General features: G+C 41.0%; 6 protein-coding genes across 15 annotated transcripts; 3 read left to right on the forward strand and 3 right to left on the reverse strand.

Annotated features, from left to right (window-relative positions):
• Positions 1-1,688: 1,688 nt before the first annotated feature.
• Positions 1,689-6,298, forward strand: pnn (pinin, desmosome associated protein). The gene is made up of 9 exons (XM_085144026.1): positions 1,689-1,860; positions 2,274-2,354; positions 2,997-3,068; positions 3,331-3,406; positions 3,498-3,592; positions 3,736-3,811; positions 3,948-4,103; positions 4,347-4,485; positions 4,596-6,298. Exons 1-9 carry the CDS (start codon positions 1,748-1,750, stop codon positions 5,786-5,788), a joined length of 2,001 nt encoding a protein of 666 aa, XP_085000152.1. The 5' UTR covers positions 1,689-1,747; the 3' UTR covers positions 5,789-6,298.
• Positions 6,299-7,752: 1,454 nt separating this feature from the next.
• Positions 7,753-11,184, reverse strand: gemin2 (gem (nuclear organelle) associated protein 2). The gene is made up of 10 exons (XM_085144033.1): positions 10,918-11,184; positions 10,682-10,766; positions 9,945-10,034; positions 9,738-9,797; positions 9,473-9,589; positions 9,007-9,051; positions 8,844-8,912; positions 8,494-8,604; positions 8,273-8,331; positions 7,753-8,080 (listed from the first exon to the last, which is right to left on the reverse strand). Exons 1-10 carry the CDS (start codon positions 11,040-11,042, stop codon positions 8,041-8,043), a joined length of 801 nt encoding a protein of 266 aa, XP_085000159.1. The 5' UTR covers positions 11,043-11,184; the 3' UTR covers positions 7,753-8,040.
• A 91-nt stretch (positions 11,185-11,275) lies between these two features.
• On the forward strand, positions 11,276-30,018 carry mia2 (MIA SH3 domain ER export factor 2). Of its 2 annotated transcripts, XM_085144018.1 has the most exons (29): positions 11,276-11,764; positions 11,852-11,985; positions 12,448-12,534; positions 12,661-14,082; positions 14,116-16,699; positions 16,828-17,064; positions 17,310-17,410; positions 20,985-21,116; positions 21,263-21,284; positions 21,449-21,537; positions 21,795-21,866; positions 22,415-22,525; positions 22,633-22,704; positions 22,832-22,936; positions 23,056-23,178; positions 24,554-24,739; positions 24,884-24,974; positions 25,121-25,188; positions 25,280-25,350; positions 25,441-25,542; positions 25,629-25,725; positions 25,863-25,930; positions 26,233-26,318; positions 27,058-27,171; positions 27,597-27,758; positions 28,443-28,742; positions 28,858-28,907; positions 28,988-29,144; positions 29,231-30,018. In XM_085144018.1, exons 1-29 carry the CDS (start codon positions 11,644-11,646, stop codon positions 29,464-29,466), a joined length of 7,200 nt encoding a protein of 2,399 aa, XP_085000144.1. In that variant the 5' UTR covers positions 11,276-11,643; the 3' UTR covers positions 29,467-30,018. The 2 variants fall into 2 exon arrangements, with proteins under 2 accessions (XP_085000144.1, XP_085000143.1); XM_085144017.1 differs by having other exon boundaries at positions 12,661-16,699.
• A 3,001-nt stretch (positions 30,019-33,019) lies between these two features.
• On the reverse strand, positions 33,020-37,402 carry brms1la (BRMS1 like transcriptional repressor a). Of its 3 annotated transcripts, none has more exons than XM_085144034.1 (9): positions 37,245-37,402; positions 36,116-36,277; positions 35,800-35,890; positions 35,579-35,706; positions 34,569-34,648; positions 34,267-34,363; positions 34,058-34,147; positions 33,857-33,921; positions 33,020-33,475 (listed from the first exon to the last, which is right to left on the reverse strand). In XM_085144034.1, the coding sequence occupies exons 2-9, from the start codon at positions 36,252-36,254 to the stop codon at positions 33,377-33,379; spliced, it is 789 nt and encodes a 262-aa protein (XP_085000160.1). In that variant the 5' UTR covers positions 36,255-36,277; positions 37,245-37,402; the 3' UTR covers positions 33,020-33,376. The 3 variants fall into 3 exon arrangements, with proteins under 3 accessions (XP_085000160.1, XP_085000161.1, XP_085000162.1); XM_085144035.1 differs by having other exon boundaries at positions 37,252-37,400; XM_085144036.1 differs by having other exon boundaries at positions 37,330-37,392.
• A 276-nt stretch (positions 37,403-37,678) lies between these two features.
• Positions 37,679-108,176, forward strand: ralgapa1 (Ral GTPase activating protein catalytic subunit alpha 1). Of its 7 annotated transcripts, none has more exons than XM_085144009.1 (47): positions 37,679-38,073; positions 43,456-43,566; positions 43,649-43,698; positions 44,469-44,526; positions 44,709-44,752; positions 45,545-45,722; positions 45,865-45,980; positions 46,370-46,508; positions 47,460-47,668; positions 47,786-48,103; positions 48,189-48,368; positions 48,512-48,583; positions 48,692-48,840; positions 48,963-49,086; positions 49,220-49,366; positions 49,513-49,603; positions 49,869-50,033; positions 51,313-51,468; positions 54,674-56,509; positions 60,165-60,289; positions 60,369-60,606; positions 60,970-61,164; positions 62,826-62,996; positions 63,130-63,323; positions 63,405-63,503; positions 63,585-63,740; positions 64,002-64,130; positions 64,227-64,352; positions 65,875-65,933; positions 66,199-66,307; positions 69,395-69,505; positions 69,756-69,824; positions 69,910-70,047; positions 70,170-70,353; positions 72,219-72,337; positions 72,457-72,576; positions 72,814-73,450; positions 73,530-73,645; positions 75,109-75,233; positions 78,249-78,320; positions 78,457-78,580; positions 79,429-79,584; positions 82,077-82,235; positions 83,396-83,523; positions 101,708-101,832; positions 105,642-105,753; positions 106,572-108,176. In XM_085144009.1, exons 1-47 carry the CDS (start codon positions 37,968-37,970, stop codon positions 106,657-106,659), a joined length of 8,433 nt encoding a protein of 2,810 aa, XP_085000135.1. In that variant the 5' UTR covers positions 37,679-37,967; the 3' UTR covers positions 106,660-108,176. The 7 variants fall into 7 exon arrangements, with proteins under 7 accessions (XP_085000135.1, XP_085000136.1, XP_085000140.1 ...); XM_085144010.1 differs by having other exon boundaries at positions 45,865-45,971; XM_085144014.1 differs by lacking the exon at positions 105,642-105,753 and adding an exon at positions 103,886-103,918 and having other exon boundaries at positions 106,572-106,707.
• On the reverse strand, positions 107,067-117,183 carry insm2 (insulinoma-associated 2). The gene has a single exon (XM_085144025.1). It carries the CDS (start codon positions 112,249-112,251, stop codon positions 110,128-110,130), a length of 2,124 nt encoding a protein of 707 aa, XP_085000151.1. The 5' UTR covers positions 112,252-117,183; the 3' UTR covers positions 107,067-110,127.
• Between the last annotated feature and the right edge of the window lie 14,238 nt (positions 117,184-131,421).

Consider the following 131,421-nt stretch of genomic DNA (forward strand, 5'->3'; position numbering starts at 1 on the left):
TTTAGAAGGCTGGGCTCTCTGCTGTGTAATTAAATGCATGATGACATCAGTGTTATTGGACTGGCAGCAGAATGATATGAAAGAATCATCAGTAGAATTGTAGCGCACATTGTTAAAAGCCAGGAAATCAGCTGCGGTTTCATGTTTGGTTTCCACTTTGATATGCAAGAGCTGCAACAGCAGGACTCAGAAGGGTTTTATTTTCAATCCGGGGCTCGCAGCTCAGAGCCGGCTTCCTCAGTTACTGATAGAGATCAAAAGGGGCAGGCAGGCACCCTGAAACTGGCTGTCAGGAGAAGAAAGAGTGTCTGTACTCAGGAGGAGTGAAATAAAAGAACACTTTCTTCATTCCTGTCCTTAATCCAGTCTCGAGAGTATCGTCTGTATCTTCATAACCTCTTTGTATCTTGTAGCCTCTGTTGAAGCTTTAGTAAAAACACATACAAATCAGATGTTTTAAGTCTAAATTTATTCTGCTGATGCTAACTTGAGAAGTAAATCCTCTTGCTCCATGCAGGTTTTGATACATTTTTTCTGGTTTAATTCCTTTGTAACTTTTGAGGATTCCCAGATATTTTGTGCCTTCTTACAACATTTCACATATAGCACTTTTCAGCTCCTGGAAAGGGTCTTAATTTATTATCTTCTACAGAAGTAAGAGGCTATAACACTGAACCATGTGTCTTCTTATGAAATTAGATATTACGCTTTTCATTTAGTTGACTCTCAGAGAAGATATAGGTGCACTGTTGGCTGAAATAGCACACACTGTGATATGTGATCAGCAGGGCTGGACTGGGCCAAAAAATCAGCCCGGGCATTTTGACTAGTGACCGGCCCACCATGGTATTATAGGAAAAGCCATAAAGCCTTTATAATAAACTTAAACCTACACCACCCTCCCTATTCTGGGATTCTAAACGGTCTTTAGCAAAAATATAAAACAACCTAATTTATAATTACATATACCTAACTAATGGGGTTGCCAACTCCCAGCAAAAAAAGAAAAAAAAAGGAACCACTCTCCCACCCTCTGTTTCAAGATGCTTAATTGACAAAACTGATTTTAATTTAATGCACGTATCAAACAAATGCACATAAATCTATTATTTTTCTCTTGTAATCAAATAGATTCAACATCTTTCTTCAACAGAATTGCAGACTGCACAGATGGTACCTTCCCAAAGGAAAGAATACTATAACTTACTAGGGCATATACTAGACTTAATATTTACTGAATACAATAATGTATTTCTATACATTTTACATCAGATGAAAACTTTGGTTGTAAGATTCAGATAAATATTTATTAAAAGCTAGACTTTTTAAATGAGAATAAGAAAGAAAAGTATGGATCCTGGTGTTATTTGTCTCCCAGAAACAGTTCATTTCTTCCCTTCAACTCATTCATGTCACCTAAAATGTAAACCTGTTTCTCAATCACCTGTTCAGCAGTGGTGAATAATCCGCTGCTTCTTGCCTTCAGTTGAAGGCCGAGCTGAATTTAGTTTAATAAATTTTAAAAACCCTTCTAAGGCTGGGAAATTAAATTTATTTCAGATACACGCAAACACGCCACCCACCCCCGATTTTAGAACCAATACATACACGTTAGTAAGCATTATCCATCCCCACCAGAGGGTGGCGGTGATGCGTTGATAAAGAGACAGCATGAAAAAGAAGAAGAAGAAGAGTCTAGAAGTAGAAGAAGAGGACGAACACGTGATTCGCGCTAACTGGAAGCAAGATGGCGGTGGCAGTGCGGAGCTTGCAAGACCAGCTAGAAAAAGCCAAGGAAAGTTTGAAGCATGTGGACGATAATATTCGTAAACTGACCGGACGTGATCCTAATGAATCAAGGTAAAAAGCTTAACTGGTTATTTAGTTTTTTAGCGAGTTCCTGGAGTGAAGCTGAAGAGCTGTACTCAGTCGACGCGTGCTAAGTTAGCGTGGGTCGGCTAACCTGCAAACAGCACCGCCTCCTTGTTTTGTGTCGCACATATAATGTTTTTACCATCCTAATTTAATCGCATCAAACGAATAAAAATTAACCAAATTAGTAACTTCTTTAAATATTGAATTGGAACATTAAATCTGGTAGCTGAACAGAGTCGAGGCCCTGCAGGAGGCGTCGTCCGGGCGGCAAATCACTTTGTCTTGCTTAATAGTACAACGGTTCTGCAGCAACACAAACGCATAATGTTAACGTGAGTCTTATTTGTCAGACTGTATTCATTCTTTTGTGTTAACCTCGGTGTCTGCTGTGCTTGCAGGCCGGGTCAGATCCGTCGGCTTGGCGGCCCCATGGCAGGCCCTGGAGGAGGTGGTAGAGGCAGAGGAATAAACCTGCTCAGGTAAATCTTTGCGCCAATCTTTAACCCATCTCGGAAAAAAAGAGCTTTAGTTTAGATTTTCAACTTTAGTGTGTGATCTGAAAAGTATGTACAACAGTTGGAGAGAAATGTTAATCACATTTGTCTATGATGTTTTTATCATTCAGTCTGTAAAGGAACCACTGGTGTTTCAGTTAAATGTTCAAAGAGGGTTTGAAAATTGTTGTTTTTGTCTTGATGCATGCTCAATCGTCCAAGTAATTAAATCCCAGGAAGTTGATTGTTCATCAGGGCGTTGTTTTTAGTGGGCGAAACTTTTGCCCGCTCATTCAAGTGATTTAATATGCAAAGTGCTATGACCACTTAAGGACAATGAAACGACCTCAGGGCCCATTGTTGGTCCTTAACGGTAGTTTCGGTCATTATGCAAATAAACAGTTTAAAAGGTTGGGGAAACCTATGGTCAGCTCAGTCTGAGCTCAGTCACTTGGATGAGTGAAGTATTTCTTCGACTGAAAACGACACGTCCAGATGAACGGAATCAGCTTTCTTGGAGTTTCTTTGTGTCTCTCCAAAAAAAGGTAGAATAAATTATTTCATTTAAATTTTATTTAAAAATTCAGTCTGTGCATTTCTAAAGTTTTCCTCTTTGTCCTCTCACAGACGCAGTCTCTCAGACATTGGAAGCGGCGGCCCTCCTGCCAAGCAAAGGGACATCGAAGGAGCCCTGCTAAGGTGAGATCTCGACTTGAAATATAATATAGTGATTGGGTAGTTTCTAGTTTTGGAGCTTGTGTAACACATTTTACCTGAAACCCTTCATTGATATTACGATTATTTAACAAGTGTAAGAAAATATGGTTCTTGTTTGGGGGGGTATTTCTGCACATGTGAGGTATTATTTGAATTAATTCTCAGCTTTCTGTAAGTTTTTTTTTCCTTGTCTTGATTTCAAAGTACCATCTCTTATGAGTATTTGATCTTTGTGTGGCTGCAGGCTGGCAGGGGACCAGAGGGCCAGGAGGGACATGCGTCACGACAGCGACGCCGAGGATGACGATGATGTCAAAAAGGTAATTTTGTCAAAAATACTTGATCAGTATTTGCTTTTTCCTGCTTTGAAGTGATAAAAATCCTAACATTTGCTTCTTGTCCTTCCTTCAGCCGGCGTTGCAGTCGTCTGTAGTAGCTACCTCCAAAGAGAGAACGCGCCGAGATCTCATTCAGGACCAAACCATGGATGAGAGGGGCAAACAGAGGTAGCTCTTAAACTCTAGATTTACATTCAGAGTTGGTTACTAAATAGCGTGAGCCATGATTGGTTTAATTTCATCTGGCAAATGGCAAAACATGTCTACAGCTGAGAATTAAGTGTGTGATGTGTTTGTGTTGTCTTGGTCAGGAATCGGCGCATGTTCGGCCTGCTCATGGGGACCCTGCAGAAATTCAAGCAGGAGTCAAATGTCTCTTCAGAAAAGGTGAGGAATAGATTCATCTTTTGCTTGGTTATGAGAACAGTATTTTTGAAAATATAGGTTTCTGTGTTGATGAGGTCATAAATTCCATGATTTTGTTTTCTTGTTCTGCTTCATATTTCTGTTGGTCATCCTGCAGCAAAAGCGGCGTTCTGAGATTGAGCAGAAGCTCGAGGTTCAGGCTGAGGCTGAGAGAAAGAAGGTGGAGAATGAAAAGAGGGAGCTGTTTGAGGAGAGGAGAGCCAAGCAGACAGAGTTGAGACTTCTGGAGCAGAAAGTGGAATTGGCTCAGTTGGTAAGACGGTGTATTTGTTTGAAAGTGGGACTAGCATGAAAGTGGCTGAGTTTTGTTTATTCTTAATGAAACTGGACTTACTGATTCGGCCAAACTAAATGTCTATTTCATTTATCACTGCTTAATTCTCCCACCAAATTGTAACTTGATAAACATCTAATTTAATACTTTTAAAGTCTGTTTTTGTAGCTAGAATGATGGGAAATGTAAAATAAATTTTCTTTTCTTTTCCCCCATCCAAAGCAAGAGGAGTGGACCAGCCACAATAATCGCCTGGTGAAATACATTCGCACAAAGACCAAGCCTCATATCTTCTACCTGCCTGGAAAAATGTGCTCCGCAACACAGAAACTCCTCGATGAATCCACCAAGAAACTAAATGGTGAGTGGGAATTTATTTTTGGAAGTGCACTGACAGTGTTGTGGCGGTGTTATATACTCACAGGGGGTCTGTCTACTAAATAACATGAGGATTTTTTTTTTTCTCAACAGCTGTGTTTGAAGAGAGGCGTGAGGCTTTTGCTGAACACCTCAGCAAGATGGAGTCGCGTCCCCGGCGACAACTAAACCGCGAACAGGACGGCAACACAGCGGCAACAGGGACGGAGCAGCCGGAGGAGGGTAAGCCAGCAGGTCAGGTAGTCAAGGTGACAGGTAATAAGGGCAATGTAGAGATGGAAGAAGAGGAGGAGGAAGATGAGGAGGAGGAAAGGGAAAAGGAGAGGGATAGAAAGGTGATAGAGAAGGAGGAAATGGAGGAAGGGGAGAAGGAAGTGTCTAAGAAGGTAGAGGAAGAGGAGGAAGGGATGGAGTTAAGTGAGGAGAAGCGGGAAGGGGAGGATCAGAAGGAGAAGGGAGACAAAGAGGGTAGTCCAGAGTCAGAGGAGATGGAGGTAGAGCAGGCAGTAGAGGAGGAGGACAGGGGTAAGGATGTAGGGGTAGAGATGGAACATAAGCAGGGGCCCACAGATCTCCAGGACAGCAAGCCCTCTGAACCAGCTGTAAGCAGCCAGGAAGTCCAAAACACCAGCCATCAGCCCGAGCCCAGCCACGCTGCTGAGGAACCAGCAGCAGAGTCTCCTGTGAGCCATGGGGCATCTAAAACCCCAGAACCCCAGTCAGCCCCTAGTGTGCCTGCACAAGTGTCCACAGTCCCTGGATCTACGGTCCAGGACTCCACAGTTGACAGACAGGCAGTGGAGGGCAAATCCCAGGAGGAACCCCCACAAAAACTACCTGCTTCCCAGGAGGTCCCTGTTACTGCCCCAGCTAAGGAGGACGGCGGCAGAGGGAGAAAGAAGGAAAAGGAATCGAGGAAAGGCCGCAGTCGCAGTAACAGCTCTTCCTCTTCATCCTCTGGCTCCTCCTCCAGCGGAAGTTCCTCTTCCTCGTCCGGGTCCAGCCGCTCCTCATCATCCTCTTCTTCCTCCTCATCCTCCTCATCCAACAGCAGCAGCCGTAGCCGCAGCCGAGACAACGGCAAACGCAAGAGGAGGCCCTCGGATAGAGACAGGAAGAAGGGAGACGAGAGGCGAAGCCACAAGAGAGGAGGGAGTGGCGGAGGAGGGAGGGACTCGAGGGGATCGAAGGAGAGGAGGAAGAGGAGGAGCGAGGAAGGAAGGGGCAGGTCGTCCCGCAGCGATAGGGAGCATAAAGATAGAGACAGGAAGGACAAGCGACGCTAATCTGGTTCTTATTCAGCTTCTGTAAAAACTGATGGAAAATAAGCTTCCAACTCTTTACTTCCAACATTAATTGTTTCCTCATAAAATAGTTTTGACATCAGGGGGTCTGCTGGTGGCCAGTTCCTCCATCTTTAACTTGGAGGCAAAAGAGTCCATCTCTAATTGAACCCCTTAAACAGTAAAGCTGTAAATTCCAAATGATTTATCCTTAGTCTCAGATTTGGTCTTTACACAGGCCTTTGTGACACAGTGAAGAAGGTTGTGAATGTTCTTTTTCATCTTAAGCATAATGAAGAGGCTGGGCTCTTGATGGTTATGGTAGACGTGGTCATTCACATACGTTACTTTTGTTTCGTGTTGTTGTGACAACGCTGTTTATTCCCATTTATTTCCACTGTTTTCAACAATGTCAAGTGTGATTTGCTCAAATACTGGATTGAAACTTTTTTTTGCTGGGGGTGGGGTTAATGACTGATAATCTGCTTCAAAATAAAGTTGAAGTAGTGAAAATATGCTTGTTTGTGTGAATTCTTATTTTTGTTGCTTTGATTTATTTTTAATACATCACACTTTTCAGTTCATTGCACAGTTCAGGCAAAAAAGATCCTCCTCAAAATACAAGTTATACTTTCCTAAGGATGTGCGAAGCGCCAACAGTGGTTAAGTTCAAATACATGTACTACAAAGACACAATCATGGTTATTTTAATGGCGTGGAACTGAATTAGTTTTCAAGCATGTAGTTGAACCCTGAAGATGTTTGATCTAGTCAATCTCTTTTTATTTATACAGAGCCAAATCACAACAACAGCTGCCTATAGGCACCGTATATTGTGAGATAGATCCAACAATAATACATACAGAAAAACTCAACAATGATATGACCCCTATGAGCAAGCACTTTGGTGACAGTGGGAAGGAAAAACTCCCTTTTAACAGGAAGAACCCATCAGCAGAACCAGGCTCAGGGAGGGGCAGGGCCATCTGCTGCGACTGGTTGAGGTGAGAGAAGGAAGACAGGATAAAAGACAGAGATCTGATGTATTTTGTGGGTAAACAGCCCTAAAATGCAAAAACTCATTGGGAGTGACCAACACAAGTGGGGCAAAAAAGGCAAGCCTGAGATGGTCTGGGGGTGTGCAGAGGAGGGATGGCGTATATAGTGGGTCGAGGTAGATGTTGAAGGCTGAGCTGCAAAGCAGGAGGAAATCTGGGAGACCTCAAGAGAAGATTCATGGATGTAGTGAAGGAAGACCTACAGAGACATGACAATCTGTCATGCCCTACAAAACATGCAGAACTGAGCACAAACTATGTCCATGTTGTTTCATTTATTTATTTTTTAGAAACGTTTTTTTTAAAGTATATGGGGATTTTTTTTAATTAGGAACCCAAGTCTACCTGATTTGATTTGTCATTGCAGTATATTTGGTTCCACTGTATATCCATGAGGAATTGTCATGTCTAAAGTCATTCTTAAATTGTCATTTTTAAAGAATCTATTTGACATGATCACAACGGCTTGACGACCAGAAAAAGTGTAATTAGCTTGAGAAAAGAAGGCAACAAGACTTCTTTATGGTTGTGATGATTTCTTTAACAGGTGGGGAGTTCCAGGTACTAAACACTTAGTGGGGCATTATGCCCCTGAGGGTCGTTGACACACTATTGATCACAAGTCAAGGTGAGAGTCATTGTCACCTGGGATTAAGGATGAAACCAGTGTGTGAGGCCTTGCCCCACCCTATCATGAGCGATTAAGGTCACTTGAGGCAATGTGTGAAGAGGGGGTTGAAGCACCTGGGACTGTATTGTAGGTGGCTGATAGCTGGAGTCGTTAGCCACCACACCTGTTCAATGATGGTTGTTCACAACAGACATGGCCATAAAAATGACCTGGATGACTGAGAAGCTGCATACACATGATCAGCAATGATGTCCACACACACACACACACACACAGCGTTTTCTTACAAATCACAGATAATAGAAAACTTTTATTTAGAGCTAAATTACACACATATAAACACACAAAGAAAAGCATAAACCTGTTTGAAAAAAGTAGCCCTGATCCTGCTGCATTTGCTTGTAGTCCCCGCAGTCCTCTGTGCAGGTAACCAAATACCTTACAAATAAAAACAAATGTGTTTTTGTAATCCAGTCTCTTTGTTTTCCAACTTCAGCTTTCACCGCAGCCAGACTTAACAATATGATCCTCCATATGTTGGTGAGGTTAAACAGATCAGGTTGGCTTCACTCCTGCTGATCTGCCAGATCATTCTGTTCAAAGTACCTGCAGTAAAAATAAAAGGAAGTAAGTATAGCTGCATCCTCTGTACACATCCAGACAGCAATATCATGGTATCATCACCCTGAACAATTTAGACACTGGTGGTAAAAAACAAAACAAACAAACAAACAAACAAACATTTAAGGGTTTTTCTCTACACAGAGTTCCATATAAGAAAAATACAGAGAACCTTACCTGGCAACAAGACAGATGAGCAGGTTGAGGGCGGGCAGTTTATCATCTTCCTGGCTGTCCTGTGAAGTCATGCAAGCAGGGAAAAGACTATCAGAGTAAATAAAATCTTATCAAATCTCAACAAAGAACGAGAAAAACATGGCCGGCTGTGGCCGTTTCAAGCATGGAGTGATAGCACATAGAGATAGTGCTTTACAGGAGATGGTAGGATTGTGGCCTACCAGCGTGCTGCGGAGCTGGGCGCATCTCCGGGCGAGCTGTCTGATGGATGAGTGAGCTTCAGGCAACAGAGGCTTTTCCAAGCAGGCCAATAAAGCAAACAACCAGCGCCCCTGGAACAAGAAGATAGACTGCAAACTCAAGTATTTCACAATAACTGCAGCCAATAAACCATCAACTTCTATATCTGAAACATAAGACAGAAGCTGAAGGAATGTTTGGTTTCATGATATCTGTGCAGAATGCATTCATAGTCAGCTCATATCTATCTTGAATGCAACACAGGATGACTATAAATGCGTGTGGAGTTCGGAACCAGCATAAAAATGTGGCGCTAACACATCAAACTCACCAACTGTGGAACAAATTCTCGTTCTTCGAACCAGCCGATGAGGATTTCCAACACCATCAGCACTGTGGACTGTAGACAGGTGGGAAAACACAAACACACACATCTTCTAATCAGGCTTTGACTGGTTTAGAACATCTTGAATGTCTATAGAGGGATCGTTTACCTGGTTTAGCCTGCTGATGATGCTTAGGAAGGGAGGGAACCCCATCTGAACAGACAGAGAGATGCTGAGGTAAATAGAGCAGTACACATTTTGGATCTGAAAAGTAATGCCGATGCTGAAGTGCTTTCACTCTAAATAAAAACACTTCCGTTTACATAGAAATCTGTGGAAAAATGGCCCACAACTCCCTGATGACTCAGTCACTAGTTTCAGCTCACACTGAATACAACATGAAGTGATTTTTTTTAAATTATTGGCATTATTAGGAAGATTTTCAATCACAGATTGTTACTTGTACGTGTGTGGTTTCAGGTCCAGTTTCAGTGCTCAGTTGGAGGCTTTGCGACAAAACCTCATTAACCAATGGGTGATAGATGTGACCGACAGCTTCTTTATTGTCAAAAAATCTTACAGATTGTATTCATGATGACAGAAAACACTGAGATATAGCCATTACATATATAACCTTGCTATAGTCCAGTGCTGGCTCTGGTTCTGCATCTGTGTGGGAGGATGAAGTGCCCAGATAGACCTTCTCTCCTAAACAAAACCTCTTCCAACCCTCCTCATCCGTTAGCTTCGGCTGTAACATACAAATACGAGCATACATAAAATTTTAATATAAATTCTGTTTTTAAGTTTGCCTCTTGGAGAAAGACAAAGTATTTATTTGGTTATTAGAGGAAAGCATTGCATGCTGAAGCATTAAAATTTACACATTATCACATTACCATCAGCACGTTGTCATCTAGAGTCTGGCTGGTCCAGTGTTTCCTGTGCCTTGTGATACTCTAAAGGAAAAAAAATGTTGTAAATGTAAACAAAAGTTCATAAATTGTCAAATATCCATTTGTACAAATTTGTGCGGATTTGGACCTACAAAAAGTTTTAGTGAATTCTGTTAGGCTGTGCTATTGTAACAGCAAAAAGGCTCTTACCTGTCTGACTTCAGAGAAATTGCTGACTTGTTGTTGTTGCCATCTTAGACTTGGGGAGAAACCCACTGGAGCAGCATGACACCCTGCCACCTAAAAACCAGAAAACAACCCCAAAAAAAATGTAACTGAGAAATAATCAGAACAGATGAAGCATTATTGAAATGTATTTTGTTTTATTTTGTATAGCATCTTCTTTTCTTTGCTAAATGAACTTCTGTATACTGTTTACATGATCAACGTAAAAATTGAACGCAGCACAACATTTTTCAGAGCCTATCATTCATTTCTAACTGTGCAGTGAAAACTATGAAAAGATATTTAGAAAGATTCATAGAGATGTGTTTCAAGTTTCCATCCACTCATCGTGGGTATGAATGTTTTGACCCCTTGTGGATTACAGAAAATCAAAAGTAAATTAAAACTTGTGCACCCAATTCTTGTTTTTCAAAGTTATTGAAGTGAATGCTTTAAAATCATTCCATCCTGAAAAAAATGAAAAATTCAAAGAAATCATTTAAAAGCCCAACATTATGAGGACATTCACGCCCACGATGAGTGGGACTGACTGCTCACATCAAGGTAAAAATACTTGAAATACTTTGATTTGCAGCCACCACAGAGTAACAAAGCTAATGAACCCTCTCACTATCAGGGTCAGGGCTTTGTAATTTCCTTTAATTTGTCATACATCTGCAGCATCAACCGGTCTCAATACATTTGCCTCTCAGTTTACTCACAGATGCATTCACTGTTTGCTTCTTCCTTAGTTTTTTGGGGTCAATCTGAGCGACCACCACCTCTGGGCACAATGAAGCCTCCAGCCTGTCCAAAAGGAAAAAAGTTCATTGAAGCAGCCCGACCACCTCAACTAATACATTTACACACCAAAGAGACAACAGGCAAAGAGAATCTAGGAGTTAATTACACGCGAGCATTAATAAGAGGTGTGTTCTTCAGGTTGCGATGCACTTACTGGACCTGTCGGAGGTACTCCTGGGGGTTTCTCGGCGGTCCCCTCAGGTCCAGGTCGCCCACGGTATCGGATCCACACTCCACGGGCAGCAGTCTCGGCATTAACTCCTCCGCGTCTGACTTCATTGTGACTGAATGTGTAAACTCGGCTAGCTTTTAGCTAAATGAAGCAGTCAAGCTCAATTAAAAATACGGACTCGCAACGGGCCAAAACACTAAACTTTTACCAAGAGTAAACACAATCAGACTAGACCGCCATCTCTCTCGCAAAACAAACGCATAGTGATGACGTCGTCTTTGTGCGCGCGTTTGCCTTGTTGCCACAGCAACAGACCAGAGCTGTCAGTCCTGGAGAAAGGTCGAAAAATAATGGAATGGGTCCGTTTTAAATTGCCATGGCGTTTTCCCGGAACCCCGTTTATGTGTGTACGAATTAAAATCTCAATTAAATGTCAATTAAAGCAATTTTCCATTAATATCAAATCTTGTAATGGAATAGAAACCTTTGACCAGCGAGCTGATAATATTTGGTATTGCAAGCAGGCCTGAGATGTTAATGATTATCCCCATGCTGGCCTTATATCTTATCTCAGCTGTTTCATTTAGTATTGAGTCTTCAAAAGGCAGCAGCTCAGAGGCAATGTTCACTTGCCAGCACAACGGGAGTTATTTCCACCCCACTATGGACATTTACTACTAATAGCCTCCAGTTAAAAGTCAGATAATTATGGCTATTTTTCAGGCCTCTAGGTTCCTGTGGTCACTGGGTGCAGTTTTAGTGATTTTACCCCACTTAAATATCGGATTATTATCTGACTACAAGATCTGCGGAGACTCTGAGTGTCAAAGTAAGTCCAAAATCTCCTAATAGCTCCTTAAATTAATGACGATAGTGATGGTCACCTCACCCCTGTGTTCTATTGCTATGTGTGTAGGCCTCCTAAGCAGAGTGCAGGCTATAAGGGACCACCGTGGTAAGGACTGTCGTTTCCTGAGCTTCAGGCAAGGAGACACAATCTTTGTTTACCACAAATTGACTGGAAAGAGGAATGACCTGTGGGCAGGCAGTGTATGTGTCATATATCAATCTTTTTTCCCTTTCTGTACTTCCCTAAATCTTCATTCATGTCAGGTTCTCACTTAGAGACAGGCAGAAGGAAAACCTAAGCCTCTGACCCCTGCACTGTAATACTGTGAGGTTTGGGGCAGTGTGCTGCCAGGGTGTTTCCCTAGGATGAAAGGGCAACCTCAAATTAATCAGTACAAACTTGTGTGATGACCTTTATCCTTTGATTGATGGTATTGGTCTTTTCCAGAATAACAGTGCCCCCATTCTCTGTGCAAAGGAAGAATGAATTATTTGATTATTATAACAGATTATGTTTGCAGTCATCACCAATGCCGAAACAACAAATGACAGAGCATATTTTTAAAGAATGATCTATTATGACAAATGTTGAGATTTCTGTGTTTCTTCAAGGTAGAAAGAAGAAAAATGCTGACAGCTCCTTTGTTTCCTTTTGTATTTCAGATTGACAAAGAGTTTGGATATTTTCCAAAGGATGCAGTGCAAGAAGAAGAGGTTCATACTACTGTGGAGAAAGTAGTGGAAACACAGGTAATTTCATCATTCATATGTAAACAAACTTTAAGTATTAAAAAGTATTGTCAGTATTATTATTATTTCTAATTTTTCTTCCTAGTGTCCTTCCATAAGAATTAAAATTTTGCCCTTTTTCTGCAGAAATCTGATTTCTTCTGCATGGATGAGTTTGGCTCCACTTATCTGGATAAGGATGATGATGATGATGATGATTATATTGATCAGAAAATCCAAATCCCGGAGCCAGAAACCACACAAAAAATTACCCAAAGCACTGATGACACGAACGCTGAAAGCCACTTAATAACCTCAGACTCCCCAGTTTCTGCACAGGAAGAAGAAGAACAAGAGGAAGAGGATCAGAATAAAAATGTTGGTGGTTCCGGAGCTGGGTTTCAAGAGGAGACACATGAGATTCCTGTGGTTCCTAATGAACAAGGTGGGTCTCCCTCCTCTTCCTGGCTTGGTTCTTCAGTGACAGGATGGTTAGGTCTGGGTAAAGAGGACCAACCGGACAGTGTGGCTGAAGGGGAGATAGAAGATAAGACAGAAGACACTCAGTCTGAAACGCTCACATCCTCTGTGACAGGATGGCTGGGCTTCGGAGGAAATGGAAAACCTGACAATGGCAAAGAAAGTGAGAAACTTAAAGAAGAAACTGCTGAATCGTTAACTTCAACCATGACTGGGTGGCTCAGCTTTGGAGGTGGAAGCAAAAGTGAGACAGAAGAGGAACAAGAAGCAGATGAAGACAAAGAACCCACAGAGAAATTCAGGAGCAGGAGGATGTCCTTGGACCTTGAAGGCAGCCAGTTGCAGGAAGAGGAGAAGAAAGAGATGGGGACTTTAGGTTGGCTGGGGAATGGACTGTCAAGCACGCTGGGGTTTGGTTTGACCAGTCAGGAGTCAGGACAGGAGAAGGAGGAGAAGGTGCAGGCTAATTCTTGGTTAAACATGGAGATTGGAGGTATTCTAGGTTTCAGGAAAGATAAAGTTGGAGATGAAGAAAACAAAGAAAGTGAATCTAAGGAGACAGAAATAGTCACAACTTTAGAGCAACCAACAGGATCGCAGACTGTGGATCACAGTGAATCAGAGGAGGAAATTATTAAGACAAGCAATAATTTAAAGGAGGTGGAAGAACTGTCAGAAGACCAAAATATCCCATCTACAGAACTACTTAATGGTCAGAGTGTTGATAGCAACACAGATATTTCAGACAGTGGGATAAACAGCGATTTCCATGAAGAGGCTGAACCCACAGTTGATAACAAAGATATTTCTCCTGAAAGGAAGTTTGAAGAAGAATCTCAGGCTTTAGCAGAATCACCCCCCAGTAAAGATGACGATGACAATATAGAAAAAAGCAAAATAAATGAGGAGAGATCTGTAGAAAGGGAAGGTGAAGACGCTGTGATTCACAAACCAATTGGAAATGAACATATGGATAATAGCAGGGAGTCAGGAGAGGAAGAAAGAAAAACTCCAAGTGCTATCAGTCAGGATTCAACACCACCATCTGAAACACCATCTGAAAGCATTTTGGGCCCTGATCACGTTTCAGTGGATTTAAAGTCAAAGTCTATGCTGGTCAAGGAAGATGAAAAAGACCAGATGGAGAACAAGAAATCAGAAAGTGTGGAGGAGGAAGGGGCAGAAATCACAAATCAAACTGAAAACACAGAAGAACCCACAGAAATGTCTCTTAAAATCACCAGGGGTGACGATAATAAAGGAGAAGTCAGTAATGAGGATACAGTTTTACCTGAAACTCAGACTGAGGAGCTGAACGGTGATGTAGAAGACAGTAGCACAGAGAGCCAGCCTCACATACCGTCATCTGTGGAGAAAAACGATCCAGTTCCAGCTGAGAATGAAAGTTTTACTCCTTGTAGTGCTGAAACAAACGATGACAATTCAGATACAATAGCTCTTTTTGATAATAACACAGAAGCAGAGACAGTTCATGGGGAGTTAGAGCAGGAGGGAGAAACTCTGAGCTCACAGGAATTTGATTCACAGCATAGCCCTGGTAGAAGCACTCAAACTATCCCAAAGGATAGAGGAACAAGTGCACCAACCACAGATCAGACCTCCGTGTCTCCAGTGATGGAGCATGTTAACAATGAAAGCGACAGTGATGCAGGCAAGCTAAAGGAAATTGTTGAAGACAACATAAATGAGTCCCAGCAGGTTAAAACAGAGATAGAAGCATCAGGCACTAAAGAAGATGATTTAAATGAAAATGACTTCAAGTCAGCGATCAGCTCTGAATTAGAGGCTGGAAAAGAGGAGGAGTCAAAGGATGGGGGGGATCAAGGGGTGATGAAGGTGGAGGATAACGAGGAACTGGAGGATTTAAAGGAGATAAAAGAGCAAAAGGGAGATGAAAAAGAGAGTAATGAGGCAGAAGTGGAGAGCATGCAGGGAGAGGTGGAAGACCTAAAGGAGGCTAACAAACAGTTGAATACAGAGGAGGAAAAACACCCTAAGGTGGAGGAGTTAGTGGAAGAAGAGGAACTGGTGGGTCTAGAGGGAAAAGAGAAGAAAGAAGGTGAAGGGAAAAAGGTGAAAGAGCAAAAGGAAGATGAGGAAGAAAAGGAGACTAATGAGGCAGAAGTGAAGAGTATGCAGGGGGAGATGGGAGAGCTAAAGGAGGATAGAAAACAGCTGCAGATGGAAGAGTTACCAGAGAAGGAAAAAGAGGCCAAAGTGGAGATGTTGCAGAGGGAAGAAGAACTGGAGGGTGTACAGGAAAAAGAGAAGAAAGATGAAGAAGGAAAAACAGTGCAGTCTTCTTATTATGAGGCAAAGATCCCGAGCACCATGAACACACAAGAGACAGAAACCTATGACAAAAATACACAAGGTGAGAATGGCTCAGGATCATCTTTCACTGAAAAAGCCGCACAGATTGAAAGCCACCAAGATGTGGAAGGAAGAAATGGGGAGGATGGAGAGAAAAAACAAGCCAAGGCAGAGGAGCTAAAGTTTGAAGAGACTGACCGAGCAGAGGTTGAAGAAGTGCATCAAGAGGAGAATGAGGTGGATGACAGCTTTAAATGTTCAAATGAGCTTTGCCCTCAAGTGCATGAAGAAAAAGCTGGAAGTGGTTTAGAGGAAGGGGGTGAAGGAGCAATACAAACAGAGAAGCTAAAGGATCAAGCAAACACACCAGGAGAGAGGCAGATGATAGACCCGGATGAAGAAACAGCAAATAACACTTCAGAGGAGGTAGAAAGCACTCATGCATTAGGCCAGGGAGATAAAACGGAGTCTGGAGACACTGAAAGTAGCAGCAAAGCAACACAACAGTTAAACTCCGATCAACAGATGCACACAGAGAAGGCAGCTGTTGTAGTGGAGGATAAAGACACTGATATAAAAATGAGGGAAAATGTTAGTAATGGTAGTGAATCCTGGCATGAGGGAGGAAGGGAGCCTTCAGCCCCACATAGTGACCCTGCTAAAAGTCAGTCTGTGACATCTGAGCAAACTGCCCCAAGTGTGACTGATGATGCGTCCCCACATCCACCTACTGATCAGAGTGGGGAGACGGCAGAGAGTAAAACCAGTGGAGTTTTTGGTCTTTTAAAAAACTCCTTTGGTGTTTTCAGCCAGAAATCTACCACCGAATCCGACGGGTCCGCCGAACCAGCCCAGAGCTTCAGTACTAGTCCAGGTGAGGCGTTGCACTCGCAAGACTCTTTAACTCCTGAACAAGAACCAGATTCCACCACTCACCACCTTGAAGTTGTGCGCAAAGACTCTCCCACTATCACAGAGCAGCCACAGCTTCATCCTTCCTCTGTTGAGATGACAAGAACTCTCTCCAAACATTACAAAAACCTGCTCGCTCACATGGGTGCAGATGAGACAGCTATTTCGCTAGAGCTTTTTGGGCGACACAAGCTTCAGTTTTTGGATTACATTTTGTCCAATTCAGACACCATGTTGTACAAACATGATGAGGAGGATGAATCTATATTGTCAGATGTAGAGAGACTTCTGTATCATCACAAGGAGACGCTGATTGCTCCTAGCCTGACACTCACTGATGCACTGCAGGAGGACAAAGAAAAGACCCGAATGCTTATGGCGCTTCAAAAACTGGAAACACTGTTGGGAAGAGTGAGACAGACTTTCAACACAAGACAAACCAACGACCGTAATCATCAAGGTAGTTTTTGTCAACATTGCCTCCTACTGGCTTCCTCATGGCCAGTACTAATGAGATTTAATTCAGTCTTTTAAATTCAGGCATGGTTTTGAATTGCATCTGTACATGTGTTTCCCTGTCAAATGCAGCCGAGGCCAGCTGTGTTGGCGTCTCTTGTTCAAATCATAGAAAAAATAAGAAAGCGAACACTGAGGAAGAGGCGAAGACGACACAAGATCCATCCATCCAGAGAGATGACTGGATGATAATGAAAGAAGGCAATAACCAAGTGGGTGGTGGTGTAGGAAAAGATGAGATAAGAGGAAAAAAACTTGAAGAAGCATCCCTTCCTCATGTTCAGCCAGGATCACCAGAGATGCTGAAAGGTATGGATAACCCAGGTATCCATTAATCAAGAAGAGTTTAAAATATTATTAAAAATCTTAAGCAAAAGCTACTCGACCTACTCCGTCATCGTCCTCACTTCACATAACCCCAAAAACCGGATGGCCAAACAAATATTTTCTTTTCATTTTTTACAGTAATGTGTTACATTAAAAGATAAATATTTTTTGAGCATCATAAAAGAGATGTATGTTAAACAGCAGTATGTGTGTTACTTTAACTGCAGGAGTTATGAAGCAAATTCTGGACTTCGTTTATCAGATGGCTGAAGACTTTTACGCCCACACTTGTGCAGTGAGGGAGCTCCTCATATGGCTTACTGTGCAGGTACGTTGTGCCAGTTTCTGGCTCAGTTTCTGAGGATTTATAATCTGCAGAAACAGAAACCAATTTTTTGTCATTTGATTTCCAAATATACCGTTTTGCTTTAATCTACAGAGATTAGTGTTGTGTATGTTGAGAGGGATTCTTCAGTTCATGCCAGAGATTAATCCACAATGGCGATGATGGGGGGCTGAGGTCAAAGCAGGGTGCATGCTGCCTAGCCAGAAATCTTTTTTCTGATTTAGTTTTAACATGCTTTGTCCAATAGCTTTTGATTTGTGGCTAATCGTGGCCTTGATCATGTTGTACAGGGAACTTTGGGGTCCTGCTGGGTGCAGAATTTATCATAGGATTGGCTGCTATGATAAATTATATGAAGGTGAGATGTTATTGTAACATCTTATCTTCATTCTATGAATGTTTTGCGAGTTACAAGTCCTAAAACTTTACAGCCACTCAAAGTATCACAATCTAATTCAAAATCTTGTTTTGTTTAGTATGCTGTTTTCTTGTAATGAAATTTAAGAGCTTAAATATAATAGGTTTATCAGTTTCTATAGCAAAAAAATATTAGTGCTTTGCATATTTCATGTGTTTTCTGATCATTTGCTGGGGTAACTTTCAAGCCTCAAAATAGGTTATAGCATAACCTACATTTTGATACCAGGATCATCTTCTAGCCATGATTCCTGATATGTCAGAATAATTCTCTAATATAGTCATATCACTTGACCCGCTTCTGTGTTTCCATGCCTGTATTAAAGGTGTTAAAGTTATAGTACAAAAAAATATATATGGGAGGCACTAAAAATAACCCTCTGCTCTGTCAGTGTGGCATTTTGTGGTGCCTGGTTCTTTAAGATATTACTCTGGTGACATGCTGAGCTGACTCTCCCTCTGGCATTTAGCTTTGCTTGCGTCTCAGCTGTCAAGCTGGCTAGGTTCCTTAAACATTACTCACATTTGGGTCTGTGACACTCTGGACTCACACACCTGTGAAGACAAACTGTCTCTCATGTTTTGAAAGGTGAAAGTGGTTTCAGATGGAGGCCAGACAGGTGAGTATAAGAAATACTGGATGGCTGTCAGACTGTTTTAATTCACATGGAAAAGACAGAAAAATATAGTAATTGTTTGAGAAATGTCATATATCTCGTTGAACAGCTCTCCTAGTTATCTCATTAATTCAGTAAAATAGATCATTTTTATTTTGTTCTGTTAATGCTTTACGACTCCATACTTTCCTACGTGGGTCATAATGGTTTCTCTTTCTTTTTCATATGGGAAGTCTTTACCTTCACCTGTTTCCTAATTTGTCATTGGCCTAAGGCCGAGCACGCGACACGTTGACAAATACCCGTTCGATGCAAATGTGTTACTTTTTCTTTAAATGAAAATGATCAAAATAATGATAATACAGGTGTCATTTTGGTAACACCTGTTTCCCCTGGTGTCACTTTGAAAGCGCTCCGATATGCCAGTGTGGCATCTTACAATTGGTGACGTTGCGACTGAACCATTTTCACCAGCGGGGGTGTGCAATCATCCGGGTGAACTTGTGAGGACACGAAACAGCGTGCACGTGATGCATTATACTATACATGCTATGTTTATGTTATTTTATATTTTCAGATTTTATTTGATGTTTGGAGTGTTTACAATGGTTGTACAGGTGTACAGTAGTTTTCGTACTACTCCCTACGACGTCCAGCAGGACGTGGTATAGTCCTAAGCGTCAGTGTTGTAGATAGGATGTGAAACCGCCGCTGACCCGCTTCACAGCTCTAGTTTTTTAACGGTGTAAATATAAAAAAATTTAAGTTTAAATATACTTCAGATGAAATAATTTGGACATGGCAGAGAATCCGGCGAGTGACCAGTCGGGCATCAAAGCGGCCGACTTCCAGGCGACGGCAGAGGCTTACTACAGTATTGCCGTGGAGAAAGTGAAGGATGTACGTTATGTGGCAGGTTTCGTTAGCAATTCCCAATTAGCCGAGATAATGTAACGGGCTTCCATGTAACAGTCATGTTTTTGTATTTTTCGGTACTAGCTACAGCTCTTGGTGTTGTCCATCTCATTCTGAAGTAAGAGTAAGACCTGCTGTCAGGATTCTTCTTCGTGTTTTCAAAGGTGTTTAATTGCTCAAACAGTTAGCTGGTAATAGTTAGCTGGCTAGTTGTCAGTAACAGCGCTGTCTTGTCAGGCAGATATTTTTCCACATTTGTCTGTAGTAGAATGATATAACTATTAACACTGCGACCTATTTAATGTGGTCAAAAACTGGGTAACTGTACATAAACCCATCTTCTAAAGACCAGCTGTTTGGTAGTATTTTGTTTAGCAGTTTGACAGATTGCTTTCAGGAAGCCCAAATCCTGGTCCTGAAAACCAAGAACCTTATTAGAAAATATTGACCTTTCTCTGTCAGTCTGGTGCATCATAAATGTATAATATATTTGTATATTCAAATTTATAGGATATGCATCAGTGAATGTACAGTCAGATGATAAACAAATGCATGGTCACGCTTTAACACCATTGCATATATACAAAAACATATATATATATTTGTATATATGCAGTATTTGCCACTCAGATTTTTCTCTGGAGTGCTGTCCTGGTATATTTGTGATTTATTTTAATTTTTTCATCAGTCTGGGGCCTTGTTGTGATCAGTTTACCATTGGTGAATCTTAATGCTCTTATTCTCAAAGTTTAGTCACTGCTCATCATTTATCACTGGACCTTCCTTCCTGTGGTACCCTGTCAGTGGGCTGGTTTTGTCATTGTTGTGGGACTCTCACCTTTGTTTGACACACTCATACTCCACCTTCTTGAAATGCAGCTGGTAATGGTACTACTAATTTTGCGCCACTGAGAGCAGGAGAGGTCAATCTAACCAGGAGTTTGAGTCTGTGCACTCCATCCCCGCTTTCCTTTTAGTCTCCTTTTAGTTCTTCTCTTCAGGATCTGGAGAGGAGGTGTGGCATATTTCTAATCAGCAACATTAACAACACCTCAGCCCATTGTGCCGGTGCTCTACAAAAGCCATTAGAGCTCAGTTGCTGGTGTGGCTCTTCTTACTGAGATGCCTCTTCTTGGTTTGATTCCTTCCTCCAAAAAACACTGCACACACAATTTCTTTACTCTTACAGTCACTTGACCGTACTACTTATTAACAAACATGGTTAGTTTAAGTTCTTTATTTGCTTCTTTAATCAAAAAAACTGTCTTTTAAATGGCATCTCTCTTTTTGTCAAGGTGTGTGACCATGAAAAGTTCTACTGAGAGAAAGTTGATACTTGCTGCATTATTATTTGGCACATAGTATATAGTACATAGTACAATTTATTAATATATTTAAGAAGGCACGGGTCTGTCTCCACACTGGTTTGGGCAGCTGGGCTGTATTTTGCCCATGTTCAAGAGGCAGTCATATTTACTCAAGGACAGAAAAGCTAATGTCCTTGAGCATCAGTAGAACATCAGGTTTTTATTCCCGGACTCGCATATCCTATTTAAAAACACACACAAGTTCTAACAGGAACTGGTCATTATTTTCTCTTTTCTCAGGTGGTATCGTCTCTGCCCGATGACTTAAGACCTGGGCCAGACCTGTATGGTGTACCATGGGAACCTATCATTGTCTCTGGCCTGTTGGGCCTGATGACAGTTCTGTTGTTCACCTGTAGATGTTACAGCTCTGTGAGTGCACAGCCATGCATATTCACTTCAACATCATAAATATTTTTTGCCACCTAAGATGGTTTGATAAGTATGGTTTCTATTTGAACTGTCAGACCTGTCACTAAGCACAATTTTTTTTCTTTTTTTTAAAAATTTCCTCACAGATAAAAAGCAGAATTTATCGACGTAAGTTCTCACTTCCTCTTCCTGAGTCTCATTTTATGGACACGTTTAATATTATCACTGATAGTTTTTCTTCTCTTTGACCTGTGAATGTTAACAAATAAACTACTTCTTTCTTTTTTTTAAATGACACAAACTAAATCTGAATTTTTTTGGCTGTTTTTCAGGTAGAGAGCAGGGGATGGCAGAACAGGTTGCACAGCTACTGGATGAGAAATCCAAAGTCCTTGAGAGTCTGAGTCAGTGTCAACAAGAGGTTAGTAGTTATGCCAGTGCTGTCTAGACACATATCAGGTCTCACACAATAATGTGAGGTCAGAGATTTTTTTGTTATATATATATCCTTCTATAGATTTCAGATAACTTGGATTACAAGCTTTCTAAGGTGATATATACAAAGCAAAAAAGCAAAGGTTTACTTACATTTGTACGAGCATTTGTAGGTGATCAGAAATGTAATGTAATTCTTGATGAAATCATGCATGATGTACTGAGAAATTTATTCATCTACAGTATGACGACCTTGAGAGTTCACTGAGGGACAGCGGTGTCTTGGCTCAGACTCAGAAGACAGAACAACTGGAGGTAAGGCAGAGAAAAGTATGGAAACCATTCTTGGTGTAAAGAAAACCTACTTGAATGCTCCTTAATGAATATGGCTCACACAGTCTTCACTGTACACTGTACACAGTACACTGCTACGCTCCCACGAGCCTCATCTGTGTGAACAGAGACATATGTCCTATTGTTTGTTCAGTTGAACAAGCTTGTATTTTTTTTTATTTGCTTTCAAAGTCCCTACAAAGAGGTTTTTTTTTTTTTTTAACAGCCATATGTTCACACTTGTTGGAATCATTTTTGAGTGAGTGGTAATGTATAGTGAGGTTTAGCATATTACAAAAAGAAGAATAATAAAATCATTATTATTATTATTGATGTACACAATGAAGTACAGCCACTGCCGTGTAATTGTTGACACAGACTTGCAGAACTAGTCAAAATGTAGAATATTTGCACTGCTTCACCTCAGATCTGTAATGACATTATTTGTCATGTCTTTACAACCCTTACTCATGTTACTGTGTCCCAGTTTTGCAGCTACTTGAAGTAGTTTTCTGATCTTGTTGTCTTAGGTCAAAGCCAGACAGTTGGAGCACTCCAAACAAGAGTTGGAGAGGGATCTGGAACAGCTAAAGGATCAACTGGACCAGCAAAGGGAGCACAGGATAGAACAAGAAAGGAGGGTAGGTGCACACACTAACAGAAGTACTGTGGAAGCCTAGTTGGCAATCCTGAGTGAGAAGCTGTAGAATTCATACTGAATGAAAGTTGTTTTGGTTTCTCTATCCAGATAGCAGTCCTCGAGGACAGCATGAAATCCCTTGAAGATGAAACTAAAGACTTTCAGTCACAGGAAGAGCAGGTGCAGTATTCCAAAACTGTCACATTTGCACTTTCGCCTGTCTGTTCTCTTTCCTCTGTTGGTGCTTCTTTTCCACCTCTTCTCTGTTCCACTAGGTTTTATAATATTTCTGTCTGTCCTTCTCTAGGCACAGACCACTTTGAAAGTGTACAGCATGAACAGTGACAGACTACAGAGGAACCTGGAAACAGCTGGAGAGGAGAATGTAGTGCTAAAGGAGAGCAATGCTCATGTACGATGGAGACACACACAAAAAAAACTTTGTATGGCAGTAAACTAAATAGTTTATCCAAAATGGGTGCACAAGATTGTTGGCTTACCTTTTTTTCCCCCCAACTCTTTTCTCCACAGTTGAGGCAGCAGGTGGAGGGATGGGCAGAGAGAGTGAGTGAATTGGAGGCAGAGATGAAAAGGTGTGAGGTTGCTTACAGCGGGATGATGCAGGATGTGGCCACCAAGGATGAACGTATAATGGTATGATTTATTCTAAGGTTAAATTCTGTGAAGCAGCCCATAAAAATGATAAATTTTAAATTTGGCCAGTCTTCCTTTGAGGTCATCTTTTTGGAAATGCCTGAGTTGCTACCAGCTCAACTTTTATTTTTATGTTGTTCAGTCCTTTTAGTCCTTTTCAGGTCTGCCTCTGTGTGAAAACAGACACCCTTTAACTCTGTTTATATTTCGGGGAGGTAGACAAAGTTGCAAGTAGGGTGCTGAGTTTAGATTTTGTTTGTGTGGCCAAAAAATAAAGAACACTGGCGCAAATCACAGTTCACAAAATTTCCACCGAACGTTCTTAGGACAAAGGTAAATTGCCTCTATTGAGGTAATGGTGGATGATTAATCTGATTGTAATCTCAGTTTTAATTTAGGTTTCAGATTGCTCCTTAGCATTTGTTTTTCTCGTTTTTTGTCTGGTGTTATAAATCAAGACTGTTTCTTTCATTTACACTGTAGCACTCACAGACCTCCTTAAAAGTTCCACCTCACTTGCTGACTGTAAAAAGATTCTTCAGTTCATAAGGTCTATGTAGAAGTATTATCAGTTATTACTTTTTTTTTTCCCCCCAGATTGTTGTGGGTGTCCAACTGTTTGCTTTCAGTAGTCGTGACTGGTCACCGTCAGCTTTGTATCGTTATCTCCATGGCTGGTTAACTGTTTCCCTAGGTGCCAAAGCCCGGCTCTATCTTTGCCCCCGTTTTCTGGTCAATGCTTGACTCACTATCAGATAAATGTGTGATTTTGTGAAATGAATGAGTAACTGTGCCAGTTGTGTTCAAGGGTTTTAATTTTGTTTTTTTGGAGGGCAATAGTCAAGCAGCGTTGCAGTGAGCATGCTCCTGGTTGTACTTCTAATCGGTCTTCAGGCTTGGAAACTAGAGACTGTTTAACCAAAAAGTGCTGCGTTGTAATTGACGAGCCAACTCTCAGCACCAACAACAATTCTCTGCATAGAAGTCGGGTCAGTTTGAAACAGAAGCTGTTTGCTCTGCTCTTTTTTTCCACGTCTTTCTTTCTGTTTGCTTTTCTTCACAAGAGAGCAAACAGAGGAAAGAAAAGAGGATCAGCGCACACAATGTTAGTGGCAATAATAGGACTTCCAGGGAGTGAACTGAAAACAGCAGCAATGCTAGAAGCTGCCTGGACTTCTATGAAAACACGATCTTAAGGGCAAAAACAGACATTTTTAAATTTCTGATTTTATGTTTTGTTTTTTGCTTTTAACTATATTAAATCAGGTCTCAACTACTGTCATGTCTTCAGAAAATGGCAGAATGACAGAAAATATATTAAAATGGTTCAGTGAGAATATAATGAACTGTCAGAAAAAAATCTGTTTGCTTCTAGTCCTTAACAGATCGGCTGCTGAGGTTGAAAGGCTGGGATTCAGAGCTGGAGGAAGAGGAAGAGGAAGGAGGAGAAAAGGAGACAGCCAATGGTACGCCAGAAAAAGGAGAGAAGAATGGAAGAGGGGACATAACGGACACCCAGGCCCATCTGCAGAAAGTCCAGAAACTTGTTTATGCTGCTAAGGTAGATGGAAACAACCAAGCACATAGTGTTTAGCATTCAAGTTGATGATGTGCTGGCGCGCAAGAATTATAATTATTTATTTATTTATTTTTTAATGTAATCTCAGTAGAGTTTCCCCTCTAACATGTCTTTATTTTTGTATAGCTGAATGCAGACCTCAAATCCCTAGATGAGGATAAGGACAGAGTATTTGCCAAACTGAACGATGAAATCAAAGCAAAAGAAGACCTGCAATGTAAGTAAACTACAGAACATCTATTTCAATTTACTTATTAACCTTTTCCATATTAATGACATGTATGAACCATGCTAGAGTCTCGACATATCCCTGGTAGCGTGCATGTCATGTCTTTTGTTTTTTTGCCCCCTCCCCCCCTCAAGTGAGCATACAAGATATGGAGAAAGAGAAACTAACTTTGCAGTCGGACGCCGAGAACTACTCGGATCAGGTAACTGACCTCACCTGTGTGTGACTGTATTTGTTCTATACATGGTTCATATCTGTTTTCCTTTGGATTAAACCTTTTACCTTGTGTTTAGGTGCAACGATTACAACAGAAACTCCAGATTATGACAGAAATGTACCAGGAGAATGAGCTCAAACTGCACAGGTATATGCATATGCAGTAAACGGTTTTATATGAACAAATCTATCTGTAACAATCAGATGATGTTAAAACTGTGTCATTAAATATTTGTAGACTTCTGACGGTGGAGGAGAAAGAGCGTCTGCAGAAAGAGGAGAAGTTAAACAAAGCAGACAAAAATATTGCGCTGGCGATGGAGGAACTTAACAACTACAGGTAGCTGAAACACAGTCTGTAGCAGATTCGAAAGCATTTGTTAGTTTTTCGTCCTTACAAACTGTCTCATTTCTGCTTTGCTTCAGGCAACGAGCTGAAGAAATGGAGGAAGAGCTGGAGAAAACCAAACAGTCTTATCAGACTCAGATATCAGCACATGAAAAGAAAGCTCATAATAACTGGGTTAGTAAAACTCGACAAAGATTTGTAAAGTTTCTTTCTGAATTGTTACACTCTTATGTTATAAAGTGAAAAAAACTGTTTTTATACCACTAATTGCCCCTGAAATTCTTGTCTTGTTATGTTTTTGGCATTTCCAGGTGGCAGCCCGAGCAGCAGAACGAGAACTGTCAGACTTTAGAAGAGACAACGCTCTCTTCAGACAGAAGTAAGCATGATGTCAGCATTTTGAGTGAAATACGAGATGATTCCCTCATCTCATGTTTCTGCAGAGATCTATGATCCAGTATAGTCCTTTTATTGGCTTTATGTTTGTGCCTTTTTTTTAAAAATAAAAAGTTGTGAACACACATTATAAATGAGCAGTTCTTAAGACTGAAATGTACTGCTACTTTTGTCATGGCAGCTTTTAAATACATTTTCTTTTTAAATATATTATAACAATTGTATTAACATCTCCAGGACCAAAAGTGCTTGCCATGTTTTAACTTTAGGTGTGATTGTTTGCAGACTGACGGATACACAGTTTAAACTGGACGCCCTCGACAAAGACCCGTTTGCCTTGAACAGTCTAGCAAGACCAATGCCTTTCCGCGGTACGTACACACACGCACATATAAATCATTAAAACATGACATGAATCATCAAACCTGAAAGGCCAGTCAGTGGGGAAAAAAAGCTTAGTTTTCAGTAGAATCCTGCAATGAATTTTCTTCTAATCTGGGGCTTAATCCACGTCCGGGACAACTCACAAAAATGTCTCTGAGGACTTAAAGCTGCAAAGGGTAATTTACCAAACTGTTTGGATGAAGAACCTTCTTGGAAGAGGAAGTGAATTGTCTTCAAAAACTTAAAGAAGTCTAGTAGCCACCTTTTAATGCTCTTAAGCCTCCCTGAGCCTGGTTCAGCTGGAGGTTTTCTTCTGTTAAAAGGGTGTTTTTCTTTCCCACTGTCACCAAGTGTTTGCTCATAAGGGGTCTTTGATTGTTGGGGTTTTCTCTGTAGCGTTGTCGGGTCCTTACCTTATAATATAAAGTGTATTCAGGCGACTGTTGTTGTGATTTGGCGCTACATAAATAAAATGGAATTTTATTTATTTATTTATAAATGAGACAGTTTTGGAATGTGAATCCTAAGAAGTGGCCACCCTGCAAAAAGCTCTCTGAAAGTACTATAATTAGAGTGACAGATTAAAATCTCTAGATGTAAATCACTGACTGAAGAAGGTTGGAAAGTTCTAAAAAAGCTGCTTCTTGCCTAAATTGCGGTCGAAGGACTCTGCAGGGCTGCAGATTTCCTTCCATTTGCACTCACCAAACATTCCTTTATTTCCAGCTGAAAGGTCACCGTATGTTCCTTCTCCTCTGGGTCGACCTTCATCGGAAACCAGACCATTTCTCTCACCTCCCACGTTAATGGATGGACCACCTGCTCGACTGTCTCCTAGAGGTAAATGCATTTAAAGGTGCAGCTAGCTGCAGCAAACACATACACCAAGCATGGCCAGATCCTTAGAATGACACACAAACACTACAAATATAAATATACTTGTAATAATTTTATTCTTACATAATTGGGAGAGTACATTTTCTCATTCATACTCATAAATGGTGTAGAAATATGCAGCATGTTGGGGATGACCAGCTGACTATAGCATGACAAACTGCTGAAGCATTTTGTAGCATGGTCTGTGCATGTTAACAGCAATCTTGAATGCACAAAAGACAACAGAATAGAATATGATGAAATCTGGACTGACTGTCATCACCGTCTCTGGGCGTTTGTTCTGCTTGTTCTCTTTCTTCTTCTGTGCCTCTCTCTCTGTCTGTCACTCTTTTTTTTCCGTCTTCTTCCAACAATCCTTTCCTGCACAGTGTCTCGTGGTCCAGGGGAGCCCCCAGGAGGCCAGGGGGAGATGGAGCGCAGTGGAGGTCCTCATTCAGACAGCGGCTCAATCTCTCCTACCTGGGAGAGAGATCGCAGAGGACCCCCACCAGGACCCTTACCAGGACCCCCTGGGCCTTTAGGACCTCCAGGTGTGTGTTCATATGTGAGAGAGAGAAAAAAACTGGAGAGAACCAGACTGTTACAAGTGCCCACACGGCCAACATCTCACAGATTATCAAGACAATGTTTAGCAAACAGAAACGAAAGGCCAAAGTTTCAAAAAATGAGGTCAGTGTAAGTATGAGTAATCCCTGTGAGACCTTAAAATAGCCACATGGAAGCCCCATGTGCCCCTTTTCAAACTTTTTTTTTTCCCCAGCATCTCCATTAGGTGATAGTAAAAAGTTGTCACTGCATGGATGACGTTCCCCTGCAATGGTTCCAGCACTTGCGTATGAAAAGAATGAATGAGTACATGAATACACAAATATGAATAGAAGTTAGTTGATATTCAACATAGTTGTCATGCATATTATTACTGTGTGCATGTGCATCTTGCATTTTAAATAAAATATAAGTATAGTGTGTGTGTGGGGTGGGGGGCTAAAGCATGTTGATGTTGCATGTGCGTTGTCTTGAAAGCATTTTGAGTTTTTACTCTGGATGCTAAAATTGTCCCTGTGTTGAAATTATTTGTACAACCTATTACTACATTTCTATTTCCAGCTCTTATGTGGTAAACCTCAGACACTCACTCTATCCTCTGTTTTCCGAATGTCACCACAGATTTGTGTAGCAAATATCTTCTTACTATCCATCTCTCTCTTCTTCAGGCTATATGTTTCGAGAAACAGGAGCTCCCATGTACAGAAGACCTCTACCTCCTCCAGGAGCTCTGGGCCTTTTGCCTCCTCCTGACTCTCTCCCTCCTGGCGTCCTTCCCCCCGGTGTCCTCCCACCTGGCGTCCTCCCTCCTGGCGTCCTCCCTCCCGGCGTCCTCCCTCCCGGTCCACTCCCTCCTCGTGCCCTTCCTCCTGGTCCACTCCCTCCTCTCCCTCCTGGCTCTGTCCCTCCTGGCCCCCACCATCCTCGGAATGTCCCTCCAGGACCCTCTCACCCTGCAGACATGCCAGGTGAGTTTCTGCTCTCTCTCTTTTTTGACTCTAAATGGGTAAAGCTGGACATGTGCTGAAATGCACACGTGACCCTCATATTTCTGTTAATTCACTAAATGTTTTATCAATGCAGATTCCTACAGAGAAAACAGCTTTGGACCTGGTGAACAGGACCATAGAGAGGTAAGTATATGCGTCTGTGTGTGAATACTGAGTGTTTATTTGTGGCTCAGCCTGTCTAATCTTTTTCTGTCTTCCAACAGTCCGGTCCTGAACGCAGGACTCCCCCTGAAGCAGATCCAAGGATGGGTCCACCAATGGGTCCCATGGATGGTCCCTTTCCTCGCAGAGCCCCTTATGGACCCCCACCTCCTGATTTCTATCCTCCCAGGGGACCTGGAGGACTTCCCATCAGGCCTAGTAGGAACTTTCATCTGTCTTTGCACCTTTAACCATCTCCAGATGTCATTATTGTAAACTTAACCTTTCCATTTTTCCCCCTTCAGTGTGGGTTCCTCAACCTCCAGGAGTGATGGCCCCTCCTCGATACCATCCTAGTGGAGCTCCCCTTCCTGCTGGTCCTCATCCTCACATGCCCTCCTATGCTCCCAATATGCGACCCCCTTCTCCCAACGGCCACCCGCCTTCTTCCATGGGCCCTCCCCCACCTCATCAATCCCTCCCTCCCGCACCACAAAGCCAGTCTCCAGAGAACGCAACCTCACCTGAAGACGCCATTTGAGCCTGACTGAGTTTCTACATCAGCTGTGAGACGAAGAACTTCTGGTTAATGTTTAACGTGGACAGTGTAGGGCAGATTGCTGGTTACCCTTTTTCCATAAACATCTATTTATTCACCAGAAGGATGTGTTTATTGAATAGTGTTTGCAGGGGAGAACATCCTCCTACATTGGCCTGTTTTCTTGCTGCTTGTTGTCCAATGACATTATTTCTTACGTCTTTGTTATTCCCTCGCCTGTTTCTCTCACCATTTACATTCTCTATGAGGAAGCTGATGTTAAAGTAAACTCGGCCTGGACTGCGTGTGTCACATGACCCAAAAACAGCTGCTTGTCGTCTAGTCAGCGTCAGAGGTTTTTGATGGGAATACTTCACCGAGATGAAGGAGAGATTTGAATAATCATAGCATGTCTGTCATGGCAAAAACACAACTAGCCCTGAAATAGTTTTTGTCTGTCATCATCAGTATAATTAAAAAAAAAAAAAAAGTGTAGCTGGTTAGCATCTTGTCGGTGGATTTTATGACACTTCAGTCCGAACCCGTTAAGCCTGGTTTTGCCTGCGACTGAGCTGAGTTGATCTTGAACTCAAATGAGACTGCTTTTGGTGAAATGTATCAGAGTTGCATAATTGAATTTCACTGACTTCCCTGTGGGAAGTGGGAGATTTTTCTTCTTATTTCACAGTGAGTGAAGCAGCTGAACAGTGCTTTTGATCATGTTACAGTGACTTTAATATGGCCTAGACTTTGAAAAACGTGGCTTATAATAGCTGCTCATGTTTCCCTGAATAAACAGTCACAGGAGTGAGTTTAATACTGACTGGAACAGAGGATACCTTGATGTGAATTTTGTAAAAATTGATTATTGCTAGATTAATAAAGACTTGAATTGTCAGTGTCATCATATTTACTAATGTAAGTTGTTATGCATACAGCTGTAAAGTCATCAGGAGAAACAAAACATTAGAATGTAACTATTTTTTAATAAATTTGTTTTAAATTTGACACTTCTGAAATTCCAAAATATACTTTGATTTATTTTAACCATGACTGTATACAACAGTTTATCTCAACGTCTGGTGATTTATCACATGATACATTTCCAGAATATTTTAAAGATGCTCAGAAAAATCTGAAAATAAAGGTTTACTTCTCCAGCTTCAGTCATAATTATACAAATTTCTCCCAGTAAATATACAGCTGCCCGCGATACCACACAGTGACTATTCCACTAATGCAGGGACGTCAATCTCATTTTACATCGATGACCAAATACAACCCACTCTGATCTAAAGTGGACCAAACCACTGAAATTGATGGTGAAAAGAAGTTCAAATAAATATTGAATCCCTGAGACATCTTAATAGAAAGTTTCTGCCAACATTAAACATGTAAAACTTGAGAAAAAGATCTGCTAGCTCATTACCCAGACTGTCCTATAATTAAAGTTTTAATAGGGGGTTAGAACTTTTGTCATTTAATTGTGTATCTCTTAGTATGAATGAAGTCTTTATCAACTGTAAAACTTGAAATGCATTTAAATGTGTGCTAGTCCTCCGCCGTGGAACTTTGAATCAACATGTTTTGATGCTGTAACTTAATCTGATGGAACTTCTTTTGCTTTTAGGAGCTAGTGCAGCCTATTTAATATATTGCCATACAGTATTTGTGTGTACAAATTATTATATTACAGGGACATATTTATTTGGATTTACATTAGCTCAGTCTGTTACATCAAGTAGATTTGAGACATGAAAAACAAAAAACAAGTTGCAGGGCCTGCCTGCCACAACTTAAAAACAGTAGAAGGATTTACAGTTAATAAATAGTAACTGTATATCCTCTAACCTTTTGTAATCATTAGGTAATGTAGGAGAATACTGCACGTTCTTCTGAAAGAGGAAATACGTCTGCTCTATTATTTTATTAAGAGTACACAATGTATACTTTGAGAGCTCGACAAGTTTTTCCCCATTTAGTTCCTGCATCCATTGCTGCTTCCTTTTAAAGATGTGGAAGCACTCTGAGCTCCGCTGCAGAAAGTTGCTAAATATTTCATTGGTTTTAATGAAGCAATCAGTTGCAAAGATGCGAGGCTGAAATCGAGAGGAAGTAGCTCTGCCGACCGCTTTCACAAAGACGCCTAATGGACACGTTTATAAAACAACTTTTAATTGTAAAATCATCAACATGATAAACAAGAAAAGGACAAGTGAAAACATATTGTCCAAACTTTTGAATATTACATCCCCAGAACCCAAACATAAAAAACAATGTTATCAAATGGCAGTTTTGTTTCATCATCAACCATGAGATGACTGATTAAAGGATTTTGGTGGTTTAATTCCCCCCACGTACAATTAACATTACTGCAGGCTTTATAACAACGAAACAATGCCAACAAATTTGAACAACCATGCCAACCACTAAGTTACCTAACGGTGTTCACAAAGATGCCAGCATTTACACGTTCATGAGGAAAAATGTGAAGTGTACTTTGAAGAGCATGAGAGAGAGAAAAGAGGTAGATGTGAGAGAAGAGGATGCAACACCTGCAGAATGACAACATTAGCACTTTAACTTTTCATGTGATGTTTATACATTACATTTGGCCCTGACTTGAAACAGTCCACCTTCTGTTCTTTATATCCACTGGATTATGATAAAATAAACCAAACAGAATTTAATGAAACTTTCTGGTCAGTCTCAGCACAGATCTGACTCACTTCCTTCAAAGTAAGATCTGGCATTGGTGGATAATTCTTTCAGCACATTACAGAGACCACTGTTTTAGCATTCCATCACTGCAACTACAAGCCAGAGGAATATGCCTTGACTGTCCATAAACACTGTACTGTATGAACAAGGCAGACTGAGAAGAAAAATGCCTGTTTTCTTACACTAATGACAAAAAGTCTTTGTAAGTCAGCTCACTGACAGGAATTCTGTGCATTACTCTTTTCCAAATAACCCCTTTTATTGGTTTTGTAAAACATCTCATGGATGGTCTTCAAAACAAAGTAAACTGTATTAAAGGCCAAAATACAGACAAACAAACAAAAAAACATATTTTATGGCATCATTGATGAACTTGTATTCTCCCCCCACTTAATCACTGGAAGCCTGAAATTTGAAAATCTACAGCAAAACACATGGTGAGTCTGTGAAGTCAAACAAAGTCCTCGACCTTGTTGAGCACAGAACGACTGATTCCTTTACCAACCAATAATCGACAGAGTTTGCAAGCTGTAAAAGGTCAGACTTAATGTGAATTTGATGCTCGGCTGAAATGTTTGCTTAAACAAATGACTCATTTTCATACTCCCGCCCATTTTACCAGCATAAGCTCACCAATTAACTCACTCAAGGCAACCACAATGTGGAGCGAGGACACCAACCTCACCGAATACGACCTTTGAGAAGCATTTAAATTTTTAATGAAGACCATCTGTGCATCCGAAGTGAATGGATGTATTCAAAATCTAAACACTGACTGAAAAGCATTTTGTGCCGAGCCATTTTCATAACATTTAACATGAGATGTTTGTTTTAATTGTTGTGGTTTTCTTAAACTACAAAAACCTGTGTCGGCTGAAACCGTCTACAGAGCCTGAGTGTGAAATAAAGCAGCAATACCCAAACATACGAGCGGCGATCAATAATGCTTCCGTTCCTGTTTATCTATTAAAGTCATGATGGTTGGCAGGAGAGGCAGCTTGACCAATCATCTCACAGACAGGTGGAATCACTGTCAGCTGAGAAGTGCAGAAGATTCTGGGAAGACTGAGAAATGTCCTGCTGTGTGCGATTTTATGACCGCAGACCTGAATGCCACCATGTGTCATGTAGAGTTTTCCGTGTCGGAGGTCCTTGAGGTGTTTTTTCCTATGTGGCTGCTTGTGTGGGTGTCTCAGCAGTTTAGAATGGGCCTGCTTCTGTCAGGTCTGAATGGGAACGCAGAGCTCTCAGAGTCAGATCTCCCTTTGTGAGGCCCGAGCGTAGCCACGGCCTGGGTGAACACACACATGATTGTTAAATGTTGCCTAAACACACAATAAACCGCCACAAAGAGACAAAGATAAGAGGATTTTCCCATTTCTGAATTTTGTGCCTCCTCATCCTCCTGCCTGTGACTTGAAAATCAATCTCAGTACATATTAGATCTCTTAATTCCTAAAATGCTTCTGGAGGAGAGGGACATACTTTGTAGACAGTTGTTGCTTCAATTTCTCAAGGTGAAAACTGATGAGGATCCAGGTGTGCCACATGTCACATTATGAAAAGATGGCTCACAAGCAAGAGCCTCAGGAGAAGAGGCAAGAAAAAGGAATCAGGAATACACAACCTGAGAAATAAGAAAGAGGGTGGAGTCCTGCCCATTAACACATACCTTCCTGATCGCGGTCCAGTCCTCTAGGATGTCCAGATCTGGTAGCATGTAGACAATATATGGACGTAAGCAGAGTTAAGGACAGTGACTGACTGCTAGAGCAGGGATGAAATGTAATCAGACACATGGCTACAGCACAAGTAGTTAAGTTATTGAGGAGTAGAATCATTATGAGCAAGAGTAAAGACATTAGAAGGATATCAGACACCACCGACGGGCGTCTCCTCTTCTTATCCGGACTTAAAGCATCTCGCCTCTTCTTCCTTCCTGACAGCTCATCGTTCCACAGCTCTGACAGAAAAATAAAAACAAAAACTCAAATACTTTGTCTTTGCATTCATTGTAACGTGACTTCACGTATATGGTGGGAGGGTACAAACGTAATCAAAAAACGTGAATGACTGTGTTACCTGATGTAATATCAATGCTGTGCCTGTCCTCCTCTAGTCGTCGGATTTTCTCCTCCAGCTCATTCTGCACTGTATCAAACAGCAGCAGCTTCTCACTCTGCACACACAGAGTCAAAATAACACATAAAACATATAATCATACACACAGACTGGCTCAATTCAGTTTTATTTATAAAGCGCCAAATCACAGCAGTAATCACCTCAAAGCCCTTTATAATAATACAGAGAAAACAACTGCATTACCACATATCTGAATAAATAAAAAATAGTTTGGAATATTAAACTGAAACTGTGTGTCCAACCTCCCAGTGTTGACATGCTGCCTGGATCTCACAGTCGTACTTGTTCTTCACAGACTCCAAGCACAACTCTCTGTAGATACCTGCCAAAGACGGAGAGAGACACAATATCCGAATGAATAAAGAGATCAGTGTGTCACAGAACTTGTGCTATTACTAATACCACCTTTATTTGAAAGGGCGTGTCAAAAAAAACTTGTTTTTGCACGTTCCGAGTAATGACACAATCTCTGTGCTTTCTAACTAAACCTGGGCCAGCGCTTTTTCCCAAGAGTCTGTTTAAGAGGTCCTAAAACACCACTTCAGTGCTGAGGCCAGATGCAAACAGCAAAATTCAAATTCACACGATGTGGAGAAACCACATTGTGTGGTTTCTCACAGTGGGGATTTTGCACATGAGGATTGCTCCACATTTCCATACTGTGTCTTAGATAGCATGCAAAAACTGGCTAATATAAATCTTTACATAGTTAATAGTTGATATAAAAGAAAATTCTGAATGGATGCTATGTATATTTAAATTAAGCTACATCTTGCCAGCAGTCTGATATGCACCAATGCACAGGTTATTGATTAAACACACCAACAGCAGTCTTCCTTAGTAGAATGCTGCTTGTTACTAATTTGTTGCAGGATGGACTTGCATTATCCGCTAGATGTATTTTGCCTTTGTGTACTTTAGACAGCGTTTCCTACAGCCACCTACAGCCATACAGTCACTGACCATGTTTGATTAAATAAATACTGTTCACTCCTGGATTTTAAATTGAAAACAACACATTGGCTTACACACTTTTTCTGTAATTAAAAAAAATGGCACACAAAATGTGTTTCTGCAAACATGTCACTTTTAATTCATGTTACTAGGTTACATGTCAACTTTCTGCAAATGCAAAGCAGGCAACTCAACACCCTGCTGCACAAACTGCAACTCTACCATAAGGCATTGCACAGCTGGCTACATAAACAACGAATGCGAGTGTGATGTGAAGGTGTCTATGCGTTTAAGTTACCTGCCACCTTGGTGCGGACCTGCATGTTCTCCAGGAGTACTGCCAGAGGCTCCAGATATTCTGCCGCCCGGCCAGCCTCCACCTCTGCCAGCTTGCTGTTAACCTGACTGAGACGCTCACGATACAACCTGTACACAGATGCAGGAGTAAATATGGATGCAACTCACTGTTATATTACTTTCCTAAAACAACTCCCATTTGAAGCAAAGAGTCAGTCTTACTGGTCTTTGAGATCAGTGAATTGCTTCTCCAAGTTGCACATTTCATCCAGACACTCCATCCTTCTCCGCTCACAGTCCTCCTCATCCATTTCTAGAACAGCATAAAACAAACACACCTTTGGTTTGAAACTAGTCTTTGATGGAAGAAGGGAGCAACTCGGTGGCTATGTAAGCAAGCTCTGCTGAGTAGGAATATAATAATATTCAGTTGTGCTTTGTCAACTTTGTAAAATCTGATTGATTCACTCAAGTATTCATTTTTAATGACAGCTGTACAGGAATGTTCTGCTCATTTCCTGTGGCCAGTGTTTCTCACCTGAGCTGTCTCCATCCTCAGAGACAGACGAAGTGTCAGAGTCCTCCTCCTCTGAGCTTGATGCCTCCTGCTCATGTTCCTCCGCCTCCATCTCCTCAGCTGTACTCTCCTTTTTCTCCCGGTCACGGTGCAATGGCATGGCGGCAACTCTGCGTCAGGTTACTGGTGTGGGACAGAAACATAGCCAGGTTGTTTTGGCAGTTGCACGTACAATATTCAATTATTTGTTAGGCAGCAGAACTCCTATATTTTACTGATGGTAGTCACTCTCTTCTTCACCTCTTTTGTACACTGTTCATTGCTCTGGATGGTTGACCCTGGTATTTAAACTCATGTCCCCTCCCTACCTCGCCTCCTTGCTGTTTCACTGTTACACCTCCCTCACCATGACCACACACTTCTCTTCCACCTCTGACTTCCTCATGAAGTACCGCAGTTCCTTTCTTCACATCCTACCATATGTTTTCTCTAGATTATTTAAAACACTAAGGGAAATTACAAATCAGCATGCCACAACTAGTAGGTTGATTAAAACGTTAATAGTTCAGTTGCTGCTCTGATTGATGCGCTCATCCTGAATTAATTAAATATTACTAACAAATGTATTGCTAAAGAACATCAACTGTTTTTCCCGCTGATAAAATTATATAACTTCTTAACTTAGAATTATTTCTGGGTTTTTAGTTTGATTACGTCCTTCATATATCCAACGATCGTTGATCAACCAGGTGATGTTTTTTTGCCTCACATTTACCTGTGTAATATTCATCTTAACTAAAGAAGCTAATAATGTGGGATATTCGTTTATACTGTTCGTAGTGAACGACTTCTCATACACATTTTTCTTCAGTTAACTGTTTTCAATGGTGGAACTTGAAAAGTATCCTCAAGGTGTTTGAATATTATATACAATAATCGTACACATGATTTTATTGCTTATGCTAGTTTATTCGCTAAGTGCTCCCTAGCTTAGCTTTTGAAATTATTAAATTATTCAAAACAAACAATACACGACAGCAGTATTAGCATTCCGTTAGCACGTTAGCAAGAGAATATAGTTAAGTAGCAAGAAAAACTATCACGGCTTAATTACGAATATATACAAACAAGCAAGCTTTAACTGACTCACGTCTTACAAGATAGGTGGTACTTTGCAGGATGTGTTGGGGAAAAATGTTTTCGGAGAGAAAAAAAGTAAAAACTTCTCGTTATACCTCAGTTACGATTACACTCGTGTGCTCCAGCTAAGCTAAAAACAAATCTCCGCAGGACGCCTTTATTTGTTTTGGGAATTGTAGTTTTCTTTATCTAGAATAGTCGAATGAATAGAGGACCATTGTGGAAGCTTAAACTACATTACCCATGTTTCACCGCTCTAGCTTGAGGCGGAGAGTTCGAACAGGATCCTGCACATTTAAAACATTAAAAGATTAAAAATCCATGTATGTCCAAAGTATGTAAGATCTGTGTGATATTTATGACAAACGGGATAGAAATTTTGCTTATTACTGTGGCATTTTTGCGTTGAATTTATCTGCTATCTATTATTTTGTTTTCCCTCCTCCCCTCCTCCGCCATGATGTTTTCTAACTAAGCAGCTAGTGACTGTTGTGGAGAAGGGAGGTGCAATGGATGGATGCGTTGCCCCGCTACGCTGTACATATTTGTCTTAGTTTAAAGAGAATGAGTTTCTCTGATATTTTTTTACCCGTAGAAATACTCCACGCTGTTGCGGAGGGCTGCTAATGCTCCGGGAGACACGCTTTTCGTTATAGTTTGAAGATTAGCTGGCTACACAGGCTAGCTCCTCCTTGCTGTCTACCATCGCATTCTTGCGTCTCCTGCCTCAGGAATGTTTTCCAAAAAACCTCATGGGGACGTTAAAAAATCCACACAGAAAGTGCTGGACCCAAAGAAGGACGTGCTGACGAGGCTCAAGCATCTCAGAATAGTCATAGGTGAGTTTGAAAGCATTATTAAAGGGCGAACAGCTTAGCTTCTAGATTTCAGTTTACTGCCTTGGTGCATGCCACACCAAACTCAAGTCAGAAAATCTCCAAGTTCAAACTTGACTTGATTGTAGAGAGACACGCCGGATTTCTTTTCACAAACCAGAACACAGAAGAATATTGTGAAATTGTCTCATTAATTCGGCATCATGTCCGTTGTCTTTCATCAAACATTTTGTAAGGTTATATTATTTTTCCTGAATTGTTTATCTCTGAAGTCATAGTTTCTCCCCCTTTTACCGTCAGAATGATGGATATGTAACTCTCAATATACAAAGTGAATTTTAAAGGAGCCTGGCTGCTTCTGCTGTCGAGTTAAAAGGGAAGCTTTAAGGCTGTTATTTAGATTGATTGTTTAGCAATACCATTGCATCGTCAGATTTATGAATGGAGTTTGGCATGGGGTGTTTGGATAAAATAAAATCAGGTGTGATGCGCGTTGAACATCTAAACAACCTCAGTGATGCTTCAGGCCATTTGCCAGGCTTCTCTGGTTGCTGCAGGGGCGTGCCTGTGTGAGTTTTGGGAAAAGGCCTGATGTGTGAGAAATGCTGAATGTTTTCTTAACATGTGTTAAGATGTATTGCAACACAACACCACATTCAGGGTTATGAATGCGTGGGAGAATAAAGGAAGATAGCAGGGTATTAAAGTGATGGATGAGTGTCTTTCACTGACTTACTCCCACACCGACCAGAGAGGGAAATAGCCTCTACTATTTCCTCTCTGTGTCCAGTACAGTAGCTCGGCTTCCTGTTTCTATTGTAAAAGTTACTGGTGTCTGTGTTTGTGTATGTGTGAGCAAGACAGAAAAGGAAAGGGGTGTGCCCCCTCCCTGTTCTCTATTGGGAACACAGGACCATGATAAGAGGCTGAGACACAAACACACTTGAAGTGAAATGGTCTGAAAGGAAGCAGATGACTGAATAATGGCTAAAGACATGTTTTGCAGTCTAAGTTGCCATATGAAATGAAGAAAGTGGTTTTTATTTGCACAACATTGAAGAATTGTTAACTGCAGCAGTTAAGTATTTGTTCATGTTGTTCCAGCCGTTGTGGGAAGCAGACAGGAGCACTAAGACTCTTGAGCAATTTTTAGGTTTTCAAAACTGGTCACACCTATTATGGCATAATGAGTAAAAGGAGCTGTTGCACTGCTATGCAATCAGGTTAATAAGCAACTGTTCCCAAATCCCTTTTGGCTTTCTTCATTCCAGACCCCCTTCCCTTTACATAAACGAGCTTTATTTAAAAAAGAAACCTGGTGATAAACTCCTCAGTTAAAACCAGTTGTTCTACTATTCTAATAACTTAACTACAGATGAACAGATGTTTACTGTGAGTTAAGGAGTGGTCCAGTCAGACTTTCTCATACAATGCAAGAAACAGTGTTCAGATTATTCCAGATTATCCTCAGAGTGAGTCATGAGTGATTTTTTTTAAAATGTATTTGTTATTTTTTACTCGTGTCTTGATGAAGAAAGTTTTGTTTGTTTCATTTTATTCAAATCGATAAAAACTTTTCTCTGTTTAAAAGTCCAAAAAGGATGTCCAGATGATGTTGAAAGTTTGATTTTTCACAAAATGTAGTTAAATGGACAAAATCAGATTTAACTTGCAGTGTACTGTGCAAATATCCCGAGCCACTGCCCCTTTCTTTATATTTTGCTTTTTTGTATTTTTTTCTAAATTTGGTCCTGAGGTAAAGTTTTGCAGGCTTTCTAAAGGTCTTTCAAAGTTGTTGTTTTTTTGTTTTGTTTTCTTTTGTTTTTTAAAATTGGCTGCTTTTTCACCCATTTTCAGTCCAGTCTTTGTTCCTGGTCATTTTCATATTATGGTTAATGTCACTTAAAACTGACCTGCAAACCTTCAAGCATTACAAAGGGTACTTAACTCGTGGGCAAAAGACCTGCAACTGACAAATAAAGGCTATCTCATCTCATCATCTCATCTCATAACTCAAGGGATGAACAAAACAGAAAACTTGGCAAAGAACCAATTTTAAATTGTATCTGTAACAAAAACACATCATTTCTTCACATTTCTCAAGTCAAAGCTATAAAAATGCCAAAGATAACACAATTTTACAGACTTGTAATAGGTGTTTGGATCAGTTCATCTGCTGTGTCCAAAAGCCTGATTAGAAGTCAGCTCAGTGGAAGGGTGGGTGTTAAGAAGCCAACTGAAAATCAGCTGCAACAGGTCTGATGGTGTGATGAATCCAAATTTTTTTTATTTTTGCTTCAAGTCATTGTCATTAAGTATTCAGGAGGTCAGGAAAGATGTACAACAATGAGCTTCTGTAGCCATCTGGAAAACATGATGGAGGCTGTGTCATGTTGATAAATAATAAACACAGAAAGGTGCCATCAGATCCACCATTGGATTGGCAACAGCAGGAAATCATACCTGGATAGAAAAACACACAAATAAACATTATCAGTCATGGATTGGCCTCCCAAAAGCCTGGACCTCAACATTATTGAACCACTGTGGGATCATCTAAAGGTAGCCAACATCCGAAGAAGAGCTTTGAACGTCTGTCAAGAAGTCTGCAGAACTATTCCTAAAGGCTACTTAAAGAAGTTACAAGAAAGCTGCCTCAGAGCGTTCAGACTGTGTTTAAGAATAAAGGTGGTCGTGCCAATGTTGACTTTCAAGCTCATTAAGATTCTGCAAACATTCAAACAATGCGTTGACTATCCAACTAGGAGTAATGCATGAACGATAACTTAACAAGCAGCGTGGAGAATTAAAGTTTAGACAGACTGGGAAAAATATTAACTTGAAGCTGCATTGCTTGGTGCTCCATCACACATTAACTGATGTCCTTAACTTGTGCAGCCACTTTACAGTCTGTAGTAAGAATCTGTAAGCAGGCTTTGGAAACACTACATGAAAATCACAGTTAATGTTATTTACCTTTACTTAAGGTAATGAGTCTGTATGGCATTACTTAACAGAAGCATTTTTGTTATACAAATGTTTTTAAGGAAATAGAATGGTTCCTAAAAGCTGATTTTGTTTATTTGTTTTAATATGCCATTTAATTGCCATACATTGCAAGGAAAATTCTTAATTAAAAAAACAATTCCTAGAGCCATACATGCCTGCATAAATGATTAAAGAGAATATTGTACAAATATGTCGTTACATTCATGAATATAAGGGTTTGTCTTTCCAGATACAGATTTTGGAGACACTAATTTGGAGTTTCATCAGGAAGGGTGTCAGGGGTAAAACTCTGCCAAATCAAACAAGCCGCCCCACCCACTGTGGCGACTGCCTTGAATAAGGAAGCAGCCAAAAGTGGGTTTGTCCTGTATATGGAAATTTCTGGGACAATCAAAAAGGTGTTGGCCTTCCACTGAAGCAAAATCACAAGGACTGATTTAAAACAGTTTTACTCAAGCATAAAATTCATTTTTGTTTGTAAAACAGCCAAAAATATCAGCAACATGCTTAAACTTCTGTTCTGTCCACTAACAAACGAAGGCCTGTTATGAGTTAACACAAGTAATTTTTTCAGTTCTGTTTTTGCTTGTTTAGCGAACTCAAGCTTTAACATTTTGCACTGTAGACCTGCACCACTGAATTAAGAAAAAATATTATTTATGAACATGTTGTCTGTTTCAAGAATTCGTGAATTCACCATAATGATGCTGTGCGTCTTACAACTGTGTTATTGAGCTTAATGAACAACTTCTGAGAAGGTCACTTCTTTGCAGGATCCTCAGTGGGTCATCTGGTGTTAAATTATGGGGCACAGAGGGTAGAAGTTTTATCGTGTGTTATCCATAGTGAAAATATATCCCTGCTGTTTGAATCAGATGAAACAGCTGAAAAGACTCTGCATCATTTGCTAAGAGATTCAGAGTCACACCACAGCCTTTTTAAAACTTGTGGTGTGTTTCGGTTTTGCTTTTTAGGCCATGGGGACCAGTTCGTGTTTGTGCATGACCTTCAGCCACAGTGGTGGTTGTGTTTCAATATGAGTGTGTTTAAACCAGTGTGTTTGTGTGTGTGTCTCTTTCAACTGCTGCCATTAATGGTGAGGTGCAAAACACATCAAGTAAACTTCCTTATCCTTGAAAAGAGACTGTTTGCATGACAAACTGAGCTGCCGGTTGTTTTTACAGCTTCTTTACATAACACGGGTATATTTAGATCGCCCATATATGGTGGTAGGGTTATTTTATTTAAATATGCTTCCTGTGAAGAAGAGTGAGAATTGTCCTGTCACCACTGTGTTTTCTCCATTTAAGCATGAATTTTGACTTGTAGTTGAGTTGATTTGTGTTTGTATTTCATGTGTAAAGGTTTAAGAGGCTTTACAGGGGTGTACAATAGACAAAAGAAACAAGCATAGGAAAGCTAATTTAAAACAAAATCACACAGAAGTGATACAGTGCACATACAGGCTGATATTGATAACACAAATGTTCTCTGTATCTGTGGTGTGTTTGATCACTAATGTGGCTGAACCTGCTGGTTAGTACCCCTCTGCAGCGGTACTATAAAAAGCACCATTTCCTGTTACCATCATAAACCAACAACACAAGTTAAACGGACAATTTTTAAAAAAAACAAGTGTCTCTTTATGGTTTTCTGGTAATCAGTAGAGTTTCCTTTGGTGACATTTTAGGTCAACTATTCCAGAGATTTGGGAAATAAACAAGAAAAGCTCCAACCCCAGTTTGTCTCTGAGGAATACAGGATGTCTTAGTTTGACAGGCACGTGTGAGTGTGAGTTGTGACAAAAAGATAGTTGTGAAGCATTTTATATTTTGGACTATTTAATACTATTTAATATCTGTTTTAAAATCAGATACTTGAAGCCAGTGTCCTATAAGACTTGTTATTCCCCAGTTATTAGTTATTCACAGAGTCAAAGTAAAAAGAAAATCTCTGATTTCTTAAACTAGAGGGGTCGAGTTGAAGATGCACATGTGATGTTTTGTTTGTACAGAGGTGGGATTGTTAAGACGAATATCCAGGTCTTGTGAGTGTGTGATGTTTGGTTAATGTCTGTGTAGGTTCTCTGTCATCCAAGTCATGTTAGTCTAAGGAGCTTGGAAAGAAAGCGACTGGATTTTTTAAAAGTTTGTTGAAGATGTTTCAGGCTTCTTCAGTTCTACAAAAAAGAAGAATGAAGAAGCCTCTTGGATGAGAGATTAAATGTGTTTAAGAAAATGTAAAGTTACATTCATGTTAATGGGTGTAAACGCTGAAGCAGATGTAGGGGACTTTATTGCGTTTAAATTTTTTCCTATACTCCTGAATGTGTATGTTCGTTGACCCTCTGATCCTTTTGTACCGTTTATTTTTTAGAAAATGCGGAGCCGGCCGAGCTGAAGCAATTCTTCGACCTGAACTATTCTCATATCTACTATGTTTTCTTTGAGAATTTTGTCACCATTGAGGTCAGCCTCAAGCAAAAAGGTAAGTATTACAGGTGGTATAAAATGTTGGTTTAACGGGTTAGGGTATTGTAGGCATAAATAAATGATTCTTTGTTTTTCAGGTCATAAATCTCAGAGGGAAGAGCTGGACTCGATCCTCTTCATCTTTGAGGTATTTGAAACCTTACAGATCTTTAGATTATAAGTATCGTACAGTTTGAGGATATGTCACATTTGGACTTGCATGTCGTTGCCAGAATCTTAAAGCTAACTGTTATATGTGGGATATTTTTTCTACAACATTCAGTTCTACGAAGCCGACTTCAAAATGTCGGGGTTGAGGTCCTCTGTCCACACTCTGTCCTGAAATAAATAACAGGGCAGAGTGTGGCTGCATGGTGGATCCCTGACATTTTAATAAACCACAGAGGTGTTTGTGCTTCCAAAGGCTCGGCCTCTCTGTTGGTATTCTCGATGGATGCCATAACACTGGCTATCATTCCACTGAATAAAAGACACTGGCATGTGGTGCTTAGCATAGCCAGGATAAGATAGCTGTGTGTGTCTGTATGTGTCTGTATGTGTGTGTGTGTTACTGACCTCCGTTTGCCCCTCAACATATTTTCAATTCAGAGCAGGGCTGGGCAGAGCACATTTCCAGTGAGAATTAAGATAAAGGAAAATGCTTAATGCTGATTTTCTTGAAGAACTTTGGCTAGACAATAAACAGTTGATTGATTAGTTACATTGTGATATTAACTTTAAATAATACCATAAGAGTGCAACTATGTAATGAAAACATAGCAACAATTTTTCCATTATTCCATTGCATGAATCCAGTGAGAAATCAACCAGCCAACCGGCGAATTCATCAATGAATGGGCAATATCTATAATATAGCAAGACTCACTCTTAACGTGAATCTCTTTTTCATTTATTTAGAAAATACTTCAGCTCCTACCCGAGAGAATCCAGAGCCGATGGCAGTTCCACAGCATTGGTAACTCACTTTTAACCAGTATTTTACACTGTGGCCACTCACACGGTTACTCCATATGTAATGTTGAATCTCAAACAGCCTCTCAAAGCATCTTAGTGCCTCTGGCAACTTCTTGAGTTCAAAGAGAGGTAAGTGTAGCTGTGCACTGCAGGTGATGAAGCTGACATGCCTTTCTCTTTCAGGGCTGATTCTGAAGAAGCTGCTGCACACTGGGAACTCTCTGAAGGTACTGCTCAGTGATTCAGTGAAACTGCTTTACCTGTCAGTCATGGCTCTTGATCCAGAGTCCACAGGACTGGATAGTCCTATGGACCTAGAATCTTTTTTGCAACGTTGCCTCAGTTCATTGAGTTTTGTTGGGCATTCATTTATGCACAGCTCTCTTAAGGTGCCACCACAGCATGTCAGTTGCGTTGAGAGCTGGACTTTTATGGCCTTAGCTGTCAGACTGGTGGCCTCACATTTGACTCTAGAATATTTTGTTTTTTTCACACTTTTCCATAATGTTGTATTCATTTTATTTGGATTTTTGTTCCCAAAGATCATTTATTTATTTATTTAACTTTTTACTTATTCGTGTCATGTTTTACTTACTTGAGTTCCTTTTTATAACTTAAACTATTTTGCTGTAGCTTTGCTTTTGGCTTTTGTAACTTTGGGGATAAATGAAGCATATCGTCTTATAACCATTAGCTAGCTTTGCTTTCTTTCACTGTGTTGATGTGGATTCAGTGTCTTTTTTTGTAGAAAACTTGATAATTTTGCTATATTGTATTAAATGTTTTTAATACTATTTAATACTATACTACTATGTTATTTCTTATACTGTAAATATTCCAATGTATAATATAAATGCCAGAGAAGTAAATAGTCAGGCTGGCTATCATTAAATGCACAATTTTTAAATGCTAAATGGATTAATGAACTAAATGAGTAATTCCAAGTTAATTGTATTGCCATACTTTGCTAAGCATCCCCCCCCGTCCTCTCTTTTTTTTGTTTGTTTTTGTTATTGTAGATCCGCCGTGAAGGTGTGCGCTTGTTCCTGTTATGGATGCAGGCCTTACAGAGTAATGCAGAACGTGAGCAGCTCTGCATGTTTGCCTGTTTGATTCCTGGATTCCCGGCTCCGCTCTGCCACGGGACCCCACGGACCCTGGATACTCTAATCAACCCACCACTCAGTTTGACAGAGAGTTAGTCTTATCAACACACACTCTCAAACACAGTGCATTAGACTCATAGATACATTACTTCTTTTTTTTGCACCTCTAATATATTAAAGATATTTCGCAGCCTTTAATGTCATACCATACTCTGTTCTTTTCCTCTCTGCAGCTCAGGTGACTCCAGAAGAGATCACTCCACTTGTTCCTCCCCAGTCAGGTGATAAGAACCAGGAAGATCTCACTGCCTACTTCCTAGAAGCTCTACTGAAATACATGGTAAACCAGGTATTATCTTGATTCTTTACTAACACAGTTAACACAGCATAACTACACATGTTGCAGAGCCTTACTAATGCAACTCACGCTAAAAGCATGGGAGAAACCGGGTTTTGGGTGCATCACTCACTGATTTGGTTGTGGCCACATCTGACGGTGAATTAAGTATTGATCTAATTCCTTACTGGAATCATTAACCCCTAAAATACAAATTGCATCCCCTGTTGCCACACAGTAACTTGGCGCTTGTATTTCCTCTGCTTGCTGCCATCACACACTGATAACATTTTTCCCCAAAACAATGGTGCTCTTCTCTGCTTGACCCTATTCTGCTCTCCGTGCGACACAGGCTTGGTTGTCTGTCTGTCTAACTGTGTGTTTATGTTTCTATCAAACAGGCAAAGTCTCTAGAGTGGCGGTGTAAAGAGAACCATGAACGTGGCTTCAGTTTCCTCTTTGGTCATTTCAGGAAGTTTTACCTTCCTCACATCTTTCCCAACTTCTCCATGGAAACCAGCCTCTACAGCCCCATGCTGGGTTAGTACTACTAAGTCACTTATCCTCGATGCACGAAGGAGCGTTTCCGCAGGTCCTTCCTCCCTGCAGCTGTTAGACTGTACAATCAGAACTGCTCCCAACAAACATAGATGTTTACATCAATGCTGTAACTGCAATAAGTTAATTAACCGATTCGCACTACAACCTGGTTTGCCTCTTACCTGTAGTTATTTTTATTTAATTTAATAACTGTACAGTACTCTGTTTATAGTAACCATTGTCCTTAATGTAAATATGTAAGAAAAATTGTGTATGTTTCTGTTCAGTGTCCTGTGTACTGTTTGTTTGTATATGTGTCTTTTTGGCTGCTGTTACAACCAAATTTCCCCTTGTGGGACAATTAAATGATTATTCTATTCTATTCTATTCTATTCTATTCTATTCTATTCTAATTTAGATCTACTAAATAAGCTTATTTAACCAAAGAAACATTTATTTATTCATTTATTTGTGATGTGTACTGGGGAAAACAATGACCCTTCAATTTAGGCAAGAGGGAGCCAAATCTGGAGCGGAGTAATGATAAATGAACTCATGTTTTGGTCTTTCTAAACACTTAAAGCACTTTTATGGTACTAGCTGCATTCACCAATTCACACACACATTACACCAATGGACATTCGGCATGGACTGCCAGGCCTCCAGTTAATTAAGGATCTTCTCTACCTACTAAAACTTACAAACATTGCTGGATGTTACAGTAGAACTCTGCTTTGACAGTCTCACCCGGAAGGATGCTGTGTTGTAAGCGCTGTCCTTTTCTGAGAAGACTGGTGTTTGTTCCACACTGTGCTGCTTTTATTAGCTATGCAACATGACCGTGTTGTGTTCACTTTGTGCACAACAAGAACAGACTCAAAACTCGGTGATCGTACCTCATAATTAATCCTGCGCCCCTTAAATATATATTCCTCTCTCCGTCATCCATAGATGTGCCTCCTATGCGTTCTAAGCCGTACTACAGTGTTGTGCGCAGAGAGCAGGACAGCGGCGAAACGCTGTATTGCACTAAGGAAAGTTTCCTTCAGGCTCGAGTTGTCTTTATCCGCTGGCTGGTTTCCTTCTGGCTCGAGCCACGCCCCAACACACATACCCACATCCCAGGAACAGAGGGAGAGAATGTCCCCAAGAACATACAGGTAAGTGTGAGCACATTATTATGCATCACTTGGTTCTTGTGTTTTAACTGCTCAATTTGCAGAAGCAAATGCGAACGATTTTAAAATACCTCTGACCCTGTCTCTGCTTACCTTCAGCGAGCAGCAGCTGGATTTGCAGCTCGCTCCACAGGCAGCTCAGAGGACAGCGGTGGGGGAGGGATTCGATCTGACAGCCACCTTGAAACAAGCGGAAGCTCAAGTGGGCCAGGAGGAGGAAGCATGGGGCTCTCCGGAGGTGCAGGGACCGAACCTGAACAGAGCCACTCGAACACATCTACACTGACAGAGAGAGAGCCCAGCTCCTCCTCACTCTGCTCCATGGATGAAGAGCAGCTGACAGACATGGAGGTGGTGAGAAGAGTGCTGACCAGCTCCAGAACCAACGTCAACTTCATCACAGAGATCTTTCGACAGGTTAAGGAAAAATGGTTATTTATCATAAAGTGAGAACAGTTTCCTTGTATCTTTCTTGACATGTTCATATTCCCGGTTGCTGCAGGCGTTTCTTCTTCCCATGTGCGAGGCAGCGGCAATGCGAAAGGTGGTCCGAGTTTACCAGGAGTGGATCTCCATGGAAGACAAACCAGTTTTCATGAAGGAGCCAGAGCAGGGCCCTTATCCTATAGTCACTGCCACAAGTATGGATACAGGCTCGCAATTCGGAGACAAAGATGATGAGGTGAGAAATTTTGTGAAATCAGTCATGTAATTAGCTGAAATACTCAGGTAAAGGTTCTGTACATTAGCAGCCAACAAGTTTCAGTAATCAAGACCAGCTTGAGGTAAATAGAAGTGTTTATTTTTGTACTTTCTTTTTTTAAGGGAATGAATAAAGTGATTGACAGTGAATTATTGGAATACAGTGTTCATGCTGGAGTTCAAACTACACTACAGGTATGTTCTCACACACAAAAACTGCCAAACTTCCACAATCTTGGTGTTATTTCTTAAATATTTCTTGTGGTTTTGATTGCCTTTCTTCCGTCTCTGTCTCCTCTACAGGTGTTTATCACCCACTCCTCTAACGTTTTCCTGCTGGAACCAGCCAACGACATTAAGATCCTTTTGGAGGAGCATGTCGATATGTGCAAGCGAGTCCTGAACATCTACCGCAGCCTTGTCATGCATGAAACCATGGACCAGAAGACATGGTAAAAACACAAACAGCAGCGTAAAATGCCATCTAATTACATTTGTGTCCTCTCAACTACCTGCTGTTTCTGATTAAAGAAGAAGAACCGTTTAGCTTTAACCAGTGTTCCTGAATTTGTAGGGAGCAGATCTTGCTGGTTTTGCTGAGGGTGACAGAGTCAGTAATGAAAAGGCCTCCATCCATCATGCCTCAGGGCAAGAAGAACAACACATTGTCGGGCAGGTTAGCTGGACCCATCTTTCAGGTACGTTATAATAATGTCATCATCTAAAAGACTTCTATATTTCAATATTATATAATCATGTGTTTTAATATGTTACCACACTCTCGGGTTGCCAGCATGACTTATTTTACTTCATCCTTCTCTTTCTGTACAGACACTGATAGTAGCCTGGATTAAAGGCAACTTAAACGTCTACATAAGCAGAGAGCTGTGGGATGACCTCCTCTCTGTCCTCTCCTCCCTAACCTGCTGGGAGGAGCTGGTCACTGAATGGTCACTGACCATGGAGACGCTTACAAAGGTACTGAACAGGGACCACATATACCTCCACTCTGCTATTAATATAACTAGATAAATTCAGTTCAACACTTATCCAAGTCCTCCAACTGTTACCACCTAAAACAGTGTGGTTAAAGGTTAAAGCTTTGTTATGTCTCTGTGTCTTAGGTTTTGGCAAGGAACCTGTACAGTGTCGATCTGAATGAGCTGCCTCTCGACAAGCTCAGTGAACAAAAACAGAAGAAACATAAAGGAAAAGGTGAGTCACTTTTACCGACCTTCAAAAGACATGTGACTTCCTAAGAGCTGGAACACAGCTGGCTGATTGTCACATCACACTGCTGGAACCAAATGCAGCTCTGGAATATGAATTAGTCTGTTCATGTATTATTTTTTGACTGCAAAAAACTGAGGTCACAGAAAAACTACAAGTAATTTGTAAATTTAGCAGATTTCTAGATGTAAATAGCACACATGTTATCAGCTCAGTTCACCGAGAAGTCATTCCTCTGTTCTTACAACAGGTATTGGTCCGGAGAGCCAGCGGCAGGTTGTCGATCGTTCCTTCTCTAAAGGCTGGAGCAGAGACCAACCAGGCCAGGCAGCCGCCATGAGACAGCGAAGCGCCACCACCGCTGGGTCACCAGGCATCGAAAAAGCTCGCAGTATTGTCCGGCAGAAGACTGTAGGTCAGTATGCCCTCTTCCTACAACTCTGCTCCCTTTGAATGTAAATGTTCATAGCACTGACTCCCAGAATTTGTCTATGCATACTTTGGAGAAATAACTAGCATGCTGTCTTTCCTCAGTAGATTTTGGATACCGTCACGCTCTTCTCAAGTCAGTTTTGTTTGATTTAATGTCTCTCCTCTGCTTCCCTCCTCCTGCCCATCTGTCAGTCTGACAGGAAGCTGTGGCATATGCTCACTACCATTCCTCTCTGGAGTCATGTTTATGGAAAATCTTTAGCTGTGGCCATTAGTATGAAAGATGTAGTTGCAGCAATGCTTGAATAGGTTTAGTATCAGCTGAGATGATGAATAAAACAAATCCGAAAATCAAGTTGGGACTTGTTGGGGATTGATTTTCAGCTCTAAATACCCCAATTAAAAATTGTAACTGTGATGCCAAAAATTTGAGTAGTACTATTAAATATTTGATAAAATATTTGTCTCTTTTGGTAGAGAATTTTTTTAACCTTGAACTCCATATTTAATGCTGTTTCCTCCTTTTTTAAGCTATATTACCACAGATGTTTCGAACGTGAATACACGCAGCCAGCCGGTTTGCATAATCTCACTGTTATGCATTACGATAAAGACGGTTATGCTCCAGTTGTGGTGACCTGTTGCAGAAAACAATTGTATTACTGTGAATGCCAGAGTAGATTGAAACTAACCACAACAAAGGGCGTTCCTCCACACTCTGCAGGGATTGAAGGTTTGGTTCCAGAAGGGTCTCTACAACCGGATTAGTTTAGGATATTTTCTTGAATGTCAACATGATGATTCCCATTTTCATTTAATTTTATGTAGCGTTCCTGTTTGTTCTGGGCTTATGAGGAGACTTGAGCTGCAGAACTCCCACCACCTCTCTCACTCTCTCACTCACCAACTTTCCTGCAAAACTAACCCTGTCTCACCCCTCCCTCACCTTCCCTTCCCGTCTCTGTCCCTCCATGCCCATCATGGAACCCACCTTTTCAATAGCATCCTGTCACTTGTCTCTCGTTCCACTAATTTCCTGTCCTTATCTCCAAGCTGTGTTTCTATGCTTTTGTCTTATTTACTAAACGTATTCACTTGCTCTCTCTTTCTATTATCTTCATTTTTTATGTACTTTCTTCCACTTCTCCTTCCTCACTCACCTCTTAACCTTTATCTATACTTTTTTTCCTCTTTTTTGTATTTTTCCCTTTTCTGTCCCACACTCTTCCTCTCTTCTGTTTCTCTTCTTCCCACTTCCTCAGCCCTGCGTAGCTGTTCTACGGGGGATTCTCTGCTGTCCTCAGCCTTTATCCGCAGTGCTAAGAGTGCTCCTGCTCTGGCTCCGCCTCTTCCTGTCCTCCTCCACCACCACCACCACCACCACCCTTTACTACCCCCCCTTGCCGACCAGCTGGCAGGTACACACTCTTTGCACTACCTGTCTGCCTGCCTGCTGCCTGCCTGCCTGCCTGGATTAGTCGTCTACACAGACTGAAACTCTGCCTGTTGTCTTGTCTCTGAATATTTCTCTTTTCTTGTTTGTTTGTTATCACTGGAGCAGCAGTTTTTATCTGCTCCATCAGCAATCATTGACCCCATTCCCAGTTCAACTGCAACTTGGCTAATCTTAAAAGCTGTTGATCAGCAGTGCGCAAAATTTGCATGTTGCAAGTGTAGATCTCTGAATTCTTCATTTCATCATTTAACAAGCAAATTGTTTCTCAAATACGGTCTTTGTTCAGTAAAATGTCAAAAGATGGCCTAAAATGATTATTTGCAAGATGCAAAAGGAGCATATTTTTGTAAAACCGAAAGATATTCCCAAATCATATACTATCATATACAACAATTAAATAAAATACAAAGATCTTCCACTGGAAGAACAGAGGTGCTTAAAGGTCTTTTTTTTTTTTATCAGACTTAATGTTTTCAAGGAGGTATGCAGAGGTTTCTTTACATCTTTAAAGGAAGAATCACATTGTTAAGTTAAATTACGAACTTTCTTTTTCTGTAAAGAGTAAAAAAGGAGCTGATTGGGTCTTTCAGCTAATCAGCTGACAGATTATAGGTGGCGTAACATGAGCTACCTCTCTAGTGACTCTCCTTTTTCTGATGTCTTGGGCTGCACTTGTGCTAGTGCTAGTTCTGGTTCTGCTCTGCAGATGGTGAGAATCCTTCGTCCACCTGCTGAAGTTTGTGGTTACAGAGGTTAGTGACAGCTCACAAAGCAGACAGCAGAAGGACAGCCAGTGCAGCTGATTGATATTGAGGAGTACCTCAGCAGTAACCTATCCAGGGAGCCAACTGAGAGAAGACTTGAGGGGAGTAGGGCAGAAACTGAACATTAAAGTATGAGCAACAAGTACATAGCCTTGTTTCTCAGATAGAAAAAACTCGAAAAAAAAACACTGAAGTGCTGATATGCTTTGCCAGGTGTTAGTACATCTGGCAGTCACCCAGATGATCAAGTATGTGTGTTGGAATCACTCAACTGTGATTGTATTTGTAGGATGTGTTAAATAATCACCTCAATATATACAGATCAGGCGTAACATTGATTGCCTGCCTAATATTGTGTTGGTTCACCTTTTGCTGTCAACTCTTACCTGTAGGGGCACGCGCTCCGTATTGTTGTGCTCCTCAAACCATTCCTGAACCATTTTTGCTTTGTGAAAGAGACCACAGCCATCAGGGAGTACTGTTTCCACAAAAGAGTGTGCATGGTCTGCAACAGTGCTTAGGTAGATGGTATGTATCCAAGTAAAATCCACATGGATGGCAGGCCCCAGAGTTTCCCAGCAGAAAATCGCCCAAAACATTACACTGCCACTGCTGGCTTGCCGTCTTCGCGTAGTGCATCCTGGCAGTAGGTGTTCCCCAGGTAAACAACAGACAGGCGCACCCATCTATGCGATATAAAAGAAACCGGAGTCGTCAGGCCAGGTCACCTTTCAGTGGTGGGCAGGGGTCAGCTTGGCCACCCTGACTGGTCTGCAGTTCTGTAGCCACACATAGAAGAAACTGTGATGCACTGTGTATTCTGGCACCTTTCTATCAGAACCAGCATTAAATTTTTCATTGCTTTGAGCTACAGCGGTTCATCCATTGGATCAGTCAGTGTTATAATGTTATGCCTGATCAATGTATGTCTTCAGCAGCGTGCTAAAATGCTATTTTAAACACGCCTGCATATGTAAACTAGAACTAGTTTATATATGCATATTTATTATATAAATCGAATTCATGCTGGGCCAGCCAGTAGTGAACAAAGATGTATGTCATTTTGAGTCTGTGTTGCAAACATTTCACTTAGACTTTAGATGTAAGTGGGATTTGCTTTTCTTGTTGTACACCGGTTTGCATGAAACTCGACATACCTGTTTTCTTTGTTACTTGCTTATCATCTTGCTTGCCTGCCTGCCCGCCTATTAACCTGCACCTTACTCTTATCTGCCTGCACACACATTTGTCTTCGAGGTCTTTCCATTAACTCTACGTATTTGCATTTTTCTCTGCCTGTTATAAGTCACTTTATTTCTCTACCTTTCTTCTTGATCCTCTCACCAATTTTTAGTGTAAAATTTCATATGATTTGCTTTATTCTTGCAGTGGCTTTCGCTTGGACAGCTCTCCTTTCTCTTTAGTATGAGAGGATGATGACTCGCATATCATTTTTGTTGTTTTTAGTGTGTCTGTGTGTGGTGGTCACTAATGGATGGTTATTGTGCAAGAGAGAAAACCCACTGAAATAATTCTAAATGGAAACCTAAGGGGAATTTATGTGACATTAAACATGATGGTTGTACAACATAGCTTGCTCTTGCAAGTGCACAACAGCCAAACTGGGAAGCAGTCAGCTGTGTTGCTGCATTGTTGCAAGCGAAATGGTGTATAGTATAAGATATGAGTAGAAAGAGATTTTTACATAAATGATTTTGATCTTGTCCATCTTTTTTATCTTCTTAAAATCAAATTCCAGCTTCATATTCATGCCACCAAACTATGCTAGTTCAGATTTATCCTTATTTATCTTATCCTGGGCCTTACTGAAATTCTCCTAAGTTTGTTCTCTGTCTGAAGCAATATCTCTTAGCACGTAGGTTGGGCTTCTGTGCTCACAGGCAGAGCTATGTGCCTGAGATAGTCATATTAGGGAATTATCTACTCTCTTTAAAATCATCTTGAGCCAAACATAGAAAAAAACTGTTCTGAAGCCAGACCTTTTGACTCGGGGAGTCTATTTGTTCATAGTTCACAGTTTAAAATTTATTTAATAATAATATTTATGAAGATGTAACAACCAAACAGTCAGCATTCAGGCATTTATCCAATGTTTTTCTTTTTCTTTTTCTACTAAAACAAGGTAAAAAAGGTCATGGTTAGCACCAGTAGTAGCTTGATAAATAGCCAAACATGTTTGCTATGAATACATTTTGTTTTTGTAAGCAACGTCAGTGAGTACAATCTGATAAAGAACCAGACTTTAGATAACTTCTGCCTAATGCATTTTTTCAGATCTGTGTGTGTGCGTGTGTGTGTGCACGTGCACATGCCTGCATGCACAGTTTTTAATGTGTCTCCTCCCCTTTATGCTCCAGCTAATGCCACTCCTTTTCCTTCCAGACCTCGAGGATCCACCAATCACACTGACATCCCGCACGTCTCGGATGCGCCACTCATCCCAGAGCGACGAGACTCCTCCCATCTCCTGTTCTGAGGTCTTCCATGGTGGGGCTTGTGATGTGGATACCCCAGCCCCATCCTCCCTGGCAAGGAGCAGCAGTGCCTCTGACATCATGGAGCCTTTCATCGCAGAGCGGGTCAAAGGTGAAGATCCCCAGAGGGATCCAAATTTGATCCCAAATCCTTCTCCCCATCACCACCACCACTCCACAACTTCTTCCTTACTCGTAACCAACAGCCACGCAGCTCAGCCACCCTCACAGTCCCTCACCTTCTCTTCTCCCACCCCTTTTGCCTTCTCCAATGGTGCTGTTTCCTCGTCCTCAGAGGTAAAAGATGATGGTAGTGTGTGCGATCAATTCTGGCACCAAAGTGTCTCTCGAAGCCGAGGTTCTAGTTCCGATTGGGTGAGTGACTGGGACTCAGCCTTCGCCTTTCAACCTGAAAAGGAAGCTGATGGAGATGAGGGGGAAACTGGGGAAGATGATTTATTCTCTTCTATTAGGGACTACCTCATTAACAAAGAAGCTGAGAGGAAGGGCGAGGCAGGCGAGAAAGATAGTCCCGGTCGAGCGGTAGAAAACAGCGTTGCTTTACCCGCACTCGTGCAAACAGGGTTGGCAAGAACACAGTTAGAAAACAGAGGGCAGCTCGGTGAAGCAAAGCAGGTGGTAAGGGAGGACAGACAGGTAAGTAAATCAGTGAGACATAGCAGTGTGGATTCTATCGAGGAGAATGAGGCAGAGCAGCCGAGTATCTATGAGTGCTTGGAGCTGCAGTGTCAGTGGCCATCACCCAGTGCTAAGGTGGGCTCTAGTTTAGAAAGAACTACTGCTGAAAAGAAGGTCGTGGGAGGAAATAGTGGAAAGGCAACAGTATTGGAAGGGAAATATGACTTGTGGGGTGATACAGAAGAGAAACAAGATGATAAAGAAATGGCAGCAAATGACAAGTCCAGTTTAATTAGGCAAGATACTACTGTGGGTGAAGGTAGCAGTGAATCAGTTCCCCAAACTTCAGAACCCACTAAGACCAAGATGTCCCGTAGTAGCACTAAGAGGCATCATTCTGGGGGTGTCCATGTCAGTTTCCGGCCCTCAACTGAATCTGTCCAGTTCCATAACCCTCTTGAAAATAAGGAGGCCCACTGGAAAGCCCGGCTACGCCGGCTCAGTCACTTCCACACACACAGCCACTCGGCTGGAGAGAGGCCCGGGGTTGGAGCTGGGGCAGGGTCAGGGGGGAAGCTGGGAACAGGGGGTTCAGGTAAGTTTGGCTCTGTGGCTGTTATCAGCCATAGAACAGGCGTACATGAGAAATTAGCATCTGGGACTATAACGGATAGCAGTGGGACAGGGGGCACAGCAGGCCTGGAAACCCGGTCTGGGACTGGAGGGGACAAAGACAAGCAGCATGCTGGATCCTGTGTGGGATCCAGTCATGGCCCAGAGGTTCACTCTGAGGTGTTGTCAAGCAGTTCAGGTTCCTCAGGAGTGCGCGGACGTTTAGGACGTTCCGCCTTGCGATCTAGAGCCTCCCGCTCCCGCTCCCAGGAGCCAGGGAGCACTGCCTCACGGCACCACCAGGGGGCTCTTCTTGGCGGTGTTTATAAGACTGTGGTTCACGCTCTGTCGTCCAAGCCTCGGCCCCAAGGTCAGGGGTCATCCCAAGGCTCGTCGCCGCAGCGGCAGGCCCGGGCCACCATGGGTGATGCATCACTCAGGGATCTCTACTCCCATGTCCTGGGCTACTTTGGACGAAAGACGACTACGCCAGGTGAGGATCGCAACGAACGAAGTTCTCACAAAGGAAACAGCTGTGGAAAGACAAATACTCACCACCACACAAACACCAGCAACTTTCTTTTCCTTTTTGGCTGTTTTTTTTTCTTTTTTAACTGGTTTGTTATGATGGAATGACATTTTTGGCTGAAACTCATCATCTTGCTGCTGGACTGAAATTCAAACTCCCTGTTGATGTGTTTCCTCTTGAACGTAGCCCCTCCTCCAGCCTGCCTCTTATCAAGGACCCTCACCCTCCTACTTCCCATGCCTTTCCACTTCTCTAGTTCAAAAGCTCCCTCCCTCCTTCTCCTTTCTGCTTTCTCTAAGGGTTTCGGGATTTTTAACCTTCTCACCTCCTTACCCTGTTCTCCACCTCCATCCTCACCTTGATGTTGCATGCAGCCTCCTCGTGCCTCCTTCGCCTCCTCCCCCGGACTCCAGCCCTTCTTCAGCTCTACAGAAGGAAACTGATCTACAGACAAGCACAACTGTCTGTAGAAAAAGAAAACAGCTGACATACACTATACTATTGAGGAAGATCCCAGATGTTTTGTAGCACTTTCAGACTTTGGTTCATTGTTGTCAATCAAGAAATATCAGTGATTTTACAAATTGAGTGTAAGCATTTAGCTGTAGTTCATTCTCACACCACTAGAGTGCAGCATAAGACCCTTTGATAAATTGATTGTAGTAATCTAGACAGAATTTGAATGAATATAAAAAGGTATGCACTTTCAAATTGGTAATGGTTATTTGCCTTGCACACTGCCACAGCCTTTATCAGCTATGCTGAATGGTTAAGGGCACATTTGAATCAGCAGCACAAATGCCACCTTTTTCTGTTCATTCTAATCCTTGGTGCAGAAGTGAGGCTATTTTACCTTCGGGTTTGGATTTTTGATAAGAGCACAATGATTCATCACCTGAATCTGTCTTGATGTGGAGTTACTGTTGCAAAACCACTTTTTAAAATCATGTTCTTACATTATTCAGGAGTATTGCATGGCAGCTTGTGTCAAATAATATACTTGTTTGGTTTGTCTACTAATGTTCCAGGTGTTTGAGGCCTGCATTATTTATTTGTTTATTTTTTTATTTAATTGTTTTTATTACAGTAAGGAAGAAATTGCATTTTAGTGTAAATAAGCATTCACGGTTTCACCTGGTACTTTTTATACCAGATATTATATGCTGTGGCTGGTTAAACTCAGATTGATGGTGCTTTTGCATAATCCATGAGCACAAGTGGCGCCCTTGTGCCACTTGACCACACTCTTTTATGGTTCGCTTGTGCAGAATTTGCATGACTGAACTGAGTCCGCGAGAATGAGCTTGTGCAGTTATTGTAAACTCTCCACACTGAAGTCCTTAAAAAAGGGCTTTATTAGGTCTAGTGTGTTGCATCATTGTTACTGTATTTGTCCATTCACAGCAGCTGGTTCTTTACTGAACTGCAGCATGAGTGAGAGAAAGCTTGGAGTGCAGTGAGTCATTGGTAACTCTCCATGTAGAGTAATATATCCAGAGTTGTTTTTATTTATGGATCTCTTCGCTAAGAGTGTTGATCCAGTGGAGACAAGCTCATCCGTAGCTCTTACCTTATTAAGGTGATTTTGGTATCAGGTGCCAGACGACACACACTGCAATTGTTGAAATGACTCAACCGAATGGGCTGAACATGTGAAAAAAAAACAAACACTAGAGATGAGTTGTCAAGTCTGTCAGATGACATAGTCTGTGTAAGGTCAGCTAACAGCTTGTTTATGGTACTAATAGGGAATGCATTGTATATGTTAGCTTTAATGGTGCATTAATGAGACTAAAAACACTTTTCTTTTTCTTTCCATTTTGTGTTGCTATTGGTGATGTCATGGCAAATAACCATTACAGTAAAATATTATTTAACATCTGGGCAAGGGCACATGTCTGTATAACACACTAATTTTGCTTTTGAGTATTCAGGAATGATATCTGTAAGGTTTTGATAGAAGCAACATTAAGTTTACTTAAGTTCTCTCCGTACTATCACAGCCACAGTATTCTGATCCTGCTTAAATTTTTATGGTTGCGCTTACGTTACCTACTGCAGAGGTGGAGCAGATGATGTGTTTGGGTGATGTACAAGTGTACCTGCAGGGTAATCCCTTTTGAATGTTTCTTGTTCGGTGGTAAATTCTGTGTTAAATGTGGCACAGTAAATAATTTGGTTGTGGATTAAGCTTTATTGATGAAATAACTGGTATTCAGGGGTAGAAGCAACCAACTCATGCTGTCTTCTGTCAGCCACAGGTGCAGACATTAAATATTAGTTAGTTAATACTGAAAGCAGCAGATTTAATCCCATCTGACTTTGGGTTGGAGAGATGCACTCTATCAGAATTTATAAACTCCCACTGGTCGCTATCTTTGTATCCAAGCTAACAGCAGTATAACTCATAGTAACATAACTGCACTAATGTGGGCCTGTGGTATGCTGCTTGTTTGGAGCTAACAGTGTTATACTCTCTCTTGCTCTGTCTGCATGGTGTGTATTAACTCCTGCATTGCTTTCCTGGTGGTTATTGATGCACCTGCTATTGTGGCTTTTCTTTGTTATTTAAAACTGTATTTTTTAAATATTCAGGCCTACAGTATACACACACATCAGGACTGCTCTTAAATCATCAATTTTACCAGTTACTAGTTTGTTTTAGTGATATTGTGACATTTCAGTGTAACATCTGATCACTGTGCTTTAAATAGTGCTTTTAATGCTCTGTCGGCAATGTTGGGATTACTGTTTCCTGATCAAAAACAAAATGTCACCATATCTTTGATTTTTAGATGTTTACAAAGATTATCAACAAGTCAGACCTGATGATAGTCATGTTACACAATTCCTTATTTCTTGGTATGTCTAAGTTTTCCATCATTGAAACTGTTTGCGTGGGTAAGCATCAGTCAAGCCCCTCTCAGGCATCTGCTCCTTTCTGTAAATGTGACAGCATCTGAGTCCTGTCTGAATGCACATCCTGGTCACTTTTTCATTAGAAAACTCAAGAAAAGACTTAAACTGTTAACTACCTAAAAACTGGATATTTATGAACCTTAAACATCATGGACAGCACAAGAAATAAAACTTTGAGACGTCTTAATAACTTTAAAGTTGTGCATTGAAGTATTTTATTTTGAAAGTCCAGTTGCCGCTAACCAGCCAGGCTCGGCTCTGGTATGTAAATTTACTACCTGCTGGCTGGCCTGGGAATGATGTCATTCAGCTTCCTCTCCAGTGAGTCTCTTCCTGGATTTCCTTAAGAGCGGTTGTCAGCTGAACTTCAGGGCTGTGGAGTTGGAAGAGAGACTTGCTGGTGAAGCAGCTGCATGATGTTGAGGATCAGAATAGTGAGCTGGCCTGTTTGAAGATGGGGACAATGTCTGAATGGGAGTATGCTGTCACTTTAACAGGTTAATAGTTTTGTATACAATGTCTGACAGGGGCTTCACAGTCAGTCTTTGTGTGTTTGCTTACTTATATGGCTCCCTATGCTTGTGAATGCTCATGGTTTTTATCATTCCTCTGTGTGTGTGTGTGTGTGTGTGTGTGTGTGTGTTTGTGTTTGTTATAACCTTGTCTACCTCTGTGCCTCATTATGCATTTGTGTTTGTAGCCAATAAAGAGGAGGTGGTCCAGAAGGTCCGTCCAGTCTCCACTGATGTTGGAAGCAGCAACCCAAACTTCTCTGACCTCATGGATGAGTTTATCCAGGAGAGACTGAGGGCTAAAGGAACTTCAGTTAGTACAACACACACGCTAATTTCAGATTGTGTCATAAGATGGAAGATACGAGCATCACTTTCTCCTCTGTACACAGGGTCGCCGTGGCAGCAGCCCGGGAAGCCTGGAAGTTCCCAGGGATCTGCCAGAGCTCCTGGAGGCCAGTCATAGTCGTGATGGATCGCGACCCTTAGATGATCTTCGGCCTGTCGATGATCCGGGGGTTCCCTCTGAGTGGACGTCACCCGCTAGTGCCAGCGGTTCTGATGTCATCAGCTCCGACAGCCAGTCAGACTCCTTTAATGCCTTTCAGTACTCCACCTGCAAATTTGATAGTAAGGAACAAGATATGAGCAGTTTATTTATACTGCACGGCACACATTTATCCTCTTTTTAAAACAATATTAAAGTATAAAACTGTTATCTTGTGCAAAACTTTTTATTAGTTCATGTAAAATAGTTTTATGTTATTAAATAATCATTTTTTCTGCCAAGAGAAGCAGAAAAACACAAAATAGATTTTTTTTTTTTTTTAGGTAAATTAATCTGTAGGAGTAAGCCATCTCATCTTCTGTTTAACTTTGAAGAACTTTTTGTGAAGTGTTTAAAAATAATCCATCACAGTTTGTCAGGCTGCTGAAATTAAAAGAGGAAAATCAACAACTGTACAGCAATGATGACTTTTCTTTCTTTTGTAGATTTTACTTTTAGCTCCGAGGCGTCTGCAGGGGGAGTTGGATCTGCAGCAGGAGGGGGAGGAGGTCGAGGCAGCTCGCTGGATCAGGACAGCCTTGGTGGGGGCGTGGCCTGTGAAGAGCACGAGGTGGCCAGTTTGACGACACTTCACATCGACTCAGAGACGAGCAGCCTGAGCCACACTGTCACGGTTACAGGTAGGGACATAACAGACTTCAGCTCAATGCCTGCTCACCAGAACCCTTAAATACTGTGTTTTTATGCCATCTAAGGGGTTTTCCCAGTGTGTAATTTCCCATTAGATTAAATTGGGGGGGGGGAATTGACTCTAATAAAGATAGAAGAATTTAAATAATAATAATAATAATAAATAATGCTTATATAACACTGATTTAACGCTTAAATAACGTTTGTTTATTTAGGAACCATTTGATACAGTTTATCAAATTTTTTGGTAAACATGTTGTAAATTAAGTCCATCTGAAATGTAGGTTCTTTGTGTCACTCATGCAAGCACACATACACAAACTAACAATGGTTATCAAGTGTTTCTATGCAAGGTTACTTTAATCTAGTAAACAAATGGTTGTGTATAGGCTGTGTAACCTCTTAGATTTATCAGTTTGTGTTGGTGTTTGCGATAAGCACCTATTTTGTAAACAGATCCTCGTAACACTAATGAAGGATAAAGTAGGACTGGGCATCTAATAGAAATGTAAATTCAATTTCGGCTTCCAGTGGTTATTATAATAGAATAAGATGGAGTAAAATTAATGCTTTTATCCATTATTTTTGCTGCAAAAGATGGAGGTATTAATAATACTGCAAAGTATTTTTTTTTCTTCCATTATGAATCGAGGGCATTCTTTTCCTTCCTAAGAGTCTAGGTTTGAAAGCTCGGCTGTCCCATTCAGGTCTCTGTCGTTTATCTTGTGGCTGCCGTGCAGATCGCCTGAGCTGGTGAAGTTTGCTGTTCACCAGCTCATCTCCCTGCACCTGCAGACATCCAGTGGTTGAAACTTCAGAACAGCAGTTGCCCTTCCAAGATGGTCTTTTGCAGTAAAAAACACACCCCAATCCTGCCCTAACTCCCTATAGGATTCATGAATCCCTGTTAGATATTAACTAATCAAGATTACAACTTTAAACAACTAAGTGATCATGCCTTTTGTTGTAATCAAGCAGCCCTACTCTGAATAGAATATCACACTTTTTTTTTTTTTAATTCAAGCCCGTTTTTTTTACTTTACCACCTCTCTACAGCGATGTGCATCCCTAAGAACATTTTATATGAAATTTGAGTGCAGGCTCTCATTTACCACAATGTTGAGTATCCATTTAAAATGATGTAAAAGGACCCAAACAATGATAGGCACTCTGCAAAAGAAACCCAGTAGAGCAAACCTATTTAGAAATACTCTTAAAGGTACAACATCAACAGATACTTTGAATGCAGTCTTTTGTTATTGATTAACAAGAACATCTATCACGTTTTCAGGATTTTTTTTTTTTTAAAATATCACAGTGATGAGTGTCAATAAAAAGCATGAGAGTAGAATAATAAAATACATAATAGCTGAAGCAAGTAACATGCTTATAAATCACATTAGTGTGATCCAGAACAAAGAGAAAAATGGACTAAACTATCATAAGAAAGTATTTTTCTGATTGTCTTGGTTTTCTATGTGATCTTTAAAATGACGTTTTTTACTATCCACTTAGCACTTAGGTTTTAAGTCTCCTTCTTTGATATAAGTCATAATAAAAACAACCTCTCAGCCTCACATTCCACCATAAAGCATGAATCTCATCCTCCCGTTGCCTCATCAGGAGTTGATATTTTCTGTATTCTTTCCAGGTTCGGAGAGTGCATCACCCATGCATTCACTCGGGGGCTCTCGCTCCCAGACTCCTTCCCCTGCCACTTTGACAGCAGAGCACACTGAGCACACGCATTCCCACTCCCACACCCATTTACAGCTGGACCAGAAACTCCACAACTCTGTCCTACAGACCCCCGATGACCTGGGTAATACTCAGAGGCATTCACTTTGAGATGCATTTTCCTGTTCATACAAAGTGTAGTACTTTAATCATGTTTGTAAATATGAAATACTTTGTAGGATGACTCAGTCATGTTCTCATTGACTCATTTATTCCAGAAACGAGTGAGTTCCCCAGTGAGGACTGTAGTGTGATGGCGGGCGGCTCTCTGACCGGATGGCACGCAGATGTTGCCACAGTGATGTGGCGAAGGATGCTGGGTATCCTGGGAGATGTGAACAGCATCAAGGACCCAGAAATCCACGCTCAGGTCTTTGACTACCTGTGTGAACTTTGGCAAAACCTGGCCAAGGTGAGAATTGAGACATACAGCGAACCCGCAACTCCTGTGTCAGTGAACATGTTCTCCAATGACGAGCTTTTCTGTTTGCAGATCAGGGATAATTTGGGCATTTCTCCGGATAACCAGTCGTCTCCTCCACCCCCTGTTCTGATCCCACCCCTGAGAATCCTCACCCCTTGGCTCTTTAAGGTATGTGTGATAGAGAGGTAACAATAAGGGTTATAACATAACACGTGTTTCAGTGTTAGTTAAGCAATCTTTTCTCTTTAGGCCACGATGCTGACAGAGCGTTACAAGCAGGGGAAACTTCACGCCTACAAGCTGATTTGTAGGATCATGAAGAGACGGCAAGATGTTTCACCAAACACAGACTATCTGACACACTTCTATAACATCATGCATCAAGGACTTCTCCACCAAGACCAGGTAGAGTGGTCTCAAATTTATACTTGAACATAATATATGAACAAACAGCATATTTTATATTTTACAGATTTCTTTAATCTTGCAGCTGTTAATAAAACATTTTTAATGTCAAATACTCAAATCCAGATCTTTAAGCACAGAGTAAGTGCAGGAAAGCAGGAAAATGGGGAGAAAAGATAGTCATGCAGGCAAACATGCTGTGCTACTTTGAATGCACCTTTGAAGCTAAATGTTTTAAAAAAAACTGTATTACTTTTACAGGACATTGTGAACACCATCATCAAACACTGTAGTCCCAGGTTCTTTAGTATCGGTCTACCTGGAGCCACCATGCTGATCCTGGATTTCATCATCGCAGCTTCTAGAGTCACTGCCTGCTCATCACTCAATGTAAGAAATCCTCCCATTTGCAATGTTGGTTTCCAGCTTTACAAGAGCTGATTCTTTCATTCCTGTCCTCCTAACAAGTTTTATTTTCCTTCAAAGGCTCCAAGAGTTGAAGCACAGATTCTTCTCGGATCTCTGGTGTGCTTTCCCAACTTTTACGGGGAGCTTCCTGCTCTCCACCCCACCACAGCTGACGTGGTACTTACCAAGTTCCCTGATGTCAAGGTACGTGAATGCCGATCATCATCTTCCACCTTACCTTATCCCTAGTATCCTCCTCTGTCACAACAACTCTCTGCATGTCCTCCTTCACTACATCCATGAATCTTCTCTTAAGTCTTTTTCTTTTCCTCCTGCCTGGGAGCTTCACATTCAACTTCCTTTGTTTAGTAAATCCACTATCCCTCCTGTGCACATGTCCAAACCATCTCAACCTTAACCTTGTCTCCAGCCTGAGCTGTCCTTCTAATGTATGTAAATGTAGTTTATTTAGGTGGCTGAAATTATCCTTCACCAGAGGCTCCCCTTGTTTGGATAATAGGGAATTATAGCCATCCTAGCAGTTACAAATGCACAGAAAATTCTTCATTTTTAATCTTGCAGCATCCTTTCTGCAAATGATATGCAGCGCAGCCTGGTTCAGTGTATCCACAGTGGATAAACTGTTCATCATACCTCATATGCACTTCTCTGGGAGAGTATTACAATACACTGCAATAAAATATTGAGAAAATAACTTTTTTTTTTTAAGAAATTACTTTAATCTTCCTGTAAGTTTGGGGAAGAGCAGGACAATACAGTTAAACTGACAGGTCTAAAAATGTGTTAGTTTTTTTTTTTTTGTTTTGTTTTTTTTAACTCGCACATCAAAAGCTCAAAAAGTTTATCTACTTTGTTTGTAATCCAGGTCAGTTCAAACATCAGCTGTCCATAGGGGATCTCGGAGGCAAACTAATAAGCTAATGTCTCATCAACCATTCTTGTTTGAGCTAAGGGCGATGGGAGTGATGTTGTTATTGTTGTTGGTGCCATGTAAACTGCTAATGCCATGCGTGGCAGCGCCTCAGGCTCACTCACTGCTTTCTTATGTGGCAGAAGCTTGTTTTGAATCACTAAGCGGTCATTAACACTGACCAGAGGGACAAGACCAGGGAGTGTGTGAACGTGTCTGGGGTGTGTGTTGACCTGTTTAAACTGTGACTATGTGTCCATATTTAGTCCAGCATATGTGTCTACGATATGCATTAACACCACACGGTGTAGTTCCTTGAATCTGTTTCCTGTTTGTCTGACTGGGAACTATTAAGCGTGTCCTCATTTTCTGACATGTGTTGAAATGATGGATGCTCATATCAAACATTGCGAAATAATGAGGTTAGCTTAAAGGGAGGGGGAAATGAACTAAAATGGCTTGTTTCAGATACTGGACAAACTCAAGGACTACATCGAGGCCTTGTGTAAGATAGAGAAGGATTATTTTGAACAGTGAATCATGCAAAGCTGCTCTAATAGGTCAATTTTAAGGATGCAGTCTCTTTATTATTTATTATACACACCTTTAAGGGCTACTCAATTATGCCAAAAATCATAATGCCAATTACTGTCATCAGTATTTCAATCTGAGTTCTGCAACATGATTTTTTATATTAATGCCTATAATAACAATACTAGTGGTCAGCTGATATATTGCTATTGAAAACTGATGTGCTGTATGTTTTTGTTTTTTTTGTTGTTTTCTTTTTTTAAGGAACATATCGTCAAAACCATCCTGACCTCTGCCAGGGATGAACCCTCTGCTCCTGCCAGGTAAAGGGTTTATAAAGTTTATTTATTTATTTTCATTACACATATATAGTGTTGCGCTGGTGCCCCAGGTTACCTAAAGTTATCATTTGTTAATAAATTCCTTCAGTATGTAACCACATCTGTTTGTGCTCACCGTTGGCGAGTATTTCTTTATTTTATGCTGGTTCCTGTGTGTAATATTAATATATGCAGTGATTCCGATAAACTGCATTTATAGAGACCTTTATTGCAAAACTGCTTGCTCACACTGTGCTGTTTTTGTCAGGTGTGTGGCTTTGTGCAGTCTGGGGATATGGCTGTGTGAGGAGCTGGCCCACGGGACTCAACATCCACAGATTAAAGATGCTCTCAATGTGATCTGTGTTACCTTGAAGGTCAGTCACACCTCAGTACATCTATAAATAGCAATTAAGTTCTGTTCAGCTGGACTTCCAAAAAGCAAAGTAAATTTTATATTTGAACTGTGACTCATTAAGACTGAAATGTCAGACCAGTCTGATCGCATTATGAGTTGTGTTATAGTTGTCTGTTCTCACACTTTGTCCCCAATGACCATGGATCTCTCAGTTTCTGACTGTGGTCCAGTGAAATAAGACCAAAGCAGTGACTGTGATTCAAAGGCACAGCAGACTGGCCGCATGTTGCACAGATCTGCTCAACACACTAGTGCCAAAACATCTGCTCCTTTTTAGGCTGAAAGTTTATCATACTGTTCCCATGAGGCAAGCCATGGTATAGTGCAGACCACTTACATAGACAAATAAATTTAATGTAGTGTATGAGAGAACGTACGTCTGTTCTTTATCCTTTTCTTTCTTTTTTTTTAAGACAGAGACATTATCAATGATCTCATCTCTACATCTGAATGTGAATCCTATTTAATACTTTGTGAACCCTGAAAATGATTGGCTGCAGCCGGATTGCCAATCCAAACTATAGAACTCGTATCTTTGTTGATATATTACTGTTGTTGTTAAGATAGCCTTTGATAGGAAACTCCTATGTAAAGTCCTGTAAAATGTGCCGGTTATAAAATTAGAGGGTCACTGTCATCATGCCTCTCACTCCTCTCTGTTCTAAACCCTTCCCACTAGACAAGTATGGATACATGAGTGTACTTCATTAAAGAGAATAAAAATTAGCAACAAAGACTTCAGACACATAAACATAGAGACCAGTCAGCGGGGCCCTGGTGAGAATGTGTGTTCCCATGGAGGTTGTTGGCAGTCCCTGGAGATGGTTGAAAAGAGGTTGCTGCACCAAAAACCACTCGCCAACTAGTGGCTGTGTGGCAATAAAACTGCAATAGAAACTAGAAATTAAGTACCTTCGCTTTCAAAGTAAAAATGTGTCTTACCACTGCAACTGACACGTTTCAAGAGAAGCAACACTTTTTTTGGCCAACTGTGGATGCAGGGATCTCTATTCCTGCATGACTGTTTCTTTATCAGTTGATTTTAAGGTAGCCTTGTTAACCGGTGCAAGATTTTTTTCAGTCTGATTAAAATTCACTGTAGATCTTCACTAAATAAGGTAATCGTTTTGACATTGACAGAATTATCTAACTTTTAAGAATTGGCGGAAGTTGATTTCTGATGTAAACAAACATCGCTTTCTGGGTTTTTTCTTTAATGTCCTTTTACTCGACATCTAAAAATAGTTCTGGCTATTCTAATTTATTAGAATCAGGGGAATTTATTTATTTGGGCTCAAGAGTTGGGAGTTTGTCTTGTAATCGGAAGGTTGCCGGTTCGAGCCATGGCTCCAACAGTCTCGGTCATTGTGTTCTTGGGCAGACACTTCACCCGTTGCCTACTGGTGGTGGACAGAGGGCCTGGTGGCCCCAGTGTCCGGCAGCCTCGCCTCTGTCAGTGCGCCCCAGGGCAGCTATGGCTACAATGTAGCTTGCCATCACCAGTGTGTGAATGTATGGGTGGATGACTGAATGTAGTGTAAAGCGCTTTGGGGTCCTTAAGGGACTAAGTAAAGCGCTATACAAATACAGGCCATTTACCATTCTAAAAGGTTATAATGCATTTTTGTCCAATGGCAGAAACATGTTGCATACCACAGCTTTAAATTCAGAGTTATAGATAAGGTAAGCAGACCAAAGTACAGAGTTAATACTGGAGGATTAGATGGAGGGTGTGTTTAACATGTTGTCCTTTGAGCAGCCAAAGTACGATGGAAAACGCTGTTGGAGATGAGTGTTGGTGTTGGTGAAATTTCCGTAGTGGGCTTAGTGTGTTTCAGACTGGGAGGCCTGTGGATCACAATAATACGGCCCAACATTTACTGTCATCTAAAGCCAAACACACACACACTCACACACGCATACCTTTTCCACCTTGAAATCCCTTGCTCGTGTATCGGCAGCCAACGACCCATCACACACACACACACACACACACACACACACACACACACACACACACACACACACACACACACACACACACACACACAGTTGCATTCACTCACTCCTGGGAGCAAACCCTGGACTGTCAATATGTTTGGTCCTTCTTCAGATAGGAGACTAATCCAGAGGGAATGCTGCAAGCTGTGTCTCTCGCGCACACACACCATTGCATGTATACACACATCTTGTCCACTTTTGAATCTCTTGCCTTCATACCAGCAGCCAGTAGCTCCAGCCATTGGCTTTGTGACACACACACACACACAAAGCTTGAGGGATTGTCATATTTCCATGCTCTTCCTGCTGTTCTCTTTGCCTTTCATCTGTAAGCATTTTTTGCCTTGTTGTCCGTGATCCTCATTACAGCTCGACTAATCTGTAAATTCTCTTTCTTTGTACTTATTATGCTGTAAACACCTTGTTAACCTTAAAGAAGTATAGCAAATACTATCTGTGGGGTTTCAGCACGGATAACTGATGTGTTAGTTGTGACAGATAAGATGCTTATATGATACCTGCCAGTATTAATTTGAACAGTGCCAATATGTGAAGGAGAATGTGTGTTTTTAGACTGGCAGGCAACACAAAGAGAAGCTTTAGAGATAATAAAAATAGATGATTTATTATATGATATTTAGACTAATAATTTACTGACTTTATATCATTTTTTAAATATTTGTCTGTTGGTAATTAATGCCATCAGGCCAATTGTGGATATTTTTGTTGACTAATTTAAGCCGAAGTTATTAATAGCTTAGAAAAAATGTGCAAGCTACTTGTTTAAACCTTCTAACGGTCCTGTGGAACCATTCATCCTCTTTTCTGGACATGTTCACTTCCTAGAGAGAAGGTTCAAAATAATTTGGCCTGAAATAGGATTTGGTATTAACAAGCAACCTCATTATGGCCGTGTGAAATACAAGACGTGCCAGTGACAGATGTTTGATAACTGATGCAGATGGATTTTGCTAAAAATGAGTGTGTTTGAATTTAACCCAGACCGGTGAATTAACATCAATGTTTTTTCTCCTCTGTCTCTCAGTACCCCAACAAGAGTGTAGCGCTGGTGGCGTCAGACATCCTGCACCTTCTGATCAGTTACGTTGATCATCTGCAGAAATTCCCACCCGACACTCCAAAGAAGATCGTAGAGGTGAGACATAAAATACAGAGAACATTTGAGCAACATTAATATCTTAATATTTCTGAATATTGGTTAAGACTGCTATTGCTTTGCCATAACATCGTAATGACTGAAGTCATGCTGTGTAAAGCCAAGGCCTCACAGTGCTGGTAGACGTTAACAAATTTTTTATAGAGGTTTTAAAAACTGTGGCGGCTTCACGGTGTCGCATAACTTCAGAGGGATTAATGCTCATTTTAATCTTACTTTCTTCTTTCAGATTTTGATTGCCACCATCACATACTTGCTGCCTACTACTGAGTCTTCACCTCATGAACTGGATAAAAGGGTAAGCTGCTCACATTCACTTAACAACACTTTTTTAAAAACTCGCTGGATTGTTAGTTTTTAAAAATTGTACTTGTGTGTTGCAGCTGGTAGTTTCCCTCCTGTTGTGTCTGTTGGATTGGGTGATGGCACTGCCCCCAAAGACTCTTCTTCAGCCTGTGCAAACACGAAGCCCTCCAGAGAGGGACCAGCCTACCAAAACGCTCCTCAGCTGTATTTATAAGGTATATGCTTGTGTTTATATTCACATATATGTCAGTATTAGGCCAGTTTGGCTCAACTGGAGCTGTAAACGATACACAAAGGAATCCACTCATGCGCTTTTTTCTTTTAAAAATGTGTCCAGGTATTACATGGCTGTGTGTATGGGGCACAGTCTTTCAGCAATCCCAAGTATTTCCCGCTGCAACTGTCGGACCTGTTGAATCCAGACTACGACCCGTTCTTGCCTTTAGAGAACCTCCGAGAACCAGAACCGCTACACAGTCCGGACTCTGAGCGATCCAGCAAACTGCAGCCAGTCACCGAAGGTAATGTATCAAGCAGTGGAAATGCACTGCTCCGCGGTTAACACCTATTACGTTTCTGTTTTTTCCTCTTGTCGCTTTAATAATCCATGCAATGTGGTGCGTTGATCCAGATGCATATAGAAAATCTTTACACTATGACACCAAGGTCTCTGCAAAACCTTTGGTTTAGTCTTTACATGTGTGCACACCTGTCTGCATCTGTGTCGGAGTATATATCATCTCCTGCTGTGGTTCACCAGGACTCTGTCTACTTTAATGACTGGAGTAGCCTGAAAGGCCATGCTTCTCTTCTCCTGTCTTCTCTCGTCTAACCACTAATCTTCACTTACACAATTCCGTTTTTTATTCTTTTAATATCCTAAGACTATTTTCTGCTAATGTTCCTCTCACTTCTATTACATTCTGCTGGCTTCATTTATCATTTATTTTTGCTTCCCTTTGCCTTGTCTGCCTCTTTTAGAGCACCCTACGAGGTTCAGGGAGTCATTGAAAATCTGGTCAATACATATCTGTACTCTGTGCACAGCCTGTCAATAAGGAGTTGCCGTAAAGCGTGCGCGCGTGTGTGTTTCACAGTGTGTGTGTAATGATGTTGATTAACCAGGATCGGCTGGCAGCACAATGTGTGATGGCATTGGCTTCTTCTCAGCATGGTGCAAACTATGTACGAGCTGAAAGTGTGCTTGTACTTTCTCCTAGTTTCTACAGTGATTCCTTAAGTTAACTCATAAACTAAAGAACAAGTCAGAGTATCCTTCACACTTTTTCTGTCACTGTGAAACTGCAGGTTTAACACTTTTGTTGTTTATTTTATCGGTGGATGCTACTCGCCTCTCTGCAGTAACACTCCAGTCCAATCAGCCCTACAGAAGGCTGCAATGCAGAAGATTTACTTTGCTAAACCGCTGCTAAAAGATAATGAGAGAAAATTAGTTTATTTTTATTCAATCAGTGCACATTAATCAGAGAGTAAACAGTAGATATTAAGCCTGCTGTGTGTGTAATGAATAGAGACTGAAGAGGGTCAGCCAAAGGCAACACTCTCTGCAAAGTGATTAAAGTTTATTTATATAGCGCTTTTCACAGACTAGCCCCAAAAATGCTTAAAACACAATTGATATGAAAATAGAATTAAAATAAACACAAACATAAATAAGAAAACAATTTCAGCAGAAGGCCTGAAAAAATGTTTTGTTTTAAAGACTCTACAGAGTCAGCTTAACAGAGCTGGAGTGGCAAACTGATCCAGAGCCCTGCTGCCACAGCCTGAAAGCCTCTGTACTCCTCTAGTCTTCAGTCTTGTATGAGGACATCATCTGGGATGGACTTTGTTCTTGCTTTAATATTTAATTTTATTTTATTTTATTATTTTTAAATGAGCTAAATCTTTGTATATATATTTTATATTATATTCTCTAAAGAACATTAGATCAGTGTTCTCACAGTAAACAGCTTGTTTCTCATTTTAAGTAATAAAACTATTCAATGAATTGTTGTTTTAATGGTTCATCTCTAAATGTATTAAAGTGTAACAGCAATGAATTATATTTGTATTAATGGTAAATGCATTGACTTACATTTAATAGAATTTCTAATTACTAATACTGAGTGTGTTGTTTCTGCGATGATACCAATCAGTTTCTTTATGATTTCCAAAAAACATAAATATAATTCAGCATTGCTATTGCTTACCCCCCACCCCACCTGCTGCAGCTTCCCTTTAAATTTTCTCCAGAGCAATAACACGTTTGTCTTACAGTTAACTTTCTAAATCCTGACAGTCCAATCCCTTATTTTTATTTTTCATTATAGGTGATGAAATGACCTCCTAACTATATCTTTTATCGTCTGCGTTCTCTCTGCAGTTCGTAGCCGTATTCAGCAGGGCCTCGTCTCCATTGCAGCCAGAACAGTTATTACCCACCTGGTAAACCATCTGGGACATTATCCCATGTCCGGAGGCCCCGCTACTCTGTCCAGTCAGGTACTGTTACTTTGAGTTTGTTGGGTTAACTAAGTTATGTTAAAGGGAGGCGACTCTGCGAAATGTCGAAAGCTGTTGTTATTTTGCTGCTGTAGTAATTATAACGTCATGTTTTGCAGGTGTGTGAAAACCAGGACAACCCGTTCTGTGAGAGTGCAGATCTTGGACCAGAACTTTTCCATTCACCAAACCTGCAGTTCCTGGTTCTGAATGGATCCACGCTGCTGTCTGTGCTTCAGGTAAATCTTCATAAATGTTCCAGTTGCTTCTAAGTGTATTTGTCAGGGTTAAACATACATGAATTTATTACTTGAATAATTACTTTTACACCTGGAATACAAATATGATGATTACTGCATTTATTATATTATTAACACATTAGTGGGGAAACAATCTTTAAATAATATAAAATATTTATTTTGTGATTTCTTTACTATTTTATTTTATTTTTTGCTTCTTCTGCCGCTATTTTCCAGATCCGATCAGAGTCCGGTGTGCCAGGAGGCGGAATGACGGCTGGTTTGTCCTCTGCTCCCGCTTGCGTTCGCGTCATCATCCGAGATGTAGCTGGAAAACACTCATGGGACTCCGCCGTCCTCTATGGGCCTCCGCCATGTTCTCCTAACAGTCCAGCGCACACACTTTTAACACACACGCAGTCACCTCACACTACAAATCTTCATTTACGCACCCCACCAGGAGGTCCGCCGAAAAAGATGGGAGCGAAAAGAGAAGATAGCGAGGAGGACGGGCAAGAGGAGAGGGGGGCAGAGGAGGGAGTGAGGACGGATGGTGACAGGCAGGAGTCTCAGGGAGAGGGAGAGGAGGAAGCGGAGGAGAGGAAAGCAAGTGAGGGGGAGAAAGAAGATCGGAGAGGAGGTGGATTTGAAAGGGAAGAAGAGGAGGAGGAGGGGGAGAAAGATGAACATCGAATGGATAGTGAGGCAGATCCAGCAAAGTCGAGTTTAGAGCAGCATCTGGCTCCGCCATTGGCTAAACGCGTGTGTCGGGAGGCGGTGCCAGCATGGGACTCACTGAGAGAAGGAGATGATGCACTGGATGAAATGCTGCAGTACCTGGGATACTCGAGTCCTGAGTGTCTGCAGAGAGCAGGTATTTGCTTTAATCTGAACTCTACAGCTGTTCAGCACATTCCTAAGTAGCAACTCTGATTCCTGATTGGTTCCCGCAGGTATGCCGCTCAACATCCCAGCACCTCCTCCAGTGTGTGTTTCAGAGAAGCAGGAGAACGATGTGATCAATGCCATCCTGAAACAAAGTGCTGCTGAGAGAGACTTCGTCCTCCATGTGCGTGCTGCCTATGTTCACATCAATAGCAATCATTAAACTCCTGAGCCTTTAGTTATTGGACCTTCACACGTGCAGTACAGCATGTGTTTCCCTATGTGGGGATTTATTACAGTTCTATCGTCAGACTTGTTTTAAGAGTTATTATTTGTTTTGTTTTTTTCAGCCATTGCTAATACATGTCATGATTTTTCTGTTAAAATAAGTCAACGTGTCCCTACTGCACAGAATCAAAGGAACATGCCTCCTAAACACAGAGAAGCTAACTCATAATACCAAAACACCAAATGATTTTATAACTGTTATTTATTTTATCAGTGAATCCAGCATTTCTGAAGGAAAGAAGTTCATCTACACTCACTGGTAAATTTGCTAGTTACACCTTGCTAATGCCACAGAGGGCCCCCCAATTTTGCATTTAGAGCAGCCCTCATTCTTCATGGCATAGCTTCAACAAGGTGCTGGAATCATTCTTCAAAGATTTTGTTCCATGTTAACATGGCATCACACAGGTGTGTCAGCTGCACATCCTGTGATGTGAGTCTCCTGTTCCATTGCATCCCAATGCTTCACTTTTGGTTTGAGAGCTGATGACTGTGAAGGCTATTTGAGTACACTGACTCTTTGTCATGTTCAAAAAAAAAAACTTATTTGAGGTGATATGAGGTTTTTGACATGATATGTTATCCTTCTGGAGATGGGTACACTGTAGTTATATAGAGATGGGCATGTCAGCCTGTCAGTAATACTCAGGCTGTGGCATTTAAATGATGTTCAGTTGGTATTTATGGGCGCAAAGAAATCTTATGCCACACACCATTACACCAGCAGCCTGACCAGTGATTAAAAAAAAACAGAATAGCCTTCACGTTTACACCAAATCCTGGATCTACTATTGTTATGTCACAGCAGAAATTGAGACTCATCAAACCAGAAAATGTTTCTCTAATCTTTTGTCATACAGCTTTGGGGTATTGTGGTATCGGTTTCCTGTTCTTAGCTGACAGGAGTGGCTCTCAGTGTGGTCTTCTAGTTATGGGTGTCTGGGAAAATCCCAGCAAATCAGCACTTTCTGAAATATCCAGACCATCTGACACCAACAACCACTTAAATCACCTTTGAATTATGATGCTCAGTTTGAGCTTCAGCATATGACCATGTTTATGCCTGAATGCACTGAGTTGCTGCCATGGGATTGTTGATTAGGTATTTGTATTAACAAGCAGCTGAACAGGTGTACCTAACAAAGTGGCCAGTGAGTGTATTAAAATTGATTTTACATCATTCTGATTTGAAAATAATCTGCAGAAAAACACTTGGTTTAGTGTAGCGTGATTAAAAGCACCACCATTATGTTTGTTGTCATAAGCCTCGGTGGTGGCTGGCGCTCATTGTTGTATTTTCCATGTTTTATTTAATTATTTGGTTTTTGTGCATTAAAATGAAGCGATCGAATGTTTCAGAGAGGTGAGGAGCTGAACATGAGAGCCGTGCATCAGACCGAACCAGAGACTCAGACGCCACAGTCGGCCTTCTATTACTGCAGACTACTGATCAACATACTGGGGCTCAACTCCTGGGAGAAAAGGTAAGATCGAGCACTGCACGCTGTGACAATCCCAAATTAAACTGGAATTTTGGGTTAATGATATTTATGTTAATGATCACTTTAAAAGGGATTATTAGGGCTGTGTAATGTACCTCTGTTTTTAAGGTGAGTTGTGGTCCACAGGGTAATATCTAAATGTTCAGTTAAAATTCAAATACAAAAGAGAAGAAAACCTGGATAATCCTCATTTCTAAAACATAAAATCGCCCAAATTTAAAACGGACCTAATGTTTTAAATATTATCACCCAAAATAAGCAGCATAAACTTATTTGGAAAGTATTTACAGAGGTCAGAGCCAGGAGCTAATTTCCCAATGACTTCTTTAGGACCAGAAGTATTTTTGCAGCCACAGCTATCGCCCCCTGGAGACGATTAAAAAGAATGCAGGCTTCAGGAACTTCTCATTAGCTTTATTTTCAGCCTGCCTTGTTAAAGACTTTTAAAACTGTAATTTTAACATCAGGGTTGATGTGGATTAAATGGCCAGTTTTTAGCTTTGTATTTTAATCCTGGTTGAGACACAACAGTCACAGCACACAGTAGTCGCATTAATATTCTACTACAGTAAAAATATCTGTCAGTGGATTGTGGTGACTTTCTTTTATCGTTTCTACAACGCAGCAGACTTTACCAACTGTTGCTAGATGTGTGAGTGCAACATAGTTATTATATGGTACCTTCACAAAGGCTTTACTAAAAAAATATAACGCACAATCGCACTATATTGATGTAAACAACCTTGTTGCATCCCGTATGTCATGAAAATATATCTATAGCCCTTAGATAATGTTACTCCAAATGAGTTTTAGTTTTTAACATGGATATTTTTTTTACTCTCTAGTTTAATTTTATGAAAATATTATTCTTTCCATTAAGATACGATGGTTTATTCTGTCATTTAAAAGCCATAAAACATCATTTTTGTACAAGATATACTAACTAAGAGGCTGTTTTCGATCTGGAGTGTCTCTTTGAGCAAAGCATATTCTTGCTTAATGCAAATGAAACAAAAAAAGATTCAAATTCAACAGAGTGCTCTTTTTTTTTTCATTACACTTCACATTTTGCCATTCATAATGCACAGCATTTCATCTTCTCAGTGACTCTGGGCTAAAATACACAATGTCGGGTATCACTTTAAAAGTGCCCAGCCATCTAATGGACCCTCATCGCTCTTTATACTTTATCCAGGGAATTACACTTTCTGCATTCAGCCTGCACAATAGACTTCTTAACACACCGTGCTTGTGTGTGAGTGTGTGTGTATAAAGAGTGTGTGATAATGAGTATAGTGCTCTATTGATCAAATTCAACCCATTTGGAGTTAGAATAAAAGAAGAGGAGAGAAGGATCGAGCGTGAAGTGGCAAATCAGAAAACAGGATGAAATGAGGCACATGTAAATGTAGACAGTGAATTTTTAAAAAATGACATGGTGCCAGAAAAGGTGAGTGAATTTGGAAGGTAAAAATGAGAAATTTGGATGTTGGAGAAAAGGGAGAATAGACGGATAAGGATGAAAGAAAAGAAGAGATTGTCTAATCATGTGTTATTGTCTCTCCAGGTATTCATATGGGGCATTACAGACACTAAGATACTGACAGTCACCTACGTGTGTGCATGTGTGTGTCCCCTTTTATGCTTTTCCCTATAATCCAGGGTGTAAATGGAGTCTTTGAGAGCAGAGAATGAGGCCATTACCAAGTATCAGTTTAATAAAGACCAAATTGCTGTCCCCCTCTCGTTCTCTCTCTCTCTCTCTCTCTCTTTATCTCCTGCTCTTTCTATCCCGTTTTTCCCCTTTCTCTAAGAGTGAAAAGAATGACGTGTCATTATCAGTCCACTCCAAGCTTCACCACTCGAGTCTAGGTTTTATATCAGCGGTGCAGAGGTTGGGGGCTGGTCGCTGGGACACTTTGAACGGCCTCAGGACAAGTTAGTCTGCATGAAAGGCTTTTGTTTTCATTAATAATAATGTCCCTTTTCTTTTATGTTTGGACCCTGAAAGTGGCGACGACATAAACTGCAGGCCCTGTGATGTGTGGCTGCGTTTGCTCATTTATATTAAAACCCAGTAATCTGTATTTGTAAGGCCAGAGTTGAGGCAGCAGCTTCAGAAACCCAGCACCTCCCCTGCCTCTTACACACATTTTGTTTTATATTGAGAACAAAACATAGTAAAAAAATTGGACTGCAAATACCGCCTGAAGCCATTTTAGACAGACCTACAGGAAAACCAACATGCTATGTGATTGTGTTTAGTAGTAGCAATTACTGGACAACCACAGCTGTCAGCAACAGCTGGTAACCCCCAGCCCACGTTAAAATGATTTAGAGGACCCAAACAGATTAGCCACAAGGGACTGAATGTTAAAATCCTTCTTTAAAATCTGGGTTGTGGTCATTTATGGGTGATCTGTCAGTGTGCGTCTTCCTCAGTCTCCACTCCTCCTCTCTATGGTCTTGTATTAAAATGAGTTTTTTTTTTCCTCAAGCGCTGAGTCTTTGTGGATCTAGAAGAAGCATGTTATAGGGTGTCAATAGAGGAACTGTGGTACTGCATGGGGAAGTCAAAAGTGACAGATGTGAGGCTAGTGCAGGACATTTACTGCATATTTAAAGGCTAAAAGGTCCATTCAGAAGCAAGTGATCAGGGATTATGTTTAAAGATACCTATAATTGCTAAATAGGTCATGCAGTGCAACAGGTAATATTGTTAAACTCCTTGAATTAAAGCTAAAAGTCTGCATTTCAGTCTTATCTTGATTGTATGATTATTATTATTATTTTTAAATCCCCTTCAAAAAAACAACGTTGTCATGCTTTAAGCCCTTGTGGACTTTAAACACCACTTCTTTTTTGCCATTGTGTGAGGGTGACAAAAACCTGCAACCAGCTAATTAGTCAAGACAGGAGTGACAGCCGGTCAGTGATCAGGCAGTTCAATCTTAATGATGATTTATGGTTCACGACTTGTGCACTTCTGTCTTACAGGAGTAGTTTTCACTTGCTGAGGAAGAACGAGAAATTACTGAGAGAGCTGAAGAATCTGGATTCACGGCAGTGGTGAGGAGCCTGGAAAAAAAAACATCTTTTCTGTTCATTCAGCTTTTTGTCAGATCATACTTTGAACTGGTTTGGTGTTGCAGCTTTAATAGGCTCTCATCTGTTTTGTTTTGTTTTTTTCTTCATCCTCTTCCAGCCGTGAAACCCATAAAATTGCAGTATTTTACGTGGCTGAAGGCCAAGAGGACAAACACTCCATACTGACTAATACAGCAGGCAGCCAGGCATATGAGGACTTTGTTTCTGGACTGGGGTGGGAGGTGAGAACACATTTATACATGTATTACTTATCATTATTATGTATTTAGCATTATCAGGACCATTTCAAAGTAATGAAAACCTAAACAGTCACCCGTATGTTTTATTCTTTTTAGCAGTGTGTGATGAAGCAAAACACATAATTAATGCAATAACAATAATATTTCAGCCTATGAAACCAAATACGGTGAATTCTGCTTAAGTCATCTTTAGTGAATACATGTACTCTAATACGATCAGCTTGGGCACACAGCTGTGGCCCACCTTGTTCAAACCTTCTGTTTGTGAATGGCAGCCAATCAGGAGGATGCCAGGGGAAAAATGCACATTTTAATAAGGCAAAATAAGTTAAAACAGTTTGCAGATACTCATATGCTAGGCCTCAGAGCTTGGATTGTTTTTCACTGGTGATTGTTGATAAAAAATTGTGGGGGCTTAGAAGGGCGGGAACCACTGGCTTAAAGGGGAAGGAGCTAAAGTGTCTCGTTACAGACAGAGGTGGAACTGATGCGTCTCATTAAGCCGAAGTAAAAGATAAATAGTTATATTTTGAACTAGAATCCATGCAGTGCTATTCCAGCAGAGTTCAAGAATTAAAATCTGGAGAAAGGAAGTTTGAAATTTGGGAAATTAGCTGGTTATTTAGGATCATTTACTGCTACTGACAAAAACTTGTTTTCTTTATAATATGTTAGCACTTTGATTAGATGTTTAGGGACAAGAATATAGTGTGAACACAATCCACAGCATTTATAGCCTTACACAATATGAGATAAGCTAACTGAACGCAGAGGTTATATTTTGTTAAATGGACCTCGCTTGATATTGTTTGTGTGCTTGGGCCATTTAGGTGGACCTGCCCACTCACTGTGGTTTCATGGGAGGCCTTCAGAGAAATCGCAGCACAGGCCAGACCACTCCTTACTACGCCACTTCCACTACTGAGGTCATCTACCACGTCTCCACTCGCATGCCCCACGACCAGGACCTTAACCTCACCAAGAAGGTAACGCACTCGACACAGTTTATCTAGACATGCAGATGGATGTATACAGGCTCTCTGTGAAGGGTGCTAGCTCCTCTTCGGTGTTTTTTTTGTTGTTGTTGTTTGTTTCTTATAGTGTTAATAGTGCTCCCCACTGTAGCAGTAGTAAATTTGTAACCAGTCACAATTAAGTATGAAATATGTGTCATTAGCAGCACTTTATTTGCTGTTTTGGGCAACACAAAAAACCACTGTGACATTTCAAAAATTGTCAAAATTGCTTGATAGATGGATGGAAACATCTCCCAGACTACATCCGAGTGTGTTTTATGTGCTGTGGAAAAGAGTAATTAGTAATAATGAGCATGCTTATTGTTCTAATTTCACTTCTTTTATGTAGTGAGGGGACAAGAACTCCTCAGTCCTTCTTTTCGTCCACCCACACCTCTTTGATGAGCATAGGTACACACTCACACCACTCCGATGTCAGTGCTTCTACCCCACACCAATGCATTCAATAATTCCTCGGAGCAATCACGTCTGTATTTGTGCAGTGTGGCGCGTGGGGTTGTATCAGCCTCTAGGCAGCCAGGTTTATTGTGCGTGTGTGCGGTTGTGTGTGTGTGTCTGTCTGTGTACACACCTGTCATCCCCCAGGCACTGGGCGCTCTGCACATGGCCATAATGTCCCCATAATCAGATCATACTTCCTGCTTCTCGGCCTATCACGTCGCTTCAGGCTCCTGATTGGATTATCACCGCCTGGTCCGACACCATCAGTCTCCCTGATCAGCTGATGGCCCCATCAAACACGCATAGTCACATACGGACACGCACACACGCCACTGTGAACCCGTTTAACGTGACACAAACACACATCCACGGCAGGTTTCATTCACATCCGTCTGCCCAAATAACCGCACAGCCATACATTTGTGTTAATGCTGGACAAAGCGAGTGTACACAGGCTTACAGACACAGTTTGACAAACGTGTCCACAAACAGGTTAAACTGAGATTTATCATTGCCACCCCCTGCCACACACTGAAAACACAAACAGTGTTGTCCATCGCAGGACATTTTTCCAGGTCTACGTCGTGGTCCGTCTCATCTGTGCAAAACACGATTAAATGATTAAAGCTGCATTACACCAGGTGATCGTGGCATCAGAGATGACATCACTCTGAACTTCGTCACTGAAACATTTTTAAAATAAAAGTACAGCTCAGAGAGGCATATCAGACACCAAGACTCCAGACTGCCTTAAACTGTGCCACCTAATTGTTCTGACACCCAAAAATACGACTTGAGGCTCATAACTCTTTCTTAAAGTGCAGTAATGGAAAGAGCATCAGTTCCCAGTATTACTGATGACGGTGAGTATCCTGCAGACACAGGAGGGGGTTTAGATTTATTCAAGGCAAAACTTCATAGATATATCAACTTTATGCTTTTCCCATCAAGTTCTGTCAGGTTAATTAAGCCTATAACTCACTGTATTCAGGTAAATTCAAGTCAGTGCTGCATGTTGGCGAAATCACGTCCAAATGTGTTAAATAATGCTTACATTAAAAAAATTTAGTTGACCCCAAGCTTATATACGAGCTGAGGACCAAGCGATGAACTCCATGGTCAATGCAAAAGTGCAAAAACCTGCAATTCCTCCAGTGGCCACTTGAGGCTGGCTAAACAAGTGAGTCAGTTCACAAAGACTAAAATTACCCAGTTAATAACTAATATCCCCGTCGAAACAACTGTACTGTTGTAACTCATCTCTTTAAGTGCTGATGGGCAGCAGTAAGCTGACAGTTGACTGTAAGGCCTCACCTTCACTAGTTCTAGTCTTTGAACTGGACTAGCTGATAAGTTATAGGCACTTATGTATGTAACGGGTAGTGTAACATAAATACCACCATGTGTAAAATGCAGTCTGTGATGTCTACAAACCAAATTACATCATTAAACTTTGCATCCCGGTGCACTATTTAGTTTGTCATAAAAGTAACTGCAGTTAAACATTTAAAAGGATCTGTCTTCAGCGTGTTTGTCTCATGGCCAAGGACAAGACTGGCAGCTATCAGAAGGTGTGTACAGAGACCTCTGTGTGGGGAGGTGGAGGGTGGGGGTGTGTGTTTTGGCAGACATCAAGGTTAATGACTGAGCTGTCACCAGCCCCGACTGTAGTCGGCGTGGGTGTGAATCTCACACACAGTCAGAGGATCACACACAATCCCATCTGTCTTCCAGCCCCTACTCCATCTTTCCGGGGCTTCACTTTGTCTTGTTGTCCACTCTCCATCTTCACACACTCACTCCATCACGCCCAGGGCCACCTAAACCACATATACACAGACTTCAAAGCCTTGGGGTTATGATGGATACAGCCTATCCAGCTCAGTTTGCAGACCCCTCTCGGTCAATGTTGGTGTTTGAGTAATAAGGTTATATGTTAATAATAATATTTTTCTTCCATTTTGATTCTATTAATTTCTTTTCTTTTTTTGCCTCTCCAGCTCAGACATCTTGGCAACGACGAAGTCCACATCGTCTGGTCAGAACATTCCAGGGACTACCGCCGCGGGATCATCCCCACTGAGTTCGGAGATGTGCTAATCATCATCTACCCCATGAAGAACCACATGTATTCCATCCACATACTCAAAAAACCAGAGGTAAACACGCAGGACTAGGCAGTTGTTCGTTACACACAATCCTCTTGCCTCTGAAGCAAGACCTTTAAGCTCATTATTAAAACCTGGCATGGTCATTTAACTGCTCTCTGAGCTTATCACTGATGGCTATCTGTGTCACCTTTTGTGGGAATTGTTGGCCAATCAATGTAATCTTTCCCATTATCAGTGGCAGCAGTGCCAAATTAAAGGAAAGATCGAAACACTTTTTTAAGCTGTATTTGTGGCAAAGCAACAATGAAATGTTAATATACTCAATTTAAAATAGATTAATTATTAATTTTTATTTATATGATAAATCACAACAGTTGTCATCTTTAGACTATTTGTTACAAGATGTTACAAGATGCTAGGAATCTTCATACATTTGGAGAATAAGTGAAATGTTCACTTATTAAAAGTCTTATTTAGTTAGCCATTTTTTATACTTAGACTTGTGTGGATTTGGGGAAAGTTTGGTTGGAGAAAAAAAATGAGAACAATATTTGGTCCATGATTTTATGTTTCCTACCAGACCCCACAGATATGTATCCAGATTGACTAACAATCCTAGAGAGAGTCTTGCCCCAAGTCTTTCTGATCTGGTTAATGTATCAGTCTAAAGCACACAGACATTAATACCACAGCACTGATGGCATAACTCTATTTCAAACAAGCCCTAACACAATAAAATGCTGCTTTTTTTTTCTCTGTGACATAGATACCACAGCACTAATAACATAATCGTATTCTCTTTCATTCATTCTGCAGGGGAAAATATTGAATTATCATGAATCCAAAAACAAGTTAGATAAGATATTCCCTTTGTTGTTGTCCTGAAAGCACATGTATTCGGCCACAGAGCGCATGGCTTGGAGACCTGGTCCACAAATAAACTCAATAAAAGTCCGGCATTAGTTTCTTTGGTGGATTCCACAAGCAAAGCATTGAATTATATGGGAAAGTCAAAGCCTGAATCAAATATTGTATCATTACAAAAATCTGTGGCGTCAATCATGACTTGTCAGGGTCGGTTCACTAGAACTGAGAACTCCCACTGTTTCATAAAAATCTAGACTTTTCAGGGTTTTCGTTAAAAAAAATCTAATTTGAACTATATAAAGGAATAAATGTGGATTTAATGCCAGTTTTGTTCTCTGTAGGTTCCTTTCTTTGGTCCGCTGTTTGATGGAGCCATTGTGGACATGAAGATTTTGCCCACCATGGTGAGAGCGACAGCTATCAACGCGAGCCGGGCCCTTAAATCCCTCATCCCTCTCTACCAGAACTTGTATCCTTTAAAACCCTCATATGAAAATTTAGGAGAAAAAGGCAAAGGTAGGATGCTGAAAATGAGTTTTTCTCTCTGGTTTTTCTCTTTTCTTGTATTATATTAGCATATTATTTATATTGTTGTGTATTATGTTTGCGTTTTAAGAGATATTTAACCTCACAAGACTCTTTTGCAAACTTCAGGAAAAAAAACTTCATTCAAAACTCAAAGGTCTGCAGCACGTGGATTTATGCTATTACCAGCTCTCTGTTTAGGTCTGAAGACTTCAGCTATTCCTGCACTTTGCAAAGTTTTAAGTATCAAGGTGAACGAGAGTCACACCAAATACATATCTAATTTATTTATTTCTTTTTTTCCAAATGATTGCTCAGAAGAATTCAGGGGATTATTTTATTATTATTGGCCTGAAAGAGTTTGCAAAACACTTCAAATATTGCTGTGTCTAACCTTCACTGAAGCAGGTAGGCTTGCTGACAGCTGACAGCATATCGTCCTTTGCAGCCTCATGCAGAAAAGGTCTTCCATCTCTTTTTCTTCTGTACTGTGGTTGTAGCTTTTTTAGTGTTACATTAAATTCTAAGTCCACTAAATGCAGTCTAAAACTATTTTTAGCAGTTTTGCATCACCTTAATATATATATATTTTTTTTATGACTTTCCCTGTCATCCACAACTCCACATGCTCTCAAATGATGAGATGTTTTAAAAACTTACATTGAAGTTGTGAGAATGTCGTTGTACTGTGTGGGCTTTTGAAATCTTAGCACGTGTGAGTGCGAGCGAGAATGTTGGGTCGGAGGATTAAGAATAGCAAATCAATGCCCAGTGCTGTGCAGCTTTCAGAATATGAGAGCTCGTTTGATAGAGCTGCATTTAGTTGCCTCTGAAGTGCTATATATCAAGTGTGCGTGTTTACCCGTGCGTGGCCAGGCAGAGAAGATTGGGATGCACATTCGGAGGGTGTGTATATGTGTGTGTCAGTGCATCTGTGTGTGCAAGGAGAGAAAGGCAGACAGACAGGTGTGCATGCAGTCTGTCTGCCTGATCCGAAGCGATGGTTTGGAAGAAGCCGTGGTCGATAATTATCGATGACTCTCCTCTCTAATGCTGTTCCTAAATGAGAGGCTTTGCTCTCTGGTCTCAGAGACACACAGCCAGATAAGTATCCACATTCATACACACTCTTGATTACACTTACATGGACACAAGAGGTACAAAAATCCAAGTGAATCAATATAAAAACATGCAGATTAATTAACATTTTTAAACCAATATGTTTTTAAAGAAAGACTGTGAAACTAAAGTAATTGTAATAGTAATTGTCCCCATGTCTGTGTGCATATCTTTGTGTTCTCTCTTTTCTTTGTGTTCCAAACTGCCTGATGACCAATTAAAGGAAAAACATAATCCCTATTCCCTACAGTGAGAGGATCCGGTGGCTCCGTTTTGTCGTGAGGGACTTTGTGCAGACATGCTTTGGTTCCACTTGTCCCTTTGAAAGAGAATCGTCAATACAAAGATTTTCTGAGTGATCACCTTCATGCTGAAAAACAGGCGCTTGTAACTTCTAGGCTGAACGATTGTAATTCCTTATTATTATTTTTTTATTATTATTATTATTTCTACCAGAATGCTGCAGTGAGATGACTAACAGGAAGTGTTTAATTCAGTATTAAATTTGAAATCCTTCTCTTCACATGCAAAGCCCGAATGTCCTCATTATATCTCAAAGACCCCAAAGATACCTTAGTATCCGTGTAGAGCACTTTGCTCTCAGACTGCAGCCTAACTTGTGTTTCCTATGTTTCCCAAGAGTAGAGCCTTTTGGTATCGGGCAGCATCAGTTATCAGACTTTGTCCAAGTCATCCAGTTCACCTGGAAGGTGCACACATGTGGGGGATTTGGCACTGAGGTGTTAGAGGGAGAAATCCTTTGAAAGATTGGTGTTCATCCATGCAGTACAGTTCCAGAGCCTCTGTGATTCAGGGTCAAAACTGCTTGGTGCTGTTCTGGTGGCATGTGGCGTCACTTCCCCCCCACCTTTACTTTGTCACCTGCCCCGTACATAGTGCAGGTGATGAAAGATGGTGGACCATGTGGATAGACGAGGGAAAGGACAGGCCGAGGAAGCCATTTCGCTCTGCTAGTGATACACAGGCTGTTAGGCTCAGTGTGGGGCTGTAGCTCGTGAGCAAACACCCCCCTCCCGACAGCTTTGTGTAGGTGTATGTGCGTTTTTGTGCGCCCACTGCTTCTTCCCCACCTTCATGTCTCAGTTTGTGTTTTTTGTGTTACTCCAGCAATCTTGAGCGAGTGTGCAGACATGTAGACACCTCTGCTAGCGTCCACGTCCTGCGTTTCCGTGCGAGACTGTGTGTGCACGTCCGTTTACCCACTGCGCAGGTTTGTTTGTGAGCATGTGCACTTGGTGACACACTTGTGTCACGCATGCTTGTTTTGGGGTGTTTGTGTGTGTCTGAAAGTGTCCTGGCGCGTATCGATTGGCGGTAGCAGCAGGCCGATGTCTCTGACAGGCTGAATTACAGTAATCAGTCATTATTGACTCCCCATCTCTGTGCTACACACACCACTCTGCTCCTCTTATCTGTCTCTCCACCTCTCCCTCCCTTTGTGTCCCCCACTTCTGTCACTCCTTTCCTCCCTCCCTCCCTGTTTCAAACTCTTGGACCATCTATCTTTACACTCACATCCCCGTACGTCTTCTTGTGGCCTTTTCCACCTCCTCCTGCTTCTATCTTGTATCTGTGGCCCTCATCATCTTTTCCTCTATCTTCCTCCCTAATTCTGTCCCTGCATTGTCTCTCTTGTCACTCTAATTCCTTTATCTTAGCAAATCCTTTTTTTCTATCTCTGTCGTACTGTCTGTTTTTCATCTTTTTCACATTTATTACTTTTCGTTCTTCATTCAGTTTTTCTCCCCCAGATCTTTTTCTTGTCTGTTCATTCTCATTGTCCTAAAGTGAGGGAAAGTCGCTTCATGATGTAATAGCAACCCTTTAAGACAAACTTTTCTCAATAATATTTCCCTGTTGGCATTTTTCTTCCAGCTAGGTCCCCTCAAGTATGAAGGACTGCAATAATAAAAAATACATAAATAAAGTAAAAAATGTGTAAATAAATTGTTACTTAGCTTAATTAGTACGTGCCTCAGTTCTCATCATTAGTGCAATTGAAGGCCCTGTCATTATGAAATGCGTTGATAGATATAGAAAAGAATGCATTATGTTCAGAAGCTAATGCAGAAATAAGGGCATAGACTTAAAAATAATAATAATTTCTTAAATAAAGCAGGAGTCTCGATATATATATATATATATATATATATATATATATATATATATATAGATATATATATATATATATATAGATATATATATATAGATATATAGAGATATAGATATATATATATATATATATAGATATATAGAGATATAGATATATAGAGATATAGATATAGATATATATAGATATAGATAGATATATATAGGTAAATGAATACAAAGGTAAATAAATGCAGTGCATTTTTAAAAAGTATGAATATATCATTTATTTTATAAATTAATTCATGCATATTTTTAATTTTTACTGTTAGTCATCTGTTTAATGTCTTGTTTATTTGTTCTTAAGGGTGGCTTTACAACAATTACAACATACCTGGTCAAGCAACGACATCTTGGATCTTAAAAAAAGCCTTTATAGGGGGCGTAATACAGCACATTTCTAACCTTAAAACATTTAAATGTTACATTTTGCCACTTGAGATCAAATGTAAATCAGAGCAAAACACTTTTTCATGGGTACAGTAGTTGTTTTGTAGTTGCACTGACCCAGGTCTTTGTGATAAGTTGTGTTTAAAACGACACAACAGCTTGTGCTCCGATGAGGATCTTCATCTCTCTGTGGCGGCTGCAGTGATCAAACCGTTTTCCAGGCGCGGTTGGTTTCATTGCTTTGTTTTGTTCAGCTATTACAGAAAAGGAAGCTTCACACAAATACACGGATTATGCCTTTTTCTGTGTTTCAACCATGGTTCCTTTTCCCCCCCTGATTTTCAGCTGTTGTTGAATATTTGCAAGTGGTTTCCTGCTCAGAGTGAATTTAACTGTTTGGAACATTTATTCTAACGTGTGGTTTGTGGAACTTGAACTACATCTCCAAAAGTTGATTTTGTTCATCTGGACGTAGCGTTTTCAGTGGGAGAAACGTTTCGTCACTCATCCAAGTGACTTCTTCAGTCTCAGCTGACTGCAGGCTTCCCCAATCTTATAAGCAGTACATTTGCCTAATGACTGAAACCAGCCCACTCCTTCATCATGATTATGCAAATTCTCATGACCACTGATCAACTTGAACTACATTTAAAAAATAATATAAGCCCATGCTTTGTATTCCTGTCATTCAGTGTTATAGAAATCATTTGAGACTCCTAATGTCAAAAAAATTAAAAGAAACTAAAATGCTTGCGATATGTTACATCGCATTTGTTGGCGAATTTTTGCCCCATATATGAGGGACCAAAACCTATGAAATTGACTTAATATTCTGCTCATTATGACCAGAAATGAGTGTCTGAGGTCAAAAACTCATCAGGAAAGTGTTTAGAGATCAGGGCCCGAGGCCTTTTTGTCCTCATATTCTTCTACAGGAGCAGGAGTCTCTTTGCAACCACAGGTATCTCCCCCTGGTGGCTGTTGAAAGGACTACAGGTTTATTAAAGGTTTAAGACCAGTTTCATTGGCTTCTCTTTTCTGACCTTTTGTACTGAATGTGGTTGGGCATCAAACAGTTTGTCCAGCTTAGCAGAAAGGCTAATGTCAGTTAGCACTAGTAAGCACTGCTAGCGGTCATCGCTAACCGGGACCTCTACACATCCAGTATAGTAATCTCATTCTTGATCTGCATGTTTTTGTTTTAGCAAAGATTTTACGTCAGAAGACCTTCCTAACCCAACCCTCCCATTGGTCTGAGCTTGGGTCCAACGCTCGCATGGGTACACTGGTTTTCTGACTGTAGAGTAGTTGAGATTTGAAGAGAGATGAATGATTCATATCTTCCTGACATACCTGTGAATTCGGCAACACGGAATACATGAGGCTTAGATGTCCTTGTGTACGAATCTCCTTCAGTTCTGCATAAAGCTTCAGCTGAGTGCTGCATTGTAACATTGACTGATAGGACCTCGCTGAGGGGCTGACACAGAAGCAAACTGAGAGAAGGTTGGCAAGACAAAGTATGTCAGTGTTAACTGGCATTTTTCTCGTCTTTCTTTCCCGTTCTCTCTCTCTCCCCCTCTCTCTCTCTGTCTGCCTTCTTCCCTCTCTCCCCCTCTCTCTGTCTCTTGGCCCTCAGGGCAGTCCATCTGCCTTTTCTCTCTCTCTGATCTTTCATTCACCGTGACCAGAGCCATCCAAAACCACACAGCACACTCACACACAGGGTGCCAGGCTGCTGGGGCAGCTGTGTGTAAGCACAGCTCTATCTCACGTATCAGCTCACTGCAGCAGCAGAAGCAGTCCAAAACTCCCCAACACATGCATGCACACACTCTTCATATAGGCCTCACTACACTCGCACATGTCACGATGAACAATAACACAAAGCTGGTATTAGAAACTTCCCTTCTCTTCCCGCTGATGACTAGTGTTAGCACACACGCAGCCAATCTTTAGTCACGTAAAGAATAGCCCATCAGATTGGAATCAGTCCTCCTGAACTCATAGATTAGACCAGATAAGTGAGGAGACTGCTGGGTATCATCGCTCTTTAAGCGACACCAGCGTGTCAGGCTCCAGATGTGATTTGCATAGCCCTACTGTAGATCATCTCTATCACAATTCCCTTGGATTTATTACTGGGGAAGTTGTGAAACTGTTCGTAATAAACTTTCATGTTTTTTACCATTACTTTTAAGGCTTGAAAATATGGGTTACAGTGCATGTTTGCAAGAATGCTTTGCTTTTGATATTACCCTTGTGAATGAAGAAAGCATGCACCATTGGAGGTGGGAAAGTCATATGTCAGCTTGCAGCATAAAACCTGCTTTTTTTATGTGCCTGCTTGTCCTTGACTAAAGTAATGTTGATTTCATGACAAAAAGGAGATGTAAACCTTTAGATCGTGGCACTTTGAGTGGGTGTAACATTCATTTGATTCTCATTATTAAAAGATCTTAAAAAGTGTTTCAGCCCTGAAGCTTTCATGTAGCAGTCTCCTGTGTTTATAGTTACGAGTCCTCAAAATGCAAAAAACTGACACAATTTTTTTTTAAAAGCACAAAATTTCAAAACCATAGTAGGAAGGTAAAATTTTGTTTGTTGTACCAAACACAAAATCAGCTGAGAGTGAAAGTGGAAACTTGATCTCTAAATCTGATGCTTTTTATAAGAGGTGACTTGAATCTTTACCTTATTGAGTAAAATTTGTTTTCCAAGCTAAAGTTGAGTTTTGTGACCGCGAGTCCGTCTAAGCAGAGTCATCATGCTGGCCCACTGGTCACCTAGCTGCAACTACTACAGCTGCTCTACCATCTGATAACACCGTGTTGCGCTGCGATTTGCTTGTGTTAGTTGGTGTGTGTGCGTGTGTGAGAGAAAGAGTAGGCTGTGGCCATCCTCCATCTGCTCCTGTGTGATTGTGGTTTTTGGGGAACAATGTTGGAGAGACACTAAGCTGCTATACACACACATACACGGACACACACACACACACATGGACACACAGGCTGCCAGCAAATGTTTGTGTGTGCATGAATTTTCAAATATATCACCTAACCATTTACACTTACACAAAACGTAAACATGAAGTGCATGTGTATAAACGTTACTTTCAGGATTAAAGTGTGTGTGTGTGTGTGTGTGTGTGTGTATTGGTTGTGTGGGACGTCCCCTCTAGTAGTTGATTGGCAGAGATAGCTGCACTGAGGCTGGGGTCAGCATATGGCTCAGTATGATAGCGATGCTCTGTTTGTGAGTGTGTGTGTGTGTGAGCGTCATTGCCTTTCTCTCGCTTTCACACTCTGTTCCCACTGAAATGGTGGCAGCTCTGGGCATGTAGTGCTATTATCCCCCATATCCACACACACACACAGACACACACACACACCAAGGGCAGCCAAACGCCTAGCGGCCTGCCTGGCTTCTCTTTGCCAACTCCCACAATAGAGCCTATTGTCCCAGTAAGGCTACAATCTGCTGTGTGTGACAAGGATGTGTGTGTTTCTCACCACGGCAGAAAGGTGAGGGCAGAGCCTTACAAATTGAAGACATTTTCTTATTGCTGATGCTGAAATGGGGTCATGTTATCCTTAACCTCCCGCAGGCTCCGCTGCACCCGTCAGACACTGGAGAAGCATTTCTTTTGATCTAAAAGAAAGCCGCACCAATGCCTGCGTCATGCTCTCACTGATAAATCTATCACAAACGTACACTTGGTGAAAAAGTCTTCCATGAGTAAAGCTGCTCCATTATTTAAAATCTGGATGTAAATGAGCATAAAACTCTGCGGTGCACGAGGAGCTTCTGCTGGCAGATCGACAGAAATCAGTGCCACACATTGAGTGGCACATACACAATCAGGATTAGGCTAAGGGTCTGTGTATTAGTGCGGGTTAGGGGTAAGGAAATGAATATAAGTCTGTGTGAATGCTTGCAGAGGGGGAGGTGATTGTGGTTAATTGTTTCCCGTCGGGTAGTTAGAGGAAATGAAAAGAAAAGGGGTGAGGAGGAGGGGTCACGGCTAATCTCTTTCCCATCTCCTTGGGGAGGTCTGTGTGTATGTGTGTGTTGCTTCTAGGATGACTGCCTGCTTCACAGTCACATATTAGCGCTATGATTTCCAAACACTTGAAAGTGGACAGATGTTACAGTTAACATGTGGCCGTGTTTGAGTTAAAGAGAAGTTATTCCCAGATGTTTTTCAGTTGAATTTCACTGATTATTTTGAAAGCTTCATTTTGTACTTTTGACCGCTTCCTTAGAGGTCGCCACTGTGGATGGATACACATATTTGTTTTTTTTGCATCCTTCCTGATGCAACCCTCCCGTTTATCTGGACTCAGGCTGTTCTGGCCCCCTGAGGATGGATGTATGTTTCCTTCTAGTCTCGAACCAGAAATCTTTTGCATCTCAGGCACATACTGTTACTTTTGCTGGTTGTAGTTGTACCTCATAGACTATGATATTATGCATGAGAGAAAAAACATTTAGAGAATCCTAAATACAGAAATCTATGTGGTATTTCTCCCAATGGGTGGAGGGATAAAATTATCTTTACATCAGCAGTTTAGGTGGCTTATAGCAAATTTGACTTATTTAGATGACGTTTAAATTTACAGTAATGCCTTTAAACTTAAGAGCATATTTCAACACATTTTATATTTCTATTCCAGCACTTGACTAAACTAGCTTTGCTTGATTAGGAGCTGTTTTAGTTCCTCTTCCTTTAAGGCTGCTCACACTTTAAGCTACCCCAAATGAATAAATGTTTTGGGATGAACCGCTTATGCTTTGAAGTTGGATTTTTTTCAGTCCCACAGGTGCATGAAATTAAGAACCTAAAAATGCAAGCTGCCTTTACAAACATTGGTGGAGATATGATTTGTTCTAAAAGAGCTCACTGAATTTTGTGGTACTGAATTAAGATGCCAGTGTTACAACAAGTCAGCTTGTAGAATATCTAGGAGGGACTAAGTAAGACAGATCACATAAAACTACAAAGTCCTGTGCATCTGCTGAGTTCCTTTCTGTGGTCTGCTTGTAGATCCACTAGCCACTGAGCATTGCAGTTATGGGTTGCGTCCTTCTCCTATATGCTATTCCAGTATTGCTCTGTCTCCAGCTTTGGTGGGGTTGTTCTCATAGTGTTCCCCTGCTACTGGGAGTACACCATAGATGGCTTAGTAGAGTACATCTGGTTTATTGTCCTGCCTTCCAACTTTCTAGTATACCTCTTTAAGCTGCTGGCCAAGGCTGTGAGTGTTTGGCAGTTTCTAAGGCCTCAGGTTTAGGCAGCTTGCTGTGCTTCTTAGGCACCTTCTTCATCTTTAGTCTTCTTCTCCATGGAGGGTACTGCTCCTTGTGAGGTCATCTTGAGGTCATCCGAGCATCTCGCTGATCATTGTCGCGGTGTAGATTTTGATGATGGTCACAGTAGGGATTGTCCGTAGTCATTCACATCTTCTAGTAGACCTTCAGACCTTCACGGTCCACTTTAACCATCCTGTAGTGAATGGCCACACGGTAAATTCACTACAACAGCACATCAGAGAATCATAGCACCATATTCGAGTGCATTTTACTTTCCCTTGGACAACATAATTGAACCCTTTAAATGTAGTAATTAAACAATAATACCTGGGTACAAGTCTTTTTTTTTATTAACTTGCAGTTCTCATTAAACATTTTAAGAAACTGCAGCTACTGCAGCAAGTTGAATATTACCATGAAGCATGAAGACTGTCCAAGTTTGTATTCTTGCGCTCGTAAGCCGAAGCGTTTTGCACAAGCACAAAGCAGCGATGTTTCTTCTCAGCTCTTTAGTAAACTCTCCGCCCCCACAGAGCAGCGTGACTAGCAGTCAATACATAGGTGTCAGTTATCAAAGCTGATGTGCACTACTTGAGTGTTACTCCTGCCTCGTGATGGGTTTTTGGGCCTAATTTCCAACATTCATGATTCATGTCGTGACTGACTGAGCGGGCGAGTGTCTGTGTTTGTGTGCAAGCATACATGCTTGTCACCGAGAGCTGTGCAGACACATGAGCCGCAGCCATCAGTGGCTTGATCACACCTTGCTGGAGCAGGCCCCCCTCTGACTGGTAAACAAGCTAATCTGCAGTTGTGTGTATGTGAGTGTGTAAGTGCGTGAATGCGCTTTGCGGCCGGGTGTGTGAATGTAAGTTTCTTTATGTGATAAGGTGTTTAAGATTCAGGGTGGGTTCCCTCACGGATAACCGAGACAAAGTGCAGAACAGCAGACTGTGTGCCATGAGCTCTAATAGGCGAGTTGAATTTAGCCTTAAAGAGGCAGAAAGTGTTCGTGAGCACAGACGGGGGGTGTTGGCGAAAGATTAATTACTGATGATAATTGGATTAAAGAAAAAAATATTTTTACCCAGCTAATAAGCGCTAAGTGGGGCAGGATTTGTGTATCTCAAGGGCACCTGCTACATCCCAGCAGGTGTTTTAAGTGTTACCAATAAAGTTTTCAGACTTTTTATTCAAATTATTTGGTAACTTTAAGTCCCCTTGTTCTGTCAAGTTGATTTTTTGACATTTTAATTCTTGATTGCAGACAGACTTCAGTCTGAAACATAAGCATCTTCTTTTGAGATTTCAAATGATCTAAAATGGTTTGAATTTAATCATATTGTGTTTCTACGGAAGTAACAACCTCTGTCATTGCACATTTTGTCCAGTCAGTAACCCAAAGCCTCAAATAAGATGAAGGACAAGCTCCATATATTCACATTTAATAAGCAGGAGCATTTTATTATTTGTCCAAAATGGCGTAATTCTTTTGGTTGACAGAAATTTGGCAGTCAATCCACCCTTGTTGCATAGACTGTAAATGAAAGATGGACATAGCTGTTGAGCTGTTCTTTTGCATTTGTTGTGTTAGTTTTCATGACATGTGTTTTTGTTTCTGTGTAGTTTTTTTTTGTTCGTTCGTTTTTTGACGTGCAGAATGAGAAGTCGTACCTTTCCGTGAATATTAGCAAGTTTGTTTACCAAGGCATAGACTATTCGGGTTCCTTTCACAGATACAGATACTTGTTAATTAGTGTTAAGTTACACAAAAACAATGAGGAGCCTTTGGGGACTTACTCGCTTTTGTAGTCGGCCTCAAGCGGCCACTTAAGGATCTGCAGTTTTTATTTTTGACACTTCCTGTCAGCTGTGTTTTGTCATTTCAGCTAAAACGTTAATTCTGTTTTATATATAACGTGCCAGGCTTTTACTTTTCAACTTTTAAGGCTTATTATGAACAGATTATATCGGCCGCTAGAAGCAGAAAGATGTGCAAAAACTAGTCCTTTACTTTGAATTTAACATCTGTGTGATGCACGCGGGAGGTGAGGAATTACTTTCTTTGTCAGCTTTTATATCGTTATTATGAGAATTCATATCGGTGATTGTAAAGATATATGTGTGTGAGGAGGGGGGGGGGGTTTATTGTGTAACCACCTGCAGATAAGAAGCGGATGTATCTCCTTAATAAGGGAATTATTATTACGGCCTTGGTGACAATCACCAGCACCCATGCTGTGCCTGTGTGAACTTTAGTGTCTCTGTGCTGGTTAAATAAAACTTGTAATTGCACTGGCAGCTTTAAGGCTCCCCTGTGGTGACAGGGAGGTAGGTGTGTGTGTGTGTGTGTGTGTGTGTGCGCACATGTCAAAGGGTGAAATAGTAGGGTGACAAGGGGCCAATTAATGTATCACGTCTGTTTTTTCTCCTCGGCCTCTGTTTCTGCATCAGGTTAAAGAGCAGATGAATAGGGGCAAATGCGATTGTGTGATGTGAGTGTGTGTGTGTGTGTGTGTGTGTGTGTCTTTTCATGCACGTCGAGCAATAAGTAGTGCATTAGACTAACCTATCTCTGTCCTCATCTTTGGCGTACGTGGACACACACACACGCTCATAATGAAATCACAAAGCCCCTCCATATCATTGCTATCACAGAAAGATATAAACCCATTAGCTTGTTCCTTTGGGCGTGGACGCACACACATACACGCACAGGTTTATCATTACACGCTGTAAAGCTTTTCCAATTGTATTATCCCTCTGATGTCCTTCTCTCTGTTGTCTGTTCCAATGCCCGGGGTGCAGAGGACAGATAGGGGGGGTTGTGTGTGTGTTTGGGAGATGCTGGGTGAGATAAGCTCTGCGTGTGTGTGTGTGTGTGCACCTCTGATGAGAGGTGTCTCGTAGACAAGAAAACAGACAAGTTGTGCTGCTTTTTAATGCAATTTTCTCAAAATAGAAAATCATAAAAAGTTGTTAGTACAGCAGGAAAAACAGGATGGGCCGCCGTACTTCATGTTCACCCTTTTTAAATTAGAGTGTAAATTAGAGTCACTTGTCTGACCAGAGGAAATTAGCTATTCAGATTCAGCATCAAAAGGTTAAAGAACGTTTCTAGCTTTTCACCGGCTGTGCTGCTCTTTCTTAATTTATTTCTAGTCGATTTAATACTCCAATTTCTGTTACTTATTAAAACAACAAATTTTTATTCATTTACAGGAAGAGATGACCTTCAGCAAACACTGCCTGTTCCTTATAACACTTTAAAACCAACATTGCTCAGCTGTTTTCCCCTCTTTAATCCTATTTAATAAGACTGATTGGAGGCATTTTTTTTCTCATCCTCAGATTGAACTAATGTGTTGCAAAGTGCAAGGCAGGGAGGTCATAAAGTGTATTTAAAGACTTGTTGGTCTTTCTTCTTTTTAGTGAGAAAGTAAAGGTAGCTGGAAAACACGACAGCACCAGTCTTAGCCTGGGAAGTTGGAAAAGAGCAGATTTCACCCAAAGCCCCTGCATCTTTTGGCATATGGGTTACCTGCTCAACCAAGTGTGCCACAGCAGGGCCCCCATTTCTTACTGTGGATGCAGATATAGCTCAATATGAGCTCAATAAGTGGGGTTAAGCCACATTTCTGCTGACAAGAGAACCAATGGCATAACGTCCTTTAGGGATGTAATAGCACGTTTATTGCTGCAGCATATTCTTAAATCTTAATAAGACTAAGTTAAAGTCCTTAGATGATGTTCATAGCAAAACAAATTATTTTATAATTGTTTTTTTTCTTTTTTCTTTTTAAAGATCTTAATTTTTTGTGATTTTTTTTTTTGTGTGTGGTTATTTCGCTTCTCTTCAGGCTCTTTGTGGTTTCTTTGCATTTCTTTTTTTGGTCGCTTTGTGATGTTTTTGTATTTTAACACAAAGTTCAGAAACCTTTTGTTACATCACTCATATTTGGAACTGCAAATCAGCCTAACGCACGTGTTTGGACTGCAGGATAAATCCAGACTACTCGAACAAAGCCCACATGAGCACAGGGGGAACATGCAAACTTCACACAGGAACCAGTTCATTTATTTCCATGGGTGTACTTGCACCACTTAACATCTAGCAAGACTACCTGGCTGAGGATCCGTGACGATCCACGCAGCTCTTCCTTCTGTTATTCTTGTGCCTCATCATTGTATATCGACAAACATATTTTTCACTTTTTTATTACTTTTTTCCTTTACCTCTTGCCCAGTATGCCTTTAGAACAAAACTTTATTTCACATGATGTTAAAAAAGGTCTTTATAGGAAAAAAGCTCATGTAGTAAAATTCATGTCTTGGGTTAAAAATTTTATGTTTTTTTCAGTGCACAAACAAGATAAATGGACTGGTTCTGTGTGCTTTTCTACTCTACACTCAAAGCACTTTATCTAAAAGTCATTCTTTCCCAAGGATGCTTTGGCATGCAGACTCGAGTGGCCAGGGATCGAACCACTAAACTAAACAATACTAAATAATTCAATTCAATTTTATTCATACAGTGCCACAACAGCAGTCACCTCAAGGCGCTTTATATTGTAAGGTAGACCCTACATAAAGAGAAAAAACCAACAATCATATGACCCACTATGAGCATGTACTTTGGCAACAGTGGGAAGGAAAAACTCTCTTTTAACAGGAAGAAACCTCCGGCAGAACCAGGCTCAGGGAGGGGCGGGGCCGGTTGGGGAGAGAGAAGGAAGACAGAATAAAAAACATGCTGTGTAAGAATAATGGCATTAATAATTATTAATTGACAACCGGGTTTTGATGCTCTCTGTAGACACCACACAGTCACATTTCTACCTCTACAGACTTATATAGTCTCACAGCACACACCCTACATACAAACATTGCCATACACACACATCCCAGCAGTGGGCCCAACTCCTAATGCGCTAACAAGCTCCCTCTCTCCTCCCCTCGCCTCCTCTCCTCCTCCAGCCTCCCTCCGTCTCAAGTGATCACAGGAGTCGAACACCGCCACAATGAGCGGCGCTGCGGGAGAGAAAAGGTCTGAAATGGAGAGAGAGAGAGAGCGACAGAAGAGGGGGAGAAAGAGCAGGAGGAAAGCACGAACACTTCACTCTCTCCACTCCTTTCAGCCACGCACAAGAAAATGAGTTTCTGACTCGACACAAAAGAGCCTCTTTATCCGCCCCCTCTCTCCTCCATGTTTCTCCTGTCCGCCTTTCTCTGCTCTGCTTTCTTTTTCTCCCTCACCAGCCTTCCTCCCCTCTTCCTCCCCTTATAATTTTCCCTCTTTCTTTCCCCTTCTCTCGCTGAAAGAGGGATATTTTGCTGCTAATGACTTAATAAGAGGAGCCATCTGAAATTCAATTACAGCAGATTTCATAGTTGCGACTGCCATTTGGATAGAGGGACAGAGGGATGGATGGAGGCAGAGATGTGCGAGCGCATTTCAACTCTATTTTCCATGACCTCTCAATGGTTTCTACTTTTTTTTCCTTTTTTTTAATACCAATAATAATAACTTTATTTCAGTACCGTGCTTCCTGCAGACCGGCCTCCTGAAATGCTTCACAGAGGATTAAAAATTTGGGAAAATAAATAACAAGAAAATCTAAAATTGTTAAATCTCAGTCACAGTTTCTGTTATTAAGACTTAATTTTCAGTATCAAATAAGAGAAAAATGTTTGTAAAAGCTGAAGCAGAAAGAGACACACAGGACCTGTATTTAATTTGGCTTAAAGAAGTCATACAGATAAATATTTTGCTCTAAATGTTCACGTAAAGAAAAGTGCTAAAGTTTGCTTCGATGGCGAAGTGTCTCGAAGCAGCGTTAACAGGGTTTCTCGAGGTTCCCAAGGCAGGACAAGGTGTCGAGACCACACGTGACTTTCATAAAAAAATAAGAAAAAAGGTTTAATATGCAGTCGATGTCGTAGAGACATTAATTATAAAGATTTGTAAAGACCCCATGTGGACATCTTCGTTGCTAGAACAGCCCGGTGTAGCCGACGTTCTCCGTGCAGAGTGTTTTAAAGCTTGTCCACCGCTGATGAAGGTGAGATTACTGCTCGTGTATGTTTTGCACATCGGTCCGTCGTCCCTGTCCTCCTCATGTCGCCTCATCCCAGCGGGGAGTTGGTGTTTGTGACACGGTGACACAGCCCACACTGAGAGGAACAAAAAGGGAAGGAGGTATAAAGGAGGCAGACGGAGGACGAGGGAAGAAAGAGATGTTCCCGTCACTTATCTCAGCAGTGGTACTGCGTCTCTGTATGTATTTGTCCTTATTCTCCCGTCTCTGCAGACATCTTTCTTTCCCGCGGGTGTCCTTTAAACCTTTTCACCTCCTCAGAAATGAGGAAACGGGAGCCTTTTATGTGCCTTTTTTCCCCCTCCCCCTTTCTCAGACACACATTATTAAAACATGATATGAAGATGATTAGGTGTTGTTTGCCTGAATATATAATAGCACCTCTATCTCCTAATTGCATTACATGCACACCTCTCTTCCCCTTTCCGACGCGCACAAACACACCTTCGTTCACCAAAGGGGGAGGTGCGATGGCGGTGAGGGGGAAGCAGGAAAGGGCAAACGGCGAGATCACACAGAGACTCGGCGTGCGAGGCGCCGGCTCGACGGTCTTTGTGCACCTGCCGCTGCTCTCCCGGCTCTCGTGTTGGTACTTAACCATCGCCGTCGCTGCCTCGCTTCCTCTGCGGCTCACCGCAGGATTCTCACCCTTCCTTCATCTTCACCTTCGCTGTTTCCCTTTTAACAAGTTCTCTTCCTCCCTCAGCATCTCACTGCATTTGCACCTCCGACCCCCGTCCCTCCTTCTTTTCTTTTCTTTTTTTTTTGAAACAATAGCAGCTGTTTTTAGACGTTGAAGTTTCCGTGAAGTCAAGTCTGGTAAATGTCAGAAACAATCTTTGACAAACCGTCACCCTGTCACAAGTTTATATAGATTTCCTCCTCTCTATTTTCCCTGCTTTTTTTCCACTTATCTGTCCCCCTCCTTTCCCCTCTGTTGTGCCAGCGCACTTTAAAGCAGCCATATTGTTGTTATTATCATTGTCTGTAACTGAATCAGTTACCATTAGACCTGAATCTCTCTCCTTCTGAGGCCCATAGACCAGCTCTCTAACCCAATAGAAAACCCATGGGTGCTGTTACAGATGGCCGAGCCATTCACAGCGTGCACTCACACACACAGATTTCATTCTGAAGATTCATTGGCTTAATCCCATCACACACTCGAACAGCATCACGTGCACACACACACACTGTGCTTTCTCACATCCAAACTTATCAAATCCGGACACACACATAAACGCTGTTTTCTCGTTGAAAAGCCCTCGTTATTGGAGCTCACTGAGCAAATGGTCATTCTGTTGGGAGATGATGGGACTGAACTGTGTGTGTGTTTATATTTGTGTATGGGTGTGCGCGTGTGTGTCAGGAGGCCGTAACAGCTGTGCGTGTCTGTCATTATGGGGGGATGTATGAGAAGGACTAAGCAAGAGAGGGTAAATGTCATTCTATCAATGAGGTTATCTCTAATAGATGGACAGTTGAAGTCCTGGTTTCCATTTACTCTGCTCTCTGCTGAATCGCTGCGCCTCTCGTTTTGAATAATAGCAAGTTTTTTTCTCTCTTTCTGTCTCTGGCTGGATTATTCTCTGTAGAGTCACATGGACATGAAGGTACACGGTCATTCAATAAACACGTGGCATTTCAGTTTTCTTGTACTGGGCTCCAAATTAGGGTTTGAGTTCTTTTATCATTTATATTATATTAAACCAAAAACTATAATCCTTTAAAGGTTTACTCCCTTCTTATATAAGCGTTCGTTTCAGGGCACGGCAGGGTGATATTTGTTATTCCTCAGGGCCATAATAAGTGAGAGAGCTCACTTTGGAGGGCTGAATTGAAACATGAAGCACACAGTGCTGAGTTATGTTAAACTGCATGAATTTGGAGGACATTGCAGATTATTTCACAATGGGTTATTTGCCGCCTACAAGGCCTACGCAGCCTGAATAAGAGATGTGGTGGATTTCTATTGAGGGTTAAACTCTTGACAAATAATCCACATTTAGCACATTGAGCTTTGAAAGAATTTTTAAGCACAATGTAGTTTTTTTATCTCTCTCGTGGAACATCAAAGGTTTTTCATAACTATGCAATGTGTTTAGAAAAGGGGGGGACTGAAATTGGAGAAAGCTTTGTTAAAGTAGCTCAACTTCATTTTAGTTTCACATTTAATCGTATCGTATCGTAAGTTGTTTTTTTTGGTAATGATTGGCCTCGAGCAGTATTGTCCCCATAAATTTGAAGGATTTTAATATTTACAACAGAAACAGTTATCCTGGTCTTCAGTCCCCCAGTTGGCCGGTGTCCTTTGTAACCACCCATTTCAAGCTCCGCAGCACCAGTGTGCAACTTTATCTTGTATCTTTATCACCTCCATATTCACCATGACCAGTAATTTCACCTTAAATGTGTATTTGTAAGCTTGACTAAAAGAAACAAACATAATGGTTATTTTGTGTTTTATTCCTGTCCCATTTTTGTGTGGTGGCGTTTATAGATGTAGGCTCGAACCACAGGACCTTTTTAGGTATATTGGTATCGGCATTTATAGCAACTGATACCGATGAAAAGTTAAAAATAAATACAATAAGACTCGGAAACACTGGTGTATTTCTCTCTGTGGGAAGGTGATTTGGATGCTTTTGTTTTTATCTTGTTTTTGTGTTATTTGAGTTATTTTGTTTCTGTTGACTATGATTCTGGAATAATTAAAGATTTAATCGTTTATCATCAACCATGGTACAAGTGCATATTTGTCCACAACAACAGGCAGCAAATCTAAGCGGACTCTGGCTGAGTGTAAACAAGCTATTTAATTTCTGACATAAAATAAAATAAAATATTGGTTGATGTATCAGATATTTAAATCACCAAATATCAGTATTGGAATTGATATTGTTCCTAAAAATCCTGTGTTTTTCGGCCTCTAGTGGTGGTTTTAATAACTTTTTAAGGACAAGTTAACCCATTGTGCTTCTTTTTGTTAGTGTCTGTGTTTCTGCTCCTGTTTGAGTTGTCCTTGACCTTTGAACTCAGCTATGAGGAGCGCGCCCGATACTTAGAAAATATCGTGCAGAACCACCAGGAGCCAACCACGTTTGAGGATTACGCAGCCCGAGTCTACAGTCCTGCTCCTTGCACTCACCTGCCCTCTGACACAGGTGAGACCACAGCAGCAGCAGCTCCACCTGTCAAAAATGTATGCAATAGGCTATAAATCTGAGTGTTAGCCATAACATGCGATGGTGTTAAAATTAAGGTAAAAAGGAGCCACATGTCCCACATGGTCTCCTGACCCTCTAAAGTGTATGCAAATATTGCATTCCAGTGAATTATCTGGAAACGTGTCCAACATTCAGGCTACCAGAAAAAAGTGCAGCACACAGTAATATGTAATATGTCCTGTACTTTTAACGCTTCAATGTCTCAGAAATTCTGTGCACACCCCTGTGAACGTTAAATCAGAAAATATCCACAGTATTCATGAAACACACTTAAGTTCACGATAATCAACTAATTCTAAACGACAGGGTAAATTTGGGTGGAAAAGCCTAATTGGTTTCTTTATTACACCTAATATGAAAAATAAACAGTTAAACCAAAAACTGCAACTATTCTCAGTTAAAGTTCTTCTATTTTAGAGGGGATATATTTGGCACATCAGTAGCTGGACATAGTAGAAGAAATGCACTCTGACTCATTCGCTGAGGACTAAAGCTAGCATTAAATTATGGACCAAATAGTATTCTATGGTACTCTATTCTAGTCCTTTGGTTTTATGTCCTCTTCAAAAAGGAAAAACAGGTAAATAAAAAGTAAAATGTACAAAAAAATTACAATTTTAAAATCATATGAAATGGCTAATAATTCTTTTAAAAACAGAAAAATACTCAGCTCCAAAGGAATATACTTATGGAAACCCTCCCTACATACAGGAGGCTTGACTTTTTAGTTTCAAGTGTGGCCAAAGAAAACATCAAACGCTGCCCTGTTATAGGGATCGCTGCACTGCTGAGCACTTCACATTTCTACATTGTTCACTTCTAATTAAAAATGTCTTAAAATGGCAGATTTTGATTCTTAAATTGGTGCCGGAGCCCCGACGATAACAGCGTGACATACTCTATAAAAAATCCCACATATTTTGTGTTTGTTGTGTACAGATTGTATTTTGCTGGCACTCATTGTCCAGATTTGATAGGATGAACTTCAGAGCACACACACACACACACACACACACACACTATAGCTCACAGCCTGAGTATCTGCTGAGCTCTGTTTTGTATCCAAAGCTGCACTCGGGCCCTTTTTTCTCTCTCTAGAGCTCCTCTGAGGAATTAGCTGACATCTGATCAGCCGTAGAGATGCCAGGCGCGCACATGGGACTTAAATATGACTCTCATATGTATCCTGTTTAAGTTTATTAAATCGATACAGATCATTAGTCCTTGCAATTTATGTGCTTAAAATGGTGGTCTGTCCTTTGGCTCCAGTTTAATCGAATTAAAAATTAATTAATTTTTGTAGGTAAGCCACATATTTTCTTCTTAAAGACTTATAAATGTGTGACCTGAAGGAGCAGAAGTGCGTGGTGTAATCAAATGATGGTTTGTAGGGACACATGACAGGTGTGACTGTGTGCGTTTGTCTTGATATTTGTATAATTGATGCCTGTTTCCTTTCCTTAGCCACCTGCTCCTCATCTTACCAGCTGCTGTGTCAAAATATTAATAATAATACAACAATAATCAACCTGCTTTGAGGTTAAATAAATCTGGCACAACAACCCCACCCACCCCACCCACAGATTTTCACTCATTCTTATTAAATGGCTTTTAAATGTAACATATTAAAGGCTCTGTTTTGGTTTGTCATGGGTTGGGCCCCAAATTCCCTTTCAGAGCACAGGATCAGATCCCAGTAATTCCAGTAATTAAGCCTGCTTGACCTTTAGTCACGATGAGTGCGTCACATCTAAAAATTGTGAATTGAGATGCTGCTTTTGACAAACTTTTGATGATCCTGTCCTCTGAAGTCAACCCAGAGTAATTCATTTCCTGCCCTCCCCCTCCTGTATTTACTCACAGGTTCACCTCTCTTAACAAACACAATGATCAATCATTCTTCTCTCTGTTTTTATTTTATTTTGTTCTATTTCAATTTTTCCCACCCATTTTATTTTCTTTTTGTCCCCCTCCCCCCCTCCTCCTTTAGATCGTATTGTCTCACTTGCCTATAGCTAAAAAGGTAAGCCTGGTCACATGATTGACACGCCCAGTTCTGACTGGCTCTTCCTAATGACGTTACAGCCTAGCCTTTACACTCCTGTGATTTCTCCATCTCTCCGTTTCTTCTTCCTCCTGTGTTTTCGACTGTTTAACCAGGTCTGCATGTGTTAACAGCTGCCTTCACTTTAAAAGGAAGCCTCACTTTCAACTTGTGGTTTGGTGTGACTTTTGTTTTATGGATCATTAAGAGGGCAAGACACTTGTTTCTATTCTTGAGTGTCAGACACACAAATAAGTCCAGTTTTAATTTATACTTAAAAACAAAACCATCGCCTGGTTTAAATTTTAAAGTGTCTCTTACTCAGGTTGGTCTCCTTATCTAAGTGCTAGTTGTTTGTCTTTTCCTTGAAGTCCTTTTCTGTCCAAGCAGCAGCTTTCTGGTGCTAAAACTAAAACTTTAAGCTGCTTCCAAAAGCTGCAGTCAGTCCCGGCAGACTCCCGTGCTAAAATGCACGCCTTTCCAGCAGGAATGCGCTTGTTCACAGCCTGGTCTCTACAAGTAATTTCCCCAGTTAATAATGGTAATTACCCCCACTGGTGACTGGATCTGTATGCTGTTGGTACCTTTTATATAATTGTTAATCATTAAAGTGAAAAATATAAGGGCCTGCTGTGTTATAGTTGAACTAACAGACCATCCAAGCAACCCAAGAAATGGGTTACATCCATCTTTTGCAGCTAACACAGATTTTCTGAGACTTCTGAAGAGGAGGAGTCATTGCAGACCCCCTGACCTGTAGTGTGAGCCCTTGTGAACCCAGTCAGCACACCGTTTGTGCTTTTTATCCACACCATGTTCACCGCATGCTATATTCGGTAGATTTAGCTCCCCATAGCTTCTACATCAGAACTTCAGGTTAAAGATTTAACACAGGCAGCTGCAAGTGGTGAGAATGGGACTTCCACAGAGCGATCTACAAATTTTAAAAGTTTTGCCGCAAAGGTGACTTTCACTCATCACAGGCACAAGAAGACAACCTTAGAGGGAAACATTTTGTCTTCCTCTTGAGATGTCTGACTCACTGGCTGTCGGGATGAAAATAACATCTTGATTTATTAACGTACCCACTCTGCATCCTGATAAATGTTCCTCAAACACGACACGAACGTCACAGCAAATCGCTCTCCGAGGCTGGCTGAAAGTGAGACGTCCTTTTCTCCTGTCTGTCCACTCGATCCGTAACTTGGTCGTTCTGTTAACCTCCGATGTCACGCTCACCTGGTGAAACTTGACCTCTAACATTTTTGTATGCTCCTCTCGCTCTTTCTCTCTTCCCGGTTGTGATATGATGTAGTGCCATAGTGCTGCTCAAAGATATGCACTCTGAAACCCTGTTAAAAGTGGTAAACCAAGCATAGGTTTGCACATGTGCACAAAAGCTGTTTGAATGTTGGACTAACGCTGTTTTCTGTGTTTTCGATTGTGCACTTTCAATGTAACAGGGATGGGACAAATTAAGTGAATATGCTGTGTTGTATGTGTACTCATTATGTATGTGTACGTATTGTAAATGTGCTTGTGAAGTCTGTCATGTGTGTCTTTCTGCTCCTTTTTCTTTTTTCTGTTTTTATTCAGTTTTCTTTTTCTTCTCTCTCCTGAACTGCTCCTCTTCCAATACCTTCTTTATTTCTTTGTCCTTCTCTCTTTCCTCCTTTATCCTCTCCTAACTTCCACTCATTAGAGGAGCATAGTGCAATGTATCTGATGGTCCCGAAACCACTAGACAGCTTTAACCAGCTCAGGGTTAAAGGGAAAGGTCTTAAGCAGAAGGTTCTTCATGCTAGCTGTGAATGGTATGCACTAGAGATGGTGAATAAATTGTGAACTTTAAATTGCACTTTAAAATACTTTAAATTACAGGACAATCTGTGCAGTGAGCTACCAGAAGTTTCTCTGCAATTTGAAACATTTATTTTTTGCAGTTTTAGCCCAGATGTCGTTCTGTTGGAACATTTCTTTATTATGTAGTAAACCTGAGACCTACTATTTAATTTGCACTTCTGTTTCTTGTATTAAGATGTCTCAGGGACTAAATGTTTATCTAAACGTCTTTACACTGACACAAAGATGAGTTTCACTCGTCCAGCCCACTTAACATCAAAGTGAGCTGTACGTGAAATGAGTTTGACAGCCTTGCTTTAAACTGTATCATCCAAAGCTATCCTGATAGAGGTGGTACCTGTTCTATAAGAGGTTCAGCTGCAAAGCAGGAAAAACTTTAAAATGTCTTTGTAGTCACTGGTAAAGGGTTAGTATGTCCTATCAGCGAGGCTTAGTCTAGCTCAGATTAACTTAATTTTGGTTGGTTTATATAATTACTTTTCTGTTTCACATTAAGTATAGGTCATGCACATGTCTAGTGGTTTTGGGGAACCTTTAACTTAAGGAAATAGAGCTTGTATCAGGTTCCTGTCTCTAGCTGTGTGTCTGTGTGTCTGTCCTGCCTCTGTGACTGTAGGAATCTGTGCAGTGTGGCTTCGTAGATCACAGTGGGCTGAAATATAATTTTATTGTTGTCCCTTCATCCTTTTTCTCCTTATTTACCTCCACCCCCTCACCTCGCCCGTCTTCCCCTCAAATCCCCCATTCTCCTCCTCTTCTTCCTCTTCAGGCTCCTGCCTAGAGATTCTTCGGGGAGAAAGTCCGGCTCTTGGGGAGGCCGGGAGCGACACGGCGTCACCCATGTCTCCTCGGACTAGCAAGAGCCGCATGTCCATGAAGCTGCGACGCTCCTCCGGATCAGCCAATAAGACCTAAACTCCCCAAACTGCAGGACTCAGCCAGAACTCACACTTGATATCACATTAGGAAACAAAAAGCTTTCATATCAGCCAATCGGAGGTATCGGGATCCTCAAAAACAAGCAATTTTAAATTGGTCTGTTTACAAAGCACACAAAATTAGGTATGTAAGCAAATTAATATAAACTCTTGAGTAGGCGCTGATTCATCCCAGCATGTTGCATTTCTGGTTGGACCCTGGGCTTTAATGGGCACACGTGTTCTCTTGTACTAAATATATATAAAAGTATTCTATGGGCAATACTGTAACTTTTATTTTGAAAAATACTCACAGATGCTGCTCTGTATATCTGCAGCTTTGCTTGGGGAAAAAAAACACACACACACACACAGACAAATCAAACCAGTGTTGCAGCATGTTGAGTAGTAAAATTAGCAGTGCAGTATTAGTTCATAACAGCCTGTGCCATGTTAGAAAGTGCACACAATGCCAGTCGGTGTGAGCAGGACTGCAAAGAAGAAGAAAAGCGTCAGTGTGTCGCGTCATGCGCCGAGCGTTGCTGTAAGGAATCTGTATATTTGTACTATAGGAGGTGTGTGTGTGAGTGAGTGTGTGTAAAGGCAGAGGCGGGAGTGGAGGCTGTAAAGAAAGCGATAAAAGTCTATTTTTTTTGTGCGCAGCACAGACCTAAAATGATAAAGAGAGTTAGTTTCTCAAGCCAAAAAAAAACGTTCTCCGTGTTTGAATCCAGAATAAAAGTCTGAACTTCCTCTGATGATCATTAACAGGACCGACGGTGGAAGAGGAGGCACTTGCATATATCATTTTGTTTTCTTCTGATGCTGTAAAACGAGCACTGATATTAATATTAACATGTCGGGGTTTTTTCTTTTAATTGACTGTAAACTGAGTTTTGACCTGAACAGGAATGTTACTGTATTTTTAGTCAGTCCTTCATCTGAGGCAAAGAACCACAGCTTTTTCTTTCTTTGTTCCCTCGAGTATATGTTGTATATCTATATGAGTATAAATATATATATATATACATAGTAGATATATGAATATCTATAAGAATGTGTACAGTGTAAGGAAGCTTGTTGTGCGTGTGTAAATACGGTTATAGCTGCCAAAGCCAAACTGTGGTTGAAATCCAAACCGCAGACTTGCTAGAAAACAAAACAAAAAGTAGGTTAGCGCTACAAGATTTCAAGCTTTCATAACCAGCTTGCTCTTCATCGTCCAGGAATTTAAATTCATTCTACATTGTTCTTCCCGTGATGGAGCTTGTAAATCTGTATGGAGGGAATCATCATTCTCGTGAATTACTGTAAAAGGCTGGTGGGTGGGGGGAAAGGGGACTGGTATTTAAAGCACACTTCAGCGTGTTGGGATCTGGGTCCACAAAAGTCCACTAAGAGTTGGTTTAGCGCTTCATTTTCAGTGTTTTGTAGGCAGTTTTCAGGGTTGGGGGGGGGGGGAATACAAAAATAAGAGAACCACCGCCAAAGAAGGGGAAGAAAAAGAGGTGTCATTGAGGGAGGGGGCATCAGCATACAGTCGCAACACTACCACTTTTTTTTTTTTAATGTATTTAACATTTTCAGTTTAGCTCTTTCTGTGAGTTTAGAGGAAAAAAGGTTAAACGAATGCTCTTCCGTGTCTGTTACTGGTGAAAGTTTTGTTACTGTTTGTTTCAGCCATATACTCTATAGATTAAAGGGATTGTGTAACAATTTTCTTTTATTTCAAACTTAATATTTAAAAAGGAGGAGATCAGATTTGTGTGCGGTTACTTGAAGTCAGCTGAGGTTTGAGTCTTCCCTTTAAATTATTTACTCTTGTTACTTTTGTCACTGAGGTCAAAGCACCATTGAATGGTTGAGAGGCCCCACTGCACCCTGATCTCTACATGCTGCGTGTATATATATGTGTATGTATACTAGAGGTCACCGAGCCTGCTCAGTTCACACCCCAAACTCCGTCCCAGCACCGAAACCACACGACGGCACCATGTTTACGCTCCCCAGTGGATTAGCGTTCAGATGCTGCTTTAAAGATCCACGGGTTGTACATACTGTTCTTTTTTGTCCCCTACAACTAGTTTCCACCCAAAGAGCATGAATAAGTCATATCGGCGTCACTCTTCATCTGAAGAGGAGAAACAGTGTAAATCCCCCACCTGATGGATACTACTGATTACACACACTGCATGACACCAGTTCAGTACCAGCTGCATGCTTTGACTGCGCACACACTCCACAAACTGTCAACTGTGTGAACATGTGTTAACGCCGGCCACACGGCAAGCGTATGGATGTGCCACGATGGAGTTTGACAATAAAACAATTCGTACCAGTAACTGCCAGAGTTGTGTGGTTAATCAGCTTCAAAACAATAACAGCAGCAGGCTGACAGCACAGTGTTGATTGGACTCTACTCACATTTATTCACAATTGTGTCATTAGTTTCACATTCAGCCATATCAAAATAGGACTGTACAGTCTTCATAGAACCACACGTTACATTTTTAGCATCATAAAGGCATTTAGCAAATATCTCAACATGAATAATCAAAGACAAAAGACCTTTTTTTAATAGCAGTGTAACATTAACTGTTTCATTTCTGTATGAAAATATTTTATAGCTGAGAAATTAACGAGCATGTTTATTATAAAAGGTCTGATTGTTTTCTCTTTACTCTTATTCATTGATCTCTGTACATTTGTGGTTTGAAAATTTAGTTTTTTAGGATGAGAAGGAGGAAGATCACCCATTATGGTTGCACTCCTAAGCTTCAGTGAACACAAAAACAAATGCCAAGTTCAAAATGACTGGCTGTTGGGCCCGTTTTACTCACTCTGGTGGTGGCATTAATGAGCTTTAGTGCCAGGTTATTTGCAAGAGAAGCTGAACTGTAAGTAATAAGAAGAAATAATTTAATCAGTTAACATTATTCTGGATTATTTGTTTTGTCCGGTAACTTAAAATATCCCCTTTTCCCTTTAAGGAAAAGCGATGGTTGTGTAGAAGCCAGTTTCCAGGCAGGGTTTCAGCACCTTGGACAGTTACAGGTCATCTTCAGCATCTTTTACTCACTCAGGGTGTAGCATATAGTCCAAATATACTACAGCAGAACTATAAATGTGTTATTTAAGCACCCAGAGAAGAAACAATCAGAGGTCTGTGGTAGATTGGTAGCTTTGTGGGAGAAAAAAAAGACATTTTGAGATGTTATTTTATCAGATTTTAGTATCTACGAGCAGTTTTTGTCTCCAGGTGACCATTAAAATTAATTCAATATTTTAAAATAAGTGCCCGGAGGTGTTACCAAGATGGCTACCGAATGGCAAGACTTGCTTCTGAAAGGACTTCTTGATAAATAAACTTTTTTTTCCCCTTTTCCAAACTACAGTTTTGCGCGCGACTCACGGCCGCACGGTCATCTGCAGCAGCATCACCTGCCGGTTCTCGGTGGGGTGAGACTTGTTGATGTGTCTCGTGAGTCCCGGGGAGCTGAAGAAAGTGGAGGGGCAGTGTTTGCACGTGAAGATCTGTTGCTGCTCCTGCTGCTGCTGGTGGTCGCACTCCCCGCCACCGCTCTCTTCTCTGTGCGCGTGGAAAACGTCCCCTCTGCGTCCTCCTCCTCCCAGAGTCTCCGCCATCAGCTCGTCCCTCATCGCGTGCCACAGCCGGTGCTTGTCCCTGATTTCGACCGACGGGAAGCGCGCGCCGCACAGGTGACAAAGGCACACCTGGCTCTGTCCGGAACTGGGCTCGCGCGCTTGGCCGTAAGATGCAGCGGGCGGAGACGCTCGCGATGTCATCTCGTGCGCGGCCAGGTGTTTCTTCAGGTAAGCCTGCCGCCGAAACTTCTTCCCGCAATACCGGCACTCGTACACCTCCTCCTCCGGTAACGACTGAACGAACGGCAGAGGCGGAAGCTGCTGCTGGGGCAGGTCCGCGCGCTCCTCTGGGTTCAGCACGAGGAGACTGGATGGCGGGCTGTCCGCGGCTCTCACCTGCGGCTGCAGGTCCAGGCAGCTCTCGGCCGGGTTCCGGTAACGCGAAGAGGAGTCGTAGCGGGGAGGCGCGAGGCCGTCGCCGTCCGGGCTGTCCCGGGACCGCGCGTGGAGCAGCAGCAGAGACTGCTCGCGCCTCATGCGGGAGCTGTCCAGCGCCGCGTGGTGCTGATTGGTGTTCACGCGCAGCAGCTCGTTCTCCTTGCCCTCCAACTCCACCGGCGGCCTCTCGTGCTGAGCGAGCCCTCGTGCCTCTTTGAGCGAAAGGTTCTTGTTGGGGGTAGAGGTCTCACCTGCCGGGCTGCTCACCGGGCGCGGCTTGTGCCAGCGGCGGTGAGAGGCCAAGTTGGCCGGGCAGCTGAAGACTTTGTCGCACTCGGGGCACCGGTACTCCACACGCACTATGCGGGAGCACTTGTGCTGCGCAAGGGAGAAGGGGTCGGGGTACTCCTCTTTGCACAGCTGGCAGATAAACTCCCCCAGTGGCTGATTCCCGCCGGGGCCGGACGACTTCTCCCGGTGCCTCCGCAGCTCGGGGCTCTCCTTCTTGATGCGCAGACCCAGAACCGGGGAGGTCGTGACCTCGTCCTCGAAGTTCAGCTTCCGGTTCACTTTGGGTTTTTTCGTGGGGTTGCTGCACGCAGACTGTTTGCTGTGTCTGCTGCTGCTCGGCTCGAGGAACGAGCGTTTCCTCGCCGCTTCCTGGCTCATCACGGTAAGATGCGGGAACAGGTGCACGTGGGGAGGGTCATACTTGTCACCGTGACCGTAGGACGGCGCGTGGTGGCGGCTGCTGCTCGCGAGGATCCTCTCGATGGAGGCGGACACCGAGGTCGGCGTGGAGCTGACCAGGAACGGCAGGTCCGGCAGGTCGGGTACTGGGGAGGACGGCAGACACCTGCCCGTGAACAGCAGCTGTTTTTCTCCTTCCTCGCGCTGCTCAAGAAGTCTCGTGCCAACCGGTTTAACGGGGCTGCAGGAGTCGGTGAGTGGCGGAGGCGGCGGTGGGAAGAAGCACGGGAAGTCACCGTCGGGGCTCAAAGCGTCCAACTCGCTCTCAGGTAACTGCGCGCGCCGGTCCGCCTCCGCCTCCAGAGCGGACTCCACGTGCGGGCTCCACGCCTCCCTGACACCAGCGGAGTCCTCGCGGGACACTGGGAACTCTCCGTCCTGCCGCTGAAACGGGAAAACACTGAGCACGTGGCTCTCTGCTCCGGTCGCTTCACAGCTGTACCCCCCGCCGCCGCCGTTCCGGTCACCCTCCGGTTTGTTGTTGTTGCTCCGTGACCGGTATGACGCCGAGCCTCGCCGGTGTCTCTTCACCAAGAATCCTCGAGGCATTGTGGCGATGACAGCGCGTGGCACAAGCACAGCGGAAAGGACAACAACTCTTGTCTCGAGCCCACTTTCAAGTAGAGCTTTGAAGTGGCGGAAAGAGAGAGAGGGGGGGGCGCGCGCAGGTATGATGAGTGAACGAGAGAGAGAGAGAGAGAAAAAGAGCAGCCTATCCGCGTTAACATTTTTTTCCATCCAGCCTCACGGACACCGATAGCTTTGACTGAATGCTGAAATTCAACATTAGACTAAAAATTATAAAAGCACAACAGCGAAGAAAAAAATAGTGCCAGGCAGGGGCGTGTCCAGGTGGAGGTGGCACAGGGTGGCACCTACCCCGTGAGGCATGATTTTAAGTACTTTAAATGTTTTTTATGCTAAAATTTCTGTAGCCTACTATAACTTAAGTAGACTCTAAGTATGGTTAAATGCTAAAGTGTGTTTAACCTTCAGGTGTTGAATATATTTATCTGCGCTGTTTAGTTTTAATCATATAAATGTTTCCTGCCACAAAATTTCCAGTAAAACGGTTTTGATTACTGATTTAAATTGTAGTAATTTTTTTTAAACAGCAGTAAACCAAATTACTCTAAACTGAAAGCTCTAATTGAATCTTATTGTTTTAAACAGTCACAAAATAATAAACAAATCCATCCACAATTAAAACAATCATTGGCTGCAGCTCTGTAGAAATCAATCTCCTTATTAGTTTTTTATCCTCTGGAGTGGATATATATGCATGTTTTTGTTTTAAAATATAGGCTTTGATTTTTATTGTAATTACTCTGTAACTGTTTCATAATTAGGTATCAGTAATTGGGATATTTTGAGTGTTTCTGCACAAATGTCTTCAAACAAGATGTTTACTCAGATTTTATTCAGACTTCTGTTTCAAAGTAAAAACAGCCCAACCATGATGACTTCACTCTAAGTAGTTATTGATTAAAACATTACAACATCACCACTTCATCTATAATTTGGTACTGATGATACTGTAATAAATAATTAATATAAACCTACCTTCAGTTGTATTTATTTTTTGCAGTATCAATTGTGTTTTTAACTCTTCGCATAAACAACATAGATAATGATAAAAGAAAAGTATTTCTGTATAAATTTTAAAGATCCCCGTTGGACATTTTCGCGTGGCCACTGTAACGCTTATGAAGCACCACTTACAGTACATAATACTGCAAAACATGTGCTCAGTGTTTCCTATGCCATTTTTTCTGCACTGCATTTATTTATGATCAGATACTGTGCCACAACTGATGCCACAACGTTAAAAGATCCATGGAATGCCTCCTGCATAATGAGAAAACCTATAACTTCTGAAAAGGCTGTCCTTGGAGTGAGGTAGGTCATTAGCAAGACCTTTTTTAAATAAAAGAAAAGTGTCTGGATTACCTCAGGGGATAAATTTGTCTTCTTAAAAGGTAACTTAGTCAGGAAGATCAGGTGACCCCTAAAGTCAGAGTAGCAGGAGCCAAACTTCACCTTTTAAAGTCAGTGCCCACATTAGCAGATAAGGGCTGTATCCCCGATTAAGATTAAATAGGATTTACTTTCCTGCTTTTCAGACTTTTAACACTTGTAATGACAGTACATTTTTTTAAATATAATTAAATGTCCTAATGTTCATTTCCTCTCTTCCTTTTGCAGGCTGACTTGAATAAATAACATAGCCAGAGGCAATTTTTGCCAATTTCACATTTCCGCTTCTACATCCCTTCACCTCACAGCACTGACTTTCAGCCAGCGATGATCTGTGTCGTCTTCATTTCTATTTCTCTTCTTGCCATCCAAAAATCAGAAACTAACCCAATATGATCTCCCTTTCTATAAATGAAAGCTCACATTCTACAGTACTGTGCAAAGTCTTCTTTACCCATTATTCCTTTAAAATTTGCTAGGAAAATGGGAAATGGATGAAAACAAACATGGCAATACAGTTTGTACAATGAAAGCCAGCCATTATTCTTTAGCACAATCTGAACTCTCTCAAGCAGCTTTCTTGTAATTTTTTTATTGAGGAGTCTTCAAGAATAGTTCTCCAGGCTTCTCTATGGACCATCAAAGCTTTTCTTTGGGTGTTGGCTCCATTTAGATGATCCAACATTTTCAATTATGTTAATGTCCCGGTGCTGCAGAGGCCTTTCCATGACTGATAGTGTTCCGTCGTGTGTTTTTCCAGGTACCCTTTTATTGCATTGGCAGTGAGTTTGGGACCGTTGTCACATTGAACATTTAAACCATTGTAAGATGGTTTTCAGATGGTATTCCATGGTGGATCAAAATCTTTTATGGATTCATAATTCTATCAATTTAGAAAATCTCCTACACCATGACACAGCCTCCACCGTGTTTCACAGGCAGCTGTAGACATTCACTGTTGTACTTCTCTCCTGACCTTCTCCGGACATACTGACAATAAATTCAATTAAACATATCTGTGATTTGAACTAAAATTTTCAAATTTGGATTCATCACTCTATAATATGTATTCACATTTCAGTCCAGTTCTTTTGTAATGTGCATACCTGAGTCCTTTCTCCCTGTTTCCCTTCTTCAAGAATGGGTTCTTGTCACCCACCCTGAGACCATTTCTGATGAGGTTTCATTGAACAACTGAAGGATGAGATGCATCTCTCAAGTCCCGTGTCAGGTCTTGGCTGGATTTTTTATTTTTTAAGGACACGACTTTCACATAATATTTATCCGCTGTAGATAGATTTTTAGGCCTGACACTACTTCTTTTATCTTCCACTGGTCCAGTTTTCTCAGTTTTATGAAGCACACACACCGCACAAAATACCAAGAGATACCAAGTCAGTGCTAAGGGGCCTAACACGCAACAAAACATTCATCTGGAAAGGGTCATGCATTAGTACTGGACTGAAAGTGAGTGAAAAAGAAACCCAAAAACCCTGGAGAACTTTTGCTTAAGACCAGTTAAGAACAAATCTGCAAGCCTGGCTCTTTGGAAGCAAAACACAAAGAAATGAGGAGTGACTCAACACTTTTGCACAGTACTGTACTACTCTAGGGTCTAATTTTTAGTACGCCAGAACATTTACTAGTTCCTAATGATACTTGATATATTAATATACAAATTATTATTATTTTACTATTTAATTATTAATATTAAATTATTTCCTCAAAACTTTGCTCTGTATTGAGAACTTCCAAACTCTTTCCAGAAAGATAGAAACTAGTGTCATCAGCAAACAAGGTTCAGGGCTCATGTTTCCACCTATTGGTTCATTAACTCTCTAACTCTTAACTAGTGTTTTATTACAGTCGGTGTTTTCACATTAAAATGCCAATAAAATTCCTTCACCATAGTTTAAATCTAAAGAAAAATTATGTTTTAGCTGCTTCTGTTCACAGTTTGTTTGTTTTATAGCTAAATTAAGAAGAAGCTGAAATAAAAGCTGTCTGTCTGCTGATAAAGTGCTAGATCTTTAAATCTGGTAGATTTCTTGTGAACTTTACTCCATGGAGTCTAAAGAGGTGCCGAGCATTTACTCCACTACATTTTTATGAAAGTTTTATTTAAAAAAATTTCAAATACGGTTCTATAATATAAAATCTGAGATATATTATATGATTCTAAAGGTATATAAAGTAATTAAACTGGCTTTTTTGTGGCCCTGAAAAATCAGATGTACTGGAACAATATTTTAGTAAATAAAGTACATTTTTATTTCTTATTTTACATACAATATACATACAGAGCTCAACACTGAACCTTTTATAACCCCAAAAACACCCTTCAGGAGGTTGGATTTATGAGTATTTATTTGTACATATTGATATCCATGGTCAGTGTAACTTTTTAGTGTGATACCTCTCTAATGTTGTATTTCTCTATGTTCTCCATTAATGAGCTGTGATCTATAATGCCAAATGTTTTTTAAAAAGTGGACAATCATCCCACAGTGTGCAATACATGAAGGAGTTCTCAGTGTTAAAAAAAAAAAACCCAAAAACTTTAAAGAATAATTTAAGAGGGAGTTTTTGTTGAAACCATTAAAGGAACTTGAAGATTATTATTGAAACTTTCAGAAGACCCTCAGGGAACCTTTACAGAACATTTCCTGAAGCTTTAGCGAGATACTAAATATTTGAAACTTAAACTATTGTGAAATCTTTGAGGAAGTGATTTTCTGAATGTGCTCAGAACTTAAAGACCACAACTTGTGGCATAATTTCCCAACATTTAGAGTAAATTTCAATACATAAAACACTCACAGGTTCCAAATAATTCTTAAAATGCATCAAAAGTAGAACAAAGGGAATGAAAATTGATAGTTTTAGATGGAGTTGCTGCAGCAGTTGATCATGTGCAAAAAATAATCTGCTTTGAGTTTGTTTGGAATGTGAGAGATAAAGTAAAAACTGTTTAAAGAAGACAAGATGAACAAACATAAAACATGAATAATTTGTTCTTTTTCATTTAAATCAACTGTTTGTTTTCAGTTATTTACTTTTACTGACGTTCTTTGGTTGATGTAATTTTTTAAAAACTGTAAAATATTTAAAATACAATCAACCAGATATGAAACATTTGTGTAATGCTGCGACACTCTTGGAAAAGTGAACTTAGCAGCCTCTTTATTAGTGTTTTCAGTTTGCACCTTTAACCAGTGAACAAGCACAGGAGGCATTTTGAGGGGAACAACCTGATCAGGTTCGTGCATATGCACTGGAGTGGGTGTAATTAGAAATTGCCTCCCTGCTGGGGCCCTCAGTTACAGATCATATCTTTTTTAAGACTACTAATGATCGTTTCAGTGTGGCTGAAGTGTCTGATTATCCGTGTCTCTGTTGTTGCCATGATGGGAATACCTCAGGCACGGCTTTCCCTCTGTGTGCACGTGCTCGTGCGCGTTTGCGTGGCGTTATCTCCTCAGCGGAACAGAAAGAGAGTGCAGGGAAGGAGAGAGATTGTGATCTAATGTGTGTGTGGACAATTCACACTCACCCTCCCCCACAAGAGACTGCTGTGGCTGATAAGAGGTCGAAGGGAGATTCATCCATCTATCCGTCCACCCATCCATCCACCCACCCTCTACTCCCCTCCATGGGCTGAGGCCCCTCTGAGTGGGCCAGGCGCTCCACAGCTCGGCCAGAGGGGCTCCGGCCAGCCGGCGTCGCTGCCTGGAAATCAATCAAAGCGGATGAGCGTGGGAACGAGCTCATGGGCCGGGCTGGTGGCTGGACGAGGGCCCCCTGGGGAATACAGCTGAGAACAGAGATGAGCTGTGTGGAGGGTCCTACACTAAAAATTAATTTGAATCAGCGCTTCTAGTTTCTTCCGTTTGGCTGTTTCTCCACTGTAACTGTCAGCTGCTACCCTGAGGAAACCTTGACCCCTGATCATCCTGACTGAGACCTCCGCTTGATTTTTAAAGTCATTATGATCACTACAACCATATTTTATAATAGAAATAAATAAATACAAATGATAATATGACGATCGCCTCTGTCAGTGCGCCCCAGGGTGGCTGTGGCTACAATGTAGCTTGCCATCACCAGTGTGTGAATGTGTGTGTGAATGGGTGGATGACTGGTTGTGTAAAGTGCTTTGGGGTCCTTAGGGACTAGTAAAGCGCTATACAAATACAGACCATTTACCATAATAATGTATAGAGAGCCCATACTGGGTGTTTTGTTGTTATTTTTAATGTTTTGGGAAACCAAGTAAGGAAATAAATAGGCATTTTACTATAAAACTGAACAAGTTCCTTTTTATGCACAAAAGTGATCAATATATTTAAGACGAATACAATATTTTGAAGCATCCTTTATTAAGATTGTAGTAAGATTCAAGGTGATACAAAACACTGAAAAACTCGATCAAAATGATCAGTTTTATTATATATTTCTTCTGATATTTTATCCTGAATATCACCGTCCTAACTTAATAAAATCATTATTTAATTGTGTATTAAGGTATAATTTTTTTTAGCCTTTAAAAATTTTTTTTTAAACATATATGTACATTTAGTTCACATTGCTGGATTTTCCCACTATGGTGAGGCTTGCATGATATAAATTTTATCCTCTGATCAGCTGGTGAACATTGAACTGTCATTCCCCCCCCCCCCCCTTTCCTTTTCCTTTTGAGGAGAAAAGGGGGGAATCAAATCACACAATGAAAGCTAAGAGTGAGTTCTGCCATGAGGATAAAATCAGTAAAGGCCGGTGTAAAGATGTAAAAACGAGGTAAGTGCTCTCAGTCAATCTCCTGTAAAAATATAGATCACCAGCAGTCTGAGGAGGCTGCTGGCTGGAGGGTGTGTGTGTGTGTGTGTGTGTGTGTGTGTGTGTGTGTGTGTGTGTGTCTTTATTTTGCATCGCATCAGTGGGCAGTGAGGTGGATAATCCTCCAGACTGCTGAAAATGACTCTATTGATCTGTGCTTCTCTGTCACAATCCCTTTAAATACTGTCGTATTATACGGTTGATCCGTCTGTCTGTCTGTCTGTGTTTACATGGAGTTTACATCTTAACTGATGGGATCTGAGCACGTGCACAACCCAGTGCACGTTTCCTAACTCATCATGAGTTTGCTGGTTTCCAGTTTCGGGAAACCAGCTCTACAACAATCTAATTTTGAGATTAAACTGAGAGGTTGGGCTCTCTTGCATTTGTGTGGCTCTTAGCTAGAAGCAGCTGTATAACAATGGAAGAAAAAAGGGTTTGGTTTTATTTTTTTTTACGCATACAATAAATCACTGTTACACACACAATCACAGGACACAACTGGTTGCAGCCTAGATTATTGTGAGATTTATAGTTAAATTAAGCCACATGACACTGGTTTGCACTCTAATACTGAGACAAATGCTGTTTCATTAAAAAAAAAACAACAACAACAGGTAAATAAATGCACTTACAGAAGAGACAGAAACACGTTTCTGTGCTTTTTACTATTTTAAAATAAAACCTTTTAAAAATAATTTCCCTCTCTAATTTAGACATGGATCCATTGGTTATTTGTAGGCTTCTTAAAAACCAGTCTTATTTGTGCCTTACAGATCAGAAAGAAACTCTCTGTAAACCTATAATCAGATAATATGGTAAAAATAGTAAAATATAGTAAGTAAAATGACATCAGGAGCGCACGTACAGTTTAGATGCTGGAGAGAGGTTGTTTTCATTGTCTTGTTGTTGGTCAGTTTAATTAAATCAAATCAGTAAATGATGAGAAATAAACACCAAAGTCATGCTGACTGCTCTCTATGGAGGCAATTCAGTCTCATACTGAGAGGACGACTGCGGACGTCTCAGTAAAGTGGTCATCTATCGCCATCTAGTGGTCCAAACTTGCAGAAGCACAAACTTATTTCACAGGTGTTTGGAGCGCTTTGTGCCTCTTCTGCATGGATCTGCATGGATACTTCTGGATTAGATCAGGATTTATTTATTTATTTTCCCTTTGGGCAAAATTTGGACACATACCAACATGTCAGGGTTGGGGTTAAGGAACAAAGATTGTGAGATACTGTCTTATGACTCCTAAGAAAAAATCTAAAACTAATCCAGATATCCTTCTGGATTCACTTCCTGCAGGGAATTCTCTGTTATGAGGATTGTGGTCTCACAATGCTCTTGTAAAGCAGACTGGTAAAACCCAAACGCTTTATTTAAGTCGAAAATTGATCTCCAAAGAGGTCGTCTGAAAAGAAAAACGATCTATAGTCTGTGATAGTTTATAAGTTTCTTCTCTAAAATAACCTGAAATCAATCTAAATGGAATTTGATGACTTAATAATGATAAATATTTATGGTTTTTAAGGGAAACTGCATTTATGTACAGTGACCTATTCTAGGCAGCCTTCACTCACACCTAAAAGGGCACATTGTGTTACCTAAAAGTTCATCATGTTAAAGGTTTGCTGACCACTGGAAAAAGTGGAAGTTATGTAAGCACAGCAACTATTGTGCTTATTTTAAAGAAGGCATACATCTGCATAGCCCATTGCCTAATTCTAACTATACCATTAAAAAACTGCAGGAGAAATTCTGTGTCAAAGACGACCACCTCCAAAATAAATAAATAAGCTAGGAATTCAGGGAATTCAGGGAGCTGTTGGGGTAGCAGCTTGATCATATCTATGGTATGGGAGAAGCATTTATAAAAACAATGCAACTTGTGGGAGGAACTTCAGGAAGTGAGCGCAAAAATTTCCCCAGATTGCCTCAACACTTGAACAGCCAGACTGCTGAAAGGTCTGCAAAACTGTGATTGCTGCATAATGGCTGATTCTCTGGAAAAACAAGCAATGTTTGATGTTTGAAGTAAAATTTTATGTGATGTTAAACCTTGTTCATTCCATGATTGTGCTGCACTGATATGTTTTTTTCTGGTGTCCGCAAATTTCTTTAACGGTGAGTATAGATGTCGGCTCAGGTTACACAAAGATTTCTCAACAAATACAATGAAATGTTGCAGAATGTAACAAAAAGGCTCAGAGGACACTGAGCATCAGCTAGCACTCTTTGAAGTTCAGACACTTATTTATAACACATGCATATATCTATCTAAAAGCTCCCACAGATGTGATATATCAGTCAGTATAAACTTAGTGGTCACTCAGATACAATAATGTTATTGTTAGGTCGGCCCTCCTTTTTCCTTCAGAATTCCCGTATGTCTTTGTGGCACAGACTGACATGACAGCATCACACAGCTGCTGCACATCTGTCAGCTGCACATCCATGATGTGAATCTCCTGTTCCAGCACATCCCAAAGGTGCTCGACCTTTCCTGTTCTTGTCTGACAGGAGTGGCACTTGGTGTGGTCTCCTGCTACTGCAGCTGCTTCACCTGATCCAATGTGTTTGATGTGTTGTGCATTCAGGGACGCTCTTCTGCATACCTCAGCTGTAACAAGTGGATATTTGAGTTACTGTTGCCTTCCTGTCAGATCAAACCAGTCTATCCAATCACTTCGGACATCTGAATGTGGCATTTGCTTCAACAGAAATTCTGCTGGCTGGATATTTTCTACTTTTTGGTCCATTCTCTGTAAACTTTAGAAATGACTATGTGGAAAAATCCCAGTAGGTCAGCATTTCCGCCTGGCACCAACAACCACACCACATTTAAAGTCACTCCAATCACCTTTCTTCCTCATTCTGATGCTCCGTTTGGACTTCAGCAGATTGTTTTGTTTTCATCTTTAGGGCCAGATGCATTGAGTTTCTGTCATGTGACTCGCTGATTAGATACTAGATAAAGATTTGAACACATGTACCTAATAGACCGACACCGCTGGTGAGTATATATTAACCAAGCATGGTTACGGAGAATATGCTCTGATTATTGACAACGTTGTTGCTGTTGTTAGAAAACACCTTATTAAATTCTTTTTTTTCTTACACAGCTGATTCATCAAGTGCTTTTTTATTGTGAGGTAAAAGGCCCTAAAATATTAGAGTGAAATCATCAATCAGATGATTCGCTGTGAACAGGTGACAGCAGGGAGGAAGAACTCCTTTTTAACAGGAAGAAATATACAAGAAGAACCAGGCTCAGGAACAAGAAAGCCCAGATTGTGAGAGTGAAGTGCTCTGTTAGGATGAGGTCTTTATGATACAGCGTGGCCTGATAAGCGATCTTGTACGAAACAAAGAGTCTCTAGTGGCTGCCTCTTTCTAGTAAGACTCCTTGATGCTTCTCTTTCTTGCATCCTCTCCTACAGTGGGGCCCATTGTCTGGCGTGTGATCATAAAAATAGTTGAGATAATCTCTGGCGCACTGTTACGTTTGTTCCACGCAAAATAAAAGCCAGTTGTTTGTTGTCACAGCAGGAAACTGGAGGATTTAATCTCTGCAGCATCATCACAATTTGCTCAACGTGTTCAGCAAGTTTCCCAACAGACTATTGTGAGATGGAAGGAATTAAAAACACTGAGCAGTAGAAAGGGGAAGTCTGGACTGCTGACTGTATGAACCCCCAACAGCTCATTAAAGCCGATTCAGCGAAATTTAGAGACATCAACAAAAAGAGTTAACAACCACTGATCACACACACGAAGCTGCAACTGCTGGAATTTCTCCACATATCTGCACAAGTGAGGTCCAAAAATCTGAGAGCCCATGGAAAACCTGTCATGTAAACGAGGAAGCAATCAAAATGTTCTACAGACAAGAAGTTCTGTAAACTATTCCAGATTGATCTGACTGCTAATAACTGTGTGTGTATTTTCCAGCGGCTCTGTGATCATGATAGGAAACATGGCATCAGATATGAGTGGAAAAGTCCTACCTAACCACCTCAGAGTCAGCTGATTTAGACTATTTAATGAAATTTTTACCATCATACAGTGGATGTTTTCCAAGCTACAGGCCCCTGCAGTACACAGGAATAGGCTGGAAATTTTACGTTTTTAATTTGTCTTATTTTTTCCAACATGACTTCCCGAGTACACGAGATAGCCATATGAAATTTTCATGGCTAAAAAACAGCTTTAAGCTCCAATAAAAACTGTAACCAAACTAATTAAAATCTAATCAGTGTAAAACCAAAATCTGTTTTTATTCAGCAGGATTTCTTGCACAATTTTGAGCATCAGAGTCTTGATTTACATCATAGTTTCCAAGGATAAACTACAGCAAATTATTGTCTATGACATCAGTAAGAGAAGCAAACATTGGCATCAGCAGGTTGGACAGGCAACAAGTTATACCATATGAAAGGCTCATCTTCTATCTCTCTGTCAAAACTATCTGCTCAAAGAGATTTGGGGCTTGGATAAAAATAACCTTTCAAATAAAAATTGTGCTTTTCACCGCTGACAATTTCATGTAAATATCTGCTGAGGGCTGTAAAAATGTAATTCATGGGCCTAAAAATACGCTTCTTTAAACATACTAAAGTTTAAAAAAGCCCAGAAACTTTACTTACCTGCAGTATCTTTTCTCTTAGGTCCCTCGGATGTCTTAAAAGGTTATTTTTAAGGCTGTAAACAAAACCTCAGTCTAATAAACCCTGTGAGATTTAAGTCACACTTATAACCCTAACCCTACCTGAAAAAAATGTGGGTAGTTTATAACACAGGTGTTGAACTCCAGGCCTCAAGGGCCGGTGTCCTGCAGGTTTAAAATGTGTTCTTGATCCAGCACAGCTGATTTAAATGGCTAAATTACCTCCTCAACATGTCTTGAGGTTCTCCAGAAGCCTGGTAATGAACTAATCATTTGATTCAGGTGTGCAGACCCAGAGTGAGGTCTAAAACCTGCAGGACACCGGCCCTCTCCTTGACTCGGGAGAACAATTTAATTTAAAAAAAAGATATATTCTGACCTCCTAGGGTTTGAGTTAGGATCGGGGGGGGGGTTGTACGTTTCTACAATCACCACTAACTTAAATTCTTCGAACTGTGGGAGGAAGCAGTGCACAGAAAGAGCCCAGCTGGTGGATTCTCGCCATGAAGCAACAGTGCTAAACAAAACAGGGCTATGAAAACGTAAAAAATCGATTTAACAGAGGTTTCCGGTTCTGTGAGCTTTTTCAAAGAGGTCCTCGTAAAGCCGATGGACCCCTGTGGCATAAACAAAACCACCATCGACGCTTTCGCTCTGAAAGGCCAGATGTGCTTCAAGTGACAAATTGTGGTGGTAAAATGTTCAAATCAATTCGAACTGTCACCAAGCTGCTGAGTTGCCTGGTTTAAAACACCTGATTTTCAAGATTTTTAACATAACCGTCAGTAATAAATGGTAAGCTACACTTTGGTAAACAGTTATTTCACTGGCAAGAAACAATGAAATAGTAATAAATAATGTTAGCTATGAGTCATGTTATATACTGTGTACACATCATCAGTTTGTGCCATACAAACATTTTATATCAAACCTGCTCCCAGAGATTTCCGGGTCCTTTGGCGTTGGTCCCATGATTCCGATGTCCTGCCAACAGTGATATTGGTCTCAGTCTGATGTCACATTTTAATCCAAACCACAACAATTTCAAAAAACTAGTCAAGCAGTTTTGGTGCTTAAACCTAACCAAAGTAAAACTAACCAGTGAGAGAAACAGACGATGATGGTTCACAGTAAATTACGCTGTCACCACTCCATCAGTGAACATTATTAATCATAAATACAATGTTTGTTAACAGTAAAAAGCCATAAACTGAGCTAACAATCAACCAATTATTGATAATTGTTATTATAAAGTGTGGGAATGTGTCTTTTGAAGCCTGATTATGGGTAGATCAGGAGGGTGGGTGTCATGCACGACAGCTGATTGTTTTATCTCATTTAGGGATGAATGTTTCTGAGTCTTCCACGATAGTTTCAACACTTGTGTGAGTTTGACAGTGAGAGACCCGAGTGCTCTGCCAGCCCTCATTTTCTTCCTCGTGCTCAGTTGTGCAGATGTAGACGTGTCAAAGACTGCTGATGAAGTCTTGAGCTGAGCATTTTCTTGATATGACGAGCGAGGGGTGGATCTGATTGTCCATAAACTCATCAGGAAAGTGCATACAGAGGTCAGAGCCAAGCACCTGACTTTCTGTAACCAAAGGTACCATCCGGCCCCTCAGCTTTGGAGCATACTCTCCGAGAAGGCTCATTAAATCACTTTCCAAAGCCTGCTTTGGTTTGCACTGTTGCTTCACGGCAAGAAGATCATGCATTCAAATCCACAAGCTAGAGTCCAAAGAGTTTAGGTTAAGTGGTGATTCTAGAGGGGCCTGTCTCGCTGTATTAACCCTACAACAGATGAGAGGTTTTGGTATTTAATGGTTGCCTATTTTCTTTTTTTGTGTGTCAGTTTTTATTATCTTTATCTTGATCTTATCTTGCTGTTCTGTTCTGTTCCCTAATGTCTTGCTTTCTGTTCTACTTCAGAGATAACACAAACGAAACAAAACAGACCAACTGCTACCTGTGTACAATCTGGAATGCTTTTGTCTCTAGATCAACATTTCAGTCCTCACCCTGTCCCTGACATGTAAACGTCCTCCATTTCTCTCTATTTTGTTTCCTCGTGGAGTCTTATCTTATGAGTCAGTTGCATCCAGTCAACGAGATTTTAAACAATTACCCGTCTTCTTTTGACACAATACTTTCTGCCACATTAACTAAATAAAACACCAAACATGACCCAGAATTTTGACAACAAAATGCAGGCTCGCCCAAAAATTAAAAGACAAAACACATGAGAGGGGTCTCCAACATGTCTGTATCACCAATAAAAATTACCCTTTCACTCTTTCTGTTTAATGTAAAATGTTGTGTTTTCTTTCCTCTCCAGCAGCTGATGGTAAAATGTAGATATTATACCTACAGTGGTTCTAATTATGCAGCTTTTGTCCAAATGTTCACCAGGCCTTTCTTCCCTGTCATAAAAATCCCTTAGTTGCAAATATCTGAAGTCATCCTGGTTCCTTAATGTAAATTTTTAATTTAAGATCTGGAAAACTTATAAAATTCCAATTTTATTTCACTATTATTACACCGTAGTTCTTCCTGTAGTTAATAGTTTCCAACTATTTGAGCGCACAATTTTAGTGGAAGCTGGATTATTAAAGGTGTTGTATGCATAAAGTTCATTATTGTTATTATGTTATCTATAAATTTAACAGCGGCTGTTTTTGCTGCTGTCTGTATGTTTCACACAGGGTTATACAGTAAACTACAGGTTGCTGACAGCGAGTAAACTAGAAGAGCAGCGTGCATTTTAAGCACATGACTGTAAAATCCTCCAGTGGAGTCTGTGGTCCGGGAGAGGAAGCAGGAAATGGAGAAAAATGGGGAAGCAGGTAGAAACAGGTGTGCAGAGTAAAAGTCCTGGGTATTTCAGAGTTCACATCTCCATCATGCTTTCAGCCTTAACAAATTTACTGATTTGATGAGTCACAATTATTAACTTTGACCCTCTACCACACTGCTTTGTGCGTGGTGTGTGATTCATAGTGAGTCATTGTGCACAGCACATGTCTGGTCGTGTTCAGAATACCCAGGGATTCCCACGCCACACGCTCAATGCTATCAAGCACAAATATGCTGCAGGTGTGCATTTATATAACAATGACTGTACCTAGAGAAGACATTCAATGGAAACAGAAAGAGCTCACGCAAGGAGGCTTTTCACTCCTACACATTCAATTCATTCAATGGTTTTCAGTGGTTCGGGATCCAGATTCAGCTAGTAACACCCAACACATCTGCAAACCCAAAGCAATGACACTCCGGCTCTTGGGAGGATTTAAACCTTTTAAAGTATGAACCAGGAAGTAATTGCCAGACATTTATTTCTGTGTCTTTATTGAACCTTTGGTTAATTTTTAAAAATTATTTTAACATTAATTTGCACATATGGGTTTAAATTTCTATCATATTTGTTGTATCTGGCTTTTTCTGGAACATATTGCTTGAAAGTGAATTGAGCAATTTCTGTTTTTTGCGGGAAAGAAATCACACTGGTGGTGTAGAAATCTCAATAACTCACAATAACTGTATCAAATATCATACACTGGGTGGTAAAAAATACAAATAGCCATGTTTACTGGTGACATTTAAAAAGCCCCAGTTTTCTAGTAATCAACTCTATAAAGAAATACAGGTTCTTTTAAAGTGTCTTAACACATCATCAACTCTGACAAATCGGCGTTATTATAGTTTTGTATTTTTCAGTTAATTATTATTTCAGTTTGGTTTCACAAGCATTTCCTTCTACTCTATATTTTTATTTTATTTATTTTTCCAGGTTCACAAAATAGTTTCAGTTTTATTTTTTTGAAAAGCCTAGTTTCTATTTTCATTTTAGTTAAAACATTTTCTAGTTTAGTTTTTAGTTAACTATACTCCACAAATATTTAACTTACCACAGAAAATATGTCATATCTCAATGTTTCGGGCAGCATAACATTCGCCAGGACTACTCCAAACCCTTTCACACAGGGCACCAGTGGACACAGGACACCAGTGGACCTGCCAGTGCCAGTCAGGGTCAGGCAGTGTGCACGGGGCCCTCAGACCACCCTCATTAAATCTGTTTTTGATTGTTTGGTCAGAGGCGGTGCTCATTCTTTTCTTCCTTGCACACAGGAGCAGATAACGATCCTGCCAATGTGTTAAGGACCTTCTACGGCCCTGTCCAGCTCTCCTGGAGTAACTGCCTGTCTCCTGGAATCTCATCCATATTCTTGAGACTGTGATGGGAGACAGCAAGTCTTCTGCCAATGACCAGTATTGATGTACCATCCTGGAGGAGTTGGACTACCTGCGCAACCTCTGAAGAGTCCAGGTATCACCACACACTACCAGTAGTAACACTGACCCTAAATAAATGCAAAACTATTGAAAACACAGTCAGAAAAGTAGGTGGTTGCTTAACAACCCCCTCTGCTACCCCAGAGGTTTCACTGATGCTGTACTCATTGAAAAGTATTTTTTTAGCAGTGTATAATAACTTTACTTTTAATTCACCTCAATCAGGCCAAACTGGATTGCCAGGAACTGGCGCCACGATTCCTTGTCCTTCCACCACATTCATGTTTTGTTTGGTCTGCTTTTGTTATCATTACTGTAGCCAAGAGAAACGCTGAGGTGACAAATGACAAATGAGGATGCCAGGCATAATATTTGGCACTGTTTTATCTCACTTCCTTTTATGCAGGACCACTTTTGACCTGTGGAAGTACTCTGCCATCTTTATTGTCTAATCAAACAGAACAGGGTTCGTTTCAAAAAGATTATTTCAGAGGAAAACTGTAGATGGTGTGTTTTTGTGTGGCTTTCAGACCACGTGTTGGATTAGGTGGTTGGGTTCATAAAAAAATTAGGTTCATAAAATCTTGCCTTTTTGCGACTGAGAAAAGATAAACTACATGTTGCTCCCTCATCTGACGGCATTGGAAAGGAGGTGCTGGCTAATCATTTCCAAGAAAAGAATGTAAACAAACCAAAGGAGTTGTGTGTATATAATACAAGATGTCTTTTGTAACTCCACTTTGCATTTCCACCTACATTTGTGGTCAGAAGTTTACATAGACTCATCGTGGGCATGCATGTCAATTATTTATTTGGGCTGTTTTTTGTTTCCAGAGTGAAAACAGTGCAACATACGTCTTTAATGTAAAAAGGAATCTGGTCCACAATTTTGAGCTTATTTTGAAATTTCTCTAATACGCACAGGGTCAAAAGTAAACATGCAGGTTCAAATATATACATACACCCACTTAAATAGTTTAATAATGGTACTGAAGTTTATAAAGTACATTGTAACTTGACAAGGTTAAGGTCTATTAACTTCTCATTAGTGATCAGGACTCCTAACGGTAGTTCATCTTTGTCAGTGTTAAAAGGTTTGTTTTCACAGCATTCAATGGATTGAACAATACTCAGAATAATATGCATTGGTATATTCCTTTGGAAAGTCCAAGGAATTCACTGAAGATCGAAGGAGAATTGTACATTTACACAAGTTGGGAATGTCTCTTTGGGCCATTTCTAAACAACTACAGATTCCACGGTCATTAACTCAAACAACTGTGCGTAAGTACAAGTTATTTGGATGCGTCACCACTACCTCTAATTTCTTCAACTTCCCCTCAAATCAACAGCAGGATGGTTGAAACAGCCATAATTGACTATTCCAGCAGGACAATGTTCCAAACACATAAAAACTGGTTTTAGAATGGATAAAATGGGATAACATTAAACTTCTGAAATGGCCTTTCCAAAAATCCCCCGACCACAACCCTATTGGAAGTTTGTGAACTATGTTTAAAAGCCAGGTCCATGCCATGATTCAATAAACTCTACCAATCCTGCCAAGAAGAGCGGTCAAATAAGCCAGACTTATACAAAAGGCTTGTTGATAGCTATCAAAAGTGTCTCATGGCAGTGGAACTTGCTAAGGCGTACTGACCTTTCCACCCTCGAAAAAGAACTGTTAAAAGAAATCATTAAAAGCTCAAAATGACCATAAAATTCATGCCCATGATAAGTGGATGCAAATGTTTGACCACAATGGCCTTTTAACAACACCTACAGTAAATTACTATTTACTGAAGTGTAGTTTACCATTTACTATGATGGTTATGTTAAAAATGTTGCACACAGGTCTGTTAAATCAGGCTGGAAAGACAACTTGGCAACAGTTAGTTTGGGTGATCATCAAACCCCCATGAGCACTGGACCCCTAAAGGCCCTCGTGGCTGTTTCAGGAGGAAGTACCAGGCGCTCACTCACAAAACCTGGCACCAGGGTCGGGCCTCAGTAACTCTATCTCCGCGAGGTATCATGATCCATTTATCCATTTTATAGTGAGGGAGGTCTGCGGTAAGTGCACATTCTTAATACAGATTTAATCTTTGAGATAAACAGTGATGCAGAGGTACATCCCTCTCTTACAAAACCATTAATGAAATAAAAACAGAGCTTATCAGAGCTTTGACAACATGACGCCACCTTTCTTCCCCCAGGTTTCCCACTAAAAAGTACATTTCAGCCTTAAGGAGGTGATCTGGGCGAATGCTGATAACTCCTGCTGAAATTAGAAAAGCCTGAAAAAACACACAGACTGCACGGAGAAATCCAGGAATATCATTTCCATGTACTTCTTCCGCATCTCTGGCGGCTAATTAAATGTCTAAAAACATTTCGGAATTTTTTTGTACTGTTTTAAATGTTGCTTGTCTCAAAGTGTCACATAACACAGCTTCCAGTCAGCAGAGCCGCACTGGTTTAATCTGACTGATTTCCAGTCAAAGTGAGTAAGTTGCACTCATTCTAATCATAGCTACGCATATCAGGATTCAAAGAACAAAAAGCAGCCCAGAGCTTCCCGTCACTGTTGATACACCGGGATGTGACGGAAACTGTAAATTTGTAAATTTAAAAATCGATAAAAGGTGTGATCTGACACATGCACACATGCGAAAAACAGCTTTGTTTTGTCGTGTTATTTTGCGTCAGCTATAGTGCATTTCTTGCCTGCATTTATCTGCTTTATTATGGTTCAAACTTGGGTCTTTTTATCACGAGTATTCAAAGCTGATTGCGATGGACAGTGCACACCAGAGTGGGCTCACTCACTGCTTTCAGCTTAGTTTCAGCTTTGGCTTTGACTTCTCTAGTATTGTTATTATGTGGGAGTATTTGTCAGAGGCCAAATGTAACAAGATCAACTAAGTATTCGTTTGAAGTGAGGCACACAGCCAGTCTACTCCTCTTACTCATTCAGGTAAGGCGTGCATCTTGGCCAAATCTGTATACAGATTAGAATAAGTCCACGCTGGATTGGCAGAAGCCTTGAGTTTCCTTCACACTCACATTAAACACGTGCATTAAAGCCCCATCATGCAGGAATAAAACAAAAGACCGTTCCTGCACATTTCTAATTTAGTTTAGTTTTGAAAATGCTCACTTTAAACCTTGATAAAGATGTTTTTCATGCCTAGTATCTATTTAAGTTCTAGGTAACTAAAATAGCCGTGGTCTACATAAAAAGCATGTACATGCAGTCAACTGTGGGTGTGCCTGCGGCTTTCGTTGTTCGTGGTTTCTGTAATTTTTCCATTCTCGCATCAGAACATTAAAACATTCATGCACTGTAGATCACTTGTAAAACGTACCAAAATATGTATGCACAACGTGATGCACTGCAAACAATACTGCATAACAACAGCTGCTAATGTGACAGTTTTTGCACTCAGAGCAAAGGCCACGAGGTTCCCCGTCTAACTGGTCACATAGACGGAACAATAGGAGGTAAAACAAGCCTGGAGTTTCCCCGAGGCCTCCAGAACATCACGTTCAGCTTGTCGTCTGTTTTTAAAGGGAGAGGTCGAAGCCTCGTTGAGTCTCGCGGGTTTATCCAGAACTTGGAGTCCTTCCAGTTTATCTGCAGGAGAATGGAGGGAGGGATTTCATTCTTAGTTACTGAAGGCACAGAGGCAGTCTGTGGAAGTTTGATTCGCCTTAAAATAAAAAAAACCATCTGCAGACACATTACTCAGTAGTTTAAAAATACTTAACAGGATGTTAAGTAGAGTTATTAGCACAAGCTTGTAATCTCTGACCTCGATGCTTGCAGGGAACTTGTTTGTTTTGTTCTATGTATGCGTTAAAATTAGGATTACACAACAAGTAGAAGTATCCTTAAAAAATGTCAGTGTTACTTTGGAATAAAGTATACTGTAAGAACAACACTTGATCATGTGGTCAGGATTGGAGGATGTTGGGGAAACTCCGCTAGCATGCGTGCTGGTTTGTGCTCATCAAACTATGTTACCATATGATAAATGAAGTGAAATCACAGGGCGGTCACGCTCAAAAGTTTTGAAGGAAACTCCTGTACCACCACTGTCTGCTGCAGCCCCCCTCCCTCGCTC

Source organism: Neolamprologus multifasciatus, chromosome 19 (assembly GCF_963576455.1).
Source record: "Neolamprologus multifasciatus chromosome 19, fNeoMul1.2, whole genome shotgun sequence".
Lineage (NCBI taxonomy): Eukaryota > Metazoa > Chordata > Actinopteri > Cichliformes > Cichlidae > Neolamprologus > Neolamprologus multifasciatus.

Bases quoted from the DNA above. Each gene is read 5' to 3' on its own strand.
- pnn (XM_085144026.1), top strand. From the start codon at position 1,748: ATGGCGGTGGCAGTGCGGAGCTTGCAAGACCAGCTAGAAAAAGCCAAG. The intron at 3,593-3,735 runs GTAGCTCTTAAA...TGTCTTGGTCAG, and splicing joins GATGAGAGGGGCAAACAGAG to GAATCGGCGCATGTTCGGCC. The intron at 3,812-3,947 runs GTGAGGAATAGA...GTCATCCTGCAG, and splicing joins CAAATGTCTCTTCAGAAAAG to CAAAAGCGGCGTTCTGAGAT.
- gemin2 (XM_085144033.1), bottom strand. From the start codon at position 11,042: ATGAAGTCAGACGCGGAGGAGTTAATGCCGAGACTGCTGCCCGTGGAG. The intron at 10,767-10,917 runs GTAAGTGCATCG...CCTTTTGGACAG, and splicing joins GAGTACCTCCGACAGGTCCA to GCTGGAGGCTTCATTGTGCC. The intron at 8,332-8,493 runs GTAGGCCACAAT...ATGACTTCACAG, and splicing joins CCCAGCTCCGCAGCACGCTG to GACAGCCAGGAAGATGATAA.
- mia2 (XM_085144017.1), top strand. From the start codon at position 11,644: ATGGCTATTTTTCAGGCCTCTAGGTTCCTGTGGTCACTGGGTGCAGTT. The intron at 11,765-11,851 runs GTAAGTCCAAAA...CTATGTGTGTAG, and splicing joins CGGAGACTCTGAGTGTCAAA to GCCTCCTAAGCAGAGTGCAG. The intron at 25,543-25,628 runs GTAGCTGAAACA...GCTTTGCTTCAG, and splicing joins GAGGAACTTAACAACTACAG to GCAACGAGCTGAAGAAATGG.
- brms1la (XM_085144034.1), bottom strand. From the start codon at position 36,254: ATGCCATTGCACCGTGACCGGGAGAAAAAGGAGAGTACAGCTGAGGAG. The intron at 35,891-36,115 runs GTGAGAAACACT...ATGCTGTTCTAG, and splicing joins TGAGGATGGAGACAGCTCAG to AAATGGATGAGGAGGACTGT. The intron at 35,707-35,799 runs GTAAGACTGACT...ATCTGTGTACAG, and splicing joins TTCACTGATCTCAAAGACCA to GTTGTATCGTGAGCGTCTCA.
- ralgapa1 (XM_085144009.1), top strand. From the start codon at position 37,968: ATGTTTTCCAAAAAACCTCATGGGGACGTTAAAAAATCCACACAGAAA. The intron at 63,741-64,001 runs GTAGAGTGGTCT...TTACTTTTACAG, and splicing joins GACTTCTCCACCAAGACCAG to GACATTGTGAACACCATCAT. The intron at 73,451-73,529 runs GTATTTGCTTTA...TGGTTCCCGCAG, and splicing joins TGAGTGTCTGCAGAGAGCAG to GTATGCCGCTCAACATCCCA.
- insm2 (XM_085144025.1), bottom strand. From the start codon at position 112,251: ATGGAAAAAAATGTTAACGCGGATAGGCTGCTCTTTTTCTCTCTCTCT.